The sequence below is a fragment of the Thunnus maccoyii genome, chromosome 6 (assembly GCF_910596095.1).
Source record: "Thunnus maccoyii chromosome 6, fThuMac1.1, whole genome shotgun sequence".
Taxonomy (NCBI): Eukaryota; Metazoa; Chordata; class Actinopteri; order Scombriformes; family Scombridae; genus Thunnus; species Thunnus maccoyii.
In genome coordinates this window covers 14,931,559-15,053,551 of record NC_056538.1, presented here as the reverse complement: position 1 = coordinate 15,053,551, position 121,993 = coordinate 14,931,559, and the positions used below count along the sequence as shown (strand labels likewise).

At 39.5% G+C, this 121,993-nt stretch overlaps 3 protein-coding genes across 4 annotated transcripts; all 3 read right to left on the bottom strand.

The window, feature by feature from the left end:
• Positions 1-9,071: 9,071 nt before the first annotated feature.
• On the bottom strand, positions 9,072-18,354 carry rab38a (RAB38a, member RAS oncogene family). The gene is made up of 3 exons (XM_042414485.1): positions 17,818-18,354; positions 13,730-14,010; positions 9,072-10,162 (listed from the first exon to the last, which is right to left on the bottom strand). The coding sequence occupies exons 1-3, from the start codon at positions 18,017-18,019 to the stop codon at positions 10,007-10,009; spliced, it is 639 nt and encodes a 212-aa protein (XP_042270419.1). The 5' UTR covers positions 18,020-18,354; the 3' UTR covers positions 9,072-10,006.
• Positions 18,355-18,870: 516 nt separating this feature from the next.
• Positions 18,871-29,026, bottom strand: ctsc (cathepsin C). Its single transcript, XM_042415212.1, has 8 exons — positions 28,426-29,026; positions 27,867-28,012; positions 26,595-26,749; positions 24,984-25,139; positions 23,728-23,846; positions 21,934-22,065; positions 21,223-21,455; positions 18,871-20,768 (listed from the first exon to the last, which is right to left on the bottom strand). Exons 1-8 carry the CDS (start codon positions 28,583-28,585, stop codon positions 20,502-20,504), a joined length of 1,368 nt encoding a protein of 455 aa, XP_042271146.1. The 5' UTR covers positions 28,586-29,026; the 3' UTR covers positions 18,871-20,501.
• An 8,603-nt stretch (positions 29,027-37,629) lies between these two features.
• Positions 37,630-93,243, bottom strand: grm5b (glutamate receptor, metabotropic 5b). Of its 2 annotated transcripts, XM_042414892.1 has the most exons (15): positions 93,155-93,243; positions 91,630-91,778; positions 62,180-62,415; positions 60,161-60,282; positions 59,234-59,358; positions 58,891-59,059; positions 58,289-58,415; positions 54,276-54,393; positions 53,899-54,085; positions 53,141-53,299; positions 52,487-52,612; positions 51,841-52,023; positions 50,679-50,845; positions 47,163-48,273; positions 37,630-37,849 (listed from the first exon to the last, which is right to left on the bottom strand). In XM_042414892.1, the coding sequence occupies exons 2-14, from the start codon at positions 91,752-91,754 to the stop codon at positions 47,190-47,192; spliced, it is 2,928 nt and encodes a 975-aa protein (XP_042270826.1). In that variant the 5' UTR covers positions 91,755-91,778; positions 93,155-93,243; the 3' UTR covers positions 37,630-37,849; positions 47,163-47,189. The 2 variants fall into 2 exon arrangements, with proteins under 2 accessions (XP_042270826.1, XP_042270825.1); XM_042414891.1 differs by lacking the exon at positions 37,630-37,849 and having other exon boundaries at positions 46,074-48,273.
• Positions 93,244-121,993: the final 28,750 nt, after the last annotated feature.

The following is a 121,993-nucleotide window of genomic DNA, read 5'->3' as shown; positions in this document are numbered from 1 at the left end:
ATGTTAAAGTGTCCTTTAGCAAGATACTGTACCCGAAAATGTCCTGCCAGTGTTTCATCAACAGTACCAACCAAAGCCCTGAAGCAAGTGTCTTGAGCAAGACACCAAACCCAAACTTAGTTATTTACTGGAGTGTGATCTGGATAAGAGTGTCAGCTGATTTGGTATAAATGTAAACATAGCATCAGACTGTTATTGCAGATTTGATCTTGTGAAAGGATTAGATGTTTTGACAGATGCAGGTCACATTCCTTGACCTTGCATGTGATGTGTAGCATGATGTGTGTTAATAAGGCCATAATCTGCTCTTGGTGCTGTGGGTGATACTATAACCACTGGGTCAGGGTTACACTCCGGTTTTAGTCTTAGGTAGAAAAGGATGTCACATGCTTTCATAACTGAACAACTTAACAACCACAAATGCAGTAAGTCAGAGAGATGATGTTTTTTTACTGTTAGCATGATATTAAATTAGCATTTATCAACTTTTTTGGCCACCTGGCGGCAGCAGAACCAGCTGTAAAAACAACACAGACATATTATCACCTTTCAAAGTCGTTATCTCCTTTTCACTCTGGTGTCCTCTTGCTCCTGAGACAATCAGACTATTTAACTGCTAGATGCGCCACTAAGTTCACCAGCTGGTTGCAAACTTTGTCATGTTTTGCTGGGCTGAGTTTATCAGAGCATTTCTGCTGAAAATAGCTGCTTACGGCGGCTGGAAACAAGGTTGATGAGAGTGAACCAAAACAGTGAAGTTTTGGTTATAGACCAAAACAATGAGCTTGAAAGATGTTAAAGCTGAAGGGCTGCAGGGAACTGCAGAGTCAGGTGGTAAATATCTGTGGGTTCATCAAGCAAGCCCTTTCATATTACACACAGTCATGTGAGCCATGGTTAATATAAAATATTGATAAGTGCAGCTTTTAAGTCCGACCTTTAAGAAATCTATTTGACATCAGACTCTTGAATGAATATGCATGTGCTGTCACTAGTATTTGTTTTCATGTATTACCCTCTGGTGCACAAATACAAATCAGACAGATGGAGGGTTTGCCACAGTATTTTGATCCTTTGTTTACAAGGTTGCCAGTCTATTTTATCTAGCTTTGAAACAACCTCCAACACCAGTGGGGTACTAGAAATGCCTGAGGGTCACAAGCCTGATTGAGTTAAGCAGTCTCAGGGTTTTGATGCTTAAGCGGTAAAGCTGTGAATTAATGGGCCGTGTGTGTGTACCGTGTAAGGCAAAGAGAGGGAGGGAGGTATGGTGAGTTACAGCTCCCCTATGTAGGGATATCCCACCACCGAGTCTATACAGGTCATTAGAGCGAGAATCCAAACATACATACACACACATAAATATACACCCTGGCAGCCTCACTGCAATTTATTACCTCTATTTATATCTGTTACAGTTGTGGAGGGGAGGGAGGGAATAGGATGAGAACTCAGGGATTGGAAGACGCAGGGAAATAGGGCAAGAGCTGGAGAGAAAGAGGTACAGAGGACGGCAGGGGAGAGAGAGAGGTAGAAAAGAGAGGGAGGAGGAGGGAGTGAGAGAAAACAGAATATGAGAAGAGGAGAAAACATAGAAAGAGACTAAGAGGGACCGAGACAGACGAGTGAAGAGGCAGCTGAGATCTTGCGAAACAAGACGACATCCTCTGTTGCCATGACAACTGCCTCCATGTGAGCGATCACTCGGTCCCATGCTCACTCGCCCACACAGACAGGGGCACACACATACACACACACACATAACTCAGAGACTCAACTCTTGAATGTGCCCTAAAACTCCCACGCTGCCTGGCTGCTACCTCTCATCCGCCCACCTCCCTCCTCCTCCAACCTCCCACGCTCCATCCATCCATCCATCCATCCATCCATCCATGCAGTCTACGTCCTATCACATCACCATCCCTGATTCCCTGTAGTTCATCTTCCATCCTTATACATGTCCAGGGCGTAGTTTCTGACCTTTAGGAATTTCTTTTGAGTTACCAGAGACATAAACAGTCTCTTAAGTTGTGACAGTTATACTGAATATTGAAAACAGTGCCGACATGTAACATTTTGATATAGAGAAGAACAAAAGTTTTGAGATATTGCAGTTTGGGATTCTTAGTTTTTAACATTTCATCTCTGGTTTTACTTATTAATCTTTTTTTTTCATGGATGTCTATGTACGTATTTATGCAGCTAGATTATGTGTAATTAATGGAGAGGTGGGAGTTTGTTGGTATGCAGTGTGTGTGTGCAATGCTACACATCCACTGCTAGATAGCGCTGTAAGGCACCGCAGAGAGGACCACAGCTGTTGGACTGAATCCACAGACACTCACAGTGACTCCAGAGTACAAATTAATGCATGTGTGTAAAAAAAACATGCACACACACACACACACACACACACAGATACACAGTGGAAATGATCTGGCTTTTAATAATTCTGGCAAGGACAGAACACATTGAGCACAAGGTCACATTAACATGGATATTCTGTACACATGGTGTTCGGTACACATGCACAAGAGGAGAGACAGTTGGCACAGTGGGGAAGGGCATTGTAGCCATTGTAGCCACGTAGCCTTTTCCCTGCCAAGGCAAAGAGAGCCAGCAAACACTCTGCTACACACCACCACAAACACACACACACACACACATAAGCATTGGCCTTGGCCAAAAGACCCAGCCCAGGGACAAATACGCTGCAGCAGCAATCAACTTCCTGAGCAGAGATACACTTGTTATGAAGTGGTTAAACCATTAAATCCATACAGGTATAAATTATACTGACATTTTCTACCTCCTTTGTCCACAATATAAAGCATGAATTTGTATGATAATGTGACACAAAAATAGGTGCTGATATATTGCAGGATAGATATGAAGACACTAACAAAACACACTTTTTTGAGCATCAGTATTGCCCCCTTAAAACTCAATATGTGTTCCATATTGAATTTCAGTATAAAGCATACCGGTCTGTGTCCCTTTCTGTTTCTTTGCATTTCTGAAATAAATGCCAGCCATCGTAATATCCCCCTGCAGCGCAAGATACATCATACACATGTCATCATTCCACTAGATTTGAATGAGAAACAAATGGCCAGACTTTCATTTATTTTCTTCACCCACATCCTTCTTGTTTAGCATGATGGAGGACTTGTGTCTCTCCCTGTATGCGCTGGGTAAAAAGCAGCATAAAAAGGTAAACAATTTCAAAGGTTAAAACAGACAATTACACACTTGCCTTTGGGCAGTCTACTCTCCAGCACAGCAAGTAAATTAATTTTGTGAATTTGATGAAATTAATATTTCTTGCTGTGAGTTGGTATTGCTGATCACTGAGCCAATGTGTCACCTTATACGCAGACAGTCTGTTCAAATCAAAAGTGGTCTCTCTGATGATCTGTGTGGTTGTATGGAGGAGAGATCAAATTTGCAACTTTGACAAGTTTTCAAACAAGGCAGTGATCCAACTGCATAATAAACTGTCTATGATGAGTACATAGAGTTAATATTTCTTGTTTCAAGACACAGAATTTACATACATACATGATATACAAATTAATTTTAAATTAAATTTTAAGTTAAACTCAAACAAGGCGTGCAAGGAAACTATATACCAACAATCCACTGAACTCTCTGGGATTTTCCAGTCTTTTACTGTAAAAACAGATGATTCGTCTCCTGTTTCTTTCATGAAGTGTTGTTAAAACACCCAGTTATCATACACAAACAGGCAGATGTTGTAGGCTTTCTCTCAGAGGTTCAAAACTATGTTTGACAGTAGGGTCAAACAGGTGAAACTAAGTTGATTCTGTTTGTCAATGATAATCATCACACAAGCATCAACAATATAGTAATCTAAAACTTACAAAGTTACAAGACTAATTACAAAATTACAGCTTAATTCTGGTGCAACAATAACAAAGTCAAACTTCATCAACAGCCTGTGTTGTGGTCCTCTGTCTCTGCCTTTGTACACTAATTACTTCTGAATGTTTGGCTCATTTGAAGTGTAGTGCAGCTACAGTGGAAGCACTGTCTGGCTCAGGCAGAGATATATGTTGCCTTAAGCTCCAACAGCGCAGTGTTGAAAAAAAAAAGATGCCAGTGGGCTGGTTTTCCCAGTCAGGATCTTGGCCAGCTGGAAGCACATCACACACTTATAGGTCATTTACTCTTGAACTTTACCTATAGCAGTCCATCAGTCCATTAGAGGACAGAAAAAGTACAGAAATACCTATAATAGTTACTTGAAGTAACTCCAGGTGTGAATTTAAGCACAGCCCTCCACCTGGCCCTTTATTCTTGACTCACTGAGTTCAAGAGAAGCAGACCGGCAGTCTTGATCCAGTGTTTTATGGGCCGTGCTGCCACTCAACTGGGCACCAAATCCTCTCAGGATCCTGAGCCATGAGTGGGTTAACCAATAGGAAAGCCTGAGGGCTACAGATGTATTCAAAGAGATGAAATTAACCTCTATTATATCCTGTATGCTTCCACAAACATCCTCCTCAAATGCTTGAATCATTTGTTAGTTTCAGTCTAATTTCCACACTAAATGAATCAAATACTCGGCCTAATTGCAACGCAAATTACCATTTTTCAGAGGGAATATTACTAATTTGCATTGACATGCGAATGGCCTCATGAAAAACAAACAAAATACTTCCGCTTACACAGCAAGCTTGTAATTCCCCTCGAATCTGAAAGTACCAAGCCTTTCAGGCTGGTATTGATGACAAAACAATATTAGGTCCCACACAGATGTGTCAAATAGTTTCTACTGCAAGTGTAAACACACCCTCAAGTGTAATCAATAGTGCATTTGTGTGTGTGTGTGACCTGGGTCTGGTATTGCGATGGATTCTATCTATGGCCTCACTGGTTGTGAGTGATGACTCATTGAAAGCAGGCCTTTGATATTCCACATAGCACTCCATTTAAAACTCACTGCGACTTCTGCTGCTGTGAGGTCGGTCACACACACACACAGACAAGCACTCGCACTTATCGATCAAAGTTGGAGGTGCAGCCGCTATTTTCATTCATCCTGAGTCTCCCTCAGCTGCTGCTATTGATTCTTTTTTACTGTGTGTTTAATTCACAGCCAGAGTATGCCTGCCACAGCCTCTACTCCTAACACTTCTCTCAGTGTTTATCAACCATATAGTGGCACTACATCAGCGCTCATAACATTTTATTATTTGCACTTAAACTAATGTATCAGTGCTGCAAGATCCTTTATCTGCAATGGGTCATTTTTCACATGAGGACAAGTAACTGGAATTACAGTGGGATATATGAATATGTCTCTTTGTGTAACCAAAGTTTGTAAGAAGAAATCTTTGTAAACATCACTGAGGCATTGAGCAGGTTCCATCTGAAGGCCATTGCAATCATGCAATGCAATTTAACAGACACATAAAGCTGTGTGCATATACAGTACTGTGCAAAAGTTTCAGGCACTTTAGATTTGCTTAGATTCAATATGCAAACCATCAAGGAGGCGTCTGATCTGTCCCAAATTTATTCTGCAGCATGACAATGACCCCAAACATACAGCCAGAGTCATAAAGAACTATCTTCAGCAACGAGAAGAACGAGGAATCCTGCAGCAGATGGTTTTGCTCCCACAGAGCCCTGATCTCAACATCATGGAGTCAGTCTGAGATTACATGAAGAGACAGAAGCAACTGAGACGCCTAAATCCACAGAAGAACTGTGGCAACTTCTCCAAGATGCAGGAACAACCTTAAAAAACTGTACAGGTGTACTGAGGAGAATTGGTGCTGTATGAAATGCAAAGTGTGCTCACAACAATTATCGATTTCATTTAGGTTTCTTCTGTTTGTACTGAACTTTGTATGAAGCTAATTGATTAAAAAAAAACTTGGAATTATTTTTGAAAGCGTCCTCACTTTCACCTTTACTTTTCGTGCATAAAACTTTTTCACAGTACTGTATATTGGTGTGTAAATGTCTGTGTGTGTGTGTTTCAGTCAGTGTGCGTGTGAAAAAGAGAGAGAGAAAGACTTTAAGTCATCCTGAAATCACGTGCAGCTTATTTTCTTCTTATCCTGTATGACTGAGAAGTCTTGTGATTATAGTCCCTTGTTATGGTTCCCTTCTCTCTCTCTCTCTCTCTCTCTCTCTCTCTCTCTCCTTTTTTCCCTTCTCTCCCTGTTTAAGAAATCAAGAAGGACTAGAAGGACAGGGCCTGTAAGTAAAGAGAAATGAAACTATCACTCACTCTGCAGCTTGTTGCCGTAGAGACCAGCAAAAAGCGAGAGATGAATCTGTGAAATCTTCTGATCATCTGTGTGTGTGTGTGTGTGTGTGTGTGTGTGTGTGTGTGTGTGTGTGTGTGTGTGTGTGTGTGTGTGTGTGTGTGTGTGTGTGAGGAGGGTGCCTGTGTGGGTGTACAGAGAAGGGGGTCGGCATCTGACACACAGCAGAGGAAAATTCCCACATAACTCTTCGGTCTGCGCAGAGCCTCGCTCCCTCACCCCCCTGCCCTGTGTTTTCTCTCACAAATTGTTACATCAGTGCTGAAAATCAGATCCCATTATTGCAAATTAGAGAGTGACACCATCTTTTTCCGTTGCATGACCTAACCTCTAAACCAATATCCGACAGACACTGTGCAAAACAATAGATGTGTCTTTGGCTCTCGGAAGATGAAAAGAAGTATTAAACGAGGCACAAAATGTTATCTTTGTGAGGCAATAATGAGACAGAGTGTATCTGAGACAGGAGAAAAGAGAGGACTGGTGGAGGCAAAAGACTGAAAAAGATGTTTTGGTGCAGTACGCGTACATTTTTTTAAAATTCACATCTTACTTAAATCATTTTTATGTGACTAAATTTCAGGGGCCTGTACATTTCTAATGTGAGGCTTTCTTAATGTGATTGCTTCCATTTTGTCACAGGAAACTAGTTTTGGTCTTAAAGAAATGAAGATTTGAGCATCGATATCAATAAATTCTTAATACAGTATGTTGTGACCTTTAATGTCTTTGGAGGTGTTAAAAATGCATTTTCAGATATATTGGAAGCTTATGTAGGTATGAATGTAAAGGTGGCAAAGTCTTCTGTGTTTGCTGGCTGCAGTCACATGGCAGGTCAGAGGCAGGTCACAGAGGAAAAAAACAACCAGATCTGTTGTGCTAGAATCTAAACTTTTCCTCAGTGAAACTGGATTTTCAGCATATTAGCAGGTGTGACCGGTAACACATACAGTGAGAAAAATGTGGAAAAAAATGTAATGCTCCTCAACAAGTAATGAATGGATGTTTGTCCACAGAGATCCACAGTTCTGTACCAGAAGATATTTCAACTACATCAATAAATCTCTAAATTGAAAACAATCTGACACTGTCTGATTTAAGAAATCTTTATCCAAAGATGATTCATCATGTTCATCATGTCAATCCAGCAATTAAGATGAAGCTTTGAGCATAAATCACGTGTCTTGTATGTTAACTGGCTGCTTAACTGATATGGATGATGGTGTATTAATTAACAACATCTTCAATAGACATTTGACCTTAGCGGTTGTGAAATTCTCATTATAAAACTTTTCCCTTTATTTTTTTGAAGACGTGATTCATAACAAGGCTGCAAATTTTGATTCTGCAGCAACAAGATGGTTTGAGTGATGTCAGTCAGGTGTGAGCTAGTGTCACGATCACAAAACACATTAACTGAACCATGATATGACTGTACAAACAACCTTGAAATAGATTTTCATTGCACCAGGGATTTAAAAAGATTTTGTGTTTTCTCCTCTGGAGATCCATCTAAATTTCTGTTGTTCGATTTGAAACAAAAAAAGTCTGTAAATACTGTTTGTAAGAGGACACAGGCATGGTGGAAAGTAAAAAGCCTGATTACAGAATTATTGCCCACATCTGTTTTTTTCAGTGATTCATGAGTGAAACCTGTCAATGAGTGAAATGATTAAATCAAATTATCCTCTAGCATTAGGATTCCTGCATGGGCCATCATTAAGAGAAGTGATACTTCTTGAGGTACAATGTGATGATAAGAAATGATTTGTGAAACTGATGCTAAAATAAAGACAGAGGAACTATAGTTAGTCAGTCAGTCAGTCAGGAGAGCTATGGTTTATTCATATGAACATGTTGAAAACTGGATACATCTTTGGTCCTATAATCTGTCTTAGTATACTGTATATAATATGTACATGTTTGTATATATATCTGCATTTATCCCATAATTACAAATATTACAAATTATGAACAGTGGAATAGAAATTTAATATAAAACCATTGAATTAAAATCAAAATGGAAACAATAGACATTATCCTTATTTGATACATGCACGATGTTTGTCATAGAATTTTGAATATGTTGCCATGGAAACGAGTTAAACTCTACCTCAGTGTATAAAACAGTGGTGAAAAGTAAAGTAAGGTCATTATATATATTTTTAAGTGCACTTATAAATAAAATATAGTGAACATATCTATTGAAGAAATTAAATAAAATGGGTTGTATTAGAAAAGGCACTTTAATTACATCAATATACTCTGATATACATTACATTAATGGAGCCAGCAGTTGTACATGAGGAGAGACAAGAAAGGACTGGCCCCATTTATCAAAATGTATGCAAAATAAAATAAAGCCAGATCTGGAGAAACCATAGCTAGGTATGTAACTGTAGTGTTATTGGAGCTGAGGGAGAACTGCTTTGGAAGTGAGATATACATTCGCTTTTTGGGTAACACTTTATTTTACAGGTCTTTTAATTTTATACAAATTTCCTGAAAATTTTGAGTAATTTGCAGGTATTTAATAGTTAATGTTTTAAGAAGAGAGTGGTGCAATTTGGTACAAATTTTTTGTATCTGAATTCCTATGTTCATGCGGAATTGATAATTTGCAAAAATAAATTAGACTCAATAGAATAAATTAGACTCTTAAGTTTCTTTTACTAACAGAAAACACTTTGGATAGTTTTCAGTGTGTGTGTCAAACTAGTAGGATATTTGTTTCTTAAAGGTGCAGTGTGTAGGATTTAGTGGCATCTAGCGGTGAGGTTGCAGATTGCAACAAACTGAATACCCCTCCCCTTCCAAGCATGTAGGAGAACCTACAGTGGCCGCAAAACTTGCGAAAAATGCGAAAAGCCCTCAACATGGCAGGCAGTAAATATATAGGGCTCATTATAATGTAACAAAAACACAACAATTCTTATTTTCATTTGATTAGTGTATAATCAAATGATTAGTGATGATTTCACAAAATTACACACTGAACAGAATTTCTGCAATATGAATCCAAAAATAATAACTGGGCACTTACCAACTAAACCAACTTAACACCTTTTTCTGTTTTTTCATATAATTTGTACCAAATTGCACCACAGTCTCTGTAAAATGTTCTAACAATTAACCGTAATATACCTGCAATTTACTCAAATTTCCAGGCAGGGAGTATAAAATCAAGGGACCTGTAAAATAAAGAGCTTTTGTCTGCTTATTAGTCCAGAATACAGAAAACGAGGAGAAAGAAGTGAGCACAGACAAACTCAAAGAGAGAGAAAAGACTGGGCTCGAGACTGAGATGGAGAAGAGAAAAAAGGGGAGAAAGAGAGACAAGTACCCTGGTTTGTAAATAGAGTTTACCTCCATGGACCTTTAGTGCAAGATATACTGTCTGCATGTGTTCATTAACTGTGTCTCCATGGTTACCGAAGTGGCAGAGTTAAGGCTGAAGTCGCCCAGAGGGTGACCTTGCCTTTGACAAGCACACAGCTGCATCCATTTCTGCTTCAATCCAACCATTTCTTGAGCTGGCTCTCTCTCCTTCCTTCACTAACCTTCCCTGCACACCACTAAACCGGAAAAGAGTTGGCACCCATGCATTCTTCCTAAAAAAGAAAAAGTAGTTCTCCCTCTCTCTAGCTCACAGACAAACTTTGAGTGTAATGAGATACAAAAGGACATCCAACTGTCAGGAGATGTTACTGGGATCTGAAGCAGGAGGAGCATGTCCCGCCTTTGTCCTTCTCTAACTGGGGGGTGATGGTGTCAGAGACTTCAGACTGGAGCATGTCATTCTCACTGGCAATGATGTGTTTCACCAAGCAGTTCGCTGCTTCATCGATGTTGATGTTTTCCTGAAAAAAGAGCAGAAAGAGGAAAAAAACAGAGGGAGGCAAGGAAACAGAAAGAGAGATAGTATGAAAAGATGTAGAGGAGAAGAGAGGACGCAAAAAAAGTTAAATCAATTAATGCAAACATTTTTATGAAGGCAATAAATGAGTGCAGCAAGAAACGCTAGAGAGAGCAGGTGAGTGCACAAAATGGACCATTACTAAATTAAATAGATGGATGAAGAACCAGCCAGCAGCCATCATGTGGACACAAACTGAATAGACAGTTGTGCATAAAAATCCTGCTGCCAGTGGCTTTTGTAGTTGAGGCAATCAAACAAATGTACTGAAACATCTCCCATTTAAACCAAAAAACTGGAGTAAATACAACAAAATGACCATAAAATATTTATCTATAGCATGTCTACATGGACAGTGTCACAGATTAAATCTTAGTGGGGTTTTTTCTTCCATAATCTACACCTGCATCTTACAAAGAATTTATCAAAATTAATTCTTAACATACTGATTAATGGGAAAGTGTCAATTGTCTTTGACAGCAGAGCAGCTGGGATGTGACATTAACAGCAGAGAATGAAAGCTGTGTCAACAAAATATAAAAAATGTAATGTTTTAAAGAAACGGTATCAGTAATGGTCTGTTTCTGGCAGTATGTTTCTAAATTCCTGAGGTGCTGCACACTCTGTGTCTTCAAGCTCCAAATCTGAATTACGTGAGATATTTTCCCACCACTCAAACTGTCATTTGTTCCACATTTCTTGTGTTTTCAATAGGCCATTATTAAAGATTACCTTGTGGAAATCATGTCTCTATTGAATATCCACAGAACAGATACAGACAGGAAACAAGAGCCAGAGAGGGAAGTGATTTGCAACTAAAATCTCTGGCCTGAATCAAAAGCGTTGCAGTCATATGAGCATCTTACAGGACTTGGCCACCAGGACACACATTTGTGCCATTATTACAACAAACATTGAGAGCTAAGAGATAATCCTCAAAAAATGGTTGTGCCTAATTCACAAACCTTCTCTATCCATCAAAATGAAACACAAGGCCACTCTCAACAGCTGCCAGAGATTAGACAGCACCCATAAAAAGGATTTAGGGCGACTTGGAAAAGAACTCAGTGCTGAATAAACTAAAGTAATGGTTCTGAGTGTTCGAGTGAAGTTCACATGAGGAGAGGAGCAGCAACGATTATTGATGAAATAGAAGCAAACACACAATTTCTTAATATGTGAATAGTGATGCAGGAGCAGTAGAAACACTGAATATTTATCAGATCTAACAGCATGCAATGTAGGATGTGATAAGATGTCGTCTGCAGCGGCAGACCCCTCTCTGTAGTGATTTATCACACTTATTGTTAGAAGTGGAAGAAAATCATATGTTAAAATCTAAATAAAACACATCTTCACCACTCTATGCAAGCTTCACTTCTTGGAGCATCCTGATGCCAAATGATTACTGTGCATGCCACATAACCGCAACATCCCTGGTTCGATTCAAGCCAGGGACCCTTGTTGCATGTCATACCCATCTCTCTCTCCCTATGTTTCCTGTCTGCCTCTTCACTACCCATCTACTAAAGGCATAAATGCCAAAAAAAATAGTCTTAAAAAAGGGAGTGGGCTCAGAATGTGTCCACCATCACCCTGATGTATTACAGACGCTATACTTTCTTGTGCCAATGACACTTGAGACATCAGTATGTACATCGCTTATTAATCATGGTCTATTTCTTTTTATATTTGCTGTTAAACATATGATGACTCCAGCTGCAAAATAGCAGCACATTTGCTACTGAGAAACAAATAGAACAAAGAGCTGTATGGCTTTGGGCTCTTCGGCATACACCGACTCGTTGGCCCAACTCGTAGGATTTTTCACACACCAGCTTCTACTGTTTGTGGAAAATATCACATGACTGGTTGTGTTGCTTTGAGGTAAAGCCTCTCAATCTCTTCTGTGGTTTACTTCCTTAGTCTAGTTTTTCAAGCAGCTTAAATCCTCAATGTATCGTAGCCTTCATTAGCATTCTTTCATAGCAGTCGTTATTGTCTGTTATTGCCTCCATCAACTGTTTGTTGGTCTCTTTCTCTGTTATTTAGGAGGATATCTCAAAAACTGGTTAAATGACATTTGAATGCAAGTTAGATTATGAGCCAAGGTATTAGTAATCAGGTTTTGGTGTAGATCCAGAATTTTTTTGCACTGCATTTACTTGAAAGAAAAAATCTTTTACAGGTACTTTATTGGCATGAATGTCTGTCACTTTTTGTATTTTGATACAGATCAGATACAGGTTAAGATTTCAAAACATTTCCTATTAATAAAATAACTAAATTGGCAAGGATCATTCTCTGAGAACTTTCTATTGTCTGTTGCTGTGCAGCTTCCATAGATCTAGTACAAAACAAACAAAAAAAGAGTAAGTAAAAACTGTTCTGCATACAGCACTGTGTGTCTATGTGCCCGTCTTAGTCTATTTTCTTGCCTTACCATCCAGCTGTAAGATTCCTGCTCCACATTAGCTGCTATATTCAGGGCTTGTGCCGGTGTGTCAGTGTGTTAGTGTGTAGGTGGGTGAATCCGCAGCTGATGTCACAGTCAGAAGTCCCTCGGCACATTCTCTCATCCCTGTCTGCATGAACGCGTCCTGAATTATACTGTTCATTTACTGTGGTTTATGAAAGTTCTTTAATGTTAAAAAAAAATTAGAGTGAAATGCACATAAACATGCTGGTGTAATATTACTTGAGTAAATACATAGTAGCATAATACTTCAAAAAATCTGAAATAATTTAGCACTCCTTTTACATCATCAAAGACATGTTTTTAGTGTAATGTGCTTTTGTTCCCCTCTTGTCTTGCTCATTGTGTTGAGACACTTGTTATGGCTAAATTTGCACACATACTGGTTAAATATTCATTCATGTGCTTTCATTTTTTTTCTTTCACTTTTAATCATTTTATTATCATGGGTGATAGTCGCATATCCCAGGAGCTATCTGGGCAAAGGGCAGGAAAACACGCGCAAATATAACTTTTGGTCGTGTGTGTGTGCCCAGTGATGTTTGGAAGGCTTTCCATTTTTGGCATATCTGCTATTACTATTACAGTAAGATATGTGCCAGTAAGTAGGACAGTGGACTGAAACCAACATTCCTGGACATCCTGTCTGCATGGTAGAGCACCTGATGCCAGTGCAGAGGAATGTCTGCTCTACAAAGAAGCAGCAGAGCTCAATGATTGAGGCTTTATTCATATGCAAATTATGAATAGACTGGGAGTCTGTTAAACTCAGCACTTTTTAAGGATTTTTTCACATCCTAAATGCGCCGCTGTGGTGGCTTCTCCACAGGCTGATCAGGTGCTGGGTCGGATACAGCCGAGCTGGTGGAGAGTCAGCCGGTTCTCAAGGACACCTGAACAGGAAGGACACGCCTGCTTGAACCTCAGAGCTCCTGTTTAAGGCTGGTTTTGTATTCACGGCACCATCCTGCTGCTTGTTTTACTACTGTGTATGTGTGTGCACGTGTGTGTGTGTGATTGTCCCATCTCTCTCACCTTAGCAGATGTCTCAAACCATCCCACAAAGCCGTTCTCCTGGCAGAACTGCTCCATCTTTATTCCGTTATTGGTCAGTACGTCCCGACCCTGGTCGCATTTGTTAGCCAATAGCACAGTGGCTACATGTTTCCCATTAGCAAGTGTCAGTTTGGAATCCAAGTCCTCCTTCCATTTGGTGATGGCCTCAAAGGAGGCGGGCCTTGTGACATCGAACACAATGAAGGCACCCATGGCCTCACGGTAGTACACACGGGTCATGTTGCCAAACCTCTCTTGACCTGGAAGACAGACAGCAGACACATGGACAAAAACGCACACACATAAAGTTAAGGATTATTATTTGATAACAGATGATGTGTCACTTGAGCAGCAAAAACGCTTTCTGACATAGATGCTTGAATACGAGTCATCCAAGTTACTCATGTTATCACACTCCTGTCTTGTACGTGCTTGAATGCACACATTCCCTACATACCCCGCCTCCTCTCTCTCTCTCTCTCTCTCTCTCTCTCTCTCTCTCTCTCTCTCTCTCACACACACACACACACACACACACACACACACACACACACACACACATAATCACATGCATGATTTTGCTGTTAAAATTGCTCACACAGAGATAAGATGCAGACACGGATAGATGCAGGATGTGGAGGAGAAAGGTGTCTTTGGTGTGTGTGTGTGTGTGTGCCTGTCTGTCTGTAAAAATTCCTGAGGTTAAAATTAATTCGATAAGCTCTGTTGGAATGTCGTATCTACGCTGATTTTCCCATCCATAACTTCAGCTAGAGCTCCATACAGCTGCAGAATACTAGCCATACCATACCAGACATTTTAACTCTGCTGTCTAACCATAAACCTAAAGGGATCCTCCTAAACACTTCAAAAGCAGTTTGCATTTCTGTGAAGAGGAGATCTGAACACAAATTAGGAACATTTTCATTCACCTGCTCTTGAGCTCAGGTGGACCAGAGCACAGGGTCAGCCGCAAAACAGCTGGAAGGAGGTTTGTTTTGTTCAAATGAAGCTCAGAAGGGCAGATGTTTGTTTAAATAGGTCTTGATACATTTATTATAGTATTACAGTATTGTACTACAGTATAGTATGTGGAAAACAGTATAACTAGCTTTCTATGTAAGCTGACGTAAACCTCCTAGTGTTTATTACATTATAGAGAATATTTAAGGTTACCTCATGTAAGGCAGCAATAATTTATTGGAGCTGAAGTAGAAAAGAGGCCCGAAAAGTCTGGAATTCTTCTATGAATGGTATTATTATTTTTCTTCAACTTCAACTTTAACTTTATTGTCCTAGAGGGGAAATTGGAAAGTTGTCAAAGACTAAGGTGCAGAAAAAAATACATGAACCATGTGTGCATCAAGTGACAACATAAAACCTGTTCAGTCATCACAATTCAATCCAAACCTGGTCTGCAGCCACAGACTTCCACAGCTCAACATACATATACTATGTGATATATTAATGTTGAATAATATACAACGCTCCTCCAATAAGCCCCAAGCCTGACTCATATTTTTACTATAAGCTTATCCAACGAGCCCTGTCACCCCATTGGCAGAGGCCACAGAAAAATGGCAGACAAAAATAGACTGGCCTAAGTTGTTGTTTGTCTTGGGAATTGCACAGAAACAGCATGTGATTTATTACATCTGTGGCATGAGAAAACTTCAGTCCATCACCAAATCCCCAAACAAATCCATGGGCTGCTGGGTGAGGTACAATACAAAACCCACAAGATATTCTTCATGTGCCTTATAAATGCCAGATGGATATTATTTGAAAAGGGATGATTAATTACCAGTTAGTCAGACTACTAGCCATGTTAAAACATACTGAAATGAATACTAAAAGTCTATGACTCAAACCAAAAGGAGAACTTTTACACTATAATGGACAGAGCTCATCATAAGTATTAACAATTTAGGTTTTCCAACTTCAAGGCTTCCATAACTTCCGCACCCTGTGGAGAGCACATAAAGTTTTCTCGGAGGGAGACACTCATCCTTAGTTCACAATAAAAGCTTTCTGTATACAAGAGCTCGGGCCTCAAATCTCACTCACATGAGTTTGAGACACATGACTGCTTGCGCTCACTGGAGAGGGCGCACAGGAGGGGCGAGAGCAGCAGGTCAGAGGATTCTTCTGAACCTCAGCCGACACTCATGTGAGATGAGACTGCTGTAGCCTTTAGGTTTGTTATCTTACCCAACAGCATCCCAGTCAAAAGCCTTTATTATTTTTGATTGCTGTGTTGAACAAAAGCTTTCAAAGCATTAAATACCGACTGAGATATTAGAATTTCTCATTTTTATAGCAGACAGGCTAAGATATTCTCTATTTTCTTACCAAACAGGCCAAATCTGAGTGACTGAGTAACATCTGGATCCCATTTAATGCGTTCAAAATACGTATAAAAGTAGCCTATAAAATACAAATTCAAAATTTACAAATAATATAGAGTATCATGTGAAGAGTGCCCCACAGTTCATCGGTATTGGATGAGTGGGGGCAGGACAGGATTGCTTTTACTTCATATATATAACATAATAAATGTCTGTGTAATGTATGAATTTGACTTACTTTACTTAGGTAAAGAGAGAATTTGTGAGTCTGTCTTCTAGGTAGTTTGAGAGCAACAAGATGACTTAGACTCAGATAACAGAGATGTCAGCATATTATTAAAACATAAAAGTTTGAGGCAATAAGATAAAATCTTTCATTTTGGGGCCTAACTGACCAGGAACAATCATACTAGCTGACTGCTGCCATGGCTGCTTTCTGCTACATCACATGGTGTCATGATGCTCTTGCATATAGTCACGTGATGCCACTCAACATGGAAAGTAAGGCTCATTTTCTGTCTAAATGCTTAATTGAATCTTGGCTCTTTGAAAATAATAAAGAAAGCTTAGAAACCACAACTGTACTGCCCTACAGAAGCAAGCGCCTTTAACTACATTTTGTTTTTGAAGGGTCAAAGGTCAGAGGTATGGTTTTGATAAAAAAAAGAATTAACAAAATAATATATCTTAATATATATATGATACTTTTGTACAATCAGTGATTTGACTGTAGCACTTACGGCCTTTCTATTTCATGACTCCTCTGGATTCGTGTGTAAATAAAGAAACATGTAATTGCAGAAACGCATAGCCAAGTGATTTTAAGTGAGTTATGCCAGCAGGTCAGCTGGTACACATGAGGAAAATTAACCCTAGATAACTCCCAAGATCAACCTTTACAAAAAAAAAGTTAAATAACAAGTGTGACGACATGGTCACGCGCTCATTTTCATCCTTACCCTCAAACAGTGTGTTTACAGATAAAACACAGCATACTTTGAAAGTCATCTATCAATTTTTAAAATTTAAAAAAAATTGTATTAATGAAAGTCACAAATATAACTTATTGCACTAACTGAAGGGAAAACTCTAAATGACAGTTTCCATCTATCCAAACCAAATTTTTGATTATCATTTGTAAATCTTTGTCTCTAATCTAAGAACAGACACCTCATAGTGTATTTGTGAAGTGGATTAATTTCATGTCATGTAATGTTTGAAAAAGAAAAACAAAGTGATTGTATACATAATTTCATCCACCATTAAACTGGCCACTGACATTAATGAGTTTTCAAATGCAGCCTTCAGCTCTTACCTAATTATCAATAAAGTGGGTGAATTTCGTTATTAGCTAAGAAAAGTATTTTCTATTTTGAGCTTAATCAGAAAAAAAAATACACTATTGTCTATCAATTTTCTTTTGCTAATTAATTTCAAATTATCTGTTTCAGACTGGGGTGTCAAATCATATATGCTACTACTTTGAAACTCACCACAAATTGACATTTCTTCCTTAAAAAAAGCTCAATCGGTTGTTCTACAAGGCTGTGGCTCACTTCAGAAACCATGCGTAAAGTTTGATTCAAAGGAAAGCAGGTGACACAAACCACCCTGCGTAAGTCATTTTAAATATCTAATTACGTTTTCCACATTTTCCTCTTTGTTTGTTTGCCATCCTGCCTTTTCACATGAGCTGTGCGTAAAGGTGATGGACTGTACCTGCAATGTCCCACAGCTGAAGGCGCACAGTCTCCTGGTCCCAGTTGAGCACTTTGAGGGCGAAGTCCACCCCGATGGTGGCTCGGTAGTTGGGGCTGAAGTTGTGATGGACATACCGTTTGATGATGCTGGTCTTACCGACCCCGAGGTCCCCTATCACAAGGATCTTATAGAGATGCTCCTTATTGTGGTTGTTCTGCATGGCGACCGAGGAGGGCGAGAGCTGAGCATGAATCCACCGTAATGGAGAGGACCGCGGGACGAAAGGGGAGAAGCACAGGACAGCCGAGGGAGAAGTAAAGAGAGTTGGGAATGAGTTGGGTGGCGGAGCACAAGAAAGGGGAGGTAAAGTACGCCCTGGCCCACAGAGGGAAGTGGATCAGAGACGTCTGGACCTTGTGACTGACGCAGAGGAGCTGACTGGGAGTGCCTGGGTGTATTTAAAGGCCCGCAAACTGGAATAAATTAACACTTAATTAATGTTAGGTAAGTCAGCAGTGGTGGAAGAAGTCTTTATTTACTACAGCAGAAAAATACACCACATGTCTTTTAAAATTGAAATGTTACTCAGACTGAAGTAAAATGATTTAGTATGTGTTATCAGCAAAATATATAAAAAGTCCACATGCAAAAGAAAGGTCCCCGCCTGATATATTATTAACTAAACTAGTGAATGATGTTTTATTGATGCATTAACATGTAAGCAGCATTTTAATGTAATTGTTCTGGGTGAGGCTAATTTAAACTATTTATACAAAGTGGGTAGTTTCTTCACAGCTCTGATCAAAGTAAATATTTAAGTAAAACTGTAAAATTTACCATGAATTACTTTTCTAGTCATGCTTCATTCAGCCCGTTATAGGTTGTATTGTTTCACCCCCTTGTGGTTTAGTTTTAACCTCTTTTGCAACTTTCTTTATGGCATTGAGAGAAAACAGCTGATCACCAGAGATGCACAGTGACTGGAAATAAAATCCGAGATCTGAAGTTGAGATTTGAATGGTGTTCCCTTTTCCTACACACACACGACCAGACACACAGTAATGAATTTGAAATGCTTTTATTTCCCTCATTTAAAAAACAAAACAAAAACACAACACTCAAAAAAAAAAAAATGCAAATCTCACAACACAATCAGTAACATCCCTTTCTTACTTGATTAAAATGCTCCATGGAGACATACAAATTTCCCCAAAGAGAAGCATGGCAGTCATGGTTTAAACTTGTTGCAAGGACAGAAGATATTACAATTCTTCACTGTACTTCCCTGAGACATAGAATCAAGACCCTGCATCTGACAAGCAAACACAAAAACTCCTCAGTCTCCAATTCCCTTTAAATGAGATTTTACTACCTGTTACAATTTGTCACAGCACAGTACATACCAAACCGTTTGATTCAAAGTTTATGTTGGCAGTTACAGCTTGAATTTAATTGTTCATAGTCAACTAATCAGTGCATGTAAAAATCAGGACCGATGAAAGAAAATTAAAGCAACAGGGTGAGCTGACATTGTGAAATTCAGCTACACAAAAGTGATACAAGAAAAAAACATGGCATTAAAAGTGCACAATGACTGCTTCCCTCTAAAATCAAGTTTTAGGAGCTGTAAAATGTCAATACTTTTAGAAACTGACTGTAAAATTGGAGGTTTCATGTCCCTTTTTGAACTTAAAAAATGTAGGACTATATTTACCTACATGTACAACTGGATGTTTATAAAAAAATTTCACTGCTACTGTAGCATGTTTAGCTGTGTCCTGCCCCTTGTTAACATTATTCCTGATTCCCTTTACCAAGCAAGCAGAGCTGCAGTGTGGGTGAGGCTTGAGCTGACAAAAAGCAACTCCTACACGTCAGGTCTCAATCAATTTATCAGTTAAGGCCATCCATTGAAATCATTTGGCTGCACTACTGTAAATATTTTAGCATTTGAAAGCTCACTTCATTAGATTTGAATTTCCTAGTTTTGGCCTTAAAGAAATGTGCACAGCTTTTGACTAAAAGAATAACTTGCTCACTTATGGTTTTGGTGCATTTCCCTTTTAAGTACATTTCATAGTCATATGGAAATCTGAAATCCATAACTTTTGGAAGGAGATGTCACTACTAACTTCACTTGTTGGATTGGGGAGGAAGAAGTCTCACGATACAAGACGATTGGAGATCTCCACCTACTTAAGTCTGGGGATTTCTAAATGCATGCTAGTTACTTGAACAGTGGTGAGAACAGCCGCTAACAAACCTACAGCCCTTACATTTTTTTCAAGGACACATCTTACCAGAAATGATGCTGTCCCCCCTTCCTCCGTAATGCACTGCATGTCACTGCCCCTATATGAAGAGCCGCCCTAAAGACTTTGGATTAGTTCTGCAACACAGGTTTGTTTTTTGTTTTTTTTAAACACTCTAATTTTTTCCACCCAATTCCAACAATTAAACCTGGGAGATTGTCTTCAATCTCTACGAGCAAAGCGTTTAGAAACTGACCTGTGAGTCTACGGAAGAAGTAGACACCCATGTGCTACTTCTGTGACATATGGGATCAAAAAAACTTATAGATTTCAGCTTTAAATTTCATTTCAAAGCTCTCAAGCACACATTGAAAACAGCTAATCTGCATTGCACTCATGCAGACTCATCCAGCACATCTCCCCCTCCCTCCCATTCTGAGTTTACAGCTTCTACAGTTTGGGGATGGGTTTGGCTGCGACTGCGATGCTCTCAATAGCACACTCGTCACTTCCCCGGCGGATTCGGAAGTAGCCATCCTCGCCCCAGCTGGTACCCCAGCTGTTCTTGACGATCCAGTACTTCTGTCCGGTCATGTGGCAGCGGCCATACCCCACCAGCAGCACAGCATGGTTGGTCAGCTCAAAGGGATTGAAGGGGTCACCCAGGCCTGTGTGGTGGTAGATACCCTCCTTATAGTGCATGAAGTCAGGATACACCTGCGGAAAGATCGGAACAACTTACTTTGGATTCTTCCGTTTGTGTTCTGTATAAAATAGTAGCACACAAGAATATTTCAATGTTATCTTTTCTTTGGTAAAAGAAAAGATAATGTAGTGAAAATTTTCCAAGTAGGTCTTTCATAACCTAAATATATTTATATATTATATAAATCCTTACTAGTAGCAGTAGAAATCTCTCCTCAAATCTCAATTGACTACTGTGTGCAGGAGATTTAACTTAAACCTAAGATAAATCTACCTCTGGCGGAAGTTTTGCAAAACACAGCAGCAGGATTTGGGCTACAATTAAAATGGTGTTTCTGAGCAAACAGCAACCAGGTTTAAAAAGATCACATGGCTTTGACAGAGCAGCAGCCCCAGTTGTTTAGTTAACACATACTGTATGTACAGGAATAGCAATTGCAGTTAGGAAACACTGAACAGCTGTTACCTCAAAGGCCACTGCCATGGGTCCATTCTTGACCAGCTCCAACATCATGGCAGTCTCACTGCAGCCACCATAAAATCCACCTACGTAGTTGTATTCTGCAGTGTAAATGCGGCCGCAGTTTCGAGGAACGCCACATGGAGAGTTCTTTGCAATATACGGAAAGCATGACTCATCCACAACACCGAAATCCTGGATGTACTTCCCAATCAGGTACGGGAACCCACCATCGCAACCTTTAAGAAGAGGAGAGAAGCTGGGCATTAAATCTAGTTTGATCAATAGTTCAATAGATCAATAATAGAATATTTGGAGGTTGTTTTGATTTTTCTTAAAAAGGGTGAAATTTAATTTCTGGTCCAAGATAGAAAATGTAGGAGGCATTTTGCAGAATTAGTCAAATGAAGTGATCAGGTCAGTTATGAAACGCTTGACTTACTACATGCAGTGAGGATACACTTTCCAAAAAACACTTAAGTGCTACTTGTTCTGATTCAGGGGGGTGGCCAAGAGTTTTCTATGTGCAGCAGTAAAGTGCGTTTCAATGATTATTATGTCTGGCAATATTCTTTTGAACTGCTGCCCGTTTCTTATTCTGTATTAACCACTATACCATAAAAGGTTATTTAGCGTTGAGTTTCCATGTCAACCTCCAGGAAGAGTTTACTGCAGGCAAAAAACAAACAAATGAAAAAAAAAAAAGAAGTGTGTTACCTTGTGAATATTCAGAACAGGAGACCACCTGTTGCGGGCTGAGAATAGGAGTCTCACTGTTGTTGGTTTGGATTCGGATGCGAGCCTCTAGCATTCCCATGGAGGCAAAGGAGTAGCAGCTACCACATGATGCTGAAAGAGAACGCAGATTTAAAAAAAAATTAAATTAACAGTTGTGCAAATCATGTTCACATTAATTTATACACTGAGTCACTAGCTTATAGGTACAGCTGTACAATCTAATGCATCACTATAGCCTACAAATAAATCATATTCATGTTTTGTGAAGTTCAAAATGTTCTGTTTTTGCTGAGTTTGTCAAAAAGGCGTCGATTCAACTCTCGACATTTTGACAGCGTCTGTTGGTTGATCCACCACTCAACAGCTATTAGAGTCAGCTATTTAGTCATCTCCCGGCTTTTCATCTAGCGCCACCATGAGGTCAACATTTTTGGCTTTTCGTGAATTCTCTCAACTACTACTAAATTGATTTCCACTGCATGGCATTATATTAAGAAGGTGCTTCTTACATTTTGTCCTCAAGTATGTGAATAGGAGTAGACAAAACATTATAAATACCTCTCAATATACTGCAATGCAGAAAAATCACTAATAAGCACAAAAATTACCAGTTTTAAACACCTGATGCAATCGCAAAAAAAAAAGTTAATTATAAGCTTTAATGAAACTGTGCCTGCACAACCTGATGCAATCCAATACAACAGCCCTGAAATAAATCCTAATAAATTGGTACCTCAGTGTACTTTAGTGGTACAGTTGTTCAAGGGCACATTATAGAAGTGAGTACTGAGGTTTCTGTAATGTTCCTCTGCTCCAGTATGCTTATCTGCATTAGTTGTAATGCATGATAATGGAGCAAGGTGGAGGGACAGACACTGATTAAATTTACTTGTTACCATCCATAGTGTGAGACACTATGGGAGTTCTTAATAAAATGCTCTGCAGAAACAAATTAGGTCAGAGAACAGACGCTGCAGGGATTTGCAGGCTGGTTAAATTGTAGTAATGATTCAAGTCTGGGTGACACTGAGACCAGTTTTCATTTGAACTGAAGATCTTAAGTCCCTTAAGATAAATAAGGTGCAACAACCAGTCAATTAAATTGAATATTTATGTTAGCGTGAAACTTGCTGACATAATGTTCGGTTTTATCATATAGATATCAGTTTGTGATGACACAAGTTTGTCATCTTAGACCCAGAGGACACAACAGCAACAGACAGACCAATTTATTCTTAATTTTTTTGAACTGACATGTTAAAAAAAAAAAAATCCACCTGGACTTGCAGGGTTGAAACATAATAAGCTCCACAGTACTACACAGTGGCTTAGAGGGCTTGAATTGAAACACTCCAGCCCTCTCCAGATCCTTAAACCTAGCCCTGCAGAGGCCCTCTCAGACACTTAAACTACTCAGCACGCATAATCTCTCCTCTCACACACTATGCTGTGCAGAAACACAGGAGGAGAGCACAAAGCAGACCCAGGCCTGCCAAGAGGAAAGCAAAGAAGCTGGCGAGCTGCTGTTCAGTGTCTGCCCTTTCTGACAGATGTGCAAGTAAAGCAGTGAGGTGTCGCTTTGTCTGCCTCTGATCCTACAAGACTTCATTTTTAACGTTTGCATCTTTGTGTTTCCATTTAAAATATCATGTGTGGACATATATGTGGTTGATGTGGTAAGATATTTTGAACTAAATTATCACATTTTGATCTATCATCAACAACAGAAATTAACTGTTTTCTGGTGTCTGCAGGACATTAATTGAATGTCACCTTGGTTTCGCACTGGGCTGACGAAGTTAACACCATCAATGTTTCTCCAATCCCAGCGCTCCGGTAGAGCTGCTGCCATCTTGGCTACATCGGCTTTCACAGGCATCGGGCGAACGCGCCTGAAATAAGGATCACATTTGAATCAAAAGTGCATTTAATTTCAGACATCATTATCAGACATTATAAGACCACAAGCAACAAAACCATTATGGAAATTATATGTGTGTAGATTACAGTTAAGTAAAATTCATCTGAACAGTAGTATTTTAAAAAAGGTTTGAAAAAATGAGATCAGTTCAAGCAGATGTTAAAGAGATAGTTTGGATTTTTTGAAGTGGGGTTGTATGAGGTATTCATTCATAGTCAGTGTATTACCTGCAGTAGATTTGGGTCAGCACGTTCCAAGTTTGGAGAAGCAGGCAGGAGTACCTGCACAGAAGCTAAGCACTGTACTGCTGTGGACGGGGCCAGCAGCAAAACGGATTTTAGCCAACTAAAAAAAAGCTTTAAGTATACGATACATTTAGAATATTTTCACCGCTATACCTGGCGTCAGACAGCCCTTTCCTTTGGCACTCAACCGTAGAACTTCTGTATTCCTATGCATGCTGAGCATTGTATTATGCTGCAGATCTTGGGTCAGAAAGTTGTGTTGTGGCATAATACAGTGTGCGGCATGCATAGGAATACAAAGTTCTACGTTTGAGAAAATGTAGTACAAAAAGAAAGGGCTGTCTGACAGCAAAGTGACAGCAAAAGCTGACATTCTGAACTCTTGTCTCATACTCATCTTTTGATCTTTGACCCAAATGTCTTCAGTGAACAACAACAAAAAAGGGAATTTGCCTTGCTGTTCCAATACTTTTGGAGGGGACTGTACATCATACAACCCCACTTCAAAAAATCTGAACTATCCCTTTAATATGTGCATAATAAACTGATGCAAAAGATAGCCACCTGAATTTGGAGCCTGTTACACGCAATACAAGGGAGCAAATGACACTTTATGTTGAAAAACGATTGGAAACCCATCTAGTAAAGAGGATTTGATGAAGTCCTGGTACCACTATTTATAAAACTCTCATACACCTCCCAACCTACTGAATTTTAGGCAGAATGGCAGCTGTCAGGGAAGAAAAAAAAACCTTCATCCAAGAGCACAAATGATTAATTTGTGTACACAAATTGTTTTTGTTATCTCCATGACAGCTGCCAAGCCCCAAAGGACAGTTTGGGAAATACAAGCAAATACTCACATGGGAATACGAGAGGCAGGCCCTCCTGCTCTGTAGTGCAGCTCTTGCAGAGTGTACATCTCATGCTCTGGGTAGGGCACAGCCTTCCAGGAGCTCTGGACTGAGTTGATGGATTCAATCATGTCCAGGTTGTGTTTGTATGGCCTCTGGAGCAGCCTGGGGAGATAATGCATAATAAATGTCAGGCGATTTTAATAAAAAAAAAGGGACCGACTCCCGCAACAAAGACAAAAAGAAACTGCAAGAAATTATCTGTTGGGCTGAATCATGATATAATGCTTATGTTCGCTGGTTATCATGTTCAGCTGTGACTAAATGGACGCACCTAACAATATAAAGCAATCCAATAACAAATATCTTTGTGAAGCTTGTACAGTACATTTTTTGCCAACTCTCAATTCAACTTTCAAAAATTCTATTTTGTGCCATTTCACTGGACTGCATTATACTATCAGTTCAATGAAATATTGATATACATTCTCCTAAATATGTATAATATGCTCCTAATATATAGTGTTAGTTGTTTTGGTCTTTTAATAAAGACTATACAGTCTCTCGGTATGGTAGTACAACTGCCAGCAGAGAACTTCACAATACATGTAATTTTCAGCCAAAGTTAGACAAAGCACCCCTACAGTGACCACATAATACACTGCAGAAGCATGTGGAGAAAATATCCCACTCCAACAAAAGTGTAAATGAGGACTATGCGTCCGAAGAGTAACATTTCTCTAATTTTCTTGTATGTGAGGAAACTACAGCACAGCACAGTTTGAAGTGTGACTGGGTTGAGATGTTTTGCATATTCCTGAGTTAGTGACTTTCACACTAATAACTTCACACTAACCAAGAGAAATAACATATTAAATCATGCAGAAGTTGTGTGGAAGAGGTCTCACTTTCTAGTAGGATGATGAGCCTAAAAATGGACTGACAATCTGTCAGCCCTCTGATCATCTTTATCAATATTAGATAAAACAAAACAAAACAAAACAAAAAAAAACAGCATTACATTAGGACATTCTTGCATACTCGCAAAGAGAAATTGGATAATGTGGATCCTTCTCGTTATACATCTACTAAAAACCTGTAACATCTAACACTTATTTAAAAATGAGACCACAGACTCCAGGAAATAGATTTTTATTGCTAGAAACCGAGTTCAAGAAGTTGACTAAATTTCTCAATCAAGCATTTTTCTATCGCCTGTGGACGGATTGTGCTTTTATGTCAGATTTCTCTGATGTGAATTCAGTTTCCAGGCCCATTTTCCAAGGGTGAGAGTGAGTAACTCAGTTCACATCAAAGGAAGAGAGGAGGAGGGGAGAAAAAAAGTGTAGATTAAAGTAGAGATGTAAAAACTGCACAGTTCACAGAAAGCTCAAACAACAACACCGCCTGCATGAGACTCTGTGTACAAATAGACTGCCTCAGTTCATGGATGTCGTGCTTGTTAGTTCACGTTTCACCACTTCGCACTTTAGGGGTGTGTACCAAACTACCATAATGACACAAACAACCATACAGTATTGTTTTTGGCCTTTTAAGAAATAAAAAAAAGGTTACCTTAACATACAAATACCATTTATATCATGTACTCTAGCTATTTACCCGCTGCTGAGGACTGGTTTGTAGTCAGTTCGGGGGGGCACTGGCTTCACTCTCTTCCCAACAAAACAGGCCCAGTTGTGTCCCAGGACATCATGGACCCACCCTCGCATGGTCTGGTCACAATAGCTGGTTACCTTCTGGCCATCCTCAGTGTACTGAAAGTGCAGGGAGACAGACAGATGACATACAACCAAGCAGCAACCTCTGCAAGTCAATCCCCATAGACCCCCCATGTTAAAATGCCCAACTTTACTGCAGAAATAAACATGTTTACAGCCTGGTACAAAAATGTACCATATATGGTCTCTATAGCTAATTTCCCCTTTCATGACAACTGTACAGGAGGTGGTTTTTAAAAAAAAAAAAAGTATTACTCACCCATTCAAATTTTGTTAAGCTGTTAAGTTATGCATAATTAAGGACACGGTCCCTTTGAGTGACAGGTCGCTTAGCCAATAGGCAGCTTGTTTCAGCAACAGGCTTCATTCAGCCTGCCTCAGCTCCACCTTTTTACAGTCTATGCATACAACTCATGTCATGTCATATTATGCAAATACAAAGATTTAAGAAGCAACTGAATTAACCTCAGATTTTTCTTTTTTTTACCTTTCAAAAAAAAAAGTAAGTAAGTAAGTAAGTAAGTAAAAAAAAGTTTTCAGCACATCATTTGAACAATTATAGTTTTTGAGTTTGAGAGGAGTTAACAAGAAAAGTCACATTTTCCTCATATCACCACAAGCTGAATCAATTCCAGACATTGGGGAAGTTGCAGGAATCATGACATGGGTTAGAAGACAAATATGATTTTGACACTTCCTCTTACTAAGTGTCATGTGAGTTGTGAGAAATAAACACATGACTGGAAAAAAAAATAACCTTGCATCACGCTGCTTTTACAAAGTGCAGGGTTTAAGCAAAGTGTAAAGAGCAAATGCATTTTTTCCAGATACAATCTTATCAGATGAATATACAGGAAATTGATTATGAAACTTAAATTTTATCGGCAGACAGTGTTTAAAAACATAACCTGGACAAACGCTAACCCACAGTGCAACTTCCTTTACATGTTATTTCAAACTAACACCAAATGACTCATGGACAAGTTGAACTTTAACTAGATCAGTTATGTGTTAAACTGTACAAGCTGAAGCACAATGAACAGTGCAAAACACAATTAATAGGTTGTATTATACAAATGGGATATTAACTAGCTTGCAGCAGGCATTTTCAGTTGTAAAAAATACAATATGAATGTTTCCAGGCATCTTTTACCTTGAAGAAGGCGAACCATTTGTACCCATTGATGACCACTTCAAAGCCCTGGTTGTAGATGAGGGTGAAGAAGCCGATGTTCCCCAGCTCGTCTGTGGCTACAGACAGTTTCTCCAGGGTCACGGTCACCGTGCTCTCGCCTGTGGCTGAGGAGGACCAACACCATATGCAACATAAAATGTACAGTATTACTGCACGCAAGGACTCGAATATGGACAACTTTCAGATTCTTCTAATGGCCAGTATGAACAGGAGGAATGATTACAGCAAGAAAAACCTATTTCAATGTGGGCACCTGACTGTTTTTTAAAGACAGACTTGAAAAACTGTGAACCTGTCATTTAAGATAGTGCTCCTATCATTTTCATTGATTGTGATTAATATGTGATATGAATGCTCTATATTATACAGACTACACAAACTGATCAGTGAACAACCTGCTGTAGTTGTTGTCTGGACTGAAAACCTTCACACACAGGCCCTACATGTCACATGACTTTCCATTGCAACACTTATTTAAGTAACTTGAGAGCTAAATGGTGTGAACAGGGGTCTTTACCTTCGGCGGAGCAGTTGACGGTCTTGTCGTGTCCACCTTTGGACACCTGAAACACCCAGGTCCCCTGCAGGTCCTCATAAGTGCAGTTGGCCGGTGTGTCAGCCCAGGATCCCTCAACCCATATCAGCAACACACACGCCAGCACGCCGCTCAGCCTCATCTTGATTCACAGCTAGCTTATCTGCCTACACACAAATACTTTGAGAACTACGCAGTCAGTGTTTATATCTGCGTCTTCACAAAGATGCCTAAAAGTTTGTCCCAGCTTGTGCACTTTAACTTCTCCGTTACCCCTCTGCCCGCTATTTATACAAACTGAAACTTTTTACAAAGAGTGCAAGTTCAACGGTCAAGATGAGTCTCCGAAGCCCGAACCTAGCAGTTAGCTAATAGTTTCGCCAGTCAAACCAAACATACGCAACATTGTTTTTTAGATATTGGTACTAATGAGAAAGTATTTCCAAAACATAAGCTCATGTTTTGATCGTTTAATGACATATATGCAAGCTGTCAGCGGTTATATGAGTATATTATCGAGTATGTAGACGGAGATTGAAACGAACACGGAAACAAACGTCAACGAATATCTCAATCTCGACGATCCTTTGTCCGCTTTTTGGTTTCGTTTTCCTCTGGTCATATGACCAGTCAGCTCAGCGCATGCGCAAAAGACACGAGAAGAGACACGAGATGACATTCTGTAATTAGGGCCTGAGCCCAAAGGGCGAAGACCCTATTGTTTTTCGTGTGTTTGTTTCTTTATTATTAGGGCCTGAGCCCAAAGGGCGAAGACCCTATTGTTTTTCGTGTGTTTGTTTCTTTCTTATTATTATTCTTTATTAATCCGCCACTTTAACTCTAAATTTGACCCCCTAAACATGCTCAAAAACTCACCAAATTTGGCACGCACATCAGGTCTGGTGAAAAATTTGATAAAATGTAAAAATTAACCCCCGAAGTTCCAAAATGTGCTCTCTAGCGCCACCTATGTATCTAAAACGGCCGCCACGGCCCGTAGGAATGTCGTAGAGAGATCGAACCAAAACTCAATTATTCGTCTCATCAAGACCTACAAATCATACGCTGACACCCCTGACCTAAATCCAACAGGAAGTCTGCAATCAGCTTTTCAAAATAAGACTTTGCCCCAATTTTGGCCCCCGAACAAACGCTATCTCCTCCTAGGGCGTTAATGGTATCGGCTTCAAACTTAAATACATGACTTATCACACTGTGTTGAGCAAAAGTTATTAAAAACTTTGTAATAACTCGAACGGTTTAGATTTAGTAAGCCCTGAAAGTCGGAGTGCGACATTACACCTTACAATGTAAACCAATGGGGAGGCAATCTCTGGGCATGGACTTTGTGCCAAACTGGGGCATCTGGCGTCTAAACTATAAGTCCGACCACTTTCAAACCTGTATCAATGGATTCGCGACGAAAATTCCTACAAAAAAATGTGATTTTTATGTAGGATTTGGCCAAAGTCATGGGATTTATGAGGATATTTCACAAGAAGCGTTCTCTAATATCCTCCTCTCCAACTGCTCCTGGTGATGTCACTCCCTCAGTGCTCTGAAACATTCCGCAATACACACTCATTACAAAATCACAGGAGGAGCAAGAAAAGACTTTAAAACTCACACTCTAATATCTCAAAAACAATAAAAGATAGAAAACACATGTAAATTCAAGATTTGTAGGTCAAAGTCTCGTGGCTCATTTAAAGTTCAAATGAAGTTTGTATCTAAAATTATGTGGAAGCAGTAAATGTTCAAAAAGGTGTGGGTTCGCTCACACTCTCCATTCAAATATATGAGTATTTTTCTGTGTCCAGCTGCAGTTACTTATTGTCTCTACACACCTGACAGTACACATGTCAATCAAACTTTCAAAATAAAAGCACACCACACTTGTAAGAAATATCCCTCATATATATAATTGTCTGTGAACAGAGGGGTGGGCTCACAGAGAGACACTGGTTATTATTGTGTGTCAAAAGACTCTCACACTGATCATCTCCAAACGTTTTCTTGGTTCCCAGAAGCTTAGCTGACTGCACCGCGGCCCGATGTGCACAAGGGCGCGAAGGCCCGTTCGACGCTGCTTGCAGCTTTAATTCTTTATTAATACGCCACTTCAATCCTTAATTTGACCCCCTAAACATGCTCAAAAACTCACCAAATTTGGCACGCACATCAGGTCTGGTGAAAAATTTGATAAAATGTAAAAATTAACCCCCGAAGTGCCAAAATGTGCTCTCTAGCGCCACCTATGTATCTAAAACGGCCGCCACGGCCCGTAGGAATGTCGTAGAGAGATCGAACCAAAACTCAATTATTCGTCTCATCAAGACCTACAAATCATACGCTGACACCCCTGACCTAAATCCAACAGGAAGTCTGCAATCAGCTTTTCAAAATAAGACTTTGCCCCAATTTTGGCCCCCGAACAAACGCTATCTCCTCCGAGGGCGTTAATGGTATCGGCTTCAAACTTTAATACATGACTTATCACACTGTGTTGAGCAAAAGTTATTAAAAACTTTGTAATAACTCGAACGGTTTAGATTTAGTAAGCCCTGAAAGTTGGAGTGCGACATTACACCTTACAATGTAAACCAATGGGGAGGCAATCTCTGGGCATGGACTTTGTGCCAAACTGGGGCATCTGGCATCTAAACTATAAGTCCGACCACTTTCAAACCTGTATCAATGGATTCGCGACGAAAATTCCTACAAAAAAATGTGATTTTTATGTAGGATTTGGCCAAAGTTATGGGATTTATGAGGATATTTCACGAGAAGCGTTCTCTGAAATCATCCTCTCCAACTGCTCCTGGTGATGTCACTCCCTCAGTGCTCTGAAACATTCCGCAATACACACTCATTATAAAATCACAGGAGGAGCAAGAAAAGACCTTAAAATTCACACTCTAATATCTCAAAAACAATAAAAGATAGAAAACACATGTAAATTCAAGATTTGTAGGTCAAAGTCTCGTGACTCATTTAAAGTTCAAATGAAGTTTGTATCTAAAATTATGTGGAAGCAGTAAATGTTCAAAAAGGTGTGGGTTCGCTCACACTCTCCATTCAAATATATGAGTATTATTCTGTGTCCAGCTGCAGTTACTTATTGTCTCTACACACCTGACAGTACACATGTCAATCAAACTTTCAAAATAAAAGCACACCACACTTGTAAGAAATATCCCTCATTTTTAAAAAGTGTGATCTGATCCCGACGGGCCAGAGTGCAACAGGAAGTATCATGCGTCGTTCTTTGTTGTATTACTCCTAGGAAATTTGGCCGATGCACCTGAAATTGACTCAGCTAAGATGTAAGACCTTGGTGATGCTACATTGGGCAGGTCATGACCCATGACCAAACGCCGTTGCCATGGCGACACATCCTTCGCCATGAAATATGATGCTGTATTTTAGGGATAAGGGATGGGTCTACAATCACGAAACTTGGCACACATGTCTGGAGCGACACCAGTTAAAATCCTGGATAGGTCATTTGCATAGACGTGACAATATGGCTCAACAGCGCCCCCTTTAAAATTTCAAAATTGTAGCCCCGCCTTCCAGATGAACGTAGGAAAAAGAAATTCGGGAGGCTTATGTATCATGTGAAGACGCACAAAAAAGCCTCTTGGAGCCGTATTGTAAGTCCTACAGGAAGTCGGCCATCTTGATAAAAGTGGTCATTTTTCGCGTTTTTTTGACCATTTCGCATACCTTGTATTTTAACAAACTCCTCCTACAGAATTCATCGTAACGACTTCAAAATCAGTGTGTGTCATCTACACCAGTGTGTGATCAAAAGTTATCAAAAATTTAGTTATCATTGAAGCGTGTGGCCGTGGCGTGGCGTTGAGTTTTGATTTTTCGCCATGACAGGCGAAATTGCTATAAGTTTAGTGTAAATGCTCGAGTCTACACCAAACTTTACATGTTTGATAAGACTCCCAGCCTGAACACGTCTAAATACCAATATTCAGTCAGTGATGAAAACTGGCTCCATAGCGCCCCCTACGACATTTCAATGCAGCAGCCCCTGCAGCAGGCACAGTAGGTGATTGAGGATGTGACGTTATTCTCCCCTTGCACTGTCTGAAAACAGCCCAGGTCTGGGGACATCTATATGCCCGTGACAGAAGCCCTTCACCAGCGCCGAGCCCTGACATACGCAAGGACGCGAGGGCCCGATCATCGCTGCTTGCAGCTTTAATTTAACATTATTATTCCAAAAATGTATAAATATAAAATACATTTGTGAAAAAAACCCGCAATGACACAATGAGCTAAATATTTTAAAATATATGCAAATAATGAACAAATTAAGAAAGAAATCATGTAAAATACAGGTGTTTATTTATTTATGTAACTTTATTTATTTATTTATTGTTATACTGATGTGCTTTTTTTAAATATCTAGGCCTATGCTCAAGCGTAAATTCTGTATTTTTAGAAGTTTTGCATGTACATACAGTACAAGTATTTCGCAACGGACATTTTGTGATATTATAGCAGGAGGGGTAATCAATAAGATGAATTGCTGTGATCCATTTAGTGGTGTCAGTTCCAGGGCTTGGCTTTGGTACTGCACATGCTAGCTCACTGACATGGCTTGTTAGGACAGTTAAATGAAAAAGAGCCATCCTTACTGTTATTATAGGCTACACTTGTGCTTTTGCTGCTCTTGTAAGTCAAAAAGTCTGACAAGAAAAAGGCAGATTGATTACATTTTACAGTGTCACTCCTAGATACCATGGATGCAGCAACTTTAGGTACTGATTTATTACGTCCATTACAACAAGCAATGCAATCAAACAGACTGTAAACAAATCCACCTTTCAACTATATCATCTGAACAACTCATTCAATTCTGACATTGAATCTTCAGGTGTTCAGTGTCAGTCCAGTGCATAGAGGGAAAATCAGCTTCTTATGCTCTTGAGAATGTATTATAATGGCATTAAGGGGCCACATTTGATGCCGAACCCAAGACATTTATTGTTTTTGTTGACAAAATTGGTACTACAGTATCTTTAGCCAGAGAAAACACTGCATAGTTCATAAATGCTACGCTTTACAATCACAGAAAATGAGTCGGGGTCGGTGATGATTTGTGTGATGAGCCAGAAAGAATAAAATGACACCACATCAGGAGCTTATGGTAAGCGGAGAAGCAGCAAATTGCCCTTCACACAGTGAAACTTACAGATCATCTGGAGGTTGATCCTGGAGGTGCCTCCTCAACACATTGAGCCCCAAAAGTAACAGTTTTCATTACTTTGTGTTAATATGACACTGCAGTTTTGTTCATCTTTATTTTCTTATGTTGAGTCTGTTGTGTGTATCTTGTTTGTGACTTTGTAATCTTGTTTATATTGTTGTGATATACTGATAATCCCTGTGGGGGACTTCTCTTTTCTCCTCAGAGTCAACCTGCCTGCTTGTGTGTGTGTGTGTGTGTGCGTGTGTGTGTCATTGTACCCTGATCGGTCTCTAGTTAAAGGGGTTAAAGAGCTTATTTTAGCCGGCAGGCACTTAAGGGAAGTGCTGGAGGCTTTGATCACCATAGTAACCATGACATAGACTGACTCATCTCCTTGACAGACCATAATAAGCACTCATCTGAAGAAGGGACTGAAGAGGTATTAGTCATGCAGTCTCATTAGTGCCATTACACTATGTTTGTGTGAAAATGTGTGTGTGTGTGTGTGTGTATGTGTGTGGGCACATGTATGTTACTGTGTTTTTGTGGCTGTTAATGTGTACGTGCATATAAGCGTGTGTATGTGTGTGTGTGTGTGTGTGTATGCAATAAAGAAAAATAGAAGCAAGAGGAGCAGAGAGACAGAGACAGAGGGATGATGTTATGAATGTTAACAGCCTGGACCCACAGAGCTCCCTCTAAGAGTGACTCATTGAAACTCGTGTTTCAATCTTGATATTGTTCTCACTTCCACTGGCAGGAAATTAAAACTCAAGCGACTTTCAGTTCAGCTATATTGGCATCCACAGATGTGTTCCTGGCTTGATTGGTTTCATCACATCACACTTTCTCTTCTTCTTCCCGTCGGTTTTAGATTTCTCTCCTCTGCTCTTAGTCTGCTTCCCGTCGCTCCATATTTCCAAATTTTGCTGGTTAATTTCTTGTTCCTATCTGCCCAAAATGCAAACACACAATTGGAATCTGCTTCATATAGCCTACACTCTAGCAGACGTGTAATGCTTTATGCATGCGGGTGCTTGCGTGAGACTGCACGTGTGTGTGTGTGTGTGTGTGTGTGTGTAAGCATAAGCATGCCTCCATCTATGTTTCCCTGCTTTGTATTCCCTGCACAGCTCTTCACTCCTTGTCTCTTCCACATAAAAAGAAAACTCTCCTTCTTGAGACTGCAGTGGCCATTTCAATCTGTTCATCCTTGTATTTTGTAGAGGTTAGCGCCACATTTATGCAAATTAAACTCTGAATGAATTAGTGTAATTAATATAACTGTAACAATAAATGCAATTTATGAAACCATTCGCTCTATAGTTCAGACTGGTTGAGTCATGTTGGAAGCTGTTAAATACCCAATGAACATCTGTGATTAAATTGCATTTAATTTATATATTAACATACTATAAGCCAGTTGAATCCTCGTGTTGCCTTTGTGCCACACACTTTAGCTGTTCAAGGGCAGATTTGTCTGGAACAACTTAATTATTATGACCAAGTTCATAAAGACACTTATTGGTGTGTTAATCATTTTTTAGTTCCACTTGATGAGGTGATTTTAGCAGCTGAGAGGGTGCTCATGTTCTTTGCGTCGTGTCTTTCCATATCTCTTAGCAGAGCTAACATCATCGTCTTTTTCTGCTCGTGCGTGCTCTGTTACCCACATTGATCAAAAAGGATGCAAGAACAGCATGTCATCAAGTTGGAGGTGTGGGTGGAGCCACTCCATCACAGAGTGGAGTTCGCCTCTCCAGCCTTGTGGTGTTAATGTTACATCCTTCACATTTAAATGAAGTCCTCTGAAGCAGCTTCGCGGTCAGTTACCACAGCCATACGCATACACCTACACACAACAGAGCCGAGAGCTGTGGAGTGAAATGTGTTCACATTCCTCACACATATGTCTGTGCCCACACATACTGGGCCTATATAGCCTATATACTCACAATGTATATATGTCCACGCACACTCATGCACAGGATGACACTCACTGTTTAACCACATGCTGCCATGGCACCCCTTGCCCACACAGACGTTATATATAGTGCCCATCTGACTGCAATGAACCCACAACATGCCATTTACATGGGAATACACTCACCACTGATTAAATGTATGGTGTGGGCATTATTTAGAGACTGTATGAGGATTACTCATTGTATTGACTGGTTTTATTCAGCTTGTCATTACAAGCATTACAGTATTTATGCATCTGCAAATGTGGGAAGTCAAAGGGAAACTCACTGATTTACCAGTGGTACCCAACACACAGCTCATCACAGCAAATTTTGGGATTTAGGGGCACCTATAGGGGTCTATGATGTCATAGACTCACTGAATATCCTCAAACACATTTTAAGACATCAATGATCAAACCTGGTGTGTCTGGATCTTTAGGTTCCTTCACTTGAGTTTAAATAAAATTGGGTTTTCATTCACTTGAAAAAAGCTGCAATAAGCTGAAGCATTTATGGACAGTTTTTTTTTATATGTGTAGTTTATGATTTATAGAAGGTTTATGTGTTTGACTACGTGGCAAAAGTTTGATTGTGTTGATCTTTGCAAAGTTAATGGATTATTGTGATTTCAAGTGAGATTATTGATTGGCTGATATACAGGGGAGTAAGAAAACCAGGCTGAACCTTTTTAAATGAATTGACCATACATACTGAAGCTGAGCAACTTGTCTCCATACCCTCAATTTAGTTAAGTAACACCACTTGAACTCATTGCTGTCTTTCAGGTGAACCAGTTTCTTTGAGGTTTAAAGAGACAATTTGGTGTCTGCTAAATCAGTGGTTTGTTTTTGTAATGTTTCAACATCTTTCCTTTAACAAGGAAAATGCTTTCAACAGATCACTTGATCTTCCAGTTTGATTTATTGTCCTTCATTGATTTCTTCTCCGGTTTCCACTTCAGTATCAATAACTATTGATTAGTCACTGAAAAACAAGTTTAACGATACACAACCTCATTATTTTACCTGAGTCTGTTTTTTTCCATCAGTGACACATCAACATGTGATGTGTAAAAATGCTGCAGCTTTACTGAGAAGAGTTCAGTTTAATTATTATGATATTCGGATATGTTGCCTCCATTCAAATGGGTCTTTTAAAACCTGAAATGAGGCAACTATCACTGAGCATTAAATCAATATACAGTGCCTCTAGAGACAAACACACACACATGGGCATCCCACAGGAGACAAACGATTTATATTGATGCAGTCATGATACCAGAATAAACCCCTCAGTGACTGAGCAGAGCTGGTGTGTGTGTGTTTGTGTTTGTGTTTGTGAACATATTGCATCTATGTGTATCCACTGAAATAACAAAGCAATTTCTACTAGATTGTCTTTTATTTATTTTTTCTCCTTTTTTTCATATTCCTGCCATTTGCTTATAGCCTTTTTTTTATCCTTTCCATTTATTTGAACATTGGGCCATTTGCAACAATCTGCAGATTCCATTTTGGAGAGAGCACTGCTGAACTGAGAGGTGAGGAGACAGAAAAGGATTTTGGAAAAGAGTGACAGAGGCCAAATACAGAAAGGGTGAAATGGGGTGACCAGGAGGAGATGAATGAAAGATGGCAGAGTAATTTCACTGACCTGTACATCTTCAGTTAAATGAATCAAATGTTTTTTGGGGCTGACTCATAGCAGAGTCGTGTCACTCTGTCATATACCGACGGCCGTGTCACTGTGAGTGAAGGAGATGGTGGAGGAGGAGGAGGAAGCAAATATCACAAGAGCTGTCAAGGTGCTGTCTAGCAGTTTCCCCTGAATGGGTTCAACATGTTGGTCAGAGACTCACAGAATGTGGAGCTGATTTATCGTAGGTGCTAAAACTGGAGCTCTTCCAACTATTGGATGCAATAAAAAGGAATGAAGGATAATGACTGGAAACATGTTTTTCTTCAGATGTGGGCCCCTATTTATCAAAAAAGGAAGACAACAAGGAGGTCAATCATAGTTTTTTTTTAATAATGATTCAAATAATGATTCAAAGGTACTTTGTAGTACACTTACACAATGATTTATCAATGGCAAACAAATCAAAAGCAAAACCCTTTTTTGCCTGTTTTTTCCACACACCTTATCCCATCTCCTGTCTGCCTCCACAGCACTGCTGCACGGTGGTCACACTGACTGGAGGTTCCCAGAGTTGTCCAGTTACATCCCACTAAGAAAAATATGAAGAGAGCCAGGTCATCATGAAGAGGTGTAAGTTAGACTTAATGAATGCCCTGTGACTTTTTTCTTTTTTTTTTCCCCATTTTGGCGACTGTAGCTCCTGCTTGGTGCTCAGTTGGAGGACGTCAAACTGTGGTGACTTTTATAAAAATCCACCTGTTAATACCAAAGTGCTGTAGTAGCACAATGTTTCTGCAGAGAGGGGGGAAGAGCTCAACAACAGCTAAATGTGTTTCCTAACCAAACACAGTTACCCCCTGGTATGTGGATATGTAGCTCACCAAGCTCGAGCTGCCTCGTCTAACTGTGTTGAGTTTTTACACTGACTCTTGAGGCTCTTGGTTCTTCTCAGATCCCATTAATGCATCTGTACTTCCCTCCTGGCACCTCATCTTTGCTCCTTAGCTCTTACCACTTACGACACACAAGAGAAACGTCTGGATGAGATGCAACAACATAAAAATCAGAGCAACATGTATTTGCCAAATGGGAAGCGCAGTACAACAAGATATGAAATATTCAGCTTGTTCTGTTTACCAGCTGATGCGTTTTAATTGAATTGTGAAACATGCATGATCCAACTGTTTACAGTATGAACATATTAAAGATGGGTGTACCCACAATAGTGCCAGATTAGATAGTTTCCAGGTTATTCATAGTGGATGAAAAAGTACTGGATTTACTGGTTAATACTGTCATTTATTTCCCCCACAAAAAGTCAGATAAAATACATCCATGTAACATGCATGTGCTCCAGGCACTTCTAAATAGCTCCTATCTCCTGATTTCTTTTGTCCCCTGATAAACAAAAACACTGAAAAGTTATATTTGAAGTAGAGAGAGCCTCATGTTACCACCGTCCACTCTCCTTTCACGTCACTGTTGCCAGTGACCACAGCTAAGTTCCTTCATGGGCATCCCCATGAGCCAATTTGGATTTAGGAGATAAAGATTTATTAACTGGGAGTTGAGAAGAACTCTGTATGGCCAAAAAATGCTCTCAAGTTTTGTTGTTGCTTTCAAAAAGCCTGTGGAACAAGACCCCAGAGTCAGTGACACAATTTGTTTGGATCCCAGCACGATCTAAAGACGACTTGTTTAGATATCAAACTTGTCTGGGAGTCTACTATCTTATCTGAGTTTGTAATGTTTGAGGACAGTCTAAGACTGTTAGTGGGCACTAAAAAAAGACTACAGAACTGAAAATCTGCTTGAAGTAGACATCCACAACCCCCCAACTCACCCCGTCATCAAACCCCCACCACAAAGCCACTTAGAAACATACTGTATTTTCCAAACAGCTAGAACCATATATTCTCACATTTCACACTTTACAAAGCCGAGTGAAAATATTAAATAGATAATCAAATATCCAAATATAAAACCATCTTCCATTATCACACCAATATATAGGATCAAATTACATTCTACAGTTCTGAACATCAGAAAAAAAGCAAAACAACAAAATTAAAAAAAAAAAAAAGTCATGTTCATTGAAATCAATTCACTAACTATCAAATGTCCGTAAGGGTAGATAGACACTACAAGATTTCCTTTAGAAAATGATGGATTTAAGCCATTTTTATTACATTTACAAGAAGTGGGCGCTAATAAACAGCTTATTAAAAAAATAAATATATAACTTGAATTTTTCCACCAGGAAACTCATGTCAATCTCACTCCAATCTAATCACATTTCTGTAGTGTTTATCCACCCCTGATAAGAATTGCTGCAGCACTTGAAATAAAAAAAACAGATGAGAGAAAGTTGGCACAGAGTGGAGAAGCTTATGTTAACAACGCCATGATAAAACACCACTGGGGTCTGGGGATATGCTGCATTTTAAGCCTAAATTTGTTGTTGTTTTTTTAAACAAATAACCAGTTTATCATAAATATTCATTTCAGTAATAATCATTTTCTGCCCGGAGTGAAAAAATACTTCCAAATGAATACAGAAAATAAATTACATTCTACAGGCTCATGTAGTGAATTCAGCTCATTTCTCTTCCCTTTAAGTTTATGGTAACTCATCATCTTTGTCTTTTTTTTATAACAATGAAGTCCAATGAGCTTGGCTGAATTAAGGTTCTGATAAATCTGGGTTGTAAAGAGACTGGAACGTAACACAGTGCCTTCATTTATACGCAGATGAGCTGCCTTTGTTTAGAATATGTGAAATTTGTTTTTCTACTCGGATCATCCACGTCAGTGTTGCGGAAAAAACACGAAACATTTGCTTACAAGCTTGTAAAATGTCACTACGACTGAAGTTAAATGTGGTCATCTTAATCTTGATTAGCTTAAGCGAGCAGTAAGAATGTAAACATCACTTCTATAGGCAACATTCATCTCCTTATTGATATCTCTAACGCTCTCCTGTCAAACACTCTACAGAAAATAGAATCTCATCAGAGTTTAAAGCGGGGATAGTAACGGGGATTTCGTTTGTGTCCAAAGCAGTAATTCGAACAACACCATATATGAGGAATATAAAAAGCACACAGCATTAAACCATGTTCTCTACATCCACCTCGGTGTTTCTTTGACACCCATCATGCCCTGCAAAGATACCTCTATGTCATATGGCGTAATTTCACAGTTCAGTTTGGTTTCATTCTCTTTCAGATAGAAACATGATGGGACGAGTTTGTATAAGTAAAGATATTTCACAAACCATCAATACACAATACTGAAAATTCTGCCTGCTCTGTATGTAAAACAGCAATGCTCTACAGACACACACGGACCTGCTTAATAAGTTAATCCACTTTCTTATAAATCCCGAATAAATAAATACAGAAACTCCTCTCTTACTTCTAATCAATAAAATACAGAATTTGTTATTACACAACTTCATGTCCTCTGCTCTATACTATATAACCTACGCCTAAAATCAATCACTTTACTGGCTGAGTAAACAACCGCGTAATAAAAACACACATGCTCTTGACTCAATTATAAAAAGCAACATTCAAATCAGCAGCTTCAGACAAACTTACAAAAATACTGTTGTTGACGATTTTTAAGACATCTAGTTGTCACCTCCAAGGGCCACAGCTGCAGCAAAAGTGAATTCATCCAACCACCCCAGGTATTTGATATTCAGGTCACTGATACGCAAAGATCTAATAATGCTTGGTACTGTGCAGTTTAGAGCCTTAATGTCTTCAGTTTATCCTGAAAATGCAAACTGTCAGGTTCTGCCTATAGAGTGCATTTTTACAAAATGAGCTTTTCAGTCTCAGTCTGCATTATGAAGTTTATCGGATGATTTGGAAACACTTGGATCAGTCTAGATGTGACATTCTCAGTACCTCTCTAAGTGCAGTTTAAGCTCGCGCAACTGTTTGTTAATTACTAATTCCAATAACACTGTTGAAAGGTAAACAATTAGTGGTGTCTTTAGCGTCTGCTAAATCACACTCACAAAGGTGTTCATGACAAGTGGTTCCTGGTGACTATGTGAGAGTCTGTGGCAGTGAGTTGATAGTGTGAACTTGTCCTTGCCTGCCCTGACAGATTACATAACCATAATGTCTATAAGATGTTTACACAGTAAGCATAGTTCTGTTTTATCTATCAAATTAAACAAATAATCAGGCAGGGCAGCTGGAGGGGGCTGATCGATCTCACAGCAGAGACCCCTTGGGATAGCCAGGTACATTGATAAAACCGTAAATTACCAGTTTTGAGAGTCTCTATTGATCCCTAAGAGACATTTCGTGTTTTTCACTTGCTTCCCTCTACAGACAGTTCAAAGGTCAGCTGAAGTGCACCACTCTTGGAGATGGTGGTGAGTTCCACAAGAGCAATTCAGCAGGGTGGCTGACACGAATGATAAACGAGGTCCTCCAGACAAAGAATAGTCCCTCTCATTACTATGTCGCCAAACGGCCCAAATTCCCAAATTCCGCCATCCCAAACTGAGGAAATGCTATTACAACCTGAAACCAGGAAGTCTTAAAATGCTGGATTGAGGGACCTGTTGATAGTCAGTGGACTAGTTAAAGCCCTATTTATATTTTGAGTCAAATGGTATAAAATAAATGACCTTGGGTCTGTTTTCCTCCGATCAGCAGATGAGCATGTCTGGATTAAAAGTATTTTTGAGCACATGGATTATCAATCCAATTCTTTAGAGTGCATTTACAAAAATAAGTCATGCAACAGCATTTTGGTTAAACCTCATCAGGAGATCATCTTCCTGGCGAGCAGAAGATTTTACTCATCATCACCGTCATCATGTTTTGGCTACAGAACGAAGGGAGGTATCAATTTAGCTGAAATCACCCCGGATTAATGTGAGTGGTAGGTTTCTATGATCCCTGACGAAGGGCTAAAATGATTTCTCACAGTTTGTTAACAAAACATCCTGTCTGCAAATCCCGCAGTAGTTTCACTTCTTTCATTTCCATACAGGGTCGATGACTTTGCATTTGTTGTGAAAAATATGAGAAAAATCCCGACAACTAAAGAGATTGGATTCAAAAGCACGAGGGCCTGAATTCTTATTTTGTGAAAATGCTATAACAGATGACAGATTTGTTTTCATCTCCCTGTGGATCAGTCAGCTTACAAGACAATGCCTGCATTATTTTTTAACACAAAATTTAAGTAATGCTGTGATTCTCTGATTGATATTTGAACCTTTCCTGCAATTACAAAGTGAGGTTGTTATACTCTTACAACCAATATCCCTCTAATGACTACTTGGTATTATTGGTCATGTGTGGTTTTAATATAGGGTGATGTCACAGAACTGAGCCCTTACAGAGAATAAGATAGCTGAAGATGTGAGCACTGATCCTGTCTTTTTCTGCAGAGGCAGCACACAACTGTCGAGTCCGACCCAGGGGGCTGATAACACACAGCTGAAGTGCTGAAGCAAGCTCGCCTGTTACTCTCTCAGCACATTATAAACACTGTCAGTGACAGCAGCACATAAACCAGCTCCTCCCCAGTAACATCTCCACAATAGCACTGGTTAATTGTTTGACAAGCAGGTCAGGGTCCGGTTTAGCAGTAAATGAGTAGATGTTGAGGTAATGATGGGCTGACAGCAATTTCAGACATGGAACAATTAAATGAACAATCATGAACAACACTACTTATCATTTGTTGTTCTGTTTCTCATTGTCTGCATCATAATTTTTATCCCCATCATAAGCAAAAATGTACGTCAAATTATCTCAGATGTTGATTGTGTATCTATTACCGTTTTTCTCTTTGCTCTGAGATGCACAGACTCACTGTTCTTTAAAGGGGATGCATCATACACATTTCCAGGTCTATATTTACATTCTGGAGCTCTACTGGAATATCCTTGCATGATTTGCATTTTTGCAGTTTTGCAGCCTCTCAGTTCAGCCTCTGTCTGTAACAGGCTCCTTAGATCCTGTCTCTTTAAGGCTCCCGATGAGCCCACTCTGTCTGATTGGTCAGCTTCAGGAAGCTGCATCTTGGCAGACTTCTGTTGGCTCTGGAGGCTACATGAACAAACGATAGTAGGATTTCACCTCTTTGTCTTGTTCTTTACTCGAAATGAAAACCTAAATACATTTGTACATGTTCAAGGCCGAATCTGATCCAAAATATGTGAGTGAACAACCCCCTGAAAAATCTTAGCAACAACCTTAGCAACAAAGGCTACAAAATAGACGACTGTTTCTGTGGACATGCACAAACAATCTGATGTCATTACAAGGAAGAAGTAGAGGTAACATTGTCAATGAAGCGTTCAGAGCAGGCTGAAGCCCTGGCTTTTGACTTTCAGAGAGGATTTTTAAATACGTTCACCTCAGACATGTCCCATTTAAAGAAACCAGACCAGGTTTGCATCTTAATTAACCAGTGCACTTCTTGAAAAAAATAACAAAAAAGTACAAGTACAGACAATTAGCGGCACAGACAGTCATCTCCCTATCTATCTCATATTACAGCTATGCCAGCAGATTGAACTCTGACTAAAAGTTTAGATCAGAGACTGAACCAGGGTAATACACAGTGGGAGAAGTGGAAAAAAAGTGGAATTACAGGCCTTAAGTGAGAAGATAACATTGCAGAAATAGGGAATCACAGTCTTTGTTACTAGAAATGACTAAATGTGTTCCTCTCCTTAAATATAGATTAAGAGAAAATACAAAAGAAAATGTCAACTTATCTCCCCGCCATCCTCCTTGTTGAATTGTCCACCAGAGAATACAGAATGATGAAAAACAATCTAAAACATTGTTTATGATTTAAGAAACCCCTCAGATGTGCACCTTGTATACGTATGGAGAATATTGCTTTTACACTGGAAAATGTGGAATATTTATATAGAAAATATCCAAAACAATAGAAACAGTTTTACATTTACATTTTTTTCTTTTTTTTATGAAACCACTTATTTACCCACAAGCTAGTAAGCTAGACCCTCCCTAACCCCTTTGGCACAATAATCATATTAATATTAATTATTATATTGTTGAATTACAAGACATTTGAATAGGAATGGTCACTCACACATTCAGAGTAGTAACACAGTTTCTGTAGTCGTAACACATATTGGTACTGTATGATGTTATAACATAGTTCAAAAACATCTCTTGAAGTACTTTTTTTTTCTTTTTTTCACCATTGTTGATATGTAAATAATTTTACTTTCATCTGAAACAAAACAGAACTGTCTTTGCATGCCCTTATTATTTACAGAATCACTTTGAGTTTGTTCTTGCTGGCTACTATAGAACAGAAAAAACACTTGTGAGGAGAAATCAGACTGTGGACTGCATCTGCATCAGTCAGCTGTCACAGCAGACAAATACATATGCTGCGGAAAATATGAGATGATGATGGACAATAATACACAGGCAACATTTTGAAGCACTGATTTTTGTTTTGATACCAACAGTCCAATTATCTTTTAGTCATCTATACAAATCCCTGTCTTTGTTGCAGATAACATTCCCCATATACTGTAAAATGTCTAAAAAAATGTTTGTGTTGTGTATCACAACCTTCTGACTGAGAATTTCTTTTTTTTTCTTTATGTTTTCCTCTGTTGAGGGAGCTGACAAAGAGCCAAGGCCCCATTTCTCAAAAGCATCTTAGTGAATGCGTTCATCGGCACATTTTATACCCGGGTACAACTCTATAATTTCTGTTGAAGTGTTGGCACATGTACAGTAAGTACAATATTCCATTTAAAGGCATATATTTTTAACCCACACATTAAAAATCCAAATTTGATATTTTAGGTTTCATAGTCTTTGCAAGTTCAGTTCTGTCTACCCATGTACACAAAGATAAAAAGTTCAATTCCACTGTCATATCTGTCCAAGTTACAGCTAGCAACTGGTCAGCTTAGCTTAGCATAAAGACTGGAAATGGGGAAACAGCTAGTCTGGTGCTTTCAAGTGGTAACAAAATCTGCGTACCAGCAGCTGTAAAATTCACTAATTAACACGTTACATCTTCCTTATTTAATCCGTACAAAAACTAAAGTGTAATTGTAAGAATGACACGTTAAGATTTTACAGGAGGTTATGAGCCAGACGGTTTCTTAGCCATGACTTCCTGAAGTTTTGTCATCACTGTGAAGTTGCCAGGCAACAGGCAGACGGAGACTTTATATATTTACCATATAGAAATGGAAGTGGTATCGATCACCTCATCCAACTCTCAGCAAGAAAACAAATAAGCATATTTCCCAAAATGTTGAACTATTCATTGAAGTCAATATGACTTGAGGCCTGGGTAAATTTCATGTCTACCTTTTCCTGTTTATTTTACATTTTGATTGACTGAATCGGATGTAAGGCATCATCCTCTACCAGGCCCATCTTGTCAGGAGTCTGTACTGTACTACTGTAAAAAGCCCACATAATATTTGATTTTGATTTGTTTAACTTTTTTATGGTTCTGCCCCCCTTTGTCTGAAACGAACAAATATGTTCAAAAAGGTTGTAGTACCTGTGCAACAGACGCTGGTAGAGGCTGATGAGGGGGAGGTTCTCTCCAAGCTTGAATCTATCAATCTGCACCCACATACATAGGAGATGGTTGTGATTCTAATGAATCCCATTCAAAGTGCTGTCTTTGATGAGACAGAATGACACTTATGTCCTGCTGACACATTGTATGGTGAAAAAGTCATGACTGGGATCCAGCTAAGTCTTACATGATGCTCTGTTAAATGTCACACACCAACAATAAGCTTTGAGGCCAGATTTCTGCCAATAATCGACCTGAAAAAGATTTAATGACTAAGATGTTTATGGTCAAACAAGGCCTGGTCTTGTTAATCCCTCCTCTCCCTCTTTCTCCAGTCATGGACAGAGAGGTACAAAAGGTTTGGTCCCAAATGTTTCAGGAATCATGTAGAAAATATACATTCAAACTTCTGAAGAAAACAAACTGGAAGAGTAGAAAATACTGAAATACTGACAGGATCAAAGAAAACAGCTAGAGAAAGAGGGACCGAGGAAAAGAAATGCTATATTGAGGGAACATGTTGGAGAGCTAAATGAATAAAAAGATGCTTTTGTGAGAGAATTTCTTCAGAGTAACATACTGGCTGGTATGTTAACACAATGCACTTTTGTCAGAAGCATGTTGGATTTTATCACCAAAGAAAAAATCCATAACCTCTCATATATTTACAGTTTATCCCTTTTATGTGTGTGCTCACACATACTGTATGTGTTTGTGTGTGTGTGTGTGTGTGTGTGTGTGTGTGTGTGACTGTCTGTGTGTGTATGAGAAAATATGTATGTGCCCTTGATAGCCTTTACTTAGTCCTCAGTCCCATCTCTTGCTTTACCTCTCCTCAACTAAGATACAGCAAAAACACGCACACACACACACACGCACACGCACGCACACACGCACACGCACGCACACACACACACACACACACACACACACACACACACACACACACACACACACACACACACACACACACACATTCACAATCTCTAATTAGTTGATAGCCGTGTTACCTTAAGGCCACTACCCAAACCTAAAACATAGCTCTAGACCTTCGAGAACGATTTGTGGCTTTACAGACACCAAAACACTGGAAAGCTGTAGTGGCCGTTTTTGCTTTTCTCCTCACTTGTGAAGGACAGCACTAAGAAAATATGATGTGGGCAAGCTCCTTACACTTGCATCTCACTGCAAACATGTAAACACAAACACAGCACACTGTTGCCGTTTGGTGTCTTCACGAACCAGTCCTCTGTTTTTGACAGTTTTTTTACTCCATATAGGAACGAATGGATTTCAGTCTATCCATCCTCTCTTCTCATACTGACCTGTGTATTTCTCTTCACTTCTCTGCCTCACAGCGAGGAGGAACTCTGACTGTAGTTTCTGAGTGTCAGTCTGCTGTACCTGGGCGAAGGAGGGGATGGGGGAGGATGGGAAGGAACTGGGGGTAGACACAGACCTGTCTCTGAGACAGGTGAGCCACTGCTGGACGCCAGAGAGTCGCGGAAGGGCGATGGGGGAGTCAAAGCAATAAGCTCATCTTCCAAATCCGCCCTCCTCAGTGGGGAGTCGGTGAGGCAGCTGACCAGGCCTCCTCGCATGGGGGAGATAGAGGGGGAGGTCTGGGGGTGAGGAGGCGGCAGAGGGTAAGGTGAATGAGGAGGGATAGGGTGAGCGAGACAGCCACCTCGGTTTGCCAAGCTTGACTCGACCAGGGGGAGGGGCTGCACGTCAGCGTAGGTGGTGAGGGTTGAAGGCATTTGGATTTCACGGGGTAACAGATACGGGTCGGTGGGGTGCGGCGAAGGAGGTGTGTGTTTGTGTGTGAGCGAGTGCGTCGGAGAGGACGACAGCATCATGCTGTTGAGCTCAGTGATATTGGCGGTGAAACGGTTTACCACACAACTGATCTGGTCCATCAGTGAGCTTTGGCACTCTCCCGGGTGATCATCCACAACAATCAAGCGACCGTCACTCCCAGTAACGACAGAGCCACTGCTGGCGGGACCACAACTGCTTCCGCTGCCGCCGCTGCAGATGCTGCTTGGGTACATCGGCATACCGGTCATCTGTGGCTCCACCCCTAAACCTGCCCCTAGTCTCTGGCTCACCGTGCTGATTGGGGAGGGTGTCTGCGGCCGGTATGTGATGGAGTACCGCTCCTCTGCTTCAGAGAGCTCATACAGGGTCTTGTCAGTGCCGGTGTCATGATGAGAGGGCAGGGAGGACATGGAGGGGAGGGAGGGCAGAGGGACGTGTGGGGGCAGGTCCCCCCCTCCGCAGTAACGTTCCTCAGAGGTTTTGGAGAAGGGCTTGATGACAGCAGTCTGGTTGTTCTCCTTCTTTTTGATGTGGAAGGACAGCCGCTGCCACAGGTGGTTGCCACGTGAACCGCTGCGCTCTGTCTGCGCCCAAGACACTGACTTCCCGTTGGAGCTGAAGAAGAGAAAGAAAGAAAGAAAGAAAGAAAAAGAAAGAAAGAAGGGGTTGTTTTAAGTATTTGGAGTAGTTTGAAGTAAACTTTCATTTTTGTCAGTTTGATTTGGAAAGCAAGTTCTGTCTATAACAAATTAGATTCTTTAATTAAATATTGTATAAATGAGATGCTAGAAACCCATTTCTTTATCTTCAGTTTAGATGGAACAAAACGTGAATTTTTGTGTTGCTTGGTTGTGGTTAGGGTTGTGTTTAGGGCCAGATGTGGCTTGACTGAATAAAAAAGGAGCACTGAAACTTATATTGTGAATACACTGCTTCAAATGTAGACTCTACTTTCTAGCTGGCAGCTGAATGTGGGCATTATAAATATAGGGAACACTGCACTTTCAAGTAAAATATTCTGAGTTTTTGTTAATAATCTACTCTGTGAGTTTGTTTGCAGTCCTAATTTTATATCACATCACGACATTTCAAATGTAGATTTTTATTATAATTTATTATAATTGATTTTATTGTAATTAGGAGCTTGCAGCTTATAAAACTATACTTTCATACTGGTTTCTCCAATAAATGTCATTTTGTCGTGCTGTTTATTGTCATTTTAAGTCTATCTTATTAGCAACATCTTTTTAACTAATTCAATTTTTTTTACATAATGAAAAACCGATGTTGTAAAGCAAAGACAAGAAATTTAAATTTACTTTATGGAGCAAATCTAAAAGCTCTAGTTATTAAATTACCATTATGAGCCAAAACACTATTGGTAGTACATTTTGATAAGGACAAAATTTACAACAAAAACACTACATAAACGATGGCTGCTCTGTATTAATTCCAATTCATTATCCTTGATGAGTAAGTAATTTAATGGATACAAATGTATTCAAATGAAGCCTCGACTCAACCAGAGAAAATCAGTTGGACTTCATATGTTGAGTAAGTTCATTACAATTAATTTTCTGTTCTATTTTTACGTGACTGTATGTTCTTCATTTTTCTTCAACAGGATTCTCTTTTCCTCTCCCTTGCAATTTTTTCCACCTTTCTCCACTTCACATCAGTCACAGCACAGCACTCTGTCCCCAGCTTTCTTCCTCTCATCCTTTTGTCAGGTTAATTAGTGTGATTAATCTATAGTGGAACTTCTGATTAAACCTCACACCACTGTGGCTGGGGATGAAAAGAACTCAAATCACCCTGGAGACACACACACACACACGTACCTAGAGTATGTGATACTCACACCCACACACACACAGATTGCATGTCTACACACACATCCATATGCTGCACATGCCGACCTGCACCTGAGCATACTAAGTGCAGTACTCCCTTGATACCACAGGAAGACTCTCTTAGAGAAGACTCTGAAGGCAGGTATAACCAAGCCAGACCTGTGACTAGCAGAGATATAGTACATGTTGCTCATACTAAAGGACAGCTCAATTGCTCTTATCTTACATATATCATATCAAGCTCTAAGGCTGATTTTAATGTCTCGTGAGGGTAAACCAAACACTCTTCAAACATGTAGCTCAAAAATCAGTCAAATATTTCTTTCTTTTAAATATTTTTCTCTTTTTTCCCCTGGTCTGCTGGTTTCATATCTGTCTGTGTCTACACAATGACAGCATCTCAAAGGCAACAGCTTCCAGCCCTGCACTGAGGAGATAGACAGTCTTGCCAATTACCACCACCCACAGAGGCAGACAGGACCAAAAGAGATGGAGAGGGGAAGAGAGGAATAAAAGAAACAAAGATGGAAACTCTCCTGACATTTCCAATAAGAGTGTGATTGAAATCTTGCTTGCAGAGCGGGGTGAGCTGGTGTAACCTGCTGACCAACGAAAATGTGTTCTTGTCTTTTTTCTCCCTTTTCATTCTGGGCAAGTGGCTGTACGTCACTCTCTTTGTGTCCTTTGATCGGTTCCTTGTCACTGTAGATGACTTGTGGATGGCCTTAAGCTGGGTGTGAAAGCTATTATGTCTCTCCTTCTCATACTATTGCTTTAGCCTTTTCATTGCTATCTTACCATCATTTCTGCTCTTCAGCTCTCTATTTGTTCCCTCCATCCTTCTCTCTTTCTGTATTTAGATTTCTGTTTTTGCTCCCTGTCCTCAGTTCATTCCTCTCTCCTTCTTTGCCATGTCTCCATTAGGCAATTGTCTGCAGTTCATGTTAGGGTCAGAAGAACAGTCAGGCGGAGTTAAGAGAATCAATCTCTCAGAGAGCTCGAACACACACACACACACACTATAAGTAGTCTCAGAGTGGGCCCATTACAGAAATGGTGCTTAGGACTGTAACTGAAGAGTAACCTGGCATTCACCTGGCCAACAAGCCTCTAGTGTACACACACACACACACACACACACACACACACACACACACACAGATATACCTGAGTGTCTCTCCAGTAGAGCCTCTGCGTTTCCACAGGTTCACCAGACTAGAAGAACGGCTGGCAGCTGAGGACGATTTGCCGTCACCCACGTGCATGCGCACCACTGTGCTAGTGGTAAAGGCACTGCGCACGTTACGCTCTGGTTTGGCCAGAATGATGTACACCTAATACGAAATCAAACACAATATGTCTTATTTAAACATAGCTAAACAGTTCGTAAAAAGAAGACGGCTCAATTTACTGTGATAATGTATTGAAAGAACAAAGATCTACAGCACTGTGTCTGGGTTTCTGCACACAATTTTACACAGCTGTGTCTACACAAAACTGTCTTTTAATAAATGTTCTTTTTAAAGGAGTGATGAGGGCCTTCATGACTTTTTAAGGTAGAGCTCTAATAAAAAGAAAATTCTCAATTGAGGGAGCAGCTGATTACTTTTATTGATTGCCTTTTTGCTTTTGTTCAAGTACAAACTTTCTCCTTGAATCTCCACAGGAATATCTGGCTATTATCAGTGGAAAATAAACATGATACGTGTATTACCAGCATCAATGTCAGACTGTCAACATAAGCAACACATATTTTTGGGTATTCGCTCAGTAAAACAAACTGTGCTGTATTGTGTGCAGAAGACGACTGAGAACAGATGATACTGTGGCAGAATGAGTATGTAGGAATAACCTTATCCATCGAAAACTCTGCTTCCTTCTTGGCACCTAAATAAGGTGCCCTGACATATGAAAATAAATGCATCATTGGCTCTCGTATGCCAAGTCTTAAGATTTTCTCTTAATCAGAACACCCCCGAGTGTATCATTGCAATTAGAACTTGGACACCTACAGTATGACATACAAAGATTACGGTGGGTTTAACTCATGGTTAAAACAGTTTCACCAGTGAGCGTTAACTCGTAATGAAACATGGAGTATTGGTACTGTTGCTGTGGTTACCTGCAGTTTATTAGAGCTTGTGTGCTGATTCAGAACTATTAGTATGTTTGATATACACTATTAATGGTCATTATGAATGACAAGCAGTGACAAATAAGTATATTTAGTTGTTTAAAGCCTAATTTTTAAGGAAACTAATAAGCAGTGAATGTGTGAAAAGTAGATCATAAACTATAGATAAACTATAGATTTTAACTTCAGCCTTACCTTGGGTACGAACATACAGCAAAGGGCCACAGTGGCACTGAGGCTGACACTGAAGCACATGGTGATAATTTTGTAGTTGGAGCCAAAGTAGATGGGTACAAATGCCAGCCAGATAATGCAGGTGGTGTACATGGTAAAGGCAATGTACTTAGCCTCATTGAAATTAGCCGGGACGTTGCGGGTCTTGAAGAGAGAGACAAAGTGAAAGAGAGACAAGCATAAAGAAACATTTTTGTTTGTACTGTTGAAGCATTCAGTGAATTTTGCCTTAAATGATGAATATAAAACAAAAGAAGACACTGTCAGCTTTTGATTACAGCCCTTTACTAGAAACTGCTAACACTGCTAACCCACCCCCTTTGTATTACAGTTACAGTTTGGGTGCAAACCTGACCATTATGCAGGGGTGAAACTTGAGGTCATAACTCTACACCACCAGAATACACATGGGACACCATATTCAGAAGGACACATATAGTAAGAACCTACAGTATGGCTCTCTCTATTTTAAGCACCCATTAACTGTCAGTTCAAAATTTACATTTTTCATGTTGTAAAGATTTTTATGACTTAATTTTAAAAAAAAAATGTAGATTTGTAAAAAAAACTTTTGATTTCATGTAGTAACATTCAATAGTTACAATACCTTGAAGGCATAGAAAGTGCAGCTGAGGATGAGCAGGCCATTGTACCCCAGTGGGGCAACTACGCCCAGGTTAGTGGTGTGGCAAATGAGGTTGACCTGGCGGATGCTGGGGTAGTCATGGATCACCTGTGGAGACAGAGGAAGAAACAAGGCATGCCAGAGATACAAAGCTTGACAAGGCTTTTGCAAGCATTTCACAAGCATCATTTCTTGTGTCAGACAACTAGGAATGATTGTGTCAAATATGTAACAACAAAGACATTAAAAAGAGAGTGGGAAGTACAAATTAACAAACCTACAACGCTATTCATTACACGGCCAATTTCACAATATTTTAAGTCTGCTCTAAGCCTTAGAGCAGGACTACTGAAAACCGTATTGTTTTGGAGAAAGATCTTCTAACAACATGATACCTGTTGATCTACTGGTTGATCTGTGTGTGTCAAATGGTCTCAAAACATCAGTGACATAATAGAAATAGCCTCTTGGAGATTAAATACCACATAATACTGTAACTTAGATTTTTCAGATTCAACCCATTCTTCTTTGTCTCTATGTATGTGTGTGTTCATCTGTCTTTCAGTGAGCCATCCTCCCACTTACTATGAAAAACACACACAGAGACACACAGCTGCTCACACACACACAGCTTACCTCTGGAGGCTCCATGAGGAAGAGAGCCACGATTATACCAAGCTGTAGCAGTATGAGAAGGAAGGCAATGATGAGCTGAGCGCAGGCAGACATAAAGCGAGGCTTCTTTGTACAGATCTTCTTCTTGCTGCCTGCCAGGATCCGTGCGATGCGGTTTGTCTAGGGTCAGATCGCAAATGCTATCAGGAGTTTTTAATAAACTATACACTGTGCATACTGTTTTGTACATAATGGCTATCTACTTTCTGTACTCCTACACTGCTGCTGTTCTCCTCATGCATGACAGTGAAAAAAAATGTGCCATAAGCTCAAGGTCATTTCTGCTTGGAAGGCTATAACAGTTCCCAGCCATTTTGATTCCTACCTCCCTGTTCCCTCAGCCCTCAATCCTACAACCCTGGGGAACAGGGGCAGGATAGATGTATGCCCTGCTACTGATGTTATGGTAGCTATATCCCCTCGCTATAACCATTAAGTAATGTAAGTAATAATAATCTATCAAGGGACTATGGCCCCTGATAAGTCCACAGTTCAGTTCTGCTTCTGCCCACACATATCTCTGCCACTGTCTCTCCAGCATCTGAAGCTTTTCTGTGGCTATTCCCCACAGATCAGTGGTGACCATAGCAGGTTAGCATTGGTGTAATGTCAGTGGCTTTCCAAGTCTTTGGAGGCAACTCCTTTTGCATCTATACCTCCCATAACTGCTGCTCCCCACACCTCATACTTATTCCACAAATCCTTAACCCTATCCTTACCTTGGTGACAAGCGCAGAGTAACTCATGGCAGGTGACAGGCCGATTCCCAGTCGTTGGAGGTAGCAGTGGATGACATGGGGTTTGGCTATCAGGCTGAATGTACACAGGTACCCCAGGCAGATCCCTGCCAGTATTATGTAGCACAGCTCCCTACTGGAAGATTTCACTACTGGGGTGTCCCGGAACCTGAACACACAAGAAAGCAGAAACACAAACACCTAAGTGCAGGCATATTCATTCAAGAATTCAAACATATAAGGAAAGCAATGATTATGATACTGTAGAAATGTGCACAATGTGTATGGGAAACACTGCGTTCTTTTGTACTATTTGCATTGTCCTCCTCAGTTTGTATAATTTTGGAGACATTTCTTACCTGATGAAGACTGCAGTGACAAAGAATGTGGCCATGAGCCCAAGGCAGGCAAAAACCACTGCAGCAATGGGTTCAGGGTCTCCCCACCGCAGGTACTCCACTGGGATTGGGTCACAGCCTGGGGAAAGGAGGAATGTTATTATGTGGAAATACATTTCTTGGCACAGAATTCACAAGGACAGTGGACTGTATGTGTGGTGTAGAAGAGTCACACGTGATTATAAAACACAGGTTGAACAGTATGGAGGGTTTTAAGGGCTGAGATGAAATATATAAATACATAATTCATTATATAATTAAATGCTTAAATTAATAAATAAATAATTATATAAGTTAGTGCTTAATTGTCACCATAAATAAATCACAAATTAAATGAGATATTCAATATATAAATGTTAAATGTATTTGTGTATTTATTTATTTAATTATTAATTTATTTACTTATTAATTTATTCACATATTTATCTATTTATAATTTAATTAATTTATTTATATATACTTTCATTTATCCATGGTGTAACTTGCTGCAGCAAAATAAATAAATCTGTCAACTTCATCCGCCAAAAGTCAGGGGGCAGACACTGCCCTGCGAATGAGACCGTCTGTAGACCGCATGCGTTTTATCGCTTCTCTGTTGTTCTCTGTCTTTCTCCCTCACCATATGTGTCTCTATTTCTGCCTTCCCTGTCACTTAATCTCTATTCCATATTGCTCTCTTCTCCTTTGTAATAACTCATCCATCACTCTATCCCCCTTTTATCTCCCTCATCTCTCCTCATCCCTCCCATTTTTTCCCTAATTCCCCCCCTTCCTCTATCTCTGTCTTCATCCTAAGCAAGGAGATAAAGTGTCATTAATTAAAGGGACAGTTCTAATTATGATCCGTCTTAACGCATGCTGAAATTATCCAGCTGGTTGGTCTATGGTAGCAGCAGGGACACACGTAGACTCTGTGTGAAAATGTCTGGCTATGTACATCTCTGCTCTCTTGCTTTTTCCATCTCTCTCTCCCTCTTTCGTTCTCCTTCTCTCACTCTTACTGTCTCTCTCAAACACACAAACACAAACATGCTTACAATACAGCATATTGTAGAGAGAGGAAATGACACAACAGTCATTATAAAAGACTTAAGTAATTTAATGACTTTGTCTTTAACACAGTCAATCAAGTTTATTGAATCCATGTTGTTGTTAGGTCTAGGGGCATAAACAACAGTCTAATTCCTGAATGTGAGCCAAGGGGCCGGTAACAAACAGACAGAAAATAAGTCAGGCAGAGGCAGCCTCCAGAAGATGTGGCTCACTTGCAGGTTTAAGACACCGTAAAGCTAAAGGTGCCCCTGTTCAGTTAAAATTGGATAAAATCTATGTAAATCATGATCTAAAACAACACGATGTATTGAGCTTTTTGTCACATAGTGCAGTGTGTGTAAAACAGAATAATCAGTCCAATAATTTTATTTTGAGACAGAAAATAAATCATACATAAAGTCAAAATGGAGCAGCTTCACGACAAATGATAGATCTGGATTTATTTTTCTCTCCTTTTAGAAATGGAGTTACCTGTATGTACACTGTTAAACATCATGGAAGTAGTATTATTTTAGCATAGCCCCTTTAAGAGAGAAGAGCTACAGAAACTGTCCTGCCTAGCCATCAAGGATGAGGACCACCCACCCGTGAAAATGTGAGGTGGGAGGGAAACTAAGGAACTCGCTGAAAATTTAGCTCCAATTAATCCACATAAATCTAGATGCTGGGGCTGAAAATCCGAGATCAGTGTTTTTCTCCAGGGTTTTCTTTGAGCAGTCTAAAAGCATCGGCTACATCAGCAATTCATACTTAATTAGATCACGGGAACCTGCAGGAAATCATGTAGAGTTTGACCCTAAGCCAAACTGGTGCATTAAGGGAAGGGGACCATTCGGAGGTTTCAGCCAATATCAAGTTTTGAGGCAAACTCCTTCAAACACTTTCAGACTCAAACTGTGGAACTTTACTGACCAGTGGAGAGGCTCAAATCCTAAAGCTAATCCTCCCTTTTTTCTGCTCCTTTCACTTTCCCTGGCTGCCGCTTCTGTCAAAGCCTCTATTCAACTCAATCTCTCTCACTCTCCATCTTTCTTTCAGACTCATTTCTTTCCATCTTTTTATGTTTCTAAGTCACTTTTCTCTCACTCTTTTTCTTGTTTTTTTCCTCTATTGCTTTGCGCTGTCTCCTAAACTCTCCTATTTCTTTCCATGGTTTTCACACCCACTTTACCTCTGTCCCTGACAGCTGAGACCTCACACTATCTCTTCTATTCCCTTTGCCTATTTATCGCTCCCTCTCTTTATCTGTCTCACTTCTTTCTCTTTCTTTTGGCCTAAGGGAGAGAGATCAAAATGTCCGGTGGAGGAACAGGGCAAGTAGTTTGTTTACACCTCATTATTACTGTTCCATATAGCCTCGCTGGGGGACACACAGCACTTATTGTTGATTAAATGAGTCACATACACGTACTCATACACATGAACATGCACACACACACAAACACACAAAAAGTAATACAAGTAATACGATCACGCCTTCAGTCCTTTACGGCTATGTTCTCAATTCGGATTTATTGCTCAGATCTGATTGGCTGTTCACCTTATTTTTTAAATGTGGCTAATATCAGGTTCCAGTGTGAACTGGTCATAGTCCTTAACTGACCTGCATGCGCAAAAGAACAATAATAAAGACGTCACAAGCAGCACACTGTCGTATGGAAGTAAAGATGGAGGCCACTGAAAGTCAGTGTTTATAGTTTCGTTTATGAGTTGATATGCAGTGGAAGTCAGCGAATTTGTGAGCAGATGATAACGAGGATGAGGATAAAGAAAGCCAAATTTGTAATTATGGCTTTTTGTGGAGCAGTGGCTGCTACTTCTGTATGGAGGTGTGTGTGGATGCGGAGTTGGAGCCAGGAGTTGTGGGATTGTGACGTGAATGGCTTCACAGAAACAGACTTCATCTAAACTTTCAGGATGTCAAGGGCTACTTTAACTACATTTGTCAGCGTCTCTCCACAGACTCTCGCAGCAAGAAACTCAGTTCAGGTGACCAATCTCCCTGAGAAAGCATGTAGGAATTGGATTGATGTTGGAGTGATGTTAAGTTGCCTGAATTCCGATATGACTAAGGTCGCATTGCAAAAAATCAGACCTGTATCTGATTTAAGACCACATATGAAAGTGGCCCAAATCAGAATTGAAAAGATTAGATTCCATGTGATTTGTGCCGTTCACAAAACAGATCTGCATCACATATGAGCAAAAACATTGTATTTGGGCCACTTTTGCCTGCAGTCTCAACGTAGCCTATGTTTCTCTTTTTCCACTGGTAACTTTTGTTATTTTTCTCACTGGTTTGCTCCCTGTTTTAGTTTAAGGATGCTTTTGTCTCTGGCAGTGAAGCGCAGTCTGAATTTTCAACAGGGCAAAATTCATGTTTTAATCATTGCACTTGGTGAGGAGCTAGCAAGCAGTATAATGAGCAGCTGAAAGCATAACAAGGCAATATCCAACCGCTTCGAACGCAATGAAGGGGAAATAAATTTTCATTGCAACTGAAATGTATTTGCATTGAAAGCTGCTCTTGATGCGGAATAATTAAAACACTGGTGACCGTGTTGGCAACATTAAAGGGATGAGAGAGGAGGAGAGGGTGAAAAGCAAGGATCGTCTCTCACTTTCTCTCTTATAATCATATGCTGTAATGGAACACTGTATCTGGGAAAACACTACTATCTAATTCTACAAAACATAATTTATCCTATGACTCTACACATATACTGTACATGCACTCACACATATCAGTGTTATGTTTACTGTTTCTGTCAAGTAACACCGCTACTACAGCATTACAGTCATAACTGCAGTGTTTCTATTCAGCTATTTTCTTGACAAAGTGGAAACGTCTCTGAAAATGCAGTTAAAAAATTAAATATACACATGCAGACATACGCACACAAACAATCACACAGACTGACCTGTCAGGTCATCAGTAGGCCAGGAGCCCAGGTCACAGGCTCGGCAGGTATACTCATCAAAAACAATCTCATTTTCTTTACAGGGAGTACACGTCCAGCAGCAGCTCACCTCACCTTTACGGATCACCTGGAAGAGGTAGAATGCACATTGTCACTGTGTGGCTTCACCTTCATGTTTATGCATTGATGTGCTGTACATGCCAGCTAAAGTGAATTCGCCACTGCATCTACAGGGAGCCTTAATTTTATTCGACTTACAGTCAAATTAAAAAATTTCCCATGTAGCCATTTTGCTCAGAATTGAACTGGTCTAGAAGAAGATTTAATTAATTTAAAAGAGCTAGTTTAAATCATATATAATCCACAAATGAAAATGTGTCATGTACAGTAGACACATGATTATTTTCTATTTTGTCCATGGTAGGCTGCTGGATTCACAATATAGGATGCCATGAGCTTTTTTAAAGGTTACTTCAGCAAAGCGTCTAAACACCACACTTCATGTTTTTCTGTAGCATGTAAATACTTTCATGAAAACCATTCATTGGTTTGATTTCACTCTGGTAGAGAAGGTTTGCCTCATGTAACCAGAGTCATCTTACCTTAATCTGGCCTTTGGCACAAGGTTCACTGCAGACGGACTTGATGATGGCGTCTTTGTTAGGCCAGATTTCATCATCATCTATCTTCAAGCCTCTGTTGTCCCAACTGCCCACATTAATGTAGTCATAGTAGTCCTTCCCCATCTTCTTGAAGTTCATTATTTCATACCTGTAGATAAAAGGCAAACATGCATTATACATCAAACACATAAATACATTATGCAGCACACGGTCATGTGACAGATACTTGCTGCAGGTACATCTTGTCTGTCTGTATTACCTTTGCAATCCAAAAGACAACACTAAAAAAGTCCATAGCATATCTTTCAATTACAGTGCTTACCTGCCAGGTGAGTCTCCATTTTCATCAAAGAGGATTCCCTCCCCAGACACGCCTGTGAAGTTGGTTTTCATCAGGAAGTCCAACAGTGTAGCACCATCTATAGGCCGCATGGCATCACACAGGCCCTTAAAATACATGAAAAGTCATGTTATATACGACAAAAATTGCTTGACCAACAGCTTGAGAAGCATTGTTTCAAAGTAACTTTGAAAATGGTGGTCATCCGTGCTGGCATATAAACAGCAAAATATCCTTTAGTTAAACTTAAGATTAATACAGTAACATATACTAAAAACACAATTGCTGTGCTCTAGGATTAAAATTATATAAAAAATAAGCTTTAGGAAATAAAAATACAAGCAAAAGCAGTACATCATGCCTCCAAATTTCATGAAAATTAAATGTGCAGTGTAGCAAGTATTGTTTTTCAGAAGACTGTTCTATTCCGGCCAACCACTGTAAGATGTTTGCACACAGTGCCTGACGTATTTAACTAATGTATTTTCCTCTCTACTTTTATTCCTTGCTTAAATTTTAATTGATTTTATTTGAATACTTCAATTGCTTATGCCTCTATCACTTAATCAATGGACTCTGTTGTTTTTAAAAAAATTTTTTAACTGCGTCTATACTTTTCTAATGTCATGCTTGTTGATGTTTGACTTCAATTAACTGTCTTGTTTTTAATTTGTGCTGTGTGGTGAAACCAAATTTTCACAGTGTGGATAACACAGTTCCTACCTAACTAACTTATTGTTATATGTTAATAAAGTAATGTTAATATGTCTTAACTTGCCATCACGGAAACAAGATCTTTTGCAATATTGCTATTCCACTCTCCACTCTTTCCATCCACCCCTCTCTCCCTCCTTTATCTACTTGGTTTTTCCTAGTGTCCCTCCATTCATGCATCACAACAGTACCTACCTGATAGTCTGGGCAGAGTGCCCGTTGCATGTTATGCAGGCCATATGCCATAGAGTAGATGGCATTAATGACAAACCCCATCTTAGTGTCCTGTGCATACTGTTGTCGAAGCGACTCTCGCTCTGCACAAATGGGTGGATGAGTTGGGGGGTTGGTGAGGGAAGATAGAAAGAGAAAGGCAGGTATATCAGAGCAACTCTTAATTTAACGTTTCTTTTCTTATAAGAAATGCAACATGCTTTTTTCCCCAAACATCAAAGACCACTCTCTTTCTTCTCATTTCTTGTCATTGGGCACTTCCCATCTCCATATCTCATTTCTTTCTAGCTCTTTCTGTGTCCTGTTCATTTGTATTTCATGTCCCATTTCATTAGAATACATGAGACATGACTCCCTTTGATGCAGCTCTCACACACCGTTTTGCCTATGAATGGAGGGAACGAAAGAGAGAGGAAGATGGTAGGAGATGAATACAGAGAGATAAAGGGAGGGTGCACTTACAGCCACAAGGGATATCTCCAGATGAACTGGAAAACTGTGTGTATCCATATGGCATGTGTGTAGGAGTGTATGTGCGTGTTAAGCCAGTATTAATGCGTATTGCATTAATACTGGCTATTATCAAAGCCTGTCAATAAAAATGCAGATTGGTACTGTAGCCTGTTATGTAGACCTAAAACAATAAATCCTCTCTCACTCTGTGCACCCCAGATAGTCATGGTCAAAACAGAAGTACAGTACAGCTTTAACTCAGAGGTCATGTGTCCATATACCACCGTAGCTACCATTGAGGTCCCTGAGGTGTGGACCTTGGTAACTTTTACTGCAAGCTACTCTTTTTTGTTTGTTTTATGAATGAAAGTGATTTTTGTAGACTAAGTGACATCATTTTTTTGCCCCTGTGGATATCAAGTCATGGGACAGCTGTAATGAAACAGGCAAACAACATTACGCTATAGTATCATAATATCTCCCTCTAAAGAAGAAGGTTGGAAGAAATGACATCAATATGAGTTTATTTCCTAAACATGATAAATGCAATGTTTATTGGTGTACATAAATATGTAACATGACAGCATTTTCCCCAGAGGTTACTTCAGCTCACATTAATTAGCATGTCACAGTCACCAACTGCAATTAAACGTATCAACATACAAAATGTGTGTGGAAACAAAACCGACTGGTATTTGCAGCAGTGTAGACTGTTAGCTAATGCTATTTCACAGATAAAAGCAGCATTCACTGTTAAAAGTCAATCTGAAAACTTTTAATTTAGCCGACAACAGGGACTGATATGAAGTGAGTAAATGAACACTTGGTTTCCATAGCAACCAGCTCACCAGGGTCAGCCTCTTGCTGATGACACAGTTAGCACTTTTCCAAAGATTAGACTGTATTAGTTTGTCAGATTGGTTGGTTGATTTATTGAGACTTGGGTTGTCTTTTCCTGTGGTTTTTATGCAGTTGCCTTTGATGCTGTAATTGTGGCATTTGGGCATTTGGCTGTTAGTTGCCTGTTAGTTAATTAAAAAATTAATACAACAAAAATAAAAAATGAGAAACTAATCTGAAATCTCAAGCATTTTAAAGGGCCTTCAACCCCAAAACACAATGTCACATCACACATTAAATAATCAAATCATACTGCTACCCTGCTTTTACTGATATTGTAAAATTATTATTGAGGTAGGCTAAGCCTTCTTAATCCAATTGAATATATGCTGAACATGTTTATTACATTACATACATTACATTACATGCATATTTCACTGTGATATATTTAGCTGGTATTTGGCTTTGTCGTTTGTTTTATTCTCTGCCAAAGACCTTTAGTGTCAGCTTGTGAGAGAAGATGAGTGAGAGGAGGAGGAGGAGGAGGAGATTCAGATGACAACGGAGGATCATATTAAGAATAAATGGGAGCTACAGTCCTGGTCCACACTCATTGCTACAGTTGTTCAAGAAGCACATTTCAGATCTTATCCTAACATGTCTCAAAGGACTTCTGTCTATACTCACTGCTACAGGTGCGGTTGTACTTGTTGCTCTCCTGTGGGTGGCCCTTCAGTCGACAGTGGAAACGATGCTGCCAAAATTCTGTGAACCAGGGGTTCCTGTGATTGTTGTCCGGACGAAGTTTAAGGTAGTAATCATCGAACCATTTGACGTCAGCAGACTGGAGCTTGATGGTTATACCACCGGCCGCTTCCCTCACATAGCCGTCTGTCACATCATACCGGTCCGCCCATCCATCACTGCAAAGAAACACAAGGAAAGAAAAGTAGAACGTTTCGTGGACTCCAGGTCATCAATTTATCTGAGAATAAAATAACCTGGTCCACTATTTTACAGTCTTCTGAATACATGGTGAAATCATTATATCATTCCAAATTATGTATGCTGATTGTGCTACATAAGCTATTAGGGTTGGAAGGAACATTTTCTTTGTGTTGTTTGGTGTTACTATAATAAATGGAGGTTCAAATAATGGGGTTGACTCAATAATAGTCTGCACTGCAGGAATATGCCTCCGAGTGGCCGACACTTCCACCTCATCTCGTCTCCGTTATTGTATTCAGAGTCTCTGTCTCTATGAGAAAACTTCTAATATCTAAAGGAGCCTTCTTGCTGGTGTGCTGACTGGTAACACAAATTTAATTAACCATGTGGGGCTGTGGACTTTTCATGGGGCCAGCTCCTATAGGATTTAATAGCTAGTGACTGAAATAATCAACTTGATAAGCTGAGCATGTACAGTACATGTCAATTACAATGTAGGCAAAGATGAGCAGGTCAGCCTTTAGATCCCATTAGAAAACTGTGCTTTCTTCATAGAGCTAAAAATTACAGTAACCCACAAGCATGGTGCTGTGTTTGTGTGTGCAGTCAACAGCTGACATGCCTGTTTTTTGTGAAATTAAATGTTTGGGTTGAGAGGTGAAGCACAGAGGCACCAATATGTCACAATAATAAATAAATCCTATTTCGCGAACGTATACCTGTATCACACACACACACACACACACACACACACACACACACACACACACACACACACACACTCTGATGAAGACATTTACTCTGTGAGTGCTCCAGTTTCCTCGGAGGAAGGGACAAACAAAGAGAATAAGAAACAGAAAGATGGGGAGTGAGAGTGAGAAATAGCAAATCAGGGAGAAACACAGTGAAAAGAGGCACAAACAGAATGATTAGTGGAGTCAGAGGACATGTGGGAGGAAGCTCTTACATCGTTATGGGCAATGTCCAAAAGTCATTGTATCGCTGACAAATAGGCACTGCACACACACACACACACATAGACGCACACCAGCCGGGTGCTGACATGATCTAGGTCAAATGGAGTATTTTGGCTGCAGCTCAGCAGCCGTGCCCCGATAGACACCAGGAAGACGAATATAATACCTCACAACACACACACACATAAACTGGTGAGATATATTGCTGCAGTTTGCATTTTGCTAAGATTCGGGTTTACTGCTCCTCAAGGAAGCACAGATGGCATGGAGAGTTTGTTTGTGTGTGTGAGAGAGAGATAAAGAGAGGAAGGGAGAGAGGGGGAGAGAGAGAGAGAGAGAGAGAGAGAGAGAGAAGTGGATGCGAACAACAAATCTTCTCTCCTCCCTTCTTCACAACTACTGCCAACATGGCCTCAAGCAAGACAATGATCCTCAGCTCTTCCAGTAGAAATTTTCATTTCTTTTTCTTTCTTTCATTCTTTCTTTCTCTCTCTCTCTCTTTCTCTCTCCCTCTTTGTCTATCTCTTTCTCTCTTAGGGCCTCCAGAGAACAAAACTCATTTTCTCCTACAGCAGTCCTTCCAGCCTCAGTCTGATTGGAGACCCAAAGTGTTTGTGAGTGCATGTGCATGTGTGTGTGTGTGTGTGTGTGTGTGTGTGTGTGTGTGCGTGTAAACTGCCTCCTCTGTCTGCCACCATTTCTGCCCCTCTAACTGTCCCTCATTTTCTCTTTCTTCCTGTCTTCTTGTCACCCTCTGCCTCTGAGCTGTGGTCATTAATCATGGTGGAAACATTTCTAGATGGCTATCCATTACATGACAGACCATGCTTGGAACCACCCAAATACATGTGTGTACATATGTAATCTGTGTTAATGTGGATATTATGAAATAGGGTTGGGGGGTAATGGAGAAATCAACAGCAGTTCTGGTACCAATGATTAATTGGACTGTTGTCAAAGATGAGTCAGTAATCATTACTTTAGTGGATAGAGGCTGATTTAAAAGCGTATTTTACACCAAAAGAAATGATCCCAATTTATAATTTCTTTTTCTAATTTCTTTTAGTTGGGAAGACATTACCGTGTTTCAGAAAAGCTAGAAGTTGCAGGAAAGAAATGGTTTACATATTCATATCATGTACTGCTGCCTAGAAATAAACTATCAAGTTAGCTGTGGATGCTTTCTTCACTACATTAAAACCACAGTGTTGACTTTGGTACAGTACGTGTCATTCAACTGGCTGAATGATTCTTAGCACATACTGCTATACACCAAATTTCATTTTGGTTTAAAGCAATCTCTCTATAAAACCAGTCTTGTAAATAAAAAGTAAACCAATGAAGACTGAAATAGTTTTGAGCACTGACTGTTGTAACTTGTAGAAATCCATATTCCTGCTCAGACCATTAATCATTTTGTCTCCTGTGTTGTGCAGAGGACTTTGTTCCATGCAGAGCAACAAAGTGACTTCACGCTGCATGTCCTCACAATGGATCAATCAGCAGCTCCCCTGATAGAAGAACGAATAGGATTTTGGATATTTAGGCAGGTATTTGCTCCTGTTATGTGTTTAATATACTGTTATATGAGACACAGTGGATGGAAGAGCAGTAAAGAAAAAAAAAAGAGAAAAAACCAAAGACAAAGTCAAAGAGATTGACAGGCAGAGGCAGAGAAAACAGATTCAGAAGTAAAGAATCAATGATCATTAATCACGTCTCTCTCACCCTGTCAATAGCATCCTTCTTTTTTTCTCTCTCTCACACGGTTTTCTCTTTCCATTTGTCTCCTTCGCCCTCTCTCATTAACACCTTCAGCTTTCCCTTCGGCCCCCTATCTGTGTTACTTACACATGTACTCTATATTTTGTCTTCTCCCAATCTCTCCTGCTGCATCTGTTTCTTTCACATCCTGTTGGGGCCTTTCTTTCACTCTCACCGTTTTATTTCTCTTCTTTTTGTTTCTCTCACTCATCCCTTTCTTCTTTTCTTTCTTTCTTCCTTTCGCTTGCCATCTGTTTGGCAACATTCCCAGCAGGTCACACCTGCAGCTCCTCAGAGGCCAAAATGACACGCTACACTGGCAACATACACAAACACTCTCACAACCACATTTGCATAAATCAACAAATGAAGGTAGAAATCTTTCTTGAAAGTTCTCCTAAATTCCTGTGAGCAAATGTGTTTGTGCTGCTACGGTTTTGAATCCAGCTGTGTTAAGCTTGTCACTGTCTGCCTCACTCAGTTTTTCTGTATGTGATCAGATGTTGACCGTTAAATTAAAGACACATATCACTACAGAAACAGGAAGTAATATAGTTAGCTCTCTGGTACAATCACGGAAAACTATATCTGCTCTGTGCTTTCTGTCTCTCTCACAAGTAGTATAAAAAATGTGATTTTAATAATTTGCCAGTAAGCACAATGACTCCCACACATGTTGGAACATACAGTTGTCTCCATAAATAATAACAATACAATTTTATTTGCATATATTTATTCTATTAATGATGAGGTTTGTTTACATGCACAGTAAATCAATGACTGGTCCTATGGTCTCAGGTAGACAACATATCATAAAATGACATAAACAATATATAATGTAGTTTTGTCTGTTCTTGGAGGATTTTTTTGTCCTAATAACAGAAACTTTTCTCAAAAAGCTAGAAAGCAAGGATCACTGACGCAGAATAATTTTCACCTATACTAGCCAGCAAAAGATACAGTAAAAAGGCCTTACATGTAGCCAGGAATCAAAATCAAACCGGCCATAATACCTGGAAACCATGATCACTAGTGTTTCAGTATCTCCAAAGATGTGAATTTAACTTTTAAAGGATTACCATATATTAGCATCCTCTTAGAAGACTAAACTCTAACCTACTGATAAGAGTATGATAATTAATTCCTACTGGTCTCACCCCATTTTGAAGTGTGCTGCAGGTGTGCTATGACCACCAACCATAAAAATACAGAAGGTGCACTGGAAAAACTCTGTACTGTGCTTTTGATGAAGCTTTGCATTTTTGCTCTTGATTCACACAACTGGGGTCTATAGTGTCTCGTGTGCAGTTTGACTTTAGATGGCAAACACATAAAAATACACATAGATGTTTACCAATCAACACTTGCAGTATGTAACTGTGTGGGCGATGTTGCCATAAGAGGAGGGCTTTAGACAATGTCTTCAGGGTATATGTTTACATGCAAGACTACGAGAGTGTGTGTGTGTGTGTGTGAAGGGGGTTGTGATAGTTGTGTGTGTGTGTGTGTGTGTGTGTGTGTGTGTGTGTGTGTGTGTGTGTGTGTGTGTGTGTGTGAATAGTCATCACAGATTAGGCTGATCAATCACTCACTCTATTCTTGATCAGAATGACTGATCTTAATGACATCCTGGTTCTCCTCTCTCTCTCTCTCTCTCTCTCTCTCTCTCTATCACTCGCTCTCTCCACATGTCTAGGAGCCCAAGGCCGTTGCCATGGTTTCCAACCTACGCTCAACCTGCTGTCTGTACTTTGTGTCTCATTAGAGCACACTGGATTTTAAGTGTATGCGTGCGCACACACACACACACACACACACACACACACACACACTTTTCTATTCACTATTAAATTAACATAAGACGGCCTGTCTCTGCCATTATTGGAAATGCTATTTGCATAATAGTAGAGTACAGTATGCCTGTGTTGTAGGCCAGTGCACTACCTTAAGCAGAACTTTTACAAACCAATTCTACATGCTGAGGCCTGGGGCAATTGCCTTTCCATTCTGTTCATTCAGAATATAAATAGAAACTGCAACTCATTTGCAATTATTTTTTATTTTCATTTGGTTCTTTCGTGGTTATGAAATAAATTCCAGTCAGTCAATTCCAAGTCAGTCAGGTAGATTTGGTTTAACTGATAATGAAAATACTGAATTGATTCAACTTTGATTCAACTTGCAAGTGGATAACATATTTTCTGATGTCTTCTCCTTCTCTCAGTGTTTATCACATGCAACCAATTAATGTCACAACTAAATAAGGATGTAACCTCACAGAGATGAATGAATCACACTAATCAATAGCCTACAGTATGTGGATGGTGTCATGGAGAAACTTGCTTCTCTCCATGATTTCCACAGTTTATGAAGAATTTCATTTTCTCTTATTTTCCTCCAAACTCCTTTCCATCTTTTGTCTCTGTACATTCATGTAGAGATACAACTACACCTACACATTTTCATTCCAGCTGGTAATATTTTCAACTAGAGCTTTCATGTCTTCGCTTCAGATTCTTGCACCTAAAGTGAACCTGCTTCTATTTGTCTTCTTCCACTCCTCTGACTTTATTTGCCTTTATGCTGCCTCTAAATGTCATATGCGACTGACCGGCAACTTTGACCACATCTGCTTTGGGAAATTAGGGCTGACTAAGATGTTTGGAGGATATTAGTCTAACCGAGTTTATACATCTGTTCTTTATCTCTGTGAGGAGAATCTTATCTTTTTTTTATTCAGTTTAGTTTTATGGAGATAAGGAACTGCTTGTATGATAAGGGGATTTGGTTATTCATTTAATAGAGTGTTTAAAATTAGCATATGTATTAAAACAAAGAGTGGTGAAACTGAAAATACTCATTAACACATTTTCCATTTTGACTGTGAAGTCAAGAAGATGATCATGGTAAAGGCCACAATGAGGAGAACCGTGACCATATCAAATTGTGAGCCCTGTATCATATATCAAACCAAATCAAGAGCCAACTGTATCATTACACTTCTAAAGCAAAACAAGGCTATCTCTGGCTATCTGATCAGTGAATGAGTGTTTTGGGATCGGCTTACAGCTTATAGTAAATGTTCATTTGTGTTATTGTCTCCCTTTGACCTCATTCATGCTGTGCTTGGTCACAATACAGTTGCAGATTATTTGGCACAATGATTGCCAATGTTTGCTGAGAGTGAAAAGTGGAATCTGAAATGTTCTGTATTCAGTTTTTGCAGTAAGACTGGTTTAGATCGGGATAATAAGGTCACAGATTTTTGTATTGGCAAAATATTTGAATCTGATCTGAGGCTGTGCTGCCAATAGGTCACTTTAGTAATTAATGTCTGAGTTCAATAATAACATGCCACCCGACCCCAACCCACCCACTCTCTCTAGCTGCCATGGCAACCTGGCAGAGATTCTAGATGAGCATCTGCTGCTTACAACCATACATACTGAGTGCGCACACACACACACACACATATACACACACACACACACACACCAGCGGTCCACGAACAAAACCTGACAGTATTAATCAGATGGAAAGACAACACAAGAAGGGAAACTGAACACAGAGCACACACAGACAGTTGCAGTCAGACTCAGGACAGGAAATTAAAAAAGAAATAAAAAAGAAAGAAAAAGAACCTAAACTGCTCTGTGTGTGTTTGTGTGTGCGGTGCATTCATGTGATGGCATGAGAACATCCAAAATGGAAGAAGGGGTCACAGGCAACAGCTGTACACTTATAAGATGTGGTGTGATAAATTTTAACCCAGAAAACAAACAATGCACAAACACAGATGTTGTTGAAAGGATACTGTGGAATTTGTTTTTTTCTACTATTTTTAATGCTGCTCACGTCGTAGCAGTTGTAGCACACAAACACACCACAACACAGCAACAAACTGATACTTGTTGCTGTGCTGTGGTGTCTATTTCAACCGAATGAGATATTTTATGAAAAACACTGTTATTGGTATGGACTGGGTAAGGGAGAGAGTTCATTTTACAAGTTGGGAGGTTTTACTGTTAGAATGAACAACAACTGAAATGACACATCAGCCCCTCTTCACCGATGACAGAGATAGATCAGAGTTTAATGCTCTGGATTTTGACGATATAGTGGATAGTTCCCCAAGAGAAAACACTTGGTTTAAGGTAAAACAGTACAGAATATTATGTGTAGTAATGCAATATTTCATCTTAACGTTTAACAATAATTTATACCAGAACTCTATGATCAATGGGTTTTTAAGCACAGCAACTATGTCTGATGTTTTATAGGTTTCAATGTGTGGAACTTGGTAGCAGCTGCCAGAGAGTTGTATTTCAGGTTTGACAGAGGTGGCAGACTTATGGTTTTGAATGACAAATGCAGCATTTTTATTATGATTTATTAGAGAAAAAGTACAAAGTGAGGTATAGTAGAAAGTGATTCACTGATGATCACAAAGCACTGATGAGTTACAGTGATTCTGCCATTCTGCCCATACAGGTGATGAATGTCTTTAAACTAATAAATCCTCTACTGATGAATACAATCATAACTTAAATGACTTCCATACAATGCAGTCATGAAATACTGTATTACTGTATGCCTATCAATATACCAATAATTAGGAAGGGGAGGGTCCTTTCACAGTGTGATGAACCCCAGGCCTTTTGAATCTGGGTTAGATCATATTTGTATTGGATACTGTGATTTTGAACTACTCCAGTCACCCCTTGTTACAGTCATACTTTACATATTTTCTATTTAGTGCTCAGACAAATCATATTAGCAACATAAAGAAGCATAAAATGTAATAATTCATCTATTCATGGAGGGTTTTTGAGTGAGGCTTTAGGAGGACTATGATTAGCTCTCTCATTTTTTTTTGCAAATTACAACCTGAATGGAAAGTATAAACCAGTCCTGAACCGCAACACCTCATCTATCAACAGCCTCAGCAAGAGGTCAAAGTTCACCATGACAACAGCAAAACTCACTAAGCCAAATGTCAGAACTGTCTCACACACAGACACAGTGGCGCTAAACTTGGAGCATGTATATGTGTGTGTGTGTGTGTGTGTGTGTGTGTGACAGAGCGAGAGAGACGGATGCAAGGCCTGTGTCCATGTGTGTACCCAACTGTGTAATTATGTGAGTGATCGGACCACTTTACACGCCCGTCATTCAATAACACACACACACAAGCACCAGAACAGCCCACGCCTGTTTACCTTTGCAGCAGGTTCGCTTTTACTCATCTATCGATGTCACACTTCATTACCCTCTATTTTTTTCTGAACACTCTCTCACCTCTCATCTTTTTCCTGTCTCTCTTTTCTCCACACATCTATATCTATCTATCTTCCACTTGATCTCTGTTCCACCTGTGTATTTTTCCCACATGTAATTGGCTAATTACTGGCTGACCATCTCTCTCATTTTATTTTTTTCCCCATTTTTATCTCTGTTGCTCTCATTTGCTGTTTATTTTCCAGACAATATTTTTTTTAATCAAGTAACGTGTGACACAGACAGACACACACATAGACAATATTCATATTCATAATTACAAGGAATGTGGAGTATTTCAACAAAAGCTGAAAGCTGAAATCAAAAAATACAAAGACTTAGAGTTGAGCACTTTCCACCTTATAGTCACAATTCAAGTATTTCATTTTCTTTCAGTGATACGATATAATTCCTGGCCAAACCACAATTCTACACTACACTTGCCATCCCCTTTTTTAAATTGAGGATCAACAATATGCACTAACCTTTAAAATGTCCTCACATACTCAACTGTCTGGAAAGATAAGTCCCACAGATCTGAAATACACACTCCACCTCTCTCTCACACTCACCCACACACACTTTGCTCAGGCTAGTTTAGGCATACAGAGCGTATTTCAGTTTTTGGCAACTTTGCTGATTTCCCCTGGGCCTCAGACAACAGATGCTGATTTGATTTTTGACAGGGGGACAGAAACCAAACTGTCAAGGAAGAAGAGAGAGCGACGCACACAAATAGACACAAAAAATTTAAATATAAAAGGACAAAAATATTCAAGAGACTGACAGAGAGAGACAAACAGGCATGAGGAGAAGAGAGGAGAGGAGAGGAGAGGAGAAGAGAGGAACGAAGAGAAGAGAAGAGAAGAGAAGAGAAGAGGATTACTGTTGCTCTTCTTTTATTACACACACCTAGCAAAAAGTGATGTTCAGACATGTCATTCGATTCATTCTCATTCACTCTGAAGCAAAGCATAGCTCAGAGAAGGTCACCATGAGAGGGAGGGAGGCAAAGAAAGAAGTGAGGAAGAAAGAAAGCTCTGTCCTAGGCGACTGCAGAAAAATTGAAAAATCTGTTTTTTATGTTTCATTTTTTTAGCATGCTAACTTCAGCAATGTGTGTTGACCTTCAGGGCCTATTCAACCTCCCTCCATCACTATTCATCATTAACACAATGTCCTGCTTGGAATGTCAATATGTCAAACAGTTGTTTAGTAGCAGAAAATACATTCATTTATTGAGTTAGTTCAAAAAACATCACAAGGAGCCACCACTTTTTATATTAAGTCCATCAGGACATACCGTATATAATCACATACAATGGTGGGTGCAACACAAGAGAAAAATCTTTCAAACATCCCAATCTATTTGTTTTCATTACTAAACAAATTCACTTTCAGTCAATGGAAGTGTTGATTATATTAAGATAGAAAGAGGGAGGTTAGGAGGTATGTAGTAATTAGCCATAGCATACACAAAGGCAGAGGAGGAGGAATGCAATGTCTCTAAGTGTCTCGTACTAAGAGTGTATATATTTTCATCAGCGTGTTTCCAGTGGAAAGTGAAACATAAAATCCCTTGTGTTCTAAATACTGAAGCATAACTGGAAGCATCTTATTTCTCTCATTGCACGCAAAACACTGAAATAAAACATCTTAGTTTGCATTTTATTGTTGACTGTCTTTGAGTTTGAGAATGAATGATGTTGTTGACACTGAAAATGCAAATCTATTTGGCCACATTTGAATTTAAGTTTTGGCAGGGCAGATGTATGATCACCTGAAAATGCTGTCACCTCCGTGCCACTAAAAACAGAAGATATATATATAGATATATATATATATATATATATATATATATATATATATATATATATATAGACATAATCATTAATTTCCAATTTCCAGTTTCCATTTAATTTCCAAATTTGTTTAGCAACTTAATTCACTGTAAGTTACAGTTTGACAGGGTTGTGTTGAAGAGGATAGGAAAACATAATGTGAGGTAGACCTTGCATTTCCATTTTAATATTAACATTAACATTGGCAGACAGTCTTCCTACTTACTGTTAACTTGAAATTCAGTTGGCCTTTTGCATCTGAGTTTGAATTATGCTATGACTCATCCATGTTGAATGAAAACAAAATACAATAGTGCATTTGCATTTTCATGTGAGTTTCGGCTGGATTACCGCTGCTCACTCTACCTACTGAAATACGAAAGAAAGAAAGAAAGAAAGAAAGAAAGAAAGAAAGAAAGAAGATACCCTGAAGTTAGGAGGAGTAAACAGGTAGATAGTGAAAATAAAGAGAGATGGAGAGATGGCATAGGTGCAGAATGAATTAGAAGAAGTCTACAAGGGAAGAAAGATGGATGAGTGTAGATAACAGACATTATTCCCCCTCCAGCTGGGGTCTTTGTCTGGACGCAGTCAGCTGTGAGAGCAAGACATACACACACATAGATATTTAGAAGACACACAAATACATACACATACATCTGTTCCCCAAAATGTGTGAGTATGTGTGTGAGAGCAAGCTCTACAGTGTCTACTGTGACTTTTTACTTTTTAATATCTCAATATTTTAAGTGATAAAAATTGACTTTTTGTGATCCCTGCTATTCCAGATACTTAGTCCTGCTTGCTGCCAAAGTGTCACTGATACATACTAAACGTCTACTTATTATTATGCTGGTTTTAAGCATTGCCAAGCAAACCTTCAATGGCCATAGAAGAGGACAAATCATACAGTGGAGCAATGAATACAGGTCAACAAATAAAGAAAAACTGAGCAGGCGAGATGATTAAAGAAATGGCAAAATGTACAAAACAGCAAGCTACAAACAATGAGATTGGTAAGAGAAACATCAGAAGGAGTGGAGAGGTTAAAGACAACTAAATCCACTGAGATACGGCAGGATTGAGAGAGACAGAGAGAGAGCGAGAGGATAAAGTGACACAGATATGATCTTGGTGGGGAGAGATACAATAACTGAGACAGAGACTGTATATACAGTATATTCTGCCTATTCCTCCTGGTCTGGCCTCATGACTTTTTTATTGCTTCACACATACTGTAAAAGTGTCATCTCTCATATTTAGCACAGCAGACATTGTAATATCACCTGCTGAGGTAATACACCACCAGGGTAACATTGCTTGCTCTCCCTCTTATTTCTTCTTTATCTTTATCGCCATGGTGGCATTTTGGTCTCTTGCTCCCTGATCCTCTCTCCGTCTCTGCTTTTCCAGCCCTCTCTCTATCTTTCTCTGTCACTAAACTACCTCTGCACTAAAGCCAAGTCATTTAACTGACTTTCAAAGGGAATGTTCTTGTCTGGGACCAGACTGTAAGGTGAGTTTGAAGTTAAGTAGTGCAATTATTTAGCACAGTCATTTCCATTTCTTTTTTTCCAAGACACATGTAGAGTAAAGAGCAAACCTGCCTAATAAATCGACAGCTAATCAATAGGTTTGGCCTTTTTCAAGTCTATGGTAATACAATACTCACATGCTATGTGTATGTTGAATATATACTGATCACTGTAATCATTCCACCTGTCTACTGTCTGCCTACTGGCTGTGAAGGGATTCTCTCCTAGAACAACTCTAATGTTAGAAAGGGCTAACAAAATAGTCCCCATGTATCTTTGTCCTGGCGATGATGTGTAGATGTATTGCAAGTGTTTTGTCCCTGCAACAAACCTGTTACAACCTGGATGTATCCCTCTTCCCCACCTGAGCAAGGAAACACTGGACATGGCAACACAAAGAGAGAATTTCGCACTAAAAGTCTACTTGATTGTATATTTTGCACATAATATGCCCCACATCTAGCACTAGGAAGGGATAATAATAGTGACCAATAACTCTGAATATGGTATGTGACTATTAAGATAAACTTTAAATAAAACTTGACAGTAAGACACTAAAACAACGATAATACGTACTACTGCAATATTAAACTAACTGAATATTTTTACTGAGGCAGGTGAAAAACACTCTGGCTTTTAACTTGTAGCTCAGTTTAAGTCTAGTCCACACACACAAAGAAGCATAAAAACTACACAAACGCTACACACTCTTTTCTACACACATGCAAACACACAGCCATTAATGGACAATCTTGTGTAACCTAATGATGGGCCAGTGGCTTAGAAGCAGCAGTCAGAGCTATTCCCTGCTTTACACGATGGCAATAATTATACCGGTTGAAGCTGCACACACGAGTGCGCACACACACTCACACACACACACACATACCACCAGCCTGTCTGTTTGACAGCAGGGATTAGCGAGGAGAGGTGCAACTAATGCCCAGTAACGAGACATCCAGCTTATCGCCCACAGAATCGTGTGTGTCTGTGTGTGTGTGTGTGCGAGTGTGTGTCAGAGAAAGACAGAAAGAGTACCAGACGGATCTACAGTAAATTAGCTGCATGTTATTCTGGACTTTAATGACTTTCCCACATCTCACTGGTACCACATGTCTGAGCCAGAGCTTGCCTCTTTTTCTCTGTCTGCCTGTTTCTCAAATTCAAATGTGCTTTATTTGCATAGCCGCCGTTGCAAATATGACACAACATATACAACGTGACAATAACAGACAAAAACATACATAAACTCTATGCTCATTAACCTAATAATAAATAATGAATAACATTAATAAGTTAAATGGAAATTGTAAGGATGCATGTGTAAATAATAATTCTCATCTAAACTCATTCACTGTGTGCTCTGAATACATCCATATACTCAGTGTACATGGTGTACACTGGATTTACAGAGGTATCATTAGACAGATGTCTTTCTGTCTCTCTGAGCTGATGGCGGGTGATGATGTAATCTGCAGATATCCGTGGTTTTGTCTGCACTTTCACCCAGAACACTGACATGCTCCTCACCCCTTGATTTACATAATTTTGGTATTTTTTCAGCCAGACATGGGCCAAATATTATGATATAACAAAGTAAAAAGTGCTGCTCTTCATCTGTGTATCTTAATTAACTAGGTTAGCATACCCTGTTCTCTGGGCAGCAATCTTTTGCCTGTGGCAGCCAATATCCACACTGGCCAGACTGTGTTCATGGAGTTCATGCATGCTTCATTTCATTTTACTTAAACCTCAATCAATATCGGTGAGACGTTTAGCTGATCTTTTTTTCAGAATTGGTCGCTTTTATGTTATAGGTGTCAGTTTATGTGAGTTTTGTTGATGGTGTTTGTGAGCCAGCAGTTGGGTAATTCTCTAGCTTCTGTAGTTTCCATAGTAAAGCTTTATGCTGTATTGTTAAGAGTCTGGATCACTTTCTGTGCTTTTGGTTTACAGTAACAGTAGTCTCAGTTAATATTTTTCATTTAAGGTTTCTTAGCCTACCCCTTTTCTTTTGGCTCTGAATTCCTTGATATTGTAGATACTGATACCGTAGATGTCTTGTCATGTATGTAAATGTCTCCATCTGAAGTGAAATAAGCTGCTTCTCTCCCTCTTCAATAGCTTAGATTTCCTATCAGTAAAATTGACCCCAATGACTCAAAGTAAAAGATCTGAGTGAAGAATGTGGAAACTGATAGTAGGGGGATGCAGATGGAGGCATGTAAATAGTAAACATCCTGATCTCTATCTTTCCCTAACTTTCTCTCTGTCACACACTCTCACTCCATCTCAGTCTTTCTATAATTTTCTCGCTCTGTCTCCTGTGTTGCTATGGTAACAAGCTGTGCAGGGGCTGTGATGCGGCACACATCACACCCGTCTCACTGAGCTCACCGGAAGAGAGAGAAAGCAAAGGAGACAGAGACAAATGGGTGACAGGGTTCGGTATATGTGTGTGTTTGCTGGAATCGGGGGAGGATATCCTCTCCTCCTCTATCAACTTCTAACTTTAGGTGTCATTTGAGATCCAACTGAAGACATTTTTACCACCTGAAACAAGCATTTGACTTTCAATATCTGTTGAATAGATAGATTTGATGGCCTGAACTAAACAGGTGTGCTGAATGAGAATTGTGATGATATCAGCTTAAAGTTGTAACCATCTCTCTGTATCTCTCTATTACTTGCTGCAAAGCAAATAAAATGTGAATTTTCTGTGTGTTGTAATATGGGGCTTGTTGGAGGTTGATGCTAAACCTGGCCACCACCTGCAGATCTCCGTCAATCAAAAGCTTGCTGGTGTTTCAAATAATCACATATTGAACCCAGCCACATAGTCTGAAAGTTTCATAAAGTCACCCAACACAGGCTTAATTTATGATTACAGAGTAATAGCTCTTGAGTCAGAGTTCTATATTTTATATTCAAATACTGTCTTTTAACCTTGTCTTAATCACAGTCTTTACCAAAAGACAAAGACTGTAAGTTGGTGACATTCCAATTATAAACAGATACTGTAGAACTGCATATAAATGAATAATGATAGTCGGGCTATAAACAAAAGCCATGTGGCTTTCGTTTATAGCAGTGAATTGCACTTGATATAAAATACACAAAAAACATTCAGAGGAACGTTTGTGAACATTAAATAACAACTGAAGTACAGTCACAGTCAGTGAATGCAAACCATTCAGCAAAATGGCCCTAATCTTCTTCACACTTTGAACAACATCCCCATCAGACTCTAGAAACACAGACACTACAGTGTAGTGAAGCTCAGTTTAACTTATGCATCACTAGAACATCACTCAGACAGTTTCTGAACGGAAAATCAAACTCCTCATCCAAATTCAGATAGTCACTGACAGCTCATCCATTTAGTGACCAAACGTTGCCCAACAATGTTCCCTAAAGGATTTGAGTAGGGCTGCAACTGACAATTATTATCATTACAGATTAATCTGTCGATTATTTTCTTTTGGTCAATAAAATGTCAGAAAGTAGTGAAATATGCAGATCACTGTTTCCCAAAGCCCAAGGTCATCATCCTCAAATGTCTTGTTTTGTCCCGACCAACAATTCACAGCCCAAAGATGTTCAGTTTACTATCATAGAAGACTAAAGAAACCGGAAAATACTCACTTTTAAGAAGGTGCAGTCATTTCTTACCAAATGACTCAAAACGATCAGTTATCAAAATAGTTAGTGATTAATAATCTGTTGATCAACTAATTGATTAATCGTTCTTGCTCTAGTATTGAGTTGGCAGGCCATGAACTTCTATTTCCATTCTTCTTCATCTCAAGTGGTAACTCAAGGTAAAGTCACTCTACCATGACAGACTAAAGAATATATCTGAAAAAATACATGTAATTATTGCTTGCTTATTTCTAAAAAATATGACCCAAAAGGCCATCAAGCATTTGACTCTCATGCCCATCATCATGCTCAAAGTACAACTAAAAAGTGGGCAAAAGCTACTTTAGTACCACACATATATATATATATATAAAATATATATATTTTGTATACTGTACGCATTGTATATGCAGAGGTTGACCGAGCTTACTGTACAGCGTTTTGTCAAAAACATGCACCTTTTTCAGATTTCTCTGAATGAATGACTTGTGACTCATGAGAGAGTTGTTCATTTTCAGTTAAAATTTAATTTAATTTGATGACCCATTTTTTGATGTAACCTATTAACACATTAGGTAACTGAGCAAATTGTCTGATATGATGAATCAATAGCAAGCATCTGTTTTACTTAATATGTCAGGAAGCGTTCTTGAAAACTGAATAATAATATAAAGGGGAAGAGTTAATGAAATACTGAGGATTAGTTGCGTTCTGTCTCTCAACTTGTGTCGTGTAATCCCATTTCTTCAATTGCTCCCATTTTTCTGTACTGTTCATACAAAAGCAGAAAAACAACTTCAAAATATGGTAAATGACAAAACACTCAGCAGCTTCAATTTCTCCATATTCACATCTTTTGTTTCACAAGGGGTCTGCCATTTCTCAGAGGCATCATAGTTCACATTTCTCATAATTACCTTTTCCTGGTTCAGAGTCAGAGCTAAATTAAGGGCCAATTCATTTCCTGTCCAGGCACTTCAGGAGAGAGCAGGGCAATTCTTTACAGATAGCCTTTCAAATGCGTGATGGATGAAAAGCAAGTGTATTCAGAAGAAGAAAGAAAGAAAGAGGCTGAAAAGGTGCTGCAGATTATGATAATAGAGAGAAAACAGAAAGTCAAGTGCAGAAATGGAAACCGTTGGAGGGAAGGAAGTGTGCTGAGAGCAAAGCATCACAGGTTATTTGCGTCCCAATGAGATCTTTGTTGTTGTTAATTTATATTAACTCAATATCAGCATAAGAAAAAGTACTTTTAAATGAATGTTCAGAATGTTATCATTAGCATGTCCTAAAAACTAAACAGAAATACGAAGGGGAAACCCTTTAAATTCCTGTGTGGATTACTATAACAACGACTATAAAAAGGATTATCGGTGTGTCTGTGTGTGTGTCTGTGTGTGTGTATTTGAGCATGCTGAGCCACTGGGCTGACGTAACAGTCGGTTTAATCCCACAGTGTAAATCTCAGAAAATGAGCAGCAAAATGCCGAACTGAGAGTTCACAACAGACTACAAACAGTAAACAGCAAAGTTTGTTGTACCAACACGCAGATTCATAAAACACACATAAATTCCCAGATGGACAGATATATATTTACTCTTGATAACCTTCTTTCTGTCCCTTTCCCTCTGTCTCTTCTGTCTGTCTGTCTGTCTGTCTCCCCCTCCTATCCTCTTTAATTCCCAGCACTTTTGCTATTGGAGTGCTGTAAGAGGATAAGGCCATTCCCTAGGAGAGCAATAAGAGGATGAATATGTGTGTGTGGGTGTGTTTGTGTGTGTTTGTGTGTGTCTGTGTGTATATGTGTGTACACATGCATTTTTTGTACATGCACATGTTGGTCAGCCAACGTCCAAATAAGTACAGGCGTGTTTATATATAAAGTTGTATGTATGTCTGAGCGTGTCTGTCTAAGAGTGCATCCATGTGTCTATATATGTTGGTTGAGCATGTGAGTGTTTTCCCTACATACGGAAAACCTCTTAATTCCCTGTCAAGACGGGACTCTGAGAGTTGGAATACCATTAGAGAATCCCTGTGTATCCTTCTTTTGTTGTTGAATCTCTCAATATTCTCCTCCTTTTTAACTGCAGAGCGATCACTGGCAATCATTAATCAGCCTGTCTCTTACAGTGGGAACAGAGAAGAAAAAGATCAAAGGGATATGCAGCAGCAGAACTGCCTAATGATTTCATTTTTCTGGACAATTTTAAAAGCAGACACTCACATGTTGATGTACTCAAAAGGTTGGCTTGGATGGAACCAGAAGGAAATGCTATCATCAGTCCTTTGAAAGTCGTATGATTAATGGTCATTTAAATTCAGAGTCCTCGATTTCTTTAAAAACATCCTTATTCCTTAAATAAGACGTTTCAGCCAGAAATATTGTACACTGAACTATGGAAGCAACAACATTGAAATGTAACTTCCTTGTAACTTTAAAGTGATTGTTATAAACAGGAGTTGTGACCACTCAATATTCACTAATTAAAGAGAACAAAGATTTGTCAAATATATAATTATATTTTCATTTACTCAGTAAATGAGTGGGAAGACAGGCAGGTAATCAGTTAAGCTGAGTCTAACCTAAAATTAGTAGTTTCCTCCCGAGTTTCACAATGATCAAAAGAAAAAAGGTACTGCTCATTGACTATTTGTCCTGAGTGTATAGTTAGAGGTGAGAAAAGCAAATTAACAATGTATCTGAGGGCAGAAGTTGAGAGAAATCAACGTCTTTTGGTAAATCATTTTTCATTTCATCTGTTGTACCTCGATGTTGCTGCTAAAAATAAACCACACTTATGTACTAGTGGTACATGGCAAATGTACAAGGTCAATGCTGCATTAGGCTCACCACAAGGTTTTGGTGCTCCATCATGTAATGTCATTTCACCCCAACATCCCATTTAAGAGAAATTCAGAGATAAAATACTACTGCAGACACTGGCCTACAGGGAATGGACATAGCAACACTTTCTCTGCAATCCATTACAGTACAATAACACCATAGAGTACAGCTTCAAAATGACTCGATATGAATCTTCTTTTCTCTCTGTGTCATTAAATAGCTTCACAGGGGCAGCATTTATTGCATGGCTATTGCATAAGATTGGATAATACTGTATAAAATAACAGGTGCTTTGATTATTATGTTCACCTGTATGCACACCCATATGAACACATCTCAACATCAGTATAAAATACTTGAATGATGCAACACCATCAGACACATGGTGTAATAGACTCTTTTTATTCATCTTTCACTTTTACTATTTTTCCTCTGAGAGGAGGGCACACTCTCCCTAGTATATGCCTCTTGCAGTCTTTCGAATATTTCCACTGGTTAAGATATTTTGTTGTCTATTGGAGTCTGTTTCTGTTTATTGAGGAGAAAATATGGCTATCAGTAAAACACTGAATGGATGAGGAACAGTCCTTAATTAAGTTGTTGTTGTTTTACTACTGTTCTTACTTATTCTATTCATGTATTTAGTGAATACATCTGTATTGTACATGGTAATACGGAGGCTGTCTGCTATATAGACACCTGAACTCAAAGCAATGTCCAGGATTTTTCAGGAGCACAGCCTGCAAACTTTGACAGAGACTTCAAATATACTTAAAAAGTATTTCTACTCTACTTGATGCACAAGTCGACCATCCTCTGAACATAGAAATCAGAAAAAAAACAATGAAAAGTATTGGCAGGAAGAAAGACTAGTTAAGTGTCAAAAAGACAGGAGCAGGAGGAGAAAGAAGGAGACAGACAAAGACAAGAGTCAGGCAGTGACAGATAGATGGAGAAATAGAGGGAAAGATGTGTGAGCTGAATAAAGAATTCTTTGATATTGAGTAGTTTCAGTTCAGCACCCTTTTGATCGGCTGTCTTAAGAGGATTTCACCCAAACTGACAACAGAAAATGAAAGTCAAGGTAGAGTTATATTGGGGTTTAAAATGTGAAGACATAAACCTGCTGACAGCGTTCTTTGATATGTGGTTGACACTTGTGACACCAAGGAGGACGGAGATCTAAGGCACTTTGCTTCATGAATTCCTTCCTTTGTCAAATTCACAGAAAAAGGTCTTGACATTGTACAACAAACGACTGTCAATAACATCATAAAAGCACTGCATTTTCTAAAAAAAATCAAATATCAAATCTAATAAAAGGTGATAGCCTTTTTTTTTTTTTTTAGACACATTCATTTTAGATATTTGTCAAATAACTACAGAGTTTTGAGTCAAAGTTCATTTTGTTGAAGTCAGGTTTTGGTCATGGTTGGCATTAATTTAATCTTAAAAAGACGATTGCGTGAGTCCACTTGGTCAGCAATTTTGTGTACACATGGAGTGAAAAACAGACTTTTTTGTACAAACAAGTACAAGTTTCAGTTGATATCAGACCAAATAAAGAGGCAGAAAAAGAAGAAGACATAAAGTAAGGACAAAATAAGAGCAGTGATGAAGAGGAAGAAGTAGCAAAGCAGGGTTTGAAGTCAGAGATTCTATAAAAGATTGATAAAACATGCCAACCATGAAAAATGTTTTGGACAAAACTGTGACAGGATGCATCACAACTTCAAACGTACTAAAAATGTTGACCTTTAATTATGCTGTCCCTGTAATACAAACAGTGTTGCTACTGACAGCCTGACTTGATGGTGGCCATTAACAAGCCATAAACTCTAAACCAACTGTGACATTTCCAGAGGTCTTTGAGCTAAATGTTTTGAAAGGAGCACAGACCGTTTGAGGAGCTTCTGCTGCACAAACAGTCCACACCGCAGAGATCACACACACCAAAATTGACATAACCTTTCAAGTCGTAACATAAAGCCAAGAGAATTTTGGAAAATGTGGGATAGATTTGTGATTAGGCTTCCAAAATACAAACATTCCTTTTAAAGACATATTATTAATTTAGTCATAAAAGCCCAGTTCAGACTGTTGGGAATTGGATTGGAATCATTAGCACAGCTTTTCATAGTAAAATTTTTAAAGCCACTCTTCACATTGCATTTCAGCTACAGTCTAAAGAACATATAATGTGTGTGTGTGTGTGTGTGTGCATTAGTTTGACGTGTTTCTTTCAATGGGCCTCCAGAGACGAGGTATAAACAGACCATCTACTGATGTCACAACCTTTACATATGAGACCGCACCATAGAGATCACTCACTCACTCAGTCAAACACACATACGCACACAAACACATCTGCATACAAGCATAGTGTCTCATGTTTGCATAACTAAGATGCATAAACTAAGATGTAGGCAAATAAACACTGACCATGTACAATGACACACATCCACATGCACGACACATTAAAAACAAATTTATCTTAATCTCCTCCTTCTCTTCCTCCCTTTCTACTATCCATCATCCCTTCCTACATATTCCCCTGTGTTTAATTACCAGCAGTCTTTTATTGCAAAGCCATGAAAAGAAAGAGCAGAATTAATTTCCATCGTTTCACCAATTAAATGACATGAAACAGCTCTTGTTTTAATCAAGGATAAATTAACATGATACTAGCAAACATTACACAGTTCCACATCTACTCACGGGGCTGGAGTAGACACTGTTTGTGTGTGCATGTACAGTATGTGTGTGTGTATCAACACCTTTGCGTGTCAATGTGTGCCCGTGTAAATGTGTGTTTGCAAGTGCAGATAAATCCCACCCAGCGGTGATGCTTAAATTACACTCCTACTGTGAGTGATTTGCTTTTCATGTCTGACAAAAAATCTTTTATTACCATGATATATGAATGCCACACACATAGATACGCTAAACCTGTCTCTTCTGCACTCTGCTCTGCCCTGAACTGCTAATCTACCCTCTCTCTTCTCTTCAATCATCCACTCCCTTTCTCATTCCTCTCCTTTCTGCATCTTTCTCTCCCCTCTTCGTTCCGTTTTCCTGCTCTGCCCTCAGCATGTCTTTGATCTCCACTCACTACCGTGCAGGTGTGCAATCTACTAAAAATCAATTTTAAAGACAGGCTGCTTTGAGACATTTGATCCACTCAGATGTTTTGCCACAAGATGCCGTTTAACTTCTCTCTTTCCAATTTCTCTCAATTTCTAACCACAAGAGTGTGGCTCTAACAAGACAGCTGTGGTGTGAAGTGGGACACAGCAGGGGTCTGACCTCTGGTAAACGATCATTTCAGGGTCCCTGTTCTCAGACACCACACACTTACACTTCAACAAAACACCAACAGCTGGATTCAGAGAGGGACACAAAGACGGTGTGAGTACACAATGAGATAAAGTCAAAAATGAGAGGAAAAATAAGGGTAAAAACAGACGAAAAGGAGGGACAAAGAATATAAAGAAGGATATGGGAGATATTAGAGGGCAATGGGGTCGTATAATATCAGCAATATCAGCATGTTGTGGCTCTGATAAATGTTATGGCTCTGATATGAACTTCACTGAAATGGCCACTAACATTATCAATAAACCCTTCTTCTAACAGTACTGAATGTAGTCAGTGGCACTCTCAACTGTTTTGACTGTTTAGCTTCACCGAAAAACACAGCATGCAGTGCACATTTACTGCCAGTCACACACATATAGAGATGCACCCACGCTTGCATGCACATACCCATTCACATAAACACATGCGCATGCGCCACATATCACCCCAGCTGCTATGCCGGATTCATCCAAATATGGTAGGGGATATTTCCATGGCAACAGCAGGCAGAAGGGGTGCAGACTTGTGCGGGATGATCTCCAGAGAGAATCTGCTTTTTGACTTTTGATTCAAACTATTCCCTGTCAATTCATTCAACAGTATAAACATTCCTTCTGCAGTCAGAATATCTCCCTCTCATGAAAACACAGAGAATAAAGCCTTGGTTATGGATTGACTGTGGGGATGCAGCTAAAACACTATTGAAACTGCAAAGTTCCAATATTTGTGTACAAATTCTACAAATACCTACTACAAATATGTATTTGCATCTCTTAACCAATGTTTTAGCAAACTTTGGTCTCCTTATTTAGAATAAACAGAATGTTTCCCTAAAATCTGTTGCCGTCATGTATAAATAGCAGGTAGAAGGCAGACACTGCTTGGGAGGGAATCGTATTTTAAACGGTAATGACTGACCATAAAACACAGAGAGATGTCTTTGCTGTGAACTCAACCATATGATAAGTCACAGCTATTATTACGCTGCCTTGCACGGTCAAGAAATTTATAGCAAGGAGGGACAGTGCATTTTGCGCGTGCATGTGTGTGTGTGTGTGTGTATACAGGAAGGTAGACACAATCTAAATCTCCTGCTGTGTAACCCACACACTCCACACACTAATACATTTGTCTGGTACAGTGGACAAACACACACACAAAGACACACATTCACAAAAAAGCAGGAACACATTCAAAGTGAGAAAGTCCTCTGCAATCTTAGAAGGTCATTTAGGGGATTTAGGATTTGTGATGCATTCTCAGACTAATGAGTCAGACTGCATTTGTCTTTGTTTATTACAGGGCATCGTCAGAATTTGGTACTGCCAAAATAACAGAAAAACACAATCCTTAAAAACTGTGTGATCAGGCTAATACAATATGTATTATGTTGTGTTCTTATGTATGGCCGCAAAGCATGGAAGGAGGGAGGGCTGACAGAGATTTATTTTGGTATGTCAATAATGAAAGACATCATCTGTATCCTGAAGGATGTATCTTAACTGCGTATCAGGCAAATCACATGACAGATAGAAGACGTTATTATGTTGATTTAGAGAAAAACTAATGACATGGAGAGAAATGTACATTTGTGCGGGTGTGTGCAAGTGTGTAGATGTGTAAGTGAGGCGAGTGTCTGTGTGTCCCATGTGGCTACAGATATTTATCTCAGCCCAGCTATTCATTAATGGGTCTGTAGCCTGCTGGCACCATGAGGAATTGTGAGACAGAGGCAATCAATACATTCAGGCTCCTAATCCAGACTGTGTGTGTGTGTGTGTGTGTGTGTGTGTGTGTGTGTGTGTGAGTGAGTGTGTGTGAGTGTGTGTAAGTGTGTGCGTGTGACATAGTTTCCTTGTGATGTGGTAGCCCCAGGACCTGATGTGGGTTTTCAGGATTATTTCTAAATGAAGGGCATAAAACATCTAAAACCAGACACACATTGAAACTGACTGCTGAGGCTTTTTAAATTGATAAAATGTATCTAACCAGGCTAGTAATGCTGTGTAAGAGACAACTCATTGAGATTGATGGCACAAGTAGCTTTGCACTGTGTTACCGCATCAGTTTGAAAGGGTTATGAGTGTATTTTTCAACATTCCTTCAAATTTACTCACAACCTAAGAATTAAACAGCCACAAGTTTTAAGACTGATGTGTCACATCTACACAACATTAAAGGTGATAATACTACAGACAGAAATTATTCACAGAGAAACTGTGTGTTCATCTTAAATTATTATATGTCGCACACAGTAAATCTCAAACAGTGAAAATGCAATATTGAGATCCGGAGATCTTGTGGTGTTCTATTCTATTCTTTTAATGACTATAGTTATCCACCCTAGGTAACTGAATAATCTGCTTTATCATCATCTGTGTACTCTTGTGGTAATGTAATTATCCTGGTGTTAAACGAGTGTCTGCCCAACTGGGCTAATCAGAAGTTCCATCCACAGACCTCCAGCGAGCTGAGCACCCACCCGTGACCAACTCCAATTTACAACTACAGCCTGTTTATGATACTGACACTAACGAAGGCTGATATTCAATTAACCGACCTAATCAAAACAGACTGGCCAGAGATACAGGACCATGAGATGCACTGCAAAAAATTGCAATTTTAATAAGATATTAAGTTCTATATTGAACCTTAGAAAACACACAAGTGGAAAGGCAAATCATGTGAGAGATTTACTTGATTTAAATGCAGTTTCATTTAATTCAAGAAATTGTAATGTGACTAGAAGTGAGGGAGACTGCTCTACTAGATGGTGTTGCATAATTTAAGAAAATTTTGAAAAAGGATTTAATTTGGTAACAAGTGATGTCAGCTCAGCACTCTGGGATAGTTTCCCAGATTGAATACCAAATAGCATTGTATCTAGTTGAAGTTGTCAAAGTGGATATGCTTTCAGGTGAAACAAATTTCAAGTTTACTTTTTTTTTTTAAAACGCCTTTATTACTTTTTACACATATACTTATCCAAGGATTTTTGTCCAAATTGGGAATTTCCAAATCAGCATGCACTGCAGTTGTTGTCATTGCTATTTTTACTGTTATCTTGGAGAGGAGTTAACACGGCCATGTGCTACACCAGAAGATCTCATTCTTCTCCATGCAGGTGTCCTGAATAACCAGTAAGAGCAACAAGGACAAACCAATTAGCCCTGCAACTGGGTGATGAGAACCCTCACCAGCTACCAACCTGCCAAAACCACAAATCTCTCTAAGAATTACAGCTACCTCTGTTAGGTTTCTGCAACAATGAATCAGTATTTTGTGGCCCTCTGATGACTCTTTTCTCTCCAGCCTTACTTTTATCAACTTCCACATATTCTCATTTGGGAGCTTCCCTGGTCTTTTACTGCAAACCACTGAATAAACTTTATTTATATAGCACTTTTCAAAACACAGTTAGTGTGCTTTAGTGTTAAGTGCTTTACAATAAAAACAAAACACTGCGATTAAAACAAACTAAGATCCATAAAACACATTATACACACATTACAAAACACAAAGGGAGTAAAACCGAAATTAAAAATTCAAATAAACATGAAATTAAAAACAAATAAAGTCAAGTAAAATAAGCAGGCAGTTAGGTAAAAATCAGGAAATGCTTTCTGATAAAAGAACGTTTCAAAGAGAGACTTGAAAGAAGACACTGACTCAGACAGCGTTATTTCCTTGGGCATGTCATTCCTGAGCCTTGGGGCCCTGATGGCAAAGACTCTGTCCCCTTTATTTTTCCGCCTGGACTTTGGAAGAGACAGAAGACCACTGCCCGAGGATCTTTAACTATGCAAAGGTTCATAAGGGATTAAAAGGTCTAAAATATAATCTGGAGCCAGGTCATGAAGAGCCTTAAAGGCAATCAATAAGATCTTAAAATCAATCCTAAAACAAACAGGGAGCCAATGTAAAGAGGTGAAAACAGGTGTGATGTGATGGTGCCTCTTAGTTCTGGTTGAAAGCCTGGAAGCTGAGTTCTGTACAGTCTGTAGTCATTTCAAAGTTTTTTGATTAAGACAAGAGAAAAGGCTGTTGCAATAATCAAGGCGTTAGGAGATTAAAGCACATACAACAGTTTCTGCATCTCTAAAATTTAAAAAAGATCTTATTTTTGCAATATTTCTCAGATTATAAAAACATGATTGGACAAACTTTGTGATATGTTGCTAATGACAAAAACATAAATGGCTATGAAACAGGACACCAAGATTTCTTGCAACAGGCTTGATATGTTGTGACAGGTAACCAGTAGATGAAAGTATTTGTTTTGTGATATGCTGGGACCCAATAATAAGGACTTCTGTTTTATTAGAATGAGTTGAAGAAAATTTATCAACATCCAGTTTTTTATATCAATCTGACAATCCTGCAGAGAACTCATCATACTAAGGTCAGTGGGTTTAACAGAGATGTACAACTGTGTGTCATCCACATAGCAATGAAATGAAATACCATGTCTACTGATCACATCACCCAAGGGGAGCATATATAGGGAGAACAAAATTGGTCCTAGAATTGACCCTTGAGGCACACAATTATTGATATGGGAAAACTACGACAGGAAGTTGAGTCACAAAACTTCCTATTTGACAAATATGATGACAACCAGTCTAACTCACTACCAGATAAGCCTACCGAGTGTCTCTCTCTAAAAGAATGCCATGATTAATTGTGTCAAAGGCTGCACTTAAAGTCATGCTGAATTGAAGAGAATTGAATACATGCCTTTGTGAGCATTCATTAAAAGGTCATTAGTGACTTTGAGAACAGCTGTCTCAGTACTGTGATACTGAAGGAAACCTGATTGAAACTTCTCAAAGATACTACTGTTTTCCACAGCAGCAAGAAGCTACTGTGAAACTTTTTTTTTCGAGAAATAAAAGGCAGTTTAGAAACCAGATGATAATTATCTAGTAGGGTAGGATGAAGCCCAGGATTTTTTAGGACCACAACCAGTAGACAGACAAGTGTTCAAAATAGAAAGCAAATGGGGCCTAATACATTCCAATAAAAACTTAGTTGGAATTATGTCAAGAGGGCTGGAGGATCATATGAGACATGATTTCTAGAAGTTCAGGCAGAGTGATAGGGGAAAAATAGCTCAAAGTATCCTGGTGCGGGTTGTCAACATCTAAAATGGTAGGATTGGGGGCAATAATAAGTCTTTATTGACTCTACCTTTCCAGCAAAAATGTGATAAAAACCTTTCACAGTCAGCATCACAATCAGCAGAGCCACAAGGAGAACTTGGGTTTTCTAACTGATTGACAGTCTTTAACATAAATCTGGAGTTGTGCTGATGAGCAGAAATAAGTTCAGAAAAATAGCATGTTCTTGCATCTTTCAATATCTTATTATAAAGGAGTAGTAACTCTTTCATTTACGTTCTGCAATTTTGCAAATTACTTTTACAGCTTCAAATACTGTCATTTAACCAGGGCTGTTTTCTAGTCTTTGAATTAGATCTAGTCTTCAAAGGAGCTATGAGATCTAAGGTTGAGGAAGACAGAGAATTAAAAGAATTAAACAAATCACTGGCGTAGGAGAAATCAGAAAACACATTGCCATGGGGATTTAACAGTGTACAGAATTTAGAGGCACTCTGCTCATTAAAGATATGAAGGTACTAAGAACAGGATAAGACAGTACTAGCAGCCTGTAATTCACAGTTAAAAGCAATGAATTGATGATCAGATACAAACATGTCCATAATTTCCACAGATGATATTCTCACACCCAGACTAAAGACAAGGCCTAGAGTGTGGCCACGGTTATGAGTTTGGCCAGACAGATGTTGAAAGTTAAAATATTTAGTGAGGTTTAAAAAAATCTGTAGCAAGGACGTTAGAAGACTCGTTAATGTGAATATTAAAATCACCACAACATCATATTTTGAACAAGCCTGGATAAAAATTCAGGGAGCTATTTCAAAAATGAGCCAGCTGGGTTGGGGGGGGATAATGACCCACTGTGGGCCACCAAGTTTAAACATGAGCACTTCAAAGGAAGAAAAATCATTACAAGCTATTAGTTTACATTTGAAAAGCTTCCTATAGACAGCATCAAGGCCACCACGACCACTGCAATCTCTAGGTCAGCTAAAACAGTCTGGAGGGCACAATTCAGCAAACTGGCTGTGATTACTAGACTGTAACCAGAATTCTGTTAAAAACATAAAAACTAGATCAGCAGAACAGATAAAATCATTTTAAATAAATGCCTTATTAGAGAGGGATCTTACATTGAGAAGAGCCATCTTAAACAGTCTGTGCTGGGTTAATATTGGAGTTAAAACTGGAGCTGGGGTTTTGGTCCGGAAATTATTAATATTGCTGTATAGGATCTACCTGTTTCGTTTGACAGACCTATGTGGAATTACATGAACCTTACAACTACATGAAAGAGCACTAGAAGGATCCAGAGTCACCCAGTATCAGTAATTCTTGCAGGACTTAAGCACAAGTTCCAATTCACATCACCAAAATGTGGTGAAGGCAGTGGTCCAGGTATGATACAGTGCTTGCATGAGTCACATAGATTGTTAATGAGTGCATTAACGTCCGCCTTGAGCAGATGTCAGAGGTCTTCTGCCTGAAGTTGTTCACTCCAACATGAATGATGACTGCTTCAGCAGACGGATGCTCGTGGAGCAGATGTGGTATCTTAGCATCAATATCCAAAACTAAAGCTCCTGCGTAGCAACAAGTCACAGCCCCAGGAAGCGCAATGTGCCAGACCATTGATGATCCCACAATCAATGTTTTGGGATTGGACACTGGAGGATGTGGAGTCACAGTGGACTGAAGTCGGGCCCCAGCACAACGGCTCCCCCGCTGACACCGGCCACACCTTCCCATATGGGAACTCACCATCACAGGACAGGCACAAGCATTTGAAAGGCTGCTGGTGCCTGTGGGCTGGTAACTTATCCAAGATGGGCTGGTTTGAGCTGTCATGCTACTGCTGCTGCTGCTCCCTGCTGATGCCATGGTAGGAGCCGGGGAAGGTGGGGCTGATTCCTGAAGATTGAACAGAGAATCTGTTTGATAGCAGGAGCCTTTCCTGGCTGGTGTGTGGTGAGCAGGGTCTCCCTCCACCATGGACAATAGACCATTGCTCAGTGGGAAGTAGTGTCGAGCAAGCCGGCAGTGATTTTGGCTTGGCGCCCAGTTTAATCCATGGATCCTCGTCAAGTATCGACATGGAGTGTAACTTGGGCAGGGGAGCTTCATCCCCAACAGTGTTACCAGACCACAGAAGAGTCTTTTCGAGCATTTGTCCATCCTTTAATTGAATGAGGGTATAAGAGATTTGGCTCTGCAGCTTCTCGATTTTCTAGGTTAGACTGATGCAGCTGGGGCACCCAGGCTACAGGTGAGTAGGCATAGGAATGCCGAGAGTTAAAAAAAATAAAACCATAAAACTCAAAAAAGCTGGTAAACACACAAGGCAGGGAATGCATAAGAACAAACTAAAAAATTAATAAAACCATTTTAAAACCACTAATTAAAATCAGCTAAGAGCTTCGGTCAATTTTTTTTTTTGCCACTGTCAATGTGGATGTGGAAGCAGAAAATGTAAGTAATTGTATGTAAATAATTGTTAGAGGAGGGGAGAGCACTGTTGTGGGCTTCTCCTCGGTTTTGTAGCTTTGGGCCAGCACTCAAAACAGATGTGTTGCTGCATAGAATTATTTTAATTGACACTATCCATTGAACCCTCTTTATTATAAATAGTCATAACTTAAAAACAATTTAAACAATGACAGGATATCAAAGTTATGACTTAAGCGGATCCATCCCTTTAATTCTATGAGGGCAGGACCTTTTTGTTTTTATGGCCTTTCTCTCCTCACACTTTCATCACTAATGGCAAGTCCAACTCAATTAACATAATGTACAACACACTTTATGAAGTAATGGTTTAAGACTTTACCTCAGTCTCAGCAGAGTGATGATGATGATGATGGTGTAGATGAAGATGATGATGAGTAAGATGAGCATGATGATGATAATGAGCATCATGGTGGCCACAACAACAAAAATGATGCTGGCTACCATGATTTAGTTACACAGCGCAGATCACTGGGGGGGAAGAGCAGAATAGAATTGAATAGAATTATATTTGTGGCATTTTAATGGAAATCACACGATAATGTTTCCAGTCTATTTTGTTCTGTGCATATTGGCTGGCATAGGTGCTAAAATCATTATTCATCTTATGTTAATTACACAGTTGGCATGGCAACCAAAACTCAAGAGGCTTAGAAGCATCTTCCATATGCACACATACATACATGCGCGCGCAAACGCACACACACATACACAAATCTACACATGCACAGATGTAGATAAAAACAGTCCATTTGGAGGGTTATTTTTGCAAGTGAATTGTAGGTGGAGAGTGAGAGCAAGCTTAATGTGAAAACCACCTCAAAAATCCAAAGCAGCATGTGTGTCTGAGTGAGTTTTTGTGAACGTACAATATAAAGAGTAACAATGTTGCCTGCTGTACAGGATGGGTGCATAGTCTTTTTTTTTTTTTATAGAATTTTAGCACATTTCACTATGCCTCTCTGTGTTTGTGACCTGGGGAGGAAGGGCAGAAATCTATAGTTTTTCCACTAACAAGACTCAAAGGTTACTTCTTAAAAAATAATGTCATTGAAAAAAAACAAAGCAGGCTTATCACACACAAATTATAAACTACCTGGTCATGTGGAGCCCTGGCTACTACTGTATATATCATTTTCCTGTTTATAGCAGAGCCAGGCAACCTCCACTGAAATAATGACCGCCTCCACTAACGTCAAAAGAAATTACTGCATAATAATGACATAAACAGTAATCTAGTAACTCAATCACAAATGGAGAAGTGTCTGGATCTGTCAAACTCAGCTCAGCTAATTGCAGTGATTGGTCTATTAGCCTTATCATCAGTTTACTTCATAGTGATTAATAAAAACATTAGGTCACAAAATCAGGAAATGACTAAACCTCATCTTTTTTTTTTTTCAGTCAGGCAATGTTCGAAGCAAATGGCGCAATCAGTCACAATCACCAGAGGATGTGAGAGGAATAACTCAAAAAACATGGGAGCACACAAGCAGCACCGCTGGTCAAAGACCAGGTTTAAGTTACTTTTGATAATCACCGGCTGGATGCACATTTTATGCAACAAACTGGGTTGAAATATGTTTATACATATATACCAGATGGAGTCTTATTTTAAGGTTAATAGCTACATGTTTATAATCATCAATGGCTCTCATAAGAGGGTTATTTTAGAGAGGAGCACAAAGCCTCTCCATCTGCCCTCCAAAGCATCCATGGTTACAATCCCCAGTGGATCACACAGTTGAATATAGTTGCTGGCTATATAAACACAGAACCTACTCATTGAAAAACAGATTTGTTCCAATGGATTTTTACTGTTTTTTTATATGATCCACTCCACTGACCTGCCGATGAGAAGGAACTCGCCCACCAGTCCCTGACGTCTCATGGCCATGAGGATATTGCGGACAGTCATGCCTTCACAGAAACATGCCACCACTCTGGCTTTGGGCAGGTGGGCCCTCAGTCTCTCCAGCAGCCGGTCAAAGCTCTGCTCTCCAGCATTGCTCCAGATTTTGCCTGAAGCAAACATGTCAGACAAATGCAAACACTGTGACTCTTCTGATATCTCAGTTGTTTCATGTTCATTCATTTGATTTTTGTGTCAGTTTCTTAGTTTCATTATTTCATTGTTCTCAAGAATTGACCACTTGACACCCACAGTGTGAAATAAATGGAAGTCCTCTCAAGGAATTTAAAACCTTAAATCTATGTACAATCCCACCTTTATTATCAAATATGTGTGTTTATATTTAGTGTGTGTTTGTAATCAGCGATAGCCGTGAAATGTCTGACATCAGTGTCTCTGTGTTTAACAAAATTAGCTGTAAGAGGTAGTAAATGGGCAAAAACGCTGGCAGACCTTTAAATACCAGTTATACTTGCACTCTACTGCTGTGATGTCTGAATGAAAACTAAATCTAGTTTATTACTTGAATACATATTTCTGTAATGTTTGGGAATAATGTTGTTAGTTTACTGTGGTTGTCTTGACACAAGTCTCTTACCAGAGTGGGCGATACAGATGCCCTCCTTGGCTGCCATGTCCTTGAACGCCTCCATCCCACTTTCACCATAGTTGCCTAGAAAACCACAGAAAAAAGGTAAGAGGGGTGGTGGTTCTTTAATTAATTCAGTTTTGTTTTAAAATTACTCAGACAGCTGTTTGAAAAGAAGAATACAGAATACAGAATGCAAAGATAGCTAGTGTAGCCCAAGCTCTAAAACGTCACTCTTTAATATTAGAATTATCCCTTTAAAATAATTCATCTTAATTGAGAAGTAAATAATTCATTGGAAAGTCATTAAAATCCTTAAAAACAATTCATTTTATTTTGAAAAAAATAAATAATTAATTTAGGTTGAATATATACACTAAGAAAATAATAGTACAAAGAACTATTAAAAAGTGTTGATATAAAAATAACATTTGGAGTAAATATCATTCAATTAACTCATATAAATGACTATATCTGTTAAAAGTTGTTTAAAATCATGAAACTATGCGCATAAAGGGAGAAACACAGCCAACATTGTGTTTTCCAAGCAGCAGTGAAGAGCTCAGTATGACAAGATCCCCAAATAACAAATCAATGGACCCCACTAGCCCCCGGTGATCGGCCTTAGTTCCGCTTCCTGTTAAAACTTCCTGTTTTATGAAACAACCCACGCTGGCTACCATGAGTGCTGTTGGGACATAGAGAAAATAAAATTTTTGTCATCCGTTGGATAAAAACTAAAAATTATCTTCTGAACGAAGTAATATTAATTCTCGATGATGTTAAAAAGTTGCTGACCGCCATACTGTTACATTTAAGATTGTAAAGCTCATTCATACTTTGACTCAGCGGTGAGTGAAAACACTATAAAACCTGTTAAGATGACTGTAAGGCAGCTGATATTTATGTTAATCAGCGCTGATAGCCATTAAAAGGTGCTAATAGTGCTCTATCTGAGACTGTTTTGTGATGCTAATAGCGTGTTAACTTGAGCCTAGCCACATAGCTGGCATGATTATTTGGTGTTACGTGCAATTTATGTTTATTTTATGTTTATGGTAATTAAAGAGGTTAATATTTAGTTCAATCTCTCAGTGTTACCGGTGCAAGGAGAGACAATTAAGCACGTTAAGCCTTAATGCCTCACGTTACTATAAATGTTTACTGCATTTGATGCAATTTTGACCAAATTAAAGGGGTACTCCATGGTATTTTATTTTATTTTTGTAAAATGTACTTTTGTCAGTCACTTATGTAACCACATAATTTTGAGTATTTGGAAATGGTTATTAATGTGTATTTGAACATGATTATAAGAAGCACTTTGAATGTATATATAGTTACACAACTACAAATGAACACTTGAAACTAAAGATATATTTTTGTTGTACAACTAAACCTTTTTGAGAACATGATTTGAACTAATTAATACAAAATATTATTATTAATTGGTAATAATTCATGGGAGATTAGAAAATGAACATGATTTATGCAGACAGTATGAATGTAATGAGATATTTGGATCTCATCTGGCCTGTCTCTAGGTCAGGTTTTTGGTGGTACCATAAAGTACCATAAAGAAAAAGGGGATGCAGCCAGTACTTCCTGCCAGACTCCTGCAAGGCTTCAGATCCCTAGACACAGAGATTCCCAGTGTGAACTGGGTGGTGAGCTGAACGGAACCACTGGTATTGAACCTGAGATGCGTGCAGGGTTCCTTGGTTTCTCCTTTCTCACGGACTGTGCGGTAGGACTAAAATAAACAGTGATACACCGACATTTGGTCGGAAAAGGGCCCCAACGCAGTAAGGACTACCTTTGGGAACAAAGGGTATCTTTTATTTTTATTTAGCCGGCTTTATTATTTTAGTTTGTTATATGTTTAGCTTGAAATAACAAGTGGCCACAAACATTCAAACCATTGTTGTCTGCGTCATTATTGACGTTCAAAATACTGGCTCTTAAAGGCTTAGTGTCTTCTGTGACTGGTCCAGTTATTACTATTGACTATTACTTACCTGTGCTCTGTTATTACATTGTAACAAGGGTTACACTAGCAAGATAAACACACTACATACATCCAAACTCAGGAATATGAACTATAATTAAACTGAAATAAAAAGCTGTCATCAGGAATTATTTAATGCTTCTCCCCAATAGACAATATTGTTTGGTGGAAAAGATCACAGTTAAAAGGACTTGATCCCCTCTGAATTTCAAAAACATGCCCACTTCATTAACTCACCTGCTACTGCACTATTCATAAAAGCTCAAATTTATGTCAGAGAAAGCGTCTCCCCACTGTGGCACCCGTTTCTTTGCCAGAGAAAGTGGGTGACCTGGAATTTATGCTAATGACGAGTTGTACACACTGGCAAAGAATAAGATAGGATTCCCCTCTTTAATTTCTCTTCATTTCCCTTTTATCTCTTTCCCCTCTCTGCGCTGATTGAAAACAAGATCAAAAATCTTTTTCTCTCTCTTTTTTTTTTTTTTTTTTTTTTACCAGTGTTCCTTTTTTCTCACTCAATGAGACTGTTGTCTCTTCTAATGTTTCATCCTCTTACTGTGCGTGTTATCAATAACAGAATGCAGCCTAATTAGGTATCATTGATCCATGCTCTACCTAAATTGATAAAGACGAATAAGAGACAGAGTGAAAAAAAAGAGGAGGAGATGAGATGGCAAATCATAGCAGGAAAGGAGAGCATAGAGAGAGAAAAGAGAGAGGAAGATGAGAGAGAAAATGTACACAGAAAGTAGAAGAAGTCCCATAATCCCTGACCGCTGCTGCATCTCAGTACGTGTGTGTGTGTGAGTGTGTAGCCGGGCCAATGATGAGTGTGGTGGAGCGAAGTGTAAAGTCCTGTAATTAGTGTCTCAGTGAGAGGAGTGGGAGACAGATGGTACACACACACACACACACACACACACACACACACACACACACACACACACACACACACACACACACTCATGTTGTCCTAGGTCACTTTTGGGGACATTACATAGACTTACATTCATTTCCTGGAGACTTACCCTCACCCTAACCATAACCACTATTTGCCTAACCCTAACCTCAACCACTGACCCAAAAATCAGCTTTTTCCCAATTGGGGACCTGGCTTTTGTCCACAGTTGGACAACTCGTCCCCAATTAACTGGTCTTTAGTCTGAAATTTGTCCCCGAAAGTAGCCTATGACAGACCCACACACACACTCGTACTGTCAAAATCGATAAAGCTTGTAACCTACTTCAATCTGGTCTCAACGGGGATTTATGTGTGAGACATCTCTCTCTCTTTCTCTCTCTCTCTCTCTCTGAATGAGTGTCATGTGTCTCTTTATCACTGTGTTCGTTTCTGTCTCTCCAACACATATGCACTCTCTCCCTGCTGCTTTGTTGCAAGCACACGCTCACACAAATACATGTAGGCTCCTATCCTTCCCAAACAAAAACCCACCCACTCACATACTCTTTCAGTTTTAGATACACTGCAGGCTACAACTAAACAGAAGTCAGTAGGAGTTGGTCTGTCCTCTCTCCCTCATTACAGCACCCAAAATTAACTTGATTTTACAGGATACTTTCCAGCAAGCATCCTCTAGGCAAATGCACACACACATGTTGAGGCTTAGAGGCTGAGACATACTTATTTGTCCCTTCATTCCAGGAAAATTGAAAATATCTTAAGTATGTCATAACATCATCTTAAAATATTGCCCTTATGTTAGAGAAGGTAAAATAGTTTTTTAAAACACAAATTTTTAAATAGCTTCTTCAACTTTGACATAGACTGTGATCAAACACAGTATGAATGTAAAGCAGGAAGGAGCACCTCTCTCTTGCACTATACATATTAATGATAACCCGGGAAGAACACTGTGGAGGCTAAATACAAGTATCCTAAACAACCCACAATTTAAGACGCAAATGGGAGAGGAAATAAAAATGTTTCTAGAAGAAAATGATAAAGGGGAAGTTGACTCAGCTATAGTGTGGGATGCCTTAAAAGCAGTCGTTAGGGGGAGGATCATATCCTTTTGTGCCTATGAAAAGAAAGAAAAACAATTAAGACTAATAAACCTTAATAAAGAATTAAAAGATCTTGAGACACAACATAAAAGGGAACAGAAATCAAATTTGATTGCACATATTAAACCATATCCAGCAGAACAAACTTGAAGCCTTCTTGGTTAGTCTGGATGCCGAGAAGGCCTTTGATTCAGTGACTTGGCCCTTCTTATACATAGTACTTGAAAAATTTGGCATGCACACAAAATTTGTTACGAGCATCCGCACGCTATATAATAAACCATCAGCCCAGATAAAAATAAACGGGTACCTTTCAGATACTATTATATTAGAGTGTGGATCGAGACAGGGGTGTCCAATTTCACCACTACTCTTCGCGCTCTTTATAGAGCCTCTCGCACAGTGGATAAGGCAAACCGAAAGCATCAAAGGCATCTGGATTAATGGCGAAGATCACAAACTGGCATTGTACGCCGATGACATATTGATCTATTTAAGTAAACCCCCCAACTCTTTTTTTGAACCAATGAATCTTCTAGAAACATTTGGTAGATACGCAGGATACAAATTAAATATACAAAAAAACGCAAATTTTGACTTTTAATTATACACCCTCAAAACACCTCAGAGAGAAGTATCATCTTAATTGGGATCAGAACTCACTGAAATACCTAAGAATATACTTACCGAAAAACATCCCAACACTGGCAGAGATAAATTATGGCCCCCTCTTAACAAAAATTAAAGATGACATACACAGATGGAGTTCCATCTCTTTCCTTGGTCTCAGCCATAGAATTGATTCTGTAAAGATCAACATTCTTCCACGATATCATTACCTATTTCAGGCACTCCCTGTAGTAATTTCCTTAAAACAACTCTCCAAATTGAATAAGATTATTTCCAGATTTATCTGGCAGGGGAAAAAACCCAGGGTTAAACTCAAAACTTTACAGCTGTCAAGGGATGAAGGAGGAATGGCATTACCCCATTTTAAGGATTATTTTTATGCAACCCAGATTAAACCTTTAATTAACATCTGCAACCCAACATTTCATGCCAGGTGGAAAGATATCGAACTCTTATGAAGGATCCCCCAATTCATGCAATATCGGCTCATAAAAATTTGGGAAAATTTACAGACAAGGTACAAAACCCATGGATCAAAACCCAATTAAAAATCTGGAATATGATAAGAGAAGAATATAAACTGGACCATAAACTACAAATACTCCAATGGTGTGCCTATGATCCTGATTTTAAGCCTGATAAAATGGATCAGAGATTTAAGTCCTGGATCTTAAAAGGAATAACAACATTCTACTCCCTCACAGAAAAGGGACATTTAAAAGACTTTGAAACTTTGAGGAAAGAATATTGTCTTGAAAAATTTGATTTTTATAGATATCTCCAAATACGTTATCATTTTGATCATAACATTAAGAATAAAAAAGACTTTAATGACCCCATATTGAGGATATTCATTGGTGCCTATCAATCAGATTCAAATAAGGGTGTTATTTCCAGACTTTATAAAGGCCTTATGACGAAAAAACTCCACTCTACAGAATATATTAAAGAAAAATGGGAAAAGAAGGTACTTTTTCAATATCAAATGAAGATTGGCTTGATGTATGTAAATTCCAGTGAACGTGCACCAATTCCTACATATGGCGGGAGTTCGGGTGGAAGTGTCTTATCTGATTTTTTTATTACACCAAAACAGAAAGCATATATTGATGGGGGGAATACCAGATGTTGGAGACAGTGTGGACTTCAGGAGGCTAACCACTGGCACATTTTTTGGGAATGCTCCGCGATAAGACCTTTCTGGGTAGAGCTTCACAAAGCACTGAAAAGCATATTTAACACTGATCTGCCCTTGCAATTTTCTACCTTATTCTTAGGAAATGCTGATTTCCAGGTAAGACGACCTGATGAATATTTATTTGGTATTTTAATATCCGCTGGTAAAAAAAGCACTCACAAGGCGTTGGTTGCTTCCTGAACCTCCCACAATACAGGAGTGGATAGATATAGTTAATGACATTTATGTTATAAAAAAAAAGGATCACTTTCTCTCTTCGCCTTCAGAAAAATGTATTCATTAAATTTTGGGCCAAGTGGGTCAAATATGTAAAACCTTTATGGCCAGATTTTGTGGAGGTAGTGAATAAGTGACACTTTAATGTTGTTTTATTTTCGGAATGACCCTGAAGGAATGACACTGTGCTGTTGTTTCATTTTATTTTATTGTCACTTTTTACTTTAATTTCTCTTTCTAGCACCATACACTTTTCCCTGCCACACATTGGGATTCATACCCTCTCCCTCCACCACCAACTAAGAGACTGAGAACGCCTACATCACCTCTCTCCCACAGACTCTTATGTACACACTTCACCTCTCCCAAATTGTATAAAGTTCTTTAAGTCTGCTTATGTTTATATTTTCTATTACTTGTTTTATTTTACCTTTTCTAAGTGTAAAAAAGAAAAACCTGGATGGCAGAGAAAAATGTAACTGCTTTTATCTGGATGTAAACCGTGTGATATGTTCTGCTGCTCCAAAATAAAGAATTTCAAAAAAAAAAGCAAGAAGGAGCAAACAGTCTTACGTTCAGGATTGTTAGCTAGTTTTCACTGCTATCACACTGAAATTAAAATCCCATTCAATTTCAGTTGTTATTATAAGTTCGGTTCTGCACTAGATTTCCACGTTCTCTCTACGGCCTCAATCATGTCTTTCATTCACTTGCTTTACCTTCTCGATTTTGTCTCACAGTGCCGCCACCCTGATTACATGTATGTTAGTAACTTGTATCCTCGCTATAAAACACACACAGGGCAAATACACATAATTTCACTTATACAGAACAGCATCTGGTAGCCATTATCTCCTCCGTAGCTGCATGGTGACCATCACATTGGAGCAAAGTACTTCGTATCCAGTGCATTTTGAACAATTCAAACTCCCTTTTACCATATGATGACTTCCTTTGTTTCATCATCTCCCACTGAAAAAACCAACTGGGACCTCTAGCACAGAGTTCACATATTCACAACTTCACTTTGTTTCATTATACCTCTTTCCCCACTGTCTTTTTGTCCGCTTTACCTCTTGCTGCTCTCCTCTACAAAGCTGTATCTCTCTTTTGTTCCTACATTTGTATCCTATATTATACTAACAGTTCAAAGTAAAAAATTGACCAAAAAAGACAAAAATCCCTGTTCTCCTCAACCCTGTTGCTCTTTGATGTTCTCTTGTTATTCATCTGGTATATTACAACACATTACAACATGCAATTCATGCAAAGCTGAAGGGTCTTCTGCTCGCCCTCTGTGGAGCTCCCTCTCTACCTCCTCTAGCATCTTCCCCTACAGTGGTAAAACAGGCAGTACATTTGAAGATGCAGAGAAAGGTGATTCTGTGTGTTTTTTCCCCCTCATTTCCTTCCCTCGCCTCTGTTTCCTACCCTTCCTCCATCCTTCTCAATTACCATCCTCATCCTCTTGTCACTCTTATCAGAGGTCTATTACATGCAATTACATGTTGCCTCCCTTTCCCCTCTCTTTTTAACCCTCATCCCCTCCTGTCACCACGGGGAAACAGCATGCAGTAAAAACTAAAAGCTTCATTAAGTAAAGGGCATCTTCCTGCCCTCTCCACCTATTGCACATGATCCCTCTCCTTTTCTTGTCCACTCCCAGTTTGTTTCAGTCCTCCTCATCACTGTCACACCACCCAATATCACATGTGGAGTACTATAACAATGTGCAGATAAACATAAAACACAGTAATAATACCCTGGAGCAAACTGTCTCACTGACACTCATACCGTGTCACCCACAAAGTTAAACAAAATTACAGAATCACATGGCAAATAGAACAAACACAAACACAAATACATTACATGCATGAATGCACAGAGACATGCTCATACTCACAAACTCTGTATAACATTTGTATCCGTCTACATTATTCAGGTAAGGGTAAAGTTGTTGATAGACATGTTACATTCACCTCCTTATAAAGTTACTTAAAATTAATTTGGAATGTAAATATAAACTGTAGCTCAGGCTTACTGACATGGAAGCCAGCATTTACACTGCATTTCCCTAATCTGGTAAGACTTGAACAGTCTCACTGGAGCTTATATCAGCTAGAAGAGGTTGTAGTCACATTCATTAATTTAGTTTATTCTAACATATATATCCCTGTACCATAGTTTTTTTTCCCAGCCCTACTAGTCATACCACAGGGCTCTAATGTCAGTTAGTAGCTCAGTTCAAACCACTAATTGAGTGTTTAGATGACCTTCAGGGGTCACAAACCATTAGTCTTATTAAAAATCAGCTGTTACACTATATTTTTTATGACTTTCAAATGATATGTGCATGTCTCAGTAATCCGATTCTTTGCTATGAAAATAGCTCCAGGCTACCGACAGGATGCACATAAGCAGTTTTAGAACCATAACTATGGTTTTCTCCGCAGGTGTAGTTTTCATTCGAGCTCCACTTGTGCCATGCTTTTATTCGACTGAACAAACTCTGGATCTAAAAATATACCATGTCTGTACCCAGAAATCTCACTTTCTGGCTTCGAAACAGAGAAGCAGAAATTCTACATCACTTTCAACAACCAGTATTTTTCAGTCAACATTTACATCACACTCACAGGTGAAAAAAATCAAATTTTTCAACAGCGCAAACAGGTTTGTGATTTGGAGGTGTTACAACAAAATCAGTAAGTTTATCATCAAGTTCTATCACATGAACAGACAAACACAAATATGCATCAGCACAAAGAGCGTATGTATGCATGTGTTCATACAACATAAACAATATTGTTTGTCTTCCAATATATGTCTTTAACCTGTTTTACCATGGCAACAGATCAGACATTCCCCCCAGAGTATCTAACTGGCAATTTTCTATATTTTTCTTATTGCAAACAAAACAAAATTAACCGTTTAGTTACCAGTTAATGGATGTCGGTCTCTCGAAAGCAAAATTAACCAAAACTGACATCCCCAATAGACACACAATACTTATAGGATCAATTCATTGTTGGCTTGGCCCTGCACATGAGATTTGTTGACAATAAGAAAAACACAAAAAAAAAAATCGCCATCCTTATCCTTTAATGACCTTGCTATCATCTGTACCAATAGAAAATCTCGATTTAATAAACCCTGGCAGATATCATGGATTAGAGCCTGGACAGCAAGATGGCTGGAAAAACTATTTATCTGAGCAGAGGCCATTGGATTCCCAGAACATGAGTTCTGAAACCTGAGCCAGAGCCTTTCTGAGTAGATGAAATCCTGTGACCCAGGCTCATTAAAACATGGAAGAGCGCTTGTTATTTGGGAACCCACCAGAAACTGGCCCATGACCCACTTTGAATCTTCACCCTTAAGCAACGCTGCCAGAGACGACAGTAAAAATGTACAAAGAAGGCGGAAGGGGAAAGAGTGTCAGTGTGTCGGGATCAAAAGAGCCTATAAGAACAAATAAAAGAAAGAAAAGAGGGACATTAAGAAAGACAAAAAGGGAGAAAGAAAAGAGGTGGAGAGAGGGTTGACATCACTTGAGAGACATTTATTGAGAGATTGATCAGTTTCTGTTGGAGCATGCTTGGGTGACACATGTCAAATTTCATGTCAATAAAACCCATTGAGCTGAATTGAATTGAACCACACACAACAGCACAGAGAGGAATGAGAGAGAGAAAGAGTGAGACAAAAGAATACTAAACTCGGTGTAGTGAAGAATGATAATGATTCCACTTAGTGAAATGAGCAGACTGACAACAGAGTGTGATAGAAATGTGAGATATCGTGCAGAATATGCACACACTTGATCTATGCAGTACAGAGTATAAGAGCAATTATGGTAAGTGGTGGATGAAAGAAGAATGCTGACAAGAGACAATGGACAATACCTCCCTTTCCCTTCAGAGCACCTGGTGAGACAGAAGAGCACCTTTAGCTACCAGCTCCCCAAGGTGCTCCACGAAGTCTTTATTCCAGGAGCTGCTAGACTTGACAACTTTTCCTCTATTTGGTAAAAGAATACACCTCAGTGTGCTGAATGACGGTGTTTCTGTTCTGTTCCTTATGTGACTGATAATGACTCTCATAGTCATCAGTTCCGCCGTCATGGACTATCTGCTGCTGTGCACTTCAAGCACCTTTCCTTGTTATACAAGATATGATGTATTCAAATGAAAATTAACACATATTTTTTATGCACTTGACCTTGTATTTCCCTTGATACCATTTTTATGTAACACAGTTCATCTGCTAATGACTATATATCTTTTGTGCCTCATTTGTGTTTCAGTTTCAAATCTGATTTATGTGGTTAAAACCAATCCTGTAGCTTGGAAACAGAATTATATTTGACACTACAATGAACAAAGGAACAGATGATATTTATATAATTATGTTATTTCTGCATTTATTTTATTATGGCATATTTAAAGTCTTAAATCAGCACTGGTGAAAGTCACAGTAAGATGCTGCTGTATTAGCCTGTATATGAGACAATGTGTCTTCCTGGAAGTTAGCTTTGAAAAAGTGGGGGTTGCCTAATGTACCATTTACGCAGTTACAAAAGAAGATTCTTTTAAACTTGTTACTTTGCATTATGAGTTGTTAGTAGCTGAATGTTGCTAGGATGTTCCTAAATATCCATCTCAAAGCCTTGAGGCACAGCACTGGGATGTGAGTCAATTTTAGCAGTTGTGTCGACAATTGGAATTAGAAGTCTTCTTTGCACGTCCATTGTAAAATAAATTATTGTAAAATCCACACATTACATGAATCTATTCAGGCAAATTTGAAATATACTATCCCCAAATGAGAGAGAAATACTTCCAGCAACCCCCCCCCCCCCCAATAATATTATTTCATTACTTCAGTGTAATCACTGTACTGCTATTACATGTATTATTCAGTTTCTTGCATATTAGTTTCCATCGTCTCTTGCCTCCAGATACAAAATGTTAATGAAGAGAATTAATGAGTCTGTATAAACTTCACCCCCCCCCCACCCCCCATCTTTCTCTGAATCTGCAGCGCTGGTACACTCTCTTATCTATCTCAAGCACTCCACACACACACACACACACACACACACACACACACACACACACCTTGCACTGTCCTTGCTCTCCCCCATTCTCTCTTCCTCCCTTTTGTCCCTCATCCCCCATTTTTCTTCTTCCGTTTTTCCTCAACAAACCCTTAATTTCCTCCCTGCATCCCCCTCCCTTCTCATGCTCTTCCTTCATTCCTACAATACTTTCCTTATTTCTTCCCTTTCCCTTACCCTTCTTGCTCTCTCACCCGCTCCTTTCCTATTCCTTCCTAATTGTTTCTGTCTTCTCTCTGCCACCCTCCTCTCTGGCACTTGGTGTCTGAGAGTGATTGTGTTTGAGAAGGCAGCACCCGACCTTGAACACTGGTTACAAGGTCAAACCAGCCTGTCTGAGGAAATACAAAGACCAATACTTTCCTGACAAACACACGCATTTTCACACACAACCACGTGCACTCACATAACATGCTACAAACTACATGCTTCCTGTCTTATTGCTAAGATTAATAGCAGCACACCAGCTCTCACACACATGCTCATATGAAGATCAGGCTCATGAGAAAGCAAAAATAAATGTCACACAAGAAACAAATGTTATTTCTGACACCATATTGTTACAAATATGCAGGGTGATTTGTCTGTAACCCAACATTTATGTAAACAAATGTAGACAGATTTGCAAATTTGTCTTAGCATCTGTGAAGAAACCCCTTTGAATTTTAGATTGGGAGAATTAGTGGAAATGATGATATGATTGCACTAAGTTTACATAAATCATTGTTTTTACTCAGGTTTAGTGTTTCATATTCCCTGTCTCTCCCTCATTCATTTTTTTTGTACATAAAAATATTACATAATGAATCCCTTCAATCTGGTTATTTAAGATTTGTGTACTGAGGCAGGCTATTAAAGGGTTAAATATGAAAATATACTTAATATGTATTTATTCATATCTGCCAATATACATGTTAGTATACTATATATGATAGGCAATATCATCCAGTGATGTCAGCCACAACAGCCACAGGGATCTCTAAAGTACTACTTTTGATGTTTACTTTTGGTTGGAAATAAAGACAAGTGTTTGAGATGATTTCTGTATCAATGAAGGTTGTTGTTCAAAGCTCATGCTCCTTGCTTAAAACGAGTTGTTCTTACTAGACTCCACGTTATATAGTTATACGTTATATATAGTTTTTGGTTGTTTTTTTTTTTTTTTTACAAATTAGTTTACTTTTATTAATTGATATTTACTGTACAAATCGGGTCTACATTTGTGCATATATATAATGTTTTATACATGTTGTTTGACATCACCTGCTGCATCATGTAACATTTTTTACCTCAACACATGTTAACATACAGATACACCGTAACATGCATGGATACTCAACATGCAGATGTTGTACACACTCACATACAAGCACACCAGTAATACATTTGCTTACCTTTCATTCTTCATACTTTCAAATTAATAAATTCAAATGCTGATGTAAAACCCTCAGGCAATGCCAGAAGCTGGGATCTAGAGCATTTAATGTGTGTCCGTGTTTGTGTGTGTGCGCGCGCGCGCGCTCACGCACGTGCCTGTTTATCTCTCTTTATCACACACAAACGCTTTCAACTTGTCCACTGAGAGAAGGTGGACACATGCACACAGTTACACCATTGTCCTCCAGTTCCTGTAACTGTCAGACTATCTGCAACATCTCCCACCAACAAACCAAGTGACCCAACTCACTACCAACTGATTCAAAGTAAACCTCCCTTTCAAAGTAAATACTTATATCAGATATATATCATTCATTCCCTGGGTGTTTTTTATTGATGATTTAGTTACAAATTTTGACAAGATACTGAATACTTTGAGGCTGATGACACCTGACACTCCATCTTCTTTTGACTACGTTCTCTGGCACAATGTCTGTCTCCCCTCTCTCCCCAGGTGTTTAGCAGTGTGGCAACACTTGTTAATGTGACCCCTTTTTCATTCAGCCATTAACTGCAGATCTACTCTTTTAGGATACTACTGCTTCATCAACTGTTTGGCTCTCAGGTAGCTTCAAACAAGCTGCAGTAATTTCATTTTCATCAGATTTCCCTTTATAAGCTGAATACTCATCTCTTAAAAAACCATTTCCTCCTCCCTTTCTGCTTTACTGTTGCTACGACTGATCTTGTCAGTTACATTGCTCTCTCTCTTATCTTCCTCTTTCTACTTGTCTTTGTACTGAACATACTCCTCTCTTGTTTGAAGGAAAACTTTTCTGCTTTTTGTCCTTGGCTCTGGTTTCTCAATAAGTTCTTTGTCAAGAGACTTTACATTTGGTCGCATTTATTGTAAGTCACTCGGGATAAGATATTCAGGTAAATAAATGTAATTAGGAGCAAAGGAGGCAATATCATGAGGAGGGAGAAGACAGAGGGAAAGAGGGAGAGATAAAGAAGACAGTGAAAAAGACAGAGGCTGTGTGTGCATGTCTGAGCTTGAAAGAGGAGTTTAAAAGTCAAAGACAGGGTGTGTGGGTGGTTGTACCTTCAGTGTGTATGGCAGACACGTAGCTCCAGTTGTATCGTTTTACAATGTCCACCATAGCTCTTGCCTGTTGGGCATCTGAAGGTACCACCCGCATGAAGTACTTGTAAAGGCTCTGATAGAATGGAAATAAAAACAACAAACAGACTTAACCAGGAAAATCTACAACATTGAGTAATTCTACATAATTAAATTAAAGTTAAATGGTCCCACCTTATCACTGAGGTCCATACTGGTGGCAGAGTAGGCAATCTGTGGTATGTTGAACAGCTGGAGAAGGTTCTGGACCTGGATGGCCACTGAGCTTGACCCCGGCCCAATTAAACCCACAATGGGTTTCTTCCCCCGCATGGGAGTAGCAGAGGGGTCTGCACATTTCATCGTCGCTCCTCCACCTCCTCCTCCTCCTCCCCCTCCCCAGGTGCCTCCTCCACCCCATTCCTCGGCCTCATCAGAGGAGACCAGCGAATCACGTATAAACTCGATGCTTTGCTCCAGAGCCACAGCTGAGTGCCAACAGGAGTCCCGAATCTCACAACCCAGACTAATATTGGGAAGGATGTGCTGGTCAGCATTGATGCGGTCCAGTGTGTGCATCATGGCCTCCACCCGCTGGATGCCATACTGCTCTCGCACCGAGCCACACTTGCGCTCATGGACCTGTGCAGACAGGGCAGAGGAAGACATCAATAGATAAAACAAACTGTTTACTGATGATGGCTTTAATTATTTCGGCATATTTTAATTTTTAGCAGACTAGATGAACAGTTGCATTTAATTAATTTTAAAATCACGCTTTTAACACATAGGTGCATCACGGTTGGACCAACATTTTGCTTTATATGCATTTGGCCGCCACATCCTAAGAGTTTTTCCTGTTTGCAATTATCCATAATGAGACGGAAAAAAAGCTTAAATGTCAGTGGGTGATTGCAGGTTCCTGGGGCAGCTAATGGAGGTTGAATGTTCATGGACTCACACAGAGGTACCCATTCTACAAATTGACTGTGTTCTTCGGGTCTTTATAAGCAGAGCAACATTATGACTCTCTGCACAATAGATGGGCAATTTTGCCACATATTATTTCCAGTAATTTTCCTGACTATCAATTCATGCATTTTCTGTTTTAACGTTTGTAACATTTTCAGACTGCTTCCTTCAGATCCAGCAAAGACTATACTTGGAGGTAGGCCTGAGCAATAAAATGATAGTGATATGCACCAGTGAAAGACACTTTATCAACAGCAATAAGAAAATTGTTCAATAAAATGCTCAATAGTTTCACTTAAATGCATTAAATGCAAACTACAATGAAAGCACATAACAAATATGCAAAGTTCAGTTGCATGAACAAAACCCAAGCATGCTCCCTCCCTGGCTCATACACAGCCTATCACATCCCTTGATAATGGAGCATGCTATGAGTGACACGCAAACAGCCAATCATTTAACAGGTGCGTTGTTCAGTTGCCACATCATCATGTGACACAACAACAGACTCAGCGTAGAGTGAGAAAATGAGTGCAGATGGTGAAGAAATAGTTGATTAAAAAAAAGGATAAATCAGCGCGCCAGTAAGGCAGTTTTTTGGGTTAAATTCAAAAGAAAGTGGTTAAATTCAACCTTTTTTCTCCTGGCCATTATTAAAAATAATCAATAATTATCGATATCGACTGAAATGAAACATTTTATCACGATAAATTTTTCAGCTATATCACCCACTTGAGGGTCACAAAAACTGAATCACTCAATAACAGACATAACACACACACAGACACAAAAACAGACCTTGTCAGCAGGAGGCTGATGATGGACGGAGAACAATGCTCCAATGATGATGTCACCAGGAATGTGTGCTACAACTCGCCGTTCATTAGACTGGGCAGAGTCAGTTTGTTCAGGCCGCACCCACATGGACAGAAGTAGCAGCAGCCAAAGCATCGTCTTGGTCCGTTTAGGTAACAGAGCAGAAGCAGATCTGAAGGTTATTGTCACAGGAAACTACTTGTCCCAGAAACCGTTTTCCTGGCCATGGCAAGAGCTTGCGTTGCAGAAGAGTTCTTTTCTAATGGATGATTTTAATTTATTCCTTTCTTCTGACTTTTCTCCGGATTTCAAGGTGGGACCATCACTGCAACAGCTGAGGCAGGTGCAGCAGTCCAACCTGGGAAATTCAAAAGAAAATCTGGGCTAAGTCTCACTTGCTGATATGACTACACGCTCCGCCAATTATAAGGCAGAGTTGGTCTCCACAGTAACAGTTGACAGACACAGACATGTTCACATAAATCTGCGAGCAGAGAAGATTTTGTTAGAATTCAAAGATCTTTGCAGTTACTGCTCCGCTCACAAACACCACGACACCCACACAAGCTTGTCTGACAGTTTCATCCATTTACTTATACATAAACATTGTCTGTGTACCCCACCTCCTATTTTTATTTGAATAACACATACTTTATGTGCATTTACAAAATGATAAAATGAGTTTCCACCTTTACGTCAGCTCCTAGTTTTATATGGCCACTCCACATGGCTCGACAGATGTGCGAGTAGCATTAATGCACATGTATTAAGATACATGTAGTTTATTATATTGTACACTGCATGGCAAACCTTTATACTGTATTAATGATATCCAATTACTTAATTTCCTATTATAAGTCATCTTAATTCACACCTTGGGCTCTACTTTTCCCGAAATAGAGCGCAAACACAAGAAGATCTCAGGATGCAAACATACATGCACACAATGAGCAATTTTGGTAACCACAGGCATTGGCTTAAACCAGGCGCAACCAGGCACAGCTCGGCGCAACGTGGAGGAGAGGCTAAATACATAATTAGTAGGAGGAATACAAGTTAGTCTGAGCAGGCAAAAAGACCAGCATATAGGATGATGTGGTGTTATGTACTTGGAGAGTGTGGCTGATGTCTACTTTGTTTTGGAAGGACCGTGCATAACATGTAGCAAACTGAAAGGGGCAAAACTTAACATATATGAAAGGTATTTTGTAATTTTGTGCTTCAAGTCTGTGTGCTTGCAACTCTTAAAATGTACACGCAAAATGCCATGCCAAAAAAAAAAAAGTGTTTGCCCCACCGCTGGCTTTGCATCTGCAGGAAAATAGAGTTTGTCTTTTCAGCTATTATTAGAAAGTAGGAAAAACTGTGTAAATTAAGACCTGAGCTCACTTGACGTCATGTTTGTGTGCACCCATTTCACAGCAAATGTCAATCTCAGCATACTTGATGCAAAATTGTGGATGCAAATCAACACAACAGCTTTTATATTGACCGTTATAGTGACCAATATAATGAGTAGTTACATTGTTTTTAATCAAGCTTAATGTAATGACTGAAGTACTGGTTGATTTATGTATGGAGGCTTTACAAACACAGGCCCAGCCTTCTGGCCTTGCCCTGTTCTTCCTGGGGAACAGCTCTAAATCACTGTGACTGAGCAGAATCACCACAGTCACCACTGTGTCAACATAATATCAATAACACAAACACAACATTATATCAAACCTCACAGCTGCCGTGGCTGCCTGACAAGTTTTATTAAGCACTCACTCGTAAAGCTATGACACCAACAAGGTCGCATAAAACCAGTGGCAGTACCATTTTTCTCTTTAATTTCTTTTTGTTTTGGTCTTTGAAGATTAACTCGGCTGTTGACAAGCCACAATGAGTACAAAAAAAATCCATCTGTATATGTCATTCCTCGATATGTCTGCCCCACGACTCTAACAAAATCCAACTCTGTGTGTTATACCCCTGTCTACCGCTGCTTTAATGGTATTACTTTAATTCTGTCTTTTAAGAGGTTCTCTCCAAAGTGGGCCCCCTTGCATCGTTATCATTACAGTTTAAATTGTTTTCGAGACTGAAACAAAGGATGCCATACATCCTTAGGCAAAAAACTGTGCATTCAGGGGTATTCTACATCCTTTTGTTCTAGGAAAGAAGGTAGACTATTGAATGGTCCTTGTTATTATAAATTATAGAATGCATTAATTTAATGAAGTGCAAACAGAGGTTAGGTAACAGTGAAGAATCCTCCTTTGCAAATTGTGGGCAAGTCAACTACTGAGTGGATGATTCAAACAGACATACAGGACACATCTAGCTACAAGACATACACCAAGTATATCTGTTTAAAAGTCAGCCAAATAAGGGGAACACCAGGTTCCTCCCCTGAGTAAACTTTTAAGTAACCATCCCTCTGCATTATTGGGCAAATCTTATAATTTGCTTTACCTCAGAGCTACAAGAACACTTTACTTCACTGCAATGGAGCAATTTAATTGACTGTAAACAACAGGGAAGCGGGGACAGTTGAGACAGCAAAGGATGGCATCCACTGCTTATGCAAAATAGGACCAAGGTGGTGACAGGGATGTTGGTGGTTAGCTGAGGGAGGGAAGGGGTGGGGGAGAGAGAATGGAGGAGAAAGAGAGATGGAGGTGAAGGTGTAGTGAACCACAGAAATAAAGGGAGATGAGAGGGACACAGGGATATGGAGAAAAACAGAGCGTATTAGAGAGAAAGACAGAGGGAAGATGAAGAGAAAAGATAAAGGGAGAGGGCACAAGACAGAAAGGTGGGTGAAGGAAAGAGAAAAGGGGGAGGGTATGGAAAAAGAGATAAATAAGGGAGATAGAGACAGGGAGAGAGATAAGAAAAGAAAGAGAAGAAGAAGAAGAGCGCGATAAAAAGCAGCGACAAGGGACAGAGAGTCTCACTGAACCTAATTAACATGACAGTGTCAGGATGGCAACACGACTAACTGCTGCTCCAATAATGAACAAGTCAAACAAAACTCTCTCTCTCTCTGCTCTCTTTCTCACACACACACACACACACTCTGTCTCTAATGACACAATGCTGCCTCTGTCTCCCATTCTCTCTATTTAGTGGCACATAAAAATTTCACTCCAAACCATATCCATATACGCATTCCCACTCACCAAATATCATTTTACCACAATGACAAACCACTGTTTCATTTGCAATCCTCCTGTATGTCTCTCTCACACACATGATGTGTCATGTCTCTCTGTCACGCTCCCTCCCTCTGTGTCCCTCTCTTGTTGCGTGGGCCTAACTGAAGCTGAAAGGAAAAGAAAATCAAATCCTCATTCCCTAAACAAACATCTTGCACACGCCATTAGGCATTCATATCTCTAATTCTATCCAAACTATGCACAAGGGCATTATAAAAACAACCTTCCAAACCCTCCAAATCAACTTTTACAGAGACATAAACACACAACTTAGGCAGAGACAAACATTCTCCCTCCCTCTATGTCTTAGTTTTAATTCAATCAGTTTCATTAGGGCTGACACTGTTTTATTTGTTGGGAAAGCATTTAATTTATTCTGCATTAAACAGGGACAATAACTATTACAATTTATTTAAAAGCATCTCTCATATGCAAACACATTTATTCCCTCTATCTTCATCTGTATGACGCACAGACATTTGTGTTTCTAATTAATGATGGGGCAGGGGGCAGCCTCTGGAGTTTTGGAAATAGATTGCGGTTTCTCTCTCCATCATCTGAGCAGCTTGATGTTGACTATAAAAACATAACTGACTTAATTTTTTTAATGGTTAAATGAGGGAAGAAGAGGCTGCATATCAGAATGCTGACCACAAATATTCTCTGTAGACATATTCACACACAGAGACATAAACATGCTAATGGAAAATGCAGGCACATTATGACACACACAAACGGATGTCCACGCGTCCACACAATCCTCAGAGTGAAGAGGATCCTTCTTCTATTTCTGTTGTAATCACCAATCAGCCTCTTGAAATGTGTACATCTCTCAATGACATGCTAGCAATAGATAACTGAAATACCAGCTGACATAAAAGGTGTGACATGTATGGGTTATGCACATCTTTACATAATAGGGTATGCCTATTTCTCCCTATGGATAGAAGACATACCACCTTCCCTTTCACAATAAAAAACAGAGGGACGTGAATGTCCATAGAAACATAGAGAAAATACCATCAACAGATATCATATCATAGTGGTTCTTAAATTATTTGCTGGAAACAAAAATGGGTCACACTGTTTTTTTTTCCTGTTGTGTACACAGTTTCAGGAAGCAGTCATATTTCAGGAACCTTCAGTTATTTAGGGAAGGCTTTTGCTGACAATGTGTCTCCATGTGCCTCCATGTCGCGAGTGGACAGAGGTACTATTTTTTGCACCTGAGCTCCAGGACACAACACGTTTCGGTAAGTTTTAATAGGTTTAAAGGCTTATTTCCATCATCACTAATTGCTGCCTTGTTTCTAGGATTATCTAAGGGCCACTAGTAGCTGTTCCTGGTGCTCAGACAAAGGACATCACTACAGCTGGGAGACGCCAACACTCATTTAGCCAGGTGAAATATCACAGATTTGTCCTTCCATGTGAAACTTCATCTCTCGGTACATCATCTCTGTCTGCTGTAGCCCTTTTTTTTTCTTTGTCAATTTGTCTGGCTAAATAAGGATTAATAAATAAATAAATAAAATATGTTAATGAATGACCTCATCAGACAATAAAGGACATGGAGTTGTCAAACAGCGTCAGAATCTCTGTCCACACCAGTGACAAAGTCAGTACCTACAGTGCATCACATCAGTCTCAATAACACATGTATAGTCATTGTCGTCAGGGAGTCCCAACACAGTTTCGACTTCACCTGCTGCAGCAGCGACATCAGACAAGGTGTGACAGAGCAGCGCCTGCACAACTCCAACAAGCTCTGACCTGAAATCACTTCATCCTACAATGTTTCAACAGGGACTCGCAGTCTATACTAGCAGTCTATACTCAATCCTCGGTTTGCAGCGACCTCGTTGTACTTTATATTTTTTTTATTAATTCTGTGGTTGCATTTATATACTCATTTAACGCCCCGATAAAGGAATTCATTGATTGCTGTGATATTTAATGAATCACTGACATACACACATAAACGTCTGGTCTAAGTGTTTATCTCCAAGGATAAAAAAAAAGGACCCAGAGACATCAACAATGCCTGGCGCAGCGCTGCATCCGTCAGCCGCAACGAGAGATCAGAGTCCATCATTTGCACCGAATCAAACACACACAGACAAGATTTTATGGCGAGCGAATATTGCAAAACATGACAGAGACACTGTCTGAAATGAACATGGCTACAGCATGCACCGATGAAAACCGGGTTTATGATCCTTCTCTGTCTCAATGGCATGGCTGGATCCCCTATACATCAAATGCAACTGGCTGCTTTCCTTTGCGACGCTATACACGGTTACGGGATATATAACCTTTAACATAAATGCAAGGATAACTCGTCCACATATCACTGGAAATAAGTCATTTTAGGGTTATTACGGGGGGGTGATAAGTGCAAAATCACTCTGAGCAGACACACAGCGAAGAAGAGACAGGATAAGTCTCCATATAAATATCCATTGAATCACAAGTCATTTTCTTCAAGGGTATATAGGCTATTTGTGCAAAATCTAAACAGTATGTCTTACCTTATAGGAATGCCTGTTTGACGTCAACGGCACAACCCCGCTAGATAATTAGGTTGCAAGTTACTATCACAGGAAAAAAAGATCCTGACGATACTGTAGTCCAATGTCAAACACACACATACACACGGAGCTGCCTCTGATTGCTGTGCAGCTTCCGAGCTTCCTCCGTTTTCCAGTCACGCACACCTGAGCCCCTCTCAAAACACCTCTCTCCTTCATCGCACCCCTTTTCCTCTCCTCTTCCTCCACACATAACTTACCCATTTCACCTCTCCTTTCGGCTACTTTTACCTTCTCTTCTTTTACCTCTCATCCACCCCCGTCCAACTCTTCATCTTTATAAACATTTTCCTACAGTCCTCTACCCATATTTTCTCATTTATCTCTCTCCAATTATGCCCAAACCCCCTACTTTTCAGTTTAACCTCCTCTCATCTCCCCCCATGACGTTAATTGGCGCTGTGAGACTGTGCCTATGGGTCTTTTGAATTGGGTTTTTAACATTTCTTTCACCTCGTCTATCTTCTCCTCCTACCTTTTCTTACCTGATGTGGTGAGAAGTGAAGACAAATTAGAGAAGCCTTGCTTAAGAAAAAAATTGACTACCTAGCCTAAAGGAGAACAGGTTGATGCGTATCTCGCTAGGCTTGCCGTTAGCCTAGCCTATTTTTTTTTTTAGCTTAATAGGCCTCTCATAAACCATGGAGTGACGAAGTTTATCAATAAACTTATTACTGGTATCCATTTAGACTTCCTGATAATTCACATTTGGTAACTAACCTTAAATTCGTCCGCAAAGTATAACCTTAACCTAACTAGCTAAGCAGTGGCTCAACTACGTTGCTAAGCTACGCACACAGTTAACGTGCGGAACAGGTGTTTTGCCGAAGTTTGTTTCCCCATCGATTTGTGTCCCAAGCGCAGCCTTCCTCCGCCTTGACCCCAACAAGTCGTCTTCTTCAACCTCATATTTAACCTAAACACAATTTTACATTTACCTTGACCAATTATCTCTACGACGCCTAACCATAACCTACTGAAGTGGGAAGCCGATACTAAGCTAGCTATTCGAAGGTAAGGGCGACATTTCGAGGGGGTACCGTAAAGACCATAACACCTGAACAGGGTTCGAATGTGATTCAGCCAATCAGAGCAGAGAACCGCTTCCTTCCCCCCTCCCCTTGTCATTTACCCTTCCGTTTTCTTGATTTAAAATTCTAAAATTCAAGTAGGCTGTGCTTTTATGACTTACTACATCGCCCAAAATTTTTGGACAAGATTTATAATGTCATGTAAGCTCACACCAGCAGAGGGAACAACAAAAAGAAACAGCGAAAGAACACCGGGGGTGTAATTGTGTCAAGCTGAACATTTGCTATCGATTTGTGTAACGAGTGTATTACTTTCTCTGTCTTCATCTCTGTGTCTGTCTCTTTCACACAAACACGATTTTCTCCAATTTCCTTCGCGTCCATCTCTCTCTGTCTTTTTTCCTCTTTATTGATCCCCCTGTCTTTTGCCTCTATACATTACGTATGGCTTTGATCATTTCAAATAGACTGATTGATCAGGAAAGGCACACAAAGCCATGTTGCAAATAGAGCTACTGCGTGTCCATGACAGTCTGAAGTGTAGGATGAAGGCGGACTCTGCATCTCTCCCTCCTTTCTGATCAAATAGACATCAGAGGTGACACTGTGGGCTGGGATAACGATGCAGTGGAGGTGATCGATATCATTTGAAGTTTCATAGCGGTCACAGGAGTAAAGAGCCATTAACCTATACAGCTTCGGCTGGCCTCCACCTAGACCCTCGGGGACCAAATCATTAAAGATAAAAAAATCAATACAAATCTAATGGAAACATCCCGCTCCCCTGAAAACGTCTCCAGCCATATAACACTGACACTGGCTGCTATACTGCCAGCAACCATGGGGTATTTGGGGTTTTTGCATGAAAACAGACTTGCTTGTGCATTTTTAATGGGATGGAAACTTTTAGTCTCAGTTCATTCAGTAATAAAGATTTTGTCTTATTTTATTCGTTATTACAGACGCCTCGCAAGATACACAGTATACACAAATGCCATAATGAATAGGCAACATGATGGCAATATGACGACCCTTTTTTCCCTTTTTTGTGCTTTTCTTGTCTCTGGGGAATTTGTTTGTTAATGTGACTTATTGTATGCCAACAAAGGGGCTAAAACAACTTCAGTGTTACACAGAACCATGATACTAACGTTACATAAATCTTGCAGTGAAACTAGAAAGGATTATAAGAGATTAAAAAATACCATATGTGCTAATATAGGTCGCTATCAGCTCTCAGTGAGTAGCCCTCCATAAACACTGTTTCATATGGGCAACATTATATATTCTCCTGAATAGGTCCATAAATGGGGTTATCTGAGGAAGACTCCCCTTGTTGTTCTCACTTTGATATAAATTCCAGTACATGAACTTGACCGGTGTAAGAAAAAAAAGTGCATGGACAAAAATTTCTTTGCGGTTTGAAATAGAGTCACATACCTTTACTTGCACTTGCAGGACAGGTGAATGTCTCTGAAGAAACGCAGCATCCCTCACGCGTCCATCAGGGCATCATGCTCGCGGTGGTTAATCTACTTTTTCACTATGGCAACAAATGAACACCTCTCTCTCTCTCTCGCTCTCTCTCTATTTCTCTCTCCGCTCCAATGAGGAGGCTCCGTTCGCGTCACAGGTCAGTCACCCTCTCTGTCCCTGTCACTGTGTCCCTGTCTCTATCTCTCTCTCTCTTTCGCTCTCGATATCACACCTACCTCCAAGATACCATCTGGAGACGGATACTGATCGAGAGTAGCCGAGAGGAAGAACGAGAGATCGAGGGGAGAGACAGGGAGAGGGGAGCATGGGATAGATGGGGGGGTTTAGAGCTCGGCTATGACAAGGCTTGGATTAATTTGCCAGCCAAATGCATTTAGGATTAGTGGACCATTAAAAGAGCATAGACACACACACACACACACACACACACACACACACACACACACACACACACACACACACACACAACTGCACAAATTCACAACACCATCTTTCTCACACACATGCAGGCTGGATGTAGCTTTAGCTGATGAAGTGATAGCTGTACTAACCCTTGACCTTTATCTCTCTCATTCTCTCCGTTTCACTTTTCTGATCTTGTTTTGACATGGGCACATGGGCTAACAGGCAAACATATGAGTGCACAGGCACACATAAACAGACTCTCTCTCTCTCTATCTGCTCTTTTTCGCACAATTTCACAAATTTGTGTCTTTGTGTGAAGTGTGTCTTTGCTGGAAGACGGTGTGAAGAGGTAGATTCAGTGTGTCTACCCTACTATTTACAGTAGGTTCCAGTTATATTCTATATTTAACATATGGCCCTATTTAACAACTTATCTTGGACAATATTGGTCATACAGTATAAACAGATCTGACATTAATTAGAGGATTGTTGATTGATTTACATTTTGTTATAATGAAAATCAAGTTGGTTTGGTTTCCCAAATCAGGAGCAGGACAGTGTCCTTCAGAGGTCTTGATGTCCAGTCTGAACCTGCCCCACTTTATAACTTCCACTTCTCTATAAAGGCTTTTGATTAACAATCAGGCTGCTAACAAGAACACTGGAACTTTGTTTTAATTTACACGTTGCAGGGACTTTTCATTGATCCGGATTATTTGATGCACTTACCAAAGACCACATGAACACAACTACAATACATACAACATGTGATACTTCCAAGCCTTTGGAGTTGAGGAGGATCAATGATGCACCGTCAAACAATTGATTAAAGAAGGCTACATTCTGGTAGTCTGTTTACTCACATAACCATCCACAATGCAACGAGGACCCCAAGACACAGGAAGTTTCTGTGTGCTGTCACATCCCATCTTGTCCTTGTTTTTCTTTAGGCCAGAATGACCTTGGGTCACATTTCCATGGCAACCCCTTGCTGTTGTAGTAAAACAGAAAATCAAACAAACAGCCAATGGATCAGCTCAGTTTGTCTCATCTGATGCCAGTCAATCTCTGTCGCTCTCTCTCTCTCTCTCACAAACACACACACACACAGATACCACTCATTAATCACTACAAGAGACACTTGAAACTTGATTGATGCAAAGTTGGATCAATAAGTGAATTAATATTGATGAAACTGAGGCAAATCAATGACATGTGCTGGAGCAGAGTGTCCTGTAGCAGGGGGGGAATTGGATTGAAATGTATGATAGATGAAAATCATCCAGTTACCACACTGTATGTGCGTAATCTGACACTGACACCGTTAAGCAGAGTGTGTGGGCTACGGTGGAGTGCATCACATAGCGACAGGTCCTCTAGTTAGAGTAAAATAAGATTACAGTGATACAACAATCGCTACAAGGACACCCTATGAAACATACCTGGACTCTGTGTGCGTGTGTGTGTGTGTGTATGTGTGTTCGTGTACACTTGTTGTATAACTATGTATAAGTGTGCAACAAGCATGTAAACATCTATAGGGTAAAATTCTCTTTTCAGCACACTCCTACACAAATCACAAGCACAACAGAGTCAGTGTCACAGTCTGCAAATCAATTATTCAGTGGCATTTCAAAATAACAGTGGATACCCATGGTTGCCATAGACACATAGCTGATTTACAGGGTTGTCACTTGTCTGTGATAGTCCCTCTCTAAGTAGGACAAATAGGGAGAGAAAAAACCTACATAATGCCAACAGAGTAACAAGGACGTCAGTTATGAAACATCACTCTCACGTTTTTAATGTCAAATATTTGTTTTAAGTCAACTACTCTAAACAACAAGCTTCTGACATTCAAAATCTATTCCTGATAAGCCCATATTTTACACTTACTAAACATGTCTATGATTTACATTTACAAGTGCTTTATGTACATCCTAAAATGCCTCAGTACATCTATATCCTCTTCTACATCTTCAAATCTTTCCCAGTCGGTTAAAATAATGTTATTAGTTACCATAAAAACAACATTTTTCATTTGACATTTTGACAAAAAGCAGATCTGTCCACCTACCCATCTCTACAGAAATGTTGAAAAGGTTCAAACTGTCATCAAGTGAAAAGATTTCACCTCTTTGACAGTTTGTTTGTTTGGGGTTTTTTTGCGTATCATAACATTATTGTGAGAAAAAATGACATAAATCTCCATGATAAGCCCACTGCAGAGAATGGAGGTTTAGTATGTAATATAGCATAACCCACTGTGTTTATTTTACACACGACATGCAGAGAAATGCAAAATCAACACACTTTAAAATGGAGTATGTCCTCAGATCCACCGGCTGTCTGTTCCTTGGTGCATGCGAATTAAAAGCAGTCTCAGTGTCGATGTAAACTGTCAGCACACGTTGAAAAGCTGTCATTGTGTCTCTGACTACCAAGACGCCCTGATAAAAAGGATAGCACACAGACTGAGGATGCTGCAGCAGTATATTAATTTTATCCCCAGACATGAAATAAGAACATGTGCACAATCCAGAGAAAATGGCGCCACACTAAGAGTAGAAAACATCTATCTATCCATCTATCTATCTATCTATCTATCTATCTATCCATCTATCTGCCCACTTTCTAGATGCAGATGCAGAGCATAAGGTTATGCAGGTCATGGGGTCAAACCCTCTGACTGTACTACTTCAGCACTTTTCATTTCTTCCAGTATACACACACACACACACACATACACATAGTCGTGTTTCCATCACTTCAGAGGACATTACATTGACTTACATTAATTTCCTGGAGACTTACCCTAACCTTAACATAACCCTAAACTAACCTTAACTTTAAACTAAGTCTTCACCCTAAAAATATTGATTTTACGTTAAGGGGACTTGCTTTTTGTCCCCATAAGGGAGGTGAGTCCCCACAACATGACCGTGTAAACAGATTTACGTCCCCACAATGTGAGGAATACCTGGACCACACGTATACACACACACACACACACACACACACACACACACACACACACACACACACATACACATAACCAACTCTTACAGAAACTTATTCCAACAATTTTCTCTTTCTATCACTCCTGGCTTGAACGTAATGTTCTGATTTTCGAGCACATATTATATAGACACAGATTATCTCCTTTGGCAACAAGGTGCAAATTATGTTCAGCTAATGTAGTAGAGATCAGGCAGATTCATCTTTCATCTGTGCATATGAATAAGCTTGCAGGAATGAAAAAAAAACAAGGAAGCACAGTCAAATAATTGTAAGAAACGCCAGTTGGTCAGATCATCAATACTTTTCCCCCAATCCTGTCTCATAACTACTGATGAGGAGGAAACTCTTACCTGTGTGCAATAATCACGCTGTGACAGATACTATTCCTGAGTTCTTGTGTTTCAGGCAAGAAACGGATCACACTGCCCTCTTGTGTCTATTCTGAGGCAAAAAAAGATTTACAAGAGGGTCTCAAAAGCATCTTTACTTGATGTCATGTGGATGTTGAAATACCCAGGACGTGCTTGGGTGAACTGCTGTAACTTGAGAGCTTTACTGAAGGTGAAATTCTTAGAAAGTTCACAGGAGAAATTCTCCCTCTCACAAACACACAATACACAATCTGTCTTTCCCTCTCTCACTGTGTCCCCCCACCCCCCTCACACAGTCTCTCTCTCACACACTCTTACTCCCCCCCCCCCCCCCCCCCCCCCCCCCCCCCCGCTTCTCTCTCTCTCTCGCTCTCTCTCTCTCTCTCTCTCACACACACACACACACACACACACACACAGTCTGTCCTCCTCTCTCTCTCTCTCTCTCTCTCTCTCTGGGGAGCCCTGCGGACAGGTTTATCCTGTGATGGTCATTCCTGTGCGCTCCACTGCGTTCCTGCAGCGGGATAAGCTGCATCCCGTGCCTGGCTGCGGTAGCATGTGACCGGCTTGTGATCC

Bases quoted from the DNA above. Each gene is read 5' to 3' on its own strand.
- grm5b (XM_042414892.1), bottom strand. From the start codon at position 91,754: ATGGTAGCCAGCATCATTTTTGTTGTTGTGGCCACCATGATGCTCATT. The intron at 60,283-62,179 runs GTGAGTATAGAC...CCATTTGTGCAG, and splicing joins GTACAACCGCACCTGTAGCA to AGCGAGAGTCGCTTCGACAA. The intron at 52,024-52,486 runs GTATTGTAACTA...TCTCTCTTCAAG, and splicing joins GCACTTTCTATGCCTTCAAG to ACCCGCAACGTCCCGGCTAA.
- ctsc (XM_042415212.1), bottom strand. From the start codon at position 28,585: ATGAGGCTGAGCGGCGTGCTGGCGTGTGTGTTGCTGATATGGGTTGAG. The intron at 21,456-21,933 runs GTAACACACTTC...CTCTTCTTAAAG, and splicing joins CTGTTCTGAATATTCACAAG to GTTGCGATGGTGGGTTCCCG. The intron at 20,769-21,222 runs GTAACAGCTGTT...ATCTTTCCGCAG, and splicing joins CCATGGCAGTGGCCTTTGAG to GTGTATCCTGACTTCATGCA.
- rab38a (XM_042414485.1), bottom strand. From the start codon at position 18,019: ATGCAGAACAACCACAATAAGGAGCATCTCTATAAGATCCTTGTGATA. The intron at 14,011-17,817 runs GTACAGTCCATC...TCTGTCTTCCAG, and splicing joins TCAGCTGTGGGACATTGCAG to GTCAAGAGAGGTTTGGCAAC. The intron at 10,163-13,729 runs GTGAGAGAGATG...CTCTTTTTTCAG, and splicing joins GGTTTGAGACATCTGCTAAG to GAAAACATCAACATCGATGA.